Source organism: Cervus canadensis, chromosome 33 (assembly GCF_019320065.1).
Source record: "Cervus canadensis isolate Bull #8, Minnesota chromosome 33, ASM1932006v1, whole genome shotgun sequence".
In the NCBI taxonomy this organism is placed as follows: Eukaryota; Metazoa; Chordata; class Mammalia; order Artiodactyla; family Cervidae; genus Cervus; species Cervus canadensis.
Window position 1 is genome coordinate 21349623 of NC_057418.1, and position 125095 is coordinate 21474717.

Sequence of the window (125095 nt, forward strand, 5' to 3'; positions counted from 1 at the left end):
CAAATGCTGCAATAGCTTGTCTCTCTGAACACATTTCCTTTTTCCAAGAGCCCTATCCAAATCTCATGAGACTGTTCAGACTCAGGAACCATTAAACATATAAAAGCACCTCCAAGTCATTTTCTTATCTCCAAAGTCCTGCCTGTTCTTTGCCATTCATAGATGAGCTGTTAGAAATGAAAAATCCTGACATTATCTTGTGGAAAAAAAAGTAGTTCGAAGGAAAAACAACAGAACACAAAGTTCCTCAGTGAAATGCTGACTTTGAGTGTAACATAGACAAAGCAGTTATTCATAAATCTGAGGTAGCATTTTTTTGAATTTTATTTAACCAAATGCTATAGTAGCTGAAACTAGAGTCTAAGGTGTTTCCTTAACATGTCATTTTTTCCTCCAATTCATATACATAGACTTATTATTATAATGTTCTGCAGAATTCATAAGGTTTTCCATTTTGCAACAGTAAGCATTTCAGCATTTATTTTGGAAAAAAATTGTTTCGAAAAAGCTGTGAATTTTTCTAGTAAGTAGACCAATAATTAGGTCTAGAATCATGAAGATTACTCAGTGTCTCTCACCCCTGCCTCTGAACAATGAAGTTAGTTTTCATTTTTTATTTTTTGTTCTTGCATTTATATAGGAATTTTCCTCTAAGAGAAGTAAGAGGAAGAGTAAGAAGAGAGAGTGCTATTCAAAATGTCTATAGAATTTGGACTAAATTGTCTTACTGAAGACCAACTTCATACTCCATTCTCCTGCTGGGTTCACCAGGGCAGGAAAGCAGAGTGGGGTGGGGGTAGACAGCATATACGGAGATATGAAAGACCATACAAAGCTTATTATATCAATTTTGTAGTTTGTAAGTCTCCTAATCAGGTGGCTCTCTCCATCAACGGCAGGTGTGCTTTAGTCAGCTCAGTGTTCAGACTATGCTTGGGAATTATATGAAATCACTGACTCCTTACAATAGCCCCCTGATCTATGGAGTTGGGCTCCCTTCTCCATCTCTAAGGCCTGAGGTTGAAACACAGTTCTTTTTTGTTCAGAGATGGGCAGCCAGTGTCATGAGTCACAGAACGATTCTGTTAAGCATGAGGCCCCTGAGTCACACAACAAAGTAGGTTGAACTAAGGATTTTCAACCTTTTTTTGTGCAATAATGGCCGAAGAGCCAAGAGGACTTAACATCCAGATAACACTGCAAATAAGATCAGGTTCAGCAAGGATAAGGAAAGAGGGACAGGGACCAGGAAAGGAGTTCTCTTGTACCCTAAAGCCTTACATACATGGAAATTTACACAGATTGGGGAACAGTAAGGCAGGATGGAAAACCAAAATAGGATCAAACTACCTGTCTCTCCTCCAGTCCACCTCCCCCACTTCCCCACTCCTGGTTCTGGCCAGATAACCTGCTGCAAACTTCAGGCAGCCAGTGCTGCTCAGATTTCTTGTCCATTGCCCTATCAAGGCTTCTGTCTCTTCGATTCTTTTAACCATCGTGGAAACGAGGTCAGTACTCTATGATTGTCATTCAATCCAAATTCTTGAAATATTTTATTATTTACAAAAGATTTCCCTACTGACTTAGGATAAGAAAACTATGAATGTACAAAACCTGAGAGTCCTAATCATGAAAATTTCAATCTTCATGGCTTTAGTTAAGCAAAGATTATTCCTAAGGGAATTTTGAAAGAAAATATTTAAGAAACAGCTTTGTTTATTTTTATTAAAGAGTTTTATTTTGTCTGTGGATGTATAAGTAACATATTCATTGCTAAGAATTCAGAAAATACCACTCCCCACCAAAAGTATAAAACAAAATAAAGATGATCTCTCTTTTTTTAATTAATTAATTTTTTATTGAAATATAATTGCTTTACAGAAGGATGATCTCTCATCATCACTCAATGTCATGTTTTGGAATCTATCTTTTGAGAATTTTTTCTATACGTATACATGCACTGTTTTCAATGGGACCAGCTTTTGTTTTTAATAATCTGTCAAGCAATCTGCCTTCAGTGTAATATCGTGGCATCTTTTCCTGTCAATGTGTGTAGTACATCACCCTTTTATGAGACTGATGCGCTGCCTGCTGCGCTAAAAAGGCGCTTACATCACCCTTTTAAATCACTGCATCATGCTCTTTATCAATGCACCATAATTTAGCCCTTTATTTATTAAGATGTATTCCAGTTGTTTTCTATTTGTTTTACTGTCAAAAGGATGACTGAAGTATAAATCTTTGAACACACGCCTTCAAATATATGTTTCTTCTTAGGAATGGAATGGCTAGGTCAAACAGTTTGCATATTTAAAATACCAATACATGTTATTAAACAGTCTTTGTTGGAAGCTTACACTATTCTGCTCCCACTCCCAGGATATAAGAATGCCTTTGTCTCCCCTATACCAACATTGGGCTTTCATTTTTTTTTTTTTATTTTCACCACTAATAAACAGCAAATTAAATCTCATTGCTTTTGAGTGAAATTGATTAATGAGGACGACTTTATTTTTCTGTGTTTATTAACCAGTAACAACACTTTTTAAAATAACCTCTTGATGTCCTTTCTCTTCTGTTGGCCTGTAGGTTTCCAATCTTATGATTTTTAATAAGCTTTTGTGTATTAGGGATAATAATATTACTCTATATAGACTATAAGCTCCATAAGGGCCAAGACCATTTTCATCATCACATAGCCCACCTTTAGTATAATGCCACACTCAAGGGCAGACACTCAAAAAATATCTGTGGAATGACTGACCTTGTCCCTCATATTTGCTGTAAATGTACTTTTTTCAGTTTATGTTTTTCTCAATCTTTTTCCCCCCATCCAAAAATTTTTAAACTTCATGTAGTAAAAATTTACCAACACATTCTTTTACATATTTGAGTCTTATAGTTCCCATCTAAAGATTATAAAAAATAATATCAGCAAGCATTTGTGTGTACACCAAATGTGCCAAAACTGTTGCAACCACTTTACCTATGTTTCTTCATTTAATTCTTGTAACGAGCCTTTGTCTAGTAATCACAATCCCATGCTCCCACCTCAATTATTTTTCTTTAAAAAAAAAAATCATTTTAGCTCTTCCTCTCAATCGATTTCATTAATTTTAATATGTAATACTTCCATATTTTCTAAATCAGGAGGAAAAGGAATAAAATGAGATGCCCATATATATCATATGAAATCACTTACATGTGGAATCTTAAAAAGAATTGGTACAAATTAACTTATCTACAGAACAGAAACAGTCACAGAGGTAGAAGAGAAGCTTATGGTTAACAAGGGGGAAGCAGGAGGAGGGATAAATTGGGAGGTTGGGATTGACATATATATATTACTATAAATAAAACAGGTAATTAATCAGAACCTACTGCCAAGCTCAGAGAACTCTACTCAATGCTCTGTAATGGCCTATATGCGAAAAGAGTATGTACAATTGATTCACTATGCTGTATGGTAGAAACTAACATAACACTGTAAATTAACTATACTCTAATAAAAATTAATTTTTTTAAAAGTGAGAAGTCTCCCTCTCTCTCCCTCATCTCAGCTGCCCCTGTTTTCCTCCCCAGTGTGTGTATGTGTATGTGTGTGTACTTCCCCCTTTTTTGACACAAACTGCAGCATGCTATACACACTGTTCTGAAATTCTTATTTAATAAAATATCCAGATGTTCTTCAAAATCACTTTGTCAGCATTTGATTGTGGTTGGGTTAAATTTATCATCTTGGAGACAATTTTGCTCTTAAACTATTGTCTTACAACTCAAGAATATGTTATTTCTTTTTTAAAGTTTTCTTTTGTTTTCTTCAGCAAAGCTTTTCATTTTCTTGTAAATCCTAAATATTTCTTAAGTTTTCTTCTGAATAGTTGGTCTTTCCAATCTTTCTACATCTGATAGACTGGAAGAAAAAAATACCTCCTTTAAAAAAAAAAGTCATTTGCTTTATTACCAATGAGGTAACACATTTTCATACACTTATTGGCCAATCATATTCTTTGTAAATTCAATCTCTCATCTTTAAACATCTGAATGACAGAGGCTTGAAAAGGTGCAGAAGGCAATTAAAACCATTGTTCAACACACTAAAAATCTAATATACTATTCCCACCAAAAGCACTTCTGTTTCTGTTAATTAGGATAACAGTTCTCCATTCTTCAGCCTTTTTTGATACATTTTTTCCTTCCTCACACATTACTTTATTTCATTTGCCTAAAATGACTTTTCATAAAATCTACCATTGAAATTTCTCTTGCTCCTGATTCTTCCTTTTTATTGCCACAAGTTTGTTCAGGTTGTCCATACCTTTGCCTAGAAATGATTGGCTTTGTGATCTCACTCACTCTCCTCCTTCTCCACTGGAATAGAGGATAGATGAATCACAGATTCCGAGCTTCCCTGGTGGTTCAGAGGGGAAAGAATCTGCCTGCAAAGCAGGAGAGATAGCTTCAATTTGTGAGTCAAGAAGACCCCCTGGAAAAGGCTATGGCAACCCACTCCAGTATTCTTGCCTGGAGAATCTCATGGACAGAGGAGGCTGGTCGGCTAGGCCGCGAATGAGCAACTAAATACACACAAAACAGGATTCCAAGGTATATTGCGTTGCTCATAAGACCTGAATGGAATGCCACTGCCCAATAAACTTAGTTTATAGTGCTACTTTTTCTGTCTTGTCTCCTACCATCATCCTGCATTCTTCCTACACTTCAACAAAACCAAACTACTTAATATTCCCAAAATGCACTCTATGCCTTTCTGACTCTCTGGCTCTGCTCTTGCTATTACAGGAACCTGGAATGCCTTCCCTTTTTTGTTGTTTGCTTTTTTGTTTGGTTTTGGGGTTTTTTTGCTTTCTTTTTTTCTGATCTTTTGCAATCCCATCACTTCTTCAAGGCCCATCTGGAATATCATCCCCAAGAAACCTTTCCTGTGATCTCCTCCTCTTTTGAATTCCCAGAGTAACTTTGTTTCTCTTAAACTGCCCACCCTATTATTATCATCATTATAAATTGTTTCAGCAAAGAGAAGATGTCTTGCAAGATGGTAGGGTGAAAAGGAGCTGGGCTATGTGATCAGAGAATCTGTTCAAAGCCCCATTGTTCACTTAATAATTGTTTTAGATTACTCAATCTAAAGTAAGTCCTTTAACCTCTTGAATCTTCAAAATCTTTAGTTGTGAAATGGTGGCTATAGTAAGGTATAAAACAAAAGAAATTGTGATGAACAGAGAAAATACATATGAAAAAAAACTTTGTAAATTGTAAAGTACTGTATAATAGTGGTTTATAACTAGTAAAGTTTGTATGGTTCCTGCCACATTTGTGTTTCACACTAGTCTATCAGTCTGCTATATTCTACATCAGACCATAGCAACACTTTTCTGTAGGGTCTTGCATCATGATCTAGTCTCAGAAATGGAAAACAGCATAACTGGTTGGCTGGGAAGATAACAGACTTTTTAAATAATGGTTTTATAGTTCTCCAAAGGTGAAGACAAGCCTTAAAAGTACTGAGCACCCAGGTCTAGTCTAAAGATAGATTATAGATTGTAAACACTTGCTAATTATGCTGACATAAACTATTATAAATGAAACAGATTTTTATTAAAGAGTTTATGATCTAAGGCGAAAGGAAAGGGAGACACAAAGGTGAGAAGACTAGCCATTCTAGTTCCCTCGGTTTTCAAGTCTAGTCCGGAGGCAAAGCGTAGCTGAGTCAGTGAAAAGGACTGTTGATTTCTCACAGATCTATCTATTATTATTATTCTCCTGGAATAATTCTCTATTATTACTCTCTTTTTAAATTATTCATGACAACTTCTGGTGCTTCCACTCACCGTGGCATTACACAACACACACATACCATATTTTGTATGCATGAGAGCCCATGACATAAATCACATTACTATATTTACCCTAAAGAAAATAAGGCAATGATGAATGAGTGACCTTCATCCTTCGTATCTTTGTCTCCTTCCCATAAGTTTTTAATCCCATTCCCAACACTCCTAAGTAAAATTCTTGCTTTCTACATGTATGAAAACTTAGAGGCCCCCACAACCTCTTTCTTGTCTCTCTTTCTAAGATTAAATTTCTCTACAATGTTACCCATTGTCCTCCTTTTAGAAAATGTTAGTGAAGTACAAAATATACTCAATAAAGTACCTAAAGCATGTTTAACTTTAGTATATATAGAGCTCGATGGGTTTATGCATGTGTTTAAATGCAAACAACCACCACCCAGATCAAGATGTAGAATATTCTGGTACCTCAGTAGGTTCCTTCATGAATCCTAATCAAAACTCCCCATCCTATAGCCCCCATGGGCAGCCTGCATGCTCAGTCGTGTATGATTCTTTGTGACTCCATGGACTATAGTCCGTCAAGCTCCTTTGTCCACGGACATTCCCAGACAAGAATACTGGAGGGGGTTGCCATTTCCTTCTCCAGGGGATCTTCCCAACCCAGGGATCAAACCTATATCTCCGGCACCTCCTGCACTGGCAGGCAGATTCTTTACCGCTGTGCCACCTGGGAAGTCCATCAGCAATTAATTCTTTTTAAATATGCAACATTTTATTAAGATATAATTCACATACCATATAATTAAACTTTCAAAGTGCAAAATTCAATGAATTTTAGTATACTCAGCATTATTAAACCATTGCCAATATATAATTTTAGAACATTCTCATCACCCCCAAAAGAAATTCTGTACCAGTTAAAAACCACTCCATATTCCACCCTTTCCTCCATCCCCTGGCAACCATTAATCTACTTTCTATCTCAAGAAAGATGATTTACCTATTCTGGACATTTCTATAAATGAAAATATACAATATGTGGTCTTTTGTGACTAGCTTTTTTCTGTCAGCCTAAGGTGTTCAAGTTTCATTGCTGTTGCAGCATATTTCAGTACTTCCTTCCTTTTTATTGGTGAATAATATTCCATTGGTGGATATATCACCCTTTGTTTATCCCTCTATCAGTTGATGAACATTTGGGTTGTTTTTACTTTTTGGCTCTTATGAATAATGATGCTATAAATATTCATCTACAAGTTTTTGTGTGGACACATGCTCTTATTTCTCTTGGTTATGTATGTAACTTTTTAATTTTGATGAAATCCAATTAATCTATTTTTTCTTGTCACTTATGCTTTTGATGTCATATCTAAGAAACCACTGCCCAACTCAAGGTCATTAGGGTTTATTCCTATATTTTCTTCTAAGACTTTTAAAGTTTTAGCTCTCATATTTAGGCTTATGATCTATTTTGAGTTCATTTTTATATAATTGTGTGAGGTATAATTTGAACTTCATACTTTTGCATATGATATCCAGTTGTCCCAGTACTATTTGTTGAAACAAGAATTCTTTCCACACTTAAATTGTTTTGTGGAAAATCAATTGACTATAAATAAAAGGGCTAGTTTATTCTTTTTATTGCTAAGTAATATTCCATTGTATGAAAATACTACAATCTATTCATCCTTCTCTTGATAGTCATTTGGGCTGTGGCCCGTTTGGAGTTATTAAGAGTAAAGCTGCTATGAACATTCATTATTGGGCTATTATGAATAAATATGCTATGTATACTGATGTATGTGTTTTCTGATGGACATATATATTTATTTCTCCTGAGTATATACACAGGAGTGAAATTGTTGGTGTATAAGAGTTCTCCAAAGAAAGAGAAGCAATAGAATACTTAGAGACAATGAGGGAGAAATTATAAGGAATTGGCTCATGTGATTATGGATGCTGGCAAGTCCCAAATCTACAGGATGAACAGGCAGCCTGGGTACCCAGGGGTAGTCAATGCTGTAGTTTCAGTTCAAAAGCCAGCAGGCTGGAGAACCAGAGCCTATGTTCCACTTCAAGTCGGAAAGCCATCTGCTGGACAATTTCTCCTAGTTGGGGAATAGTTGATCTTTTGTCCTATCCAAGCCTTCAATGGTTGGATGAAGCTCATCCATATTGTACTTAAAGTCTACCAATTTAAATGTTTATCTCATATAAGAACACCTCATGGAAACACCCAGAAAAATGTTCAGTCAGCTGTTTGGCTATCAGGCACAGCCAAGTTGACTTATAAAATAAATCAACATATTGTATTTAAGTCAGAAAGTAGACAAATGTTTAGCTTCAGTAGACACTGTCGAAGAGTTTTCCAGTGTGGCTGAATCATTTTACACTCCTGTCTGCAGTCTGGGTTTCCCTGATGGCTCAGACTGTAAAGAATCTGCATACAACGCAGGAGATCCAGGTTTGATCTCCTGGGTTGGGAAGATCTCCTGGAGAAGGTAATAGCTACTCACTCTAGTATTCTTGCCTGGAGGATTCTATGGACAAAGGAGCCTGGCAGGCCTAGTCCATGGGGTTGCAAAGCATCAGATGTGACCGAGTGACTAACACTTTATTTCTGCAGTGTGTGAAAGTTCGGGTTGCTCTACACCCTTCTTTGCTAATACTTGGCATTGTCAGACTTTTTAATGTTAGCCATTCTGGTGAATGTTACTAATACGTCATTGTGTTTGTAATTTGCATTCCCCTTAGAGGAAATTACGTTGAACACTTTTCAGTGGACTTACTGGCCATTTGGAAATTGCTTTGCAGGATACTTTTTCAAAAGTTTTCCCTTATTTTAAAATTGGGCTGATTAATTTTTCTTACCAATTTATGGAAATTTCTTTAATATATTTTGAATGTGAGTCCATTGTCAGATATATGTATTGAAATATATTCTCTTCCATACTCACTTTCCTTATAGTGTCTTTTGATTAGCAGAAGCTTTTTTTAACTTCCCATTTATGTCTGTGATCCATCTTGGGTTTTTAATAATTGTTTGTATATGGTGTGAGGTAGGAGTGAATTATCCTTTTTTTCCATATGAATAGCCAGTTGTTCCAGCACCATTTGTTGAAAATATATCCATTCCTCGCTAAATTGCAACAGTGACTTTGTCGTAAATCAAGTTCTATTTCTGGATTCTCTATTATGTTCCTTTGGTATATGCATCTATCCCTGTGCCAACACCACATTGTCTTAATTAATGAGCCTTTTAACAAGTCTTTAAACTTGGTAGTGTAAAATCTTAAGTTTGTTCTTCAAAACTCTCTTGGTTACTATAGACCCTCATATTGCCACATAAATTTTAGAATTGCCATTCAATTCGCGTACACACAAACACATAGAAATGTTTTAGGATGTTTTGCCTTCCTCAATTATTTTTGTCTCATAATATGTCCCTTGTTTTAAAAAACTAAACTCTTTTTTTGAATTCCTCCCTCCAGCCTATAAACACAGCTAAATGTCTTTTCTTTCCTGCCAAAGCAAAACAAACAAACAAAAAAAGCAAACATTTTTCAACCTTATAGTTACCTCAAGTTACCATTCTCTGTCTTTGCCATTTAATATTTTAAAATACATGTATATGTGTTTTAATTACAAATTTTCTATAACATATAAAGTTCAGAAAATACATATACCATTTTTAACAGCTCCAAAACAATTATAATTATTTTATATATTTTAGTGGAGGGCAGAGGAGCCTGGCATGCTACAATCCATGGGGTTGCAAAGAGTCAGACATGACTTAGCTGAACAACATGACTGAACAACAACAGTATCTTACATATGCACAAATATGTATACTTTTTGCTGTTATTATCCTTGTCGCTAATGCTTTTTTAGTTTTCTATCTTCTTCTACTTAATAAGTATTTTTCCATATTGTTCCATAATCTTAGTTATTTTAAATGGCTGCATCACATACAATGGAGTACACAAATTCAAATTTTTAAAACAATAATGTATTCAGAAAGTTCAGTTGCTTCTAGTTTTTAAGTCTTATAAATAAATATTGCTATAAACACATTCATTCATATAGCTTTCCCTTTTGTAACTACTAAACTTTCTGAAAGAATAGTCAGTATTTCACGCCTCTACCTATCTGCTTACCCCTAGCGCTTGAAAGATACCTGCTTCTACCTTACTATGAAACGACTCTGAAAGATCACAGTTGTCTAGTTGGCAACCCAATGTGCCTAAACCTGTATCATCCTGAATCTCTCCATAGCACTTAACACTGTTGGCTTTCTTGAAACTCCACCCATTACCCCTTGATTTATGTGTAATGTTGTCATTATTCAGTTGCTGAGTTGTGTCCAACTTTTTGTGACCCCATGGACTGCAGCACATTAAGCTTCCCTGTCCTTCACTATCTCCTGGAGTTTGCTCACACTCATGTCCATTGAGTCAAGGATGCCATCCAACCATCTCATCCTCTGTTACCTCCTTCTCCTCCTGCCCTCAATCTTTCCCAGTATCAGGGTCTTTTCTAATGACTGAGCTCTTCGCATCAGGTAGCCAAAGTATTGGAGCTTCAGCTTCAGCATCAGTCCTTTCAATAAATATTCAGGACTGATTTCCTTTAGGATTGTATTTGTAATCCTTTAGGGTGTGTAATGTACGGCCAAGGTGTGCCTACTTCTCTGACCGCACTTTCCTTGCATCCACCTTATTTTCTGAAATCGTGCTGTAGACCCTCTCTACCCCTCCTCTCCTTTGGCAATCTCATGGCTTCATTGATTTTATCTCTGCAGAGGACATCCAATGCATATTCCCAACTTTGATCTTCATTCTGAACTTCAATCCCATGTTTTTACTTGATGATCGTTTCTACCTAGATACCTCACATTAGAAGGACTTTCACAAAAATCATCTTTCCTCCATAATTTCTCTTCTTCCTATGGACCCTAGTCATTTATGCTTTAATTTTGACTTTCACCTCTCCATCTTTGACTCCTTGACACTTGTTCCATCATGTGAACCCGAAGCTGTTTCATGAATAGGCATGTGATTCAACTATGGCCTAGGAGATGGGAGGGAAGTGAGAGGGGAAGTGAAAGGTGGTCCTGGGGGAACATTTTCCCTCTCCTTATGCTGTGCTTAGTCGCTCAGTTGTGTCTGACTCTTTGTAACCCCATGGACTGTAGCCCTCCAGGCTTCTCTGTCCATGGGGGTTCTCTATGGGTTGCCATGGAGTTACCATGCCCTCCTCCAGGGGATCTTCCCAACCCAGGGATCGAACCCAGGTCTCCTGCATTGCAGTCGGGTTCTTTGTATCGTCTGAGCCACCTGGGAAGGCCTTCCCTTTCTTCAGAAGAACTCTTTTTCTTCCTCTGGACATCAAGACCTCAAGAATTGATGCCTGGGACTGCCATTACCATCTTGCTATTATCAGCTATAGAATGATGCCAACACCCAAGACATTAGAGCAGAGATGGCAAGAACCTGGTCTTTGATAATATTATGAAGCTTCTGAATCTTTCAAGTCTGAAGTTTACACTACTTTGTAATTACCAAACTTGTGAAATATAAATTTTCTTATTGCTTAAGATTGAGCAAGCTCTTGGGGCTGGTGATGGACAGGGAAACCTGGCATGCTACAGTCTATGGGGTCACAAAGAGTCAGACACAACTGAGAAACTGAACTGAACTGAAGCCATTTAAAATTGGAATTTATTATATCCTTACTTATAGACCACTTTATATCAACTCACTATCTCTCATTTGGGCTATTGCAAAGCTATGTGGTCTTTATGCCCTCAAACCTAACCCATTTCATAATCTGCTGCTAGATTATCCTTCCTAGAGAACTATTTGATCATATCTTTTGTCTTGTCCAAAGACCTTTAGTAACTTCCCATTGCCTAGAGATTAGTCCAAGCTCAGCAGCTTACCATTTGTGGTTTTGTACACCCCTATATTATTGTAGCTCAGTTGGTAAAGAATCTGCCTGTAATGCAGAAGACCCAGGTTTGATTCCTGAGTTGGGAATATCCCCTGGAGAAGGAAATGGCAACCCACTCCAGTATTCTTGTCTGGAGAATCCCATGGACAGAGGAGCCTGGCAGGCTACAGTCCATGGGTTCACAAGAGTCGGACACGACTTAGTGACTAAACCACCACCACCACACCGCTATAGATCCCACCTGCCAATGCAGGTTAGACCCAAGAGACACGGGCTCGATTCCTGGGTTGGGAAGATTCCCTGAAGGAAGGCATGGCAATCCACTTCAGAATTCTTTCCTGGAGAATCACATGGACAGAGGAGCCTGGCTGGCTGTCGTCCACAGTGTCACACAGAGTCGGACAGGATTGAAGCGACTTAGCACTCATAGGCACAAGCGCGGTCCCTTGAATATACCTCTCCTTTTCCCGATTTGTTCACATTTACTCTGCCTGGAATATTCTTGCTCCATTTCCACTTGCCTGTACACAATCTTCTGGAAATTGTCCCTGATGTTTCCCCTACTGCCAGTCTATGCAAGGTAGTCTCTCCTTCCTCTAAACCTCTGTGGTGTTTATTACCGTCTACTTTGTATTGACGTTATTGGTATTTATACAGTGTACTATTCTTGTCTACTACCAGTGCTGTACAATAGAACTTTCTGTGGTGATAGTTAATGAGCACTTGAGATATGGCTAATGCAACTGAGGGCCTGAATTTTTCCTTTTAATTAATTTAAATATAGCTACCGGTAGCTAGTGGCTACACAGTACTAGACTAAAAGGCTCTTGAGTGTAGTACAGGGATTGTATCTTGTTTTATCTCTGTAATCATTGGAGAGAGCATCTGAAAGGCACAGTATGTTTTGTTCCCTCTTGTTTTCTCCACAGAGCCTTGTGGATAATAGACACTGCATATTTATTGGATCACTAATTATAGATATCATATTTACCAAATACGTAAGTAAGGGTTCCTAACTATTTGTTCCTAATTTAAATAAGGGAGAAGGAAAGGTTGAATGACCAAAACTCCCATCTGTTACTGAGAAAGATGGCTGGTTCCATTGTGAAAGGATATCTGTCTTTCGCTATCTTTCATTGCGCAAGAGTATCTCTATTTCTCTACCTCACAATATTCCTTCTTTTGGTTAAGTAAGGAACTCTGCGATTTAAGGCTCAAATGTTTTATTTTGCAGTAATTCCATATAGTGAAAAATTGCAAGAAGAGTATGGAAATTCCCATATTCACCAAGTTTTTAAAAAATATTTAAACGTATTTTAAAATTTAAAAATAGCCATGTGGTTGCCAAGGGTTGTGGGAAGGCAGTGAGGGAATTAGTGTTTAGTGGATGTAGTTTCAATACTGCAAGATGAAAAAGTTCTAGATATTCACAATAATTGAATATATTTAACACTACGAAACTCCAATACTTTGGCCACCTCATGCGAAGAGTTGATTCATTGGAAAAGACCCTGATGCTGGGAGGGATTGGGGAGCAGGAGGAGAAGGGGACGACAGAGGACGAGATGGCTGGATGGCATCACCGACTCGATGGGCATGGGTTCTAGTAAACTCTGGGAGTTTGTGATGGACAGGGAGGCCTGGCGTGCTGTGATTCATGGGGTCGCAAAGAGTCAGACACGACTGAGTGACTGAACTGAACTGAACTGAACTGAACTGAACACTACTAAACCGTACACTTAAAAATGGTTAAGATGGTAAATTTAAGGTTATGACTTTTACTACCCCTCCAAAAAAAAAAAACCCAGACTCCCACTTTCCAGCATAAGAACAGTTAAACCATCCTTGAAAAATAAGCTATAATGTTGTCATAAACTCTGAAAAAGAAAGTATCTTTCTTTTGTCCTGTGAAAGATCCTTCTTGGAATCCATCTGTTCTTGCATTTTGGAAATCTCACTTTTTATTAGTCCTTTGTTATGGCTCATTTTAAGTTCTTTGTTTTAGAAGATAACTTTTCCATCATATTTGAACTTCAACAGAATTTGATTCTTCAGTAAAAAAAAAAATTACCTAGATTCATCAGTTTTTATCAATCTTTCTGTATACGTGAATGGGATATGTGAGAGATGTGTACATATGCATAAGGGTTATAATTTATTTTTTCTGATCCATTAGGGAAAAAATTGCATACATAAGTTTCCTTTACCCCTTAATATTTCAGTGTGTTTTCTTATGAACAAGGATAGTCTCATACACAATATATTCAGGAAACTTAAATGGATACTGTACTTTATAGTTCATATTCCACCCACACTGATTATCCCAATAATGTCCTTCATAGCACTTTCCTCCCCCAATAAAGGATCTAGTTCAAGGTCACAAATTGCATTTAGTTGTCAGGTCTTTAGTTTCCTTTAATCTGCAGTTTTGTTCTGCTTTCAGGACACTGACAGTGTTTTAAGAACACAGGCCAGTTATTTTGTAGAATTTTCCTCTACTTGGGTTTGATGCTTCTCATCATTAGATCCAGGTTAAAGCTTTTCAGCATTGCTTCAAGGATGTATTGTTATACATACCTTCTCTGCCACCCACTGGTTCTTAGACTTGAGCTATTCATACTTATTTGTATTCCTAAGATTATAAAACATTATATTTCTATTAAAATGTGTATATTTATTTCATTAAATAAATTTCTAACAATAGTTTGGATAAAATACATAATTCTACCATTTCAAAAGCAATCATTGGCTCTATATTTTATAGTGGTTTTGCTTAAATTTATTAAATAATGGATTCAATTGCTCTAAACTCATTTCATCAATTAATTTAACATTTAGTATGGATATAGTTCCTCGGAGAGAACTAATGTAAAGTATTAAGGTTCAATGATCTTTTTTATTATCCAACATTGAACACATTAAAACTATAGTCTTCCCATTTTTTAAAATCCTAATTTACTCCTCTTAATGATATCGACAATAGAAAAAGTACTTAAATTCTGATATAGTAAGTAACTGAGTACTTTCGGCTTTTGATGTGAGGAAAGTTTTGAACTGGTGCCCTATCCCAGTATTTCGAGGATTTTTAAATGATATTGGCAAAAGTACCTTAACCATAGAGAATGTGTGTGTTTATGTGTGTGTACACGCGCTTAAAGCCTCTGGCTGTATCCGTAGAGAAGCCTGTATTTCTTAAAGAGTGTGTATGTGTGTGTCTGTGTGTGTGTCTGTGTGGAAAAGACTGTATTCTTAAAGGGTGTGTGTGTGTGTGTGTAACCTGTACTTCTTAAAGGGTGTGTCTGTGTGTGTAAAGCCTGTACTTCTTAAAGGGTGTGTGTGTGTGTATAGAGAAGCCTGTACTTCTTAAAGGGATGTGTGTGTGTGTGTGTGTGTGTGTGTGTGTGTGTGTGTGTGTGTACACGCGTTTAAAGGCTCTGGCTGTAACCACAGCGCTCATTCTGGAGGATTTTTCTAGGGAGTAAGAATCGTTTCAAGAAACTGGCAGGGAGATGGACATTTTGGACAGGGACAAAAAAAAAAAATGCTGTAGTGTTTTGGACACCATTAAAACGCCGAATGTTTAAATATCTTACATTGTGAGAAATGTGTGAGTGTTGAACACGTTTTATTTCAGGGGGAAATTAAACAAATATTTCTTTAAGAAGATAGAAACAAGTCTTTCCTTCTCCTCCCCCCCCACCCCCGCCATGTAAAAGTGTCTTTGGCTCAACTTCTAGGACTTCTAGGAACGTGCAATTAAAATAAAATCGAAACAACAAAACCCTCGCAGCATTTAGACTGGTTTTTCTTTCCAGGGCTCAAGAAAACTCAAGAGCCCAACACGCTTTTCCAGACTCGAAGCTGCGAGCTCCGAGCCTTTTAGGACGTATCCCGCACACCCTCTGGACCCCGCCGGTCTCCCGCTCGGGTCACCCCCGTCAGCCTAAGGCCTCCTAGCCGCCGGCCTCCGAGGGGGTGTGTCTCCGCCCCGCAGCCGCCGCACACCCGCCTCCGCCGCAGGCCCACCTGCCGCCCTCGGCGGCCCGGCCGGGAGCAAGCGCGGGGCGGCCGCGGCGTCCGGTCCGCCCCCGGCCGGGACCTCAGGGCCCCCTTCCCGCGCAGCGAGGCCGGCTGCCCTGCAGGTCCCGCCGCCCGCTTCCGGACGGGCCGAGCCGCGGGGAGCGGAGTTCTTTTCTCCTTTCAACCCAAACTGCGACCGGCCCCCGTTGAGGGCGGGAGGAGAGGGGAAACCTGCTCTTTCCCTCCACACACACACATCCCTCCAAGTAACGGCGGCCAGGATAAAGCTTCAAAAGTAGGGTCCCGGGCCCTCCCGGAGCCGTTTGCCTCGACGCCCCTTCTCGCACGGTCCCGGCGGCCGCCCGCGCCTATCCGCGCGGCCGGGCAACGTTCTCGCTCCAGCCTTAGCAAGGCGGGCGTAGAGGCTCCGAGTGTCGGGGGAGGGGTGCAGGGCGGAGAAAGAGCATCCCCGCGCCGCTGCTGCCGCCTCCGCCGCCGCCGCCGGCCGCTCCCCCGCCGCCCGACTGGGGGAAGGCCTCGTCACAGCCGCCGCCTCAGCAGCGGCCGCAGATCTCGCGGTGTTTGCCGGCGGCCGCGCCGCCATATTGTGTGACAGTATTTTGATTTGCACTGGGCTGGCGGAGCCGCGGCGAGAGCGAGCGAGAGCTGGGGGGGTGGGGGGAGGGCAGGCGAGCGCGAGGGGGGTGGGGGCCGAGGGAGGTAGGGAGGCCGAGCGAGCTGGAGCCGAGGAGCGGGGAGCGGCGACGCCACCCAGCCATCGTTTTTGATCTGCAGCGGCCGCCGGCGGGGCGACCCAACCCGACCCCCCTCCCCTCCCCCTCAGCCACGAGCGGCGGCGGCGGCGGCGGCGGCGGCCGGAGGGAGTTGGCGGCGGCGGCGGCCGATCGGAGGGGCTGAGCGGGGAGGGAGGGAGGGCTGAGGTGTCCCCCCTGCCGGGTGGAATCGGAGGCGGCGGCGGCGCTGGCGGCGGCTGTGGTGGAGGCGGCGGCGGCGGCGACGGTGGAGACGGCTGCCCTAGTGGGAGAGGCGGCGGCGGCGGCGGCGGCCGAGGAGGAGGAGGGGGAAGCGGCGGCGGCGGCGAAGGGTAAGCGGACAGCGCTGCCGGGCCTCGGTGGGACCCCCAGTCCCGGCTCTCCCCTCATTTCCCCGCACCCCCCCGCCCTTCATCTGGAAGAGACTCTGCCGACTCGCGAGGCCCTTGCGGGGCGCCCGCTTCTTCCTCTCACTCTTCCTCTCCTCCGCCTCCTTCCTTCCCCAGTGGCGAGGTAGAGAGGGAGCCCCCCCCCCCCAAGTCCTCCTGAGCGGCCGGGGGTGGGGAGCATCGGGCCGGGCCTGGGCTCGGGGGAGTAAGAGTGTAGGGGGAGGGGGAGATTCATTGGAGTCGGGCGCCGGGAGAGCCCCGGGTGGGGGAGGGTGCCAGGGGGGTGGGGAGGGCCCCTGCCTGCACGGGTGCCCCCCGGTCCGCCCCTTTGGCGTGTGTGAGATGGGGGGTGGGGGAAGGAGAACGCTTTTGGGGGGGAGTCGTGCCCCGAATCAAGATGACTTCGGGGCGAGGGGGAAGACCGAGGGAATCTGGTGGTGGTAGTGGAGGGGAGATCGTCGTTTCCCTTTCCAATATTGGTTTTCTGCAGCCTTTTTTCAAGTGGGGAGCCAGCCCCTCTGGGAAAGTGTGGCCCCTAGATTTCAGTGGATAGATAATTCTAGCTTTCTGTCTGATCAGTCTCAAACCCTAAGACTGTGGTTGTGGCAGGAAGGCTGGAAGGGTCTTGGGTATCGCCGAACAGGTGACAGGTGTATCTTTCTGTGGCTGATGCTGTGGGATGGCCCGGGCAGGGTAGTGTACCACAGTGTCAGAGACTGTGTGCGTTCGTATTTATGTGTTTGGCCACGTTTCATTCCATATATAGTATATTTGAGATGTTAGGTTTCCATTCTTCAAGTCAGCTTAATTGTTGTGGAGAAATTCTTCAAATGTTTCTGATAAGAGGGGTTTCCAGGAGGGTGGAGGGAATTTGCAGCTTCCCGGGGGTTTCTCAGGAGTCCGTGAGTTTCGGGTCGCCAGTACGAGGCCGTTTTGAGTGCTCTATTTCATTGGAAAGTTCTTGAACACTAAGGTCGTATTTGAGGCAACAGTGAGGCAGTATAATTTTGCATCCATTTTGTCTGTTTTAGGTAGGTTTGTAAAAGTGTCAGACTTTAAGGTCAGGTTGATTCACATTTTTATGAAAGGAATCACTTTGTGCTTTAGCTCACTCTGAAGAGTATGTTGCTCATTATGCAATTTCGGATTTGGCCGGGAATTTTGGTGGGCATGGAACAGAATTTTGCTTTCAGTTTTTACACTACTACTGCTTACCACACTTCTCGTACAGTGGCAGAGTATTGACACCTTTTAAAAAATATCTTTGAATTCCTTGTAACAGTGAAATCGTGCTTGATTTTAATCCTAGTTGGAAACTTTAGATTTTGAAACCATTACATTTTCTAATAAAGACAGACATGCTTTTCATCTTGTGCGCTTTGGCTGAGCACTTAAATTAGAAACAATGGGAGGAATTGTTAGATAAATGAGCTACAAATTTTAAATGGGTTAAGTTTTAAAAGGATGTATAGCTTTAAAAAAAAAGTGTATGGAACGAATATATTGAATGATGGCACTACCAGTGTGTTAACAGGAAATAGAACAAAAATTCCAGTGATTCAGAACTTCTGTTAGTTTTTTTTCCCCCCTTAAATCTTATCAGTTTCTAATAGAGGGTGCTTAATATTTAAATCTTTAAAGGATCAACTAAAAGTTGAGTGTGTTAATTAGATGAGTAAGTCATCTACTGCATATACTATGTTACTTCATTTTTCTTTTGGGCAAGTGGAATACCTTTTCTTGAATTCAAAACTATTCTCAGGGAACACTGATGAAATGCATGCCTTTCACTTCTCTTTAGTGAACTGTCATATAGTGCACCCTGAGCTTTTGTAACTTGTTAAGTGTATAAACAGTCACTCTCATCTGATAGAAATTCTCTGAAAAATGTTTTAACTTAATCTGATCTGATTGAAATAACACCTATATTTGGTCCTCTCTTTACTGAAAAGAAACACTTGCCTTCAACTAATGATATTATTTAAAACTTGCATATAATTATTGCATTTAATGAAATCAGGAGGTTTTTAAACTACAAAGTAAGCATTACTCAGATCCCCAATTACATTATTACTGAGTACTGCTTCTTTAGTATTAGTAACACGTTACACTTGGGTAACTGTCTTAAAATGATTAGTCTTATGTCTTGACAGAAATAAAAATTTATTATACTTCTGTACATTTCTCTGTAAGGAAAATTCTTTTCTCAAAATAGTATTTAGGATAAAATCGACATATGTATCTATGAACATATGGCACTGTACAAAATAGGTGTAATGTACACCATTTACATGAAACTTTGTGGGTTTCTGTGCCAAAAAAGTCCCATGAGGAATGTGTGAGTTTTCTGAAACAGCGTTTTTTTTTTTTTAATTGTATAAACTCAAGACTAAAATTTTATTTTTTTTTTTTAACAATTATCAACATACATTAAAAGGCAGTGTTTTACATTGTTGTAGATGTTTTGGGGGAGAAGGAAATGGCAACCCACTCTAGTGTTCTTGCCTGGAGAATCCCAGGCGCGGGGGAGCCTGGTGGGCTGCCGTCTACGGGGTCTCACAGAGTTGGACACGACTGAAGCGCCTTAGCAGCAGCAGCAGCAGCAGATGTTTTGGGAAAAAAGTTCCTGATAATCTTTACAACATATAAAATTTGTGAATTAAACTATAATTCAGGAAAGCTTCAGTTCCTTTGTATCTCTACCTGGCCAGGCTCCTATGACCCAAAGGAGGACAATAGTAGCACTTTTCTGTTATGTCACTTACGTCATCTTCATTTGATCCATCTAAGTTTGAGACTTTGTGAAATAGAAGGATTATGAGGTAATAACAGAGGCAAATTTGAAAATGGGGCAAAATAGTAATGAGGAAGAAGATAGGGGCTAAGATGCTAGTAGAGGATTAGATGAGCAATTTTAGGCAACTAGGAAAATGGAGATGTGAATAGTGGTGGGTGCCAAGCATAGGAAAGTGATCATGCTGAACTGTTGTAAGGAGATGTGGTCTGACTCTTTTGATAGACTCTCACAATCTATATGTCATATTTTTTAAAATGAGTAAATAAAAATCAAAGTGAAAGTCTAAATGAAATGCATAACTTTAATGCTGGAATGCTAGTAGTAAGTAATTTTTAATCCTCTGTATTAAGATGGTAAGGATTGGGTGACTGAAATCATATGAAATCTAAACATATGTATTAATATGTTCTTACTTCTTTGCCTCTGGCTTGTATTTCCAGAATACTTATATAGTATTTTAAGATTTCATTTTTTTGTGGTGAATGACAGAGTGTTGTTTACTCCCTAAGTCGTGTCCAATTCTTTGTGACCCCATGGACTGTAGTCTGCCAGACCCCACTGTCCATGGAATTCTCCAGGCAGGAATACTGGAGTGAGTTCCAATTTCCTTCTCCAGGAGATCTTCCTGACCCAGGGATTGAACCTACATCTTCTGCATTGGCAGGCAGATTCTTTAACACTGAACCAGGGACGCTGACCTAATCAGAAAGCTAAAATCCCTGAGTAAGTATTAGGGGTAGCCAGTACTGTGCTTTATGTTCCCTTTGTGATATGCTTAGTCACTTGGTCATGTCCGACTGTTTGCGACCCCATGGACTGTATAACCCACCAGGCTTCTCTGTCCATGGGACTCTCCAAGCAAGAATAATGGAGTAGGTTGCTGTGCCCTCCTCCAAGTGATTTTCCCAACCCAGGGATCAAACCCAGGTCTCCTGCATTGTAGGCAGATTCTTTACCATCTGAGCTACCAGGGAAGCCCATGTTCCCTTTAGTTAACTACTAAACTTGCCTGTGATCTTGGTAGAGTTAGAGATTAAGAATGGCTCTTTTTCTTAGTTTTTCTAAGTATTCCATTCCTTAAAACACATTGTTTGGTATTAAGTAGTACTTAATATTAGCCTTCCAGCATTAAAGTTACTCATTTCATTTAGACTTTGATTTTTATTGACTCATTTTGCAAAATATGCTTAGTTTCTAATTTCTGAATCCGCTAAAGGAATGGGCTCCTGTTAAAAAGTGCAATAAGATGTGTCAGCTGAGAATTTGATGTTTTGGAAGGAGATAGAAGTCAGAATTGCCACAAGTCAAAATTGTGAATATTAATTTCAATAAAGGACTTCTGAGAAAATTGATTTAAGTTTTGGCACTTAAAAAAGTGCTTTGTTTGAAATATAATTTATGTAGACCCCAATAGACAATGCTTGCTAAATGAGACTTTGCTGAATGTGTCTTTTTTTTTATTTGCCATAACATTTTACTTTAACAAGAAATTCTATTGGATTTCTCATCTGTTTCAGCTCAAAATTTGGTATCAAGGAAGTGGTAAATTTCTTTTGGCATTTAATATCTTAACATTAACCTTTTTAGTGTTTCCTACATAGTAAAAGAGAAACTAATATTTGTTGAATACCTACTGGGTGTCAAGTTTTCTATTATTTCACAAATATTTATTGAGCACTTACTATGTGCCAGGGCTCTTTGAGATGTTGGAGATGACAGCAGCGGATAACATAGACAAGATTTCTGTCCTCATGTAGTTTACATTTTAGTATTGGAAGACATAATAAATGAGGAAAATCAAGTGTGTCTGAGAAAGAAAAGTACTGTGGAGAAACATAATACAGAAAAGGGGGTTGGGGAACAGACATTGCCTATCTGCTCTTTTAAAAACTGCATAATGGATATTATATTTGATTTCAGAAACAAAATCTCCCATACATAAATTTTTTTCTTTTAAGAATATATTTCATAACTTGGGAGCGACATTATGTTTATACTTCGGAGTTTTAATTAATAGCAGTTTGGTGTTGGTAGTGCTTCAGAAAGCTGCTTTTTGGCTCAATAGAAAACTTGGAGTATGCTCTACTGGTTTGAATCCTGATTTTGCCACTTACTAGCTTTGTGATTTGAGATCAACTACAATTTCTCAGCCTCTTTGAGCTTATTTTCATCTCTGAAAAATGAGTGTATCATACATTTTGTGTAAATTATCTAATTTACAGAGGGGGCTCGATAAATTGCAACTTTTTTGTCTGTTGCTTATCTGGAGTTCTGTTATAAAACAAACATAGTTGAAGTTGGTAACCCTTCCAAGAAGCTTTCACAGCCCTGTGGGGGACATTGTTTAATACACATTGTATTTGAACAGTTACCACTCTTCTCTGGTAGAATAAGGTTAATTAAAACTCAACTGTAATTTGTAGTCAGACGTTCTGGAGAGTTTGTACACATTGTCGAATCAGTGTGCTGTCAGGAGTACACCTGGTCTTTATGATGAAGACACATGGTGACAGATCTTATTAATGAGCCGGATGTCAGCATTTTGAGAAGTAGATAAAAATAGTGTATAGGATCCGTGGAAGCACTGTGAAATCTTTAGTGCAGTCTAAGTATTCAATAAATGTTCACTTTTTCTGTAATTATTATGCCTTTATTGTGTGATGGGGGTAATCCAAAGTATTCACGAAGTATTAAGGAAAACTTTACAAAGAGAAAATAATGTTAATTGTGGATAAGTTTTCTGAAGAAAGTGGAATGGTCGATCAGATTGCAGTTATTTGTTTCTCATTTTTAGCCTGGGAAATCACTCAACTGAATTTTTCAAGGACAGAGCATGCCTCATTTTCCTTTCAGTCTTGACTTCACCATATCTTCAGTGCCTGGCCTGTACTTAGGAGCTCAAGAAATACTGTATGTTCAGTGCTGAACGACTCTTAGTGATAGTTTTCCTTTGGTATCACAACTCTTTTTGGTAGTAAGCACCTCCTGATTTTGAAAAGTGCTTGCGCTGGACTTAAGCCTTTAAATCTCTTGTTTTAAGCACAGACTGAGGTATCACACAGAGTCTTCCGAATGCCTTTTTTTTTTTTTTTTTCCTCAATTTAGCCAAAAGTTTGAAAAAAGATCCTAGAGATTAGAAGGAAGAAAAGAAATCAGTTATTTACAACTAGATTGGTATTTGTGAACCTATTCATATGAAGTTATTGACATTAAAGTAAAGTGAATAGCAATTTTTAAAGCAGAGTAGAAAAAATAATTCATGCATAATTTTACACTCAACCAACCTTTAAAAGACAAACTTATCTCGTTTGTCTCTTTAAGGCAATTTCAGTGAAACTGTAGATTTATACCGACATTATAAATTAAATGGCTGTCAATTTCTTACATTCCTATGATGTGGAGAATTTTGGTGTTTTCACGGAAAAGGGAAAACATCCCACCCCACCCCACCCTTACTAGTAACCGTTTTTCAGATGTTAAATCTTAGCATCAGTCAGCTTTTTCCTGTTCTGTGGCAAGTTATTCTCTCCCTAATGAATACAGTAATAATTTTAGCTTTCCTAAAACTAAAGACTTGCCTAAGGTCTAAGATCTTTAGTCATTTATATAAATTATTTCTTGGCTTAAAAAAAAGCCAAGATTTTTTTGAAGATTTATAGAAACAAATTGCTTGATATTCAGATTTGTTTTAGAAATGAGCTAGAAATACCTGCAATTGAATATTTTTATACTCTTGTGGGATTTTGCTTGTTTGCTTGTTTTGAACTGTAACAAAACCTACCACTGGAAAGGGATACTACTATAGGGTGTCAGCTTGAGTGGCTTCAGAAAGAAAGTCTTGATTTATCCATAAACAGATACAACATAGATAAGGGCATTTTAAGAATTTGTAATATTTTAATTGCCTTTTTAAAGAAAATGGCATTCTTGTTTCACTTAAGAAAAAACAAAACACAGTCCTTGTACAAGCCTCAGAAGCCAAAGAATAAAATAGAGGTTGGAATGGTCCCACAGAGAGAAGCAAGAGTAACAAAGTGTAGGATTTAAAAGATTTTGGTGGAAGTATATGAATGCTGATTGTTTTTAATAAAATGATTCGAAAGAATCCATCTGTTAAAGAAAATGTGTGACCCCTGCAACCAGCCCCTGCCCATGCTTGCCACAATGTTAATAGTAAGTCAAAAGCAGTGCCACATACTGAGGTATATTCTAGAGATTAGTACTATTACCAGAAACTTCAGAGTTTCGGTGGGGTTGATTCTGATCATTTAATTTTTCTATTTGGCTAGTGCAGAAGACAGATTCTGGGAGACTAACAGATGACAGTGGATTATTAAGGTGAAAAAAGTGCAAAAAAGTAAATTTTCACTTAGTTAACTATACTTAAATAATGGGAAGCAACTTTACACTTGGAATTCAGTTTTGTTAGGTTTTTCTTTCAGGATACCTGTTCAGTTCATTTTTCTCAGCAAGTAAAATAAAACGGAAGTAACTTCTATATTATTTAATTTACAGTAACTCTTCAGACCAAAGATGAAATAAAACATCACCAGTGTTTTTTTAAATTCAATAATATTATTTTTTATGTCCATATCTCACATTCAGAAAAGAGTTAGTGCTAAATTTCCTGATGTTTATTACTGGACTGACTGATTTTTTTTGCTTTGATTTTTTTTTTCTAAAAGTTTTTTATGTCAATTCATCGAACTAGTGGTGGTTGTAGAATATTTTGCTCTACTAATGAGTATTAATTGCTCTTTGTATAAATAATTTTAACAGATTAGTAATAGACTTGTTTTACACAGCTATGCTTATACTAACATTTTCTTTTCATCAGCTTTTATTGATGGTGAGTTATCACTAGAAAATAGTTACACAGAAGATAGTAATATAGGCAAGAAAATCTACTTTTTAAAAGGAATTCAGAACAGGGTATGTGTTGCATTTTAATTCGTTGAGTACATTGTGATAAAATTGCTTGGGTTACTTTTTAAAAAACTATTGGTGACAAGATAAACAAGAGCATCTACTCTTTGGGACACAAGCTGATGTATGTAGGAGTCACAGTTAAGTAGTTACTAGAATTGAAGGGAAAAAGTTCTCAAGATATCTTAAGGGATCACTGTTAAACAAGAAAGTTGAAAATACAGGCCCTGTGTATTTGCATTGAGAGTAATTTGGTGTTTACCTTCTGACAGGTGTATACCTGCACTGTACTTACCTGAATACTGTTTGCTGCTTTATGATGATTTTCAAAGGAAATGGAAAAATAAACATGTGGAAATGAGGTTTCAAAAAAACTTTCCATTTCCACAAAGCCAATTCTTTTTTACATATGAAAATGTAATGACACCTGTTGGTTGAGCTTGATTCTTTTTCTTGAGATTTTTCTAGCTGAGGTGAGGGTTGCCCTGAATGAGACATCCTCATTCTCTTTGTGAGATCTTCCCTTCGTGAACACTGGCGTGAATTTATAGGATGACGGTTCAGAACCATTGCTGTAGCTTTGTGAATGAAATAAATCCATTGTATTCTTTTGAGGAAGAAAACTGGTTCACGGGAAAATTGAACTGGTGATCTTAGCCTAACCAAACTGCGGAATCAGTACTTCTGTAGGGTAATACATGACCAAAAGAATAGAAAGAAACTCCATGGAGTTTGCTTCATATGCCTTCTATGATACACCTGTGCACAGTAGCTGACTAACCCAAGAAGTCCTGGCTGATTCATCCTTTCACTGTGAGTCAAGACTGGTCTACTAGTCAACCTAATTCACCTATCCAGGAGTTGTGAATTAGTTTTGAGTCCTGCTTGTGTGCCAGGTACTTTGCTAGGTGATGAGATTGGAAAGATGAGTAAGATATGTCCTTGCCCTCAAGGGACAGGTATTCAAACTAGTATAGTGAAGTGAAGTCGCTCAGTCGTGTCCGACTCTTTGCGACCCCATGGACTGTAGCTTACTGGGCTCTTCCATCCATGGGATTTTCCAGGCAAGAGTACTGGAGTGGGTTGCCTAGCAAATGCAGTGACCAGGATAAATGTAAAACACTTTAGTGATCTACAGAAGGGAGTGTTCAACCCTGTGAGGGAAGGAAAGATATGAGAGGGAATTCTTCATAGGAAAGGTGACACAATCTGTGTGCCAGATAGGCAAGGAAGAGGAGAATTTGGGAGAAGCAAGGCCATTTCAGTCAGAACAACATGCATAAAGGATGGAGGTAGGAGAGGACACACCTACTCAGTACAGTGTATTAGGTACCAGTGGTGGGTTAATCGGAAGTGAGGTAGAAAATGAGAAAGAGCATGAAAATACTTGTATACTCTATAAAATAGATTTGACTTCATCCCATAAATGATGGAATGTTTAAATTAACATCCTAGAAAGATTTCTCTGGCTCTAGAATAGAGAATATTTAGGAGCTGGGGGTGGGGTGGAAGAGGTAGCTTTATAACCATTTATTTGAGAATTGATGAAGTGATGAGTTAAGGCTGTAATTAAGGAGAAGAGTGGGTGATGAATTTGAGAATACTGAGTGTGAAGTAAGGTAAGAATCTCACACGCCCCGGCTTGAGTACCTGGGTGCAAAAGTGTAATGCCTGTCAATCATTGATAAAAGAACATGCCAGGGGCACTAGCAGGTGAGGAAGATATTTGAGTTCTGTTTATGGTTGTATGGCTCCTATAGAGAGAGAGAGAAGAAGAAGACATCACTTTATGTGTGGGGGGGGGGAGTGGTAACAACTGGGAAGTCTTCTCTGATTAGATGACATTTGAGCAGGTATCTGAGTGAAGTAATAAAGAGAAAACTTTCTAAATAGAGAGGTGGGAGCATGCCTGCCATGTTCTAAGAGCATGAAGACCAGTGTGGTTGGAGTTGAGAAAGGGAGAAGTATAGATGAGATCCTGGTGAGTATGTGCTTTTCATGTAGTGCCTTTAGATTGTAGTAGGGATTTTAGTATTTAGGATGAGCTTAGAAGCTACTGAAGGGTTTTAAAACATATTTGCCTTTTCCCCTCCTCTCACTTGTTAAAATATGATTTGTTAGTGGCTATGTGTGTGTGATTCTATATTATTTTCATGTAGGTAAATTCATGTAACCCTCACAGTCAGGATACAGAACTAGATCTGTTCCATCATCACAAAGAAACTCCTCTGTGCTACCCAGCCTTAACCACTGATCTGTTCTCCATCACTGTAATTTTGTCACTTGGAGAGTGTTATAAAAGTGGAATCATACATTATGTGATCTTTTGAGATTGGCTTTTTTCCCCTCAGCATTATACCCTTGAGATCCATTCTAGTTGTTTCTTGTATCAGTGGTTCGTTCCATTTTAATTACAAGAATTAAAATGTGAGTGTGTGTTTTAGTCGCTCAGTCATGTCCGACTCTTTGAGACCCCCATGGACTTTAGCCCACCAGGCTCCTCTGTCCATGGGATTCTTCGGGCAAGAATACTGGAGTGGGTTGCCATTCCCTTCTCCAGGGAGGAAGTTGGAAGGGTACCATTGTATGGTGTACCACAATTAATTCAGTCATTGACTGAAGGACTTTTGTGTTTCTAGTTTGGGGCTATAAACACAAAGCTGCTGTGAACAGTTTTGCAGGTAAAATACGTTTTCCTCTCTAGGATAAGTCCCCTGGAGTACAGTTGCTGGGTTGTATGATAAATATATATTTAACTCTATAAGAAACTGCCACTTTTCCAGAATGGCTGAACCATTTTACACTCCTACCATCAGTGTGTAAGAGATACAGTTTCTCTGCATCTTTGTCAGCATTTGATACTGTCAGGATATTTTTTATTTCAGCCATTCTAATAGATATGTAGTGATGTCTCCTTGTAACATTAGTTTGTATTTCCCTAATGGCTAATGGTGTTGAATGTATTTGCATGTGCTTGTTTGATGTCGGTATATCCACTGTGAAGTGTCTCTTCAGGTCTTTGCTTATGTTCTAATGTGATTGTTTTCTTCTTGTTGAGTTTAATGAGTTCTTTATATATTCTGAATAGAAGCACTTTGTCAAATATGTGATTTGCAAATATTTTCTCCTGGTCTGTAGCTTATCGTTTCATCTTCTTAATGGAGGCTTTTGCGGAGAAAAAGAAATTATGAAATCTAATTTATCTTTTGCCTTTTATGAATTGTTCTTTTGTTATCAAGTCTAATATCTTCTTAACTTTAGGTTCCAAGGATTTTCTCCGGTTTTCTTCTAAAAGTTTTCTGAAAAGCTTTATGTCTTGCATATGTAAATCTGTGATCTGTTTTTACTTAATTTTCACATAAAGGTATAAAGTTTAGATTGAATTTCATTTTTTGTCTGTGAAATGATCAGCTGTTGCAATACCACTTATTGAAAAAAAATTACCCTTCCTCCATTGAATTAGTTTTGCACATTTGTCAAGAATCAGATGGCTGTGCTCTGATGGTCTACTTCTAGACTCTCTGTTCTGACCCATTGGTGTTTGTGTTTACCCCTGGACTCGTATCTCATTTTCTTGATAACTGTAGCTGTATGGTAAGTCCTAAAACCAGGTAGTGAAATTTCCCTAATTCTTCTTTTTCAGAATTGTTTTTAACCATTCCATTTCCTTTCCATGTAAAATTTAGGATCTGTTTTTTTAAAAAGCTGGAATTTTGGTAGGAATTTCATTAAACTCTTAGATGTATTTAGGGAAAATTGATATTTTCATTTTGTTAAGTCTTTCAATCATAAACACAGTTTATCTCTCCTTATATTTATAGATTGTCTGATTTCTTTGATCAGCATTTTATAGTTTCTAACACACCCACATTTTATATATGTTTTGCTAGATTTGTACCTAGGCCCTTTTTCTTTTTTTTTTGGAGCAGTCATAAATGATACTGTGTTTTAAATATTGGTTTCTAGTTGTTTATTGTAATTTATAACAATGTGGTTGACTTCTGTGAGTAGATCCTATATCCTGAGACTTTGCTAAACTAATAAATTCTAGTAATTTTTTTGTGTGAGTTTTCTAATGTATCTGTGAATGCGACAGTTACGTTTCTTCTTTTCCAGTGACTTTTATTTCCTTTTCTGACCTTACTGCTCTGATAAATACTTTCAGTACTATGTTTAGTAGGCATGGGGAGATTAGACATGCTAGTCTTATTCCTGATCTTAGGGGAAGGCATTAAGTCTGTCACCATTAAGTACATGTTAGCTGTAGGTTTTTTGTAGGTGCCTGTCTTTTCCTTATTTGAGTTTTTATCATGACTGGGTATTGAAATTTCTCAAGTGGTTTTTCTATGTCAATTGATACGGTCATATGGTTTTTCTTATTTAAACTGTTAACTGATGGTAACTTCCCTTTTTAAAGATATACTGTGGCAGCTCTTTGTGGAATAAACTCTAAGGGCAGGGCAGACATGTCAACAGAGAAGCCATATTGGAAATTATTGCAGTTATCTAAGTGAGAGCTGATAGTGGCTTGGACCACAGTAACAACAGGAAACGGTATGAAGAGGGCAGATTTTGGATATGTTACAAACCCTGAGTGGCAGGCAGGATGTGTTGATGAATTGGATCTGAGGCATAAAAGAGCAGTCAAGGAGTACTCAAAGATTTTTGGCCCAAGCATTTGAAAGTATGGAGTTGCTGTTGACTGAATTGGGGAAGACAGTGAAGTAACAAGTTGGGCTGGACAATCAAGAGGATTTTTGTTGGGGCATGTTAACTTCGAAAGGCCTACTAGACATTTAACTGGACCTATCAAGTGAGTAACTTGAAATTCAAAATGGAATTCAAGCAAGAAATTCAGGCTAGAAATAGAAATTAGAGTCATCAATTGAGTTGATATATGAGAAATTACAATGATATTTATTAAAAATTTTACCTGTAGCCTTTTTCTTTTTACTATACTGTTATTTAGGTTTATTAGCAAAAAACATGATTCTCCTAGCACATGAAAAACTTTGTGAAAATTTGGATTGTTTTGTTTATTAACACTGTTGCCTTATCTCACATTAAATGCACCAGAAATTATGTGATTGGGAGACAATTTGGGAGATATGTATGTATTGTAATGTGTATTTAATCATGCTTATTTGATAAGTAGATGGCTATAATAGTAGTATAGACACATGTGCCTTACTAATTTTGAGAGCTTTGTCCTAAATCTTTGTAAACAAAGTAAAAAGTTTATGCATATTGTAGACAAGTTTTGATACTATTATTAAGTGGCTGAGAGGCTTTCTGAGGCAACATTTCTTTTGTAGAAAAAACAGGTAGCCAGAGAGACAGATCAAAAATAAAAATTAAAAACGAGAATGCAAAATAGATAGCAAGGAGAGACTTTTTTACTTTTTTAAGACTTCTGACTTAGAGCCAGAATTAAATTGGTAAAGGGAAAGGGTGAGCCTCTGTTTACAAACTTGATAAAAAGATACCCTCTGAGTTCCATTCAGATATGTTTTCTTCATATTAAGGTATTCTGGAAAATGCTTTTTAAGTGGCATGACATTTTCTGTTGTAGCTAATTAATGATCTTTTCTTATTTATAATATAAATATCTCTAGCACATTATTTCCCCTGTTGCAGGGTTTGCCATATGACATTATAATATTCTGTTTATTTTTCAGTTTCTCCCACTGATTAAGGTTTTACAGCATTAAGTACAATGCCTTAGTACAGTAAGCTCTATGTAAATATTTATGAATGAATGAGTGAACAAACACACTACTAAAGTTTAAAGCTATTAGATTTACTTGCTTTTGAAAGTGTGTTTTTGAGATTCCACAGTATAAATTATGGTCGAAAGTCTTTGCTGAGTAGTGCCCTAATGCTTTCAAACAAACATTATACCCTGGAAAAGTATACCCAAACATAGCACATTACTAACCCAAGGTCAGTGAGGCACATATTTTGCGTCTTGTTATTTGTTCTTTTTTCATAGTGATAGTGGTTTTAAAGAATTCCCCTGCCAATGAAGGAAACACAAGAGATGTGGTTTCAATCCCTGGATCATGAAGATCCCCTGGAGGAGGAAATGAAATGGCAGCCAACTCCAATATTCCTGCCTGGAGGATCCCATGGACACATGGAGCCTGGTGGGCTGCAGTCCATGGGGTCGCAAAGAGTTGGACACAACTGAGTGCATACACACACACACAGTGGATTTTTACAAAATCTAAACCTGGCCTAGACTTCTTGTATGCAGTGGAGCACACATTGTAAATAGTAGGTTGGGCTTAGAGTTTAGTCTATAGTAGTATCTCATTGGAAATTTCCTATACACATTTTAAAAGAAAGTAACTTTCATCTTCCTTTTACCTACTCCCCCCTCATTTCCAGGTTGATGGTAGAGGTATAAGCCAGGTTTCTTTTCAGTAATGAGTATACATACTTTAAAAAACATTTTCATATACCTTTTCTCCTGTGAGCTTTATAAGACAAAAATACCATGAGTCTTTACTGTTCCAATTCATATTTAAGCCCTGGAGAACAGTTATTTTTGAAAGCCATAGTATTTTATTTCCAAATCTCTAGTGTGTGTTTTTTGTATGTGTATGTTTATGTACGTGTATGTATATATCTGTGCATGCATGCTCAGTTGCTCAGTCATGTCTGACTCTTTGTGACCCATGGACTGCAACCTGCAGGCTCCTCTGTCCATGATATTGGCCAGGCAAGAATACTGGAGTGGGTAGCCATTTCCTCCTCCAAGGGATCTTCCCAACTCAGTGATCAAACTCACATCTCCTGCATTGGCAGGCTGATTCTTTACCTCTGAGCCACCTGGGAAAAGAAGAAAGAAAGTGAAGTTGCTCAGTCATGTCCAACTCTTTGCAACACTGTGGACTGCAAACCACCAGGCTCCTCTGTCCGTGGGATTCTCCAGGCAAGAATACTGGAGTGGGTTGCCGTTTCCTTCTCTAGGGGATCTTCCCCACCCAGGGATCAAACCCAGGTGTCCCACATTGCAGCCAGACTCTTTACTGTCTGAGCCACCAGGGCCTGTCCAGCGACCTGGAAAACCAGGTATGTATCTGTATATACATGTATATATTGTGCTAGTCCATGAAACATTAATGAAGTTTATCGGAAAAATGGCTTTCCTCTGATATTGTTGACACCAATGTAGTAAGTATAAATTGTTTAGTGCTCTGTTTTAGGCATTGTCATGGAAAGACAGGGAGGCTGTATAAAATAATCCTTATTTTCTCTGGGAGAGACCAGTATATAGTCAGCTGAGGATTCTTGAGAACATTAAATGAGCAAATGCATTATAAATCATTTGACCTAGTGCTTAGCACATAAATGTTTAATCTTACTCATTGTTACAAAATTGTAAACTTTGTTATAAAAATAATAAACTAAAACTTTATTGTTACACCTCTTTTCATTTGACTTTCTTGGTTCAGTTCCTTCTTGCATTTTATCTAACTTTTCTAACTCCTTTGTTGTAAGTTCTTGGTTTTTATGTCTCCTCTCTTCCTGTCCAACCTCTTTTGCATTATTCCCTAGGTCAATGTCATCACCTTCTACTGAAATGCAGTGCAGTCTAATTCTGCAAAATCTCTTACCTCTCTTAGGAAGGAAAATGACATGATCCAGCAGTGTTTCAGGAACTGGAAATCTTGTTGCCACTCTGAAATATAGCTTAGAAGACCTAAGAGTAGAGTAAGCTATCAGATAAGAGATTACTGTGTTGCTTCAATTGTCCAGATAACAGGGACCTGAACAAGGGTGTTGTGGGAATAGAAAGGGGAATTAATGCAAGAAGCACTTGTGGGAGTAATCAGTAGAACTTTGCCACTGATTGTATATGGTGAGGAAAAGAATTGAAGCCCTTGAGATTTCTAGCTTCAGAATCAGTCCTGTACTATTAGTAAGTAACATATAGATATATTATTGTGTGGGAGGCAGAGGGTTGAGTTTTGGACAAGATACTTTAGTAGCATGGCACTGTCAGACTATTAGTTTATTTGTTCCAGTCCCACCCACTCATCCTCCCCCCTCACTCACTCACTGAATTCCATTGCTATTAGTCTAAGAACTTCCCTTTAAGAAAGGTAATTTCTATTTGGTCATAATCAGCACTAGAGACTGAAATATGTGGAGAGCAGTCTTTTGTTTCCTACCCACATTCCCATTGCCCTCCTCTTTTGGAACCTTCCAAAAAGATTACTTAGAGTAATATTTACCACCATTACTACTATCACCCACCCCACTTCTGGGATATTCATAGATAATTTTTTTTATTTTTATATAAAGTAAATGGGGTGACTTGGCTGGCCTCTTTGAAGAAAAATAAAACTTTATGAAGTGTTTGTGATTAAAAGATTAATCACAATTAATCTACAATGAGTAGAGTAATACCTCATTCATCTAGTATTACTGGGCAATAAATATTCTAAATAAGACAATTGAAACTTATCCACAAATCTGTTTCCATGTAGACTTTATGTATATAGAGCTTTTAATGCTATTTTTATATATACTATGAAGATGATAAATAGCTCCAAATCTATTTCTTTATAATGTTTTATAGGACTTACTGCCTTCTGAGAACATTTCTCCACCCTCACTTTACCTCCTGTTCTCCTTTTTGTTCCAGGGTTTCAGAATGAGAATCAGGAGTCCCTGATTCTAGTCTACGATCTAAAAGTAAATTCTTGTTTGAGGATCTCTTTTTTTTTGGTTGTTTTTTACCATTGAATCTGTGAATCTGGATTTGTGCCTAGCATATAGTAGATGCTTAGTATTTTTTTGAATGAATCATTGTTTTATGCCTACTTTAGCACTCTTCCCCTGATTTATTACTTGGAATTCATCACTGCCTAGTAAATAAGTTTCTGAATTTTTAATATAATATGACTATCTAGGTTCTAATTGGGTTGAGTTATTAATGTTAAACTTCCTTTATGAGTCTGTTTTTGCTGCTTAGTAGAATTTTCAGTCCTCTTGATGCATTTTCTGGTCCTTAAACTTTTGAAAGAAACAATCTTCTACTACTTGGTTTATAGAGAATGAGTACGTTAGTCACTCAGTTGTGTCTGACTCTTGGGGACCCCATGGATTATAGCCCACCAGGCTCCTTTATCCATGGGATTCTCCAGGCAAGAGTATGGGAGTGGGCTGCCATTCCCTTCTCCAGGGGATCTTCCCAATCCAGGGATCGATCCTGGGTTTCCCACATTACAGGCAGATTCTTTACCATCTAAGCCACCAGGGAAGCCCTTATTGAGAATAGTTTCTTTACTGAATACATTCTATGGGCCTGTATTACATATAGGCAGTGCCGCTATATACAAGTATGTCACCCATGTCCCCAGGGATCTTACGCTTTAGATGAAGAGACACAGAAATGGAGCTCTAGGAGAATAATTACATTTTCGGTCATGAAGCACTGATCCACAGGTGCATTAGGAGTTCTAGAAAAAGGAGGGATCCATGTGGGCTGAAGCACTGGAAAAATAATGCAAAAAGGAGATGGAACATGAATTGCTTTTGAAGAGGTAGTTAAGATTTTGACAAGCATTTGGTGGAGAAATGACATCCTAAGATAGAGCAGTAGTGTAGTCAGGAATGAAAACAAGGTTGAAGATGTTTAGACAAAGTCCAGATTTCTCTGAGTGTGGGGACTAGTGGGAAGTAAAAGTAACTAGATTTAATAGGATTTTACTCTAGACTCCAAAACCCTGAAGAGGATCTGAGGACAGAATTTAGAGGAGTCCCTGCATTTAGATGGGGAAAAAAAGCTCTTTATATTGTTACTAACAATAACCTGTAACTAACATTTAACCTTTCTTTCTCTTATGATTTTAATCAGTAAAGCACAGTAGTATTACCAGTGCTATGATTTTATTAGTCATAGAAAAAGCACAAATATTATCTTTACTGTTTTGGCTGTCTCGGAATATAGTTTATGCAAATTACTACATTAAAACTATAGTTGTTATTAGACTCCACTGGAATTTACATGTTGGGTGTTAGTAAAGAAGCTGATACATAAATATATCAAAAATATGGGTTCTGAAAAACACTTGGTAATTTTCAATATAATTGATTTTCTTTGTGGTCATTGATTTTATTTTACTCATTTAAAATAAAGCTGGCCTTCTTTGTAATCCTATGTACTGTGTTTTATGTATTTCAAGTCATTCTGAGAGGCAATATGTAGCTTTCTCCCTGCCAAGCGGGGGTCCAAGGTACCAGTTCCAGTGGAACCAAACTGGAGAAGGCCTTGAAAACCACACTGAGAAGTTGTAATTGAAGTGATAAACAGGGGAGGAACCTAGTATATTTTTCATTTGTTTTTGTTATTTTAACGAAATTGTGTATTTACTCTGTACTGAGTAAATTTTTAAAATTTCATCAGGTTGGAGAAAAGAGAGCCTCTTCTTAGCTTACAGTTATAGATAAACTAAACTTTAAAAGTGAACAGAAGTTCGAATATAATACTACAGTCACTATCTTTACCCTCTTATTATGTGTCTGTTCCAGTTTCTTAAGTTCTTGCCTTTTTAAATTTATGAATCATAAAATATACACTTATACAGCATTGTATATTTTGTAACACCCCCAACAAAGTTTGACATATCATGGGTAAACAAGCTTAGTAGTTTAGAAGTGTTGCAGTGGAAAATTTCCTTTTAAAATAAGCTCTTAATTTTCAGAGTCTGTAGACTCTGGTGCTAAAATATTAAAGTACTTCTAGCTTGAGAGTGGTTGGAAAGGTATTCCTGTATAACTAGGATGGTGGCTCTCTCGCTAAAAAAACCTGGCTGATAGACTGAAAGGAGTGGAGTAAGGTAGGGGGTCCTCTAATAGGATGCCTGTGTGTATGGCTGAATCATTAGTATGGCTGTTTTTATAATCATATGAATATATTCAGAAGTAGTAATTGCTGGAGAAGCAGTGGTAACTGACATGTTTTCAGTGCTTACCACATACCAGGCGCTGTTTTAGGCCGTGTTCAGCAGACAGTCTAGTGGTACCTGTTCCTGCCTTGTAGAGAAGGTTGTGGTTATCGACCTAGGTGGGAAGCATTAGGCTAGATGGTGGTATGATTTTGGTTCCCAGGTCCCCTTTAAACATCTGGAAGATAGATGACTAATGCATGAGTTTGTGAAATTGAATAGGCTTTAACTTTATTGCCATTCTGTGACTTTAAAAAAAAGAAACTTTGGTGAATGGACTCATACATTAGTATTGTCATACTAGAAATATGGACAAGTATCTTTAACAAAAATGAAACAGGGTCCAATAATTACTCTTGAACTTTGTTTAGTTGCTTTCTGTTTACTATATATAAATATGCTGTTATCAGTTTCATTCAAATCACCAAATTCAATAACCTCTTCAGGATCCTTACCTATCATTTTATAATAACTTTGCTGCTTGATTCATGTATTTTTAAAAATAAATCCAATCACATCTTCAAATGTACTCAGTTAAATTTTGCTTTTTAAAAGAAAGTTAGTTCACAGAATATTTTAAGTTTTATTGCGTGTGTGTGTGCTAAGTCGCTTCAGTCGTGTCCAACTCTGTGATCTGTAGCCGCCAGCTTCCTCTGTCCAAGGGATTCTCCAGGCAATACTGGAGTGGGTTGCATGCCTTCTTCCAAGGGATCTTCCTGACCCAGGGATCAAACCTGCATCTCTTATGTCTTCTCTGTTGTCAGGCAGGTTCTTTACCACTAGTGCCACCTAATTTACCATATCATTTGATTCCTATGAAAAACCACCAAGTAAGGCCAGGTACTTATTACTCTCCTTTGCAAGGTTCAGAAAAATTAAGTAATTTACTGATCATCGAAACTCCAATAAGCAGCAGAGTTAGAGCCAGAAATGTATTTGTGGCTTTCTAACTTCGGGTCCAGGGCTCCTTCCTCTATAGTTTATTAACTTGACTCATTAATTAAATACTAACTTGAATGCTTTCTGATAATGCTCTTCTTGGAAACTTTTCTGGTCAACACTGCACATTCTTCTAGTTTCCAAGGTTCCTTGTTTCAGTGTTTCTTAATATTTGTCAAAAGGATTTAAGTACAAACTATGACATTTCTTCTTTCACATCTTCCTTTGGTATCTTATCTACACTTACAGTACTAATCCAGGGAGAGGCTTCTTTAAGTAGTTGCTTTCTGTTCTGTCTGATGAAAATTAACAATCAGAATCATAGAATTCAATGTTGAGAGGGCCTTAGAGGTTTAGTCCAACATCCTTATTTAATAGAAGAAAAACATAAAGTTCAACTCACACAAGTCACTAGGAGAATTTGAATAAAAGATGCAGGTTTGATCCCTGGGTCAGGAAGATCCCTTGGAAGAAGGCATGCAACCCACTCCAGTATTGCCTGGAGAATCCCTTGGACAGAGGAAGCTGGCGGCTACAGATCACAGAGTCGGACATGACTGAAGCGACTTAGCACACACACACGCAATAAAACTTAAAATATTCTGTGAACTAACTTTCTTTTAAAAAGCAAAATTTAACTGAGTACATTTGAAGATGCGATTGGATTTATTTTTAAAAATACATGAATCAAGCAGCAAAGTTATTATAAAATGATAGGTAAGGATCCTGAAGAGGTTATTGAATTTGGTGATTTGAATGAAACTGTTACCAAGGGAGGAAACTTGAGGGCAGGTTAAAGTAAAGTTGAGGCAGAGCATTATTGCTCAGTGGAGAAGTTTGGAAAGGCACAGATGTTAAGAGAGAGGTGGCCTGGCATACTTGTTTATTCCTTGCATTGTTGTTGCAGACTTTTGTTTGCCTGCTTGTCTTCCTTGCTGGATTAGGGGCAGGTAGAAAGCAGGAGCTGCAGTCCATTCTCGGTGCCTTGGATAGAGGAGCGATTTTAATAAGTGGCTTTGTAAATGAATACTCACTGAACAAGACTTAGCTGGTAAAGAAAATTTTTGTGGTATGAATTTGTGCATGATGTATGTTTAAGATGGTTAAGACTTAAACGTATTCATAGGTTGAAGTGAGAGATTGAAAAGAAAAGGTGTTGGTTTTCTCAAAGAAACAGGAAAAAAAGGGATAGGATCTGGAGCCACAAATGAAAATGCTGGTCTTAACTGGTAGTGAGACTCTTCCTTATGAAAAGCACCAGATAATTATGTATTTCAGAACATAGAGGGAAAAAAATAAGCTTCCATATTCTTTTTACAAAACCAAGATAACATAAAATAAAAGCATAAAAGATTACACACCAGTCTCACATAATTTGATGCAAAAAATACATAATAAAATCAAGTGAAATCTAGCATTACATTAACAGAATACTACAAATGAGTGGTATTCCTGTTAGGAATAAATAAAATTAAGTCATATTAGGTGATGGGACATGTGAATATCCTGAGGGATATAGAAAGAAGGGAAATCAACATTTATTTTCTAATAAGAATCCTTAGTGAAAAAAAAAATGAGTGAACATAGATATATAAGATTTTATATATCTCAGACCAGAAGCCAACATTTTGTTACTAGAAATGTTGAAATACTAGAATTTCTATTTTAGTGTTTAGTGAAATACTAAATTCCTTTTAAAAGCTCATGAATCAAAAAAGGTCTGGCTGGCATTACTGTTACATAACATTGTCTTGAGAATGCTGGCCAATATAATTAGACCAAAAACAAAATAAGAGGTGTAATTATTGGAAGGGAGGAGGCACATTTATTTGTAAATGACAGTTTATATCTGGGAAATCCAAAAGAATCAACTGAAACATTATGTGAGTAATGAGATTTCAACGTGATAATCTGGTTATAAAATAAAAACCCCCAAAAATTAATGGTTTATCTAGAGAAGTGTTTCTTTCTTTTTAGATGGTCTGTAAACTGAAAGTTTATCCATATGGGTTAATGAATGGGAATCCTCAATCTTAAATACTCTTTATTATGCCTTCTGGCAAAACTTACTTAATCTTATCAATCTCTAAGTAAATCGCAGTCTATTTTGAGTAAGATTCTTTCCATGTTAACTTTTAAAACCTCTTTGAAATAAAGTTGTAATAGTGAACACATTTCAAGTAAACTTTAAGAAAAGAATTTTTTTTTTCTTTTTAGAATTCCTTGTGGCTTGTGATACTTGCTCTATTACTTGGTAATGCCAGGGAAGGTGTAATCTGATCTCTGAACCATATTTGGTAAATAATAATTTCATGTGGAACCCACTGTTCTATCAGTAAGAGGAAAATTATTGCTCAAATGTAAGGCTTTTCTATGCCCTTAAAGCATTTCCTGACTTAAAGACCAAGTTAGATCATATATTGATTCCTTTTGTTTTTTAAAAGACACTGTATCCCAGTTCTATAATGTTTTGGTTTGACTAGAGGTGTGTTGACAAAAGTATTTTCTACTTTACTTGGATGAGGAAGAATTGCATGTCTACTTGTTCACCGTTAATTCTCTTTATCCTGAGTGTAAATTGCTGTATTTTTATTTATCATCAGTTCTCAGAATTGAGCTCTCTCACATCTGCCTTGTTCTGGGATCAATGTTGATAAATCAGGTTCTCTGTCTTAGGATGTGATGCAATTGAGTTATTTAAAGCTAAAGCTTGTTACGCAGCTGTCGTTTCAGCATTTTATGAAAATGAAAGCTTAAGTATACTCAGATGTTTAGAGCAAAGCTTCCCAGGTGGCACAGTGGTGCAGAACCCGCCTGCCATTGCAGGAGATGATAGAGTGTGGGTTCGATCCCTGGGTCGGGTCAATCCCCTGGAGTAGGAAATGACAACTCACTCCAGTATTCTGGCCTGGAGAATCCCACAGACCGAGGACCCTAGCAGGCTCTAGCCCATGGGGTCACAAAGAGTTGGACACAACTGAGCATATAGAAGTCTGTGCTGAATACCTACTGTCTGCCAGGTTGTTCGGTGCTAATTCTCATGACAGTCCAGTGAGGTAGGGGATGGTGTCCCATTTAATAGAACAGAAACTTCTGCAGAGTTTTAGTTTGTACAGGAACCAGATTTGGAACCTAGATCTTTCTCTACCAGAATATTTTCATCTACAGCATGCCATTACAAAAGGTGGAAAATTGACCTTGTCCTTAAAAACTACTTTGATTCTATTTTGCTTTGTTGTGTCCTAGTTACTAGAAATGCAGGGAGTTAAGTTCTTTGCATCCTTGTCTTCACTCATTTTTGTCCTGTTACAGTCCTCACCATCTGCCATCATTGGACAGCAGCAGAGGATTCAGTTTATTTTGACTACTGTGGGATTGATTCTCTTCTTTCTTAGACACTCCTAAAATTATCAGCTTGCCAAGCATAAGAACATCACTTCTAGGCCCTAGTATCTAATTAGTACAACAGTCTTAACATTTTTAATAGCCTGCCATTTCTGTAACCTTTGAACTTGCAAGTTTTTTTGTGTGTGTGTTAATAATGTGGACCTAACAAAAAAAAAAAAAAATCATTGACTCTATTTTGGTAATGGAAAAAAGAATTTCTAGTGTGGTTAAGAACCACATCTTATGAGCTGTTCTTTGCGTCCCTCTTTAAGAATTACCAACTATTTTTAAAAATTGGAACTTTATTTCACTGCTTAGATGTATCCAAAGCATTTCTTAAGAAAAGTCTGAGAACTGATTGTAGGAATTTAGGGAAACAGAAGGTAATTGGAAATAAGATAGCAAAAGAGAAGAGTAAAGTGACGTAAAAATGAGAACTTTACAATTCCAGTCTTATTAATGAAAATGAACTTACTGTTGGTTTTCTCATTCTATATACGCTGGTCCCATATTGGACAGTCTGTTGCTGAAAGCCAGTAGAGATTTCATAAAGGCTACTGGTTTAGTTTCTAGAATTGGGAGTTTAGAGTGGAGTTGGGTAGATTAAGACAATGACTTAAATAATGCAAATAGCATCTTTTGGTAACTTGTAATTTAAGAGAGTCTTTTCCATTTAAGAGTATTTCCTATGTGAGACACGGGGGACCCCCTCCCTGCCATTAGCTCACAATGTCATCTGGTCTCGTTTCTTGTTCTGCCTACCTCTAGTTTACTCTAGTTTCTCTTCTGCTTTCAAGGCTCCAGACCCAGTTCCTGGACCTGCCCTGGAAAAGAAGTATCCAGTAGAGATGAGCTCACTGCAGTTACTTAATTAAAAATTTGTAAGCTGCAAAAATGGCAATGGGCCAATCAAGAACAGCTACCATTTGAATTTTTCTATTTCCAGGTATGCTAAAGTCCATGGCACCAGTCAAGCTTAGCCATGTAACTACCTTACTATGAAATCTATAATAACCAAAACTTTACTTTCAAAACTTTGGTCATCTTGTTCACAGTTTGGTAACATCCCTAACCACTCGGTGACATGCAACTAGTATTGACTTTAACGTACCTTTTGCCTGACTATTTCTAATTTGACTTGTTTGTAACAGCAGACTAATGGAAAAACCATTAAAGAAAAATTAATTGGAAATGCTATTGAGTTAAGCCCTGTAAAAATGTACAAAAAGTACTCTGGTCTTCGTTGAGAAGTACAGAAACAACCAAACTATCTTCCTTTAAGAAGTTCACATATGGTACAAGTAATTTAGAGAATTAAATAAAGGAAACAGTTCTCTGTCCTGAGGTCCTCAACTAATCTACACTGTGCGTGCCTTCACATAAAGAGTTAATATGGTCTTCAAAAATGGGGCGGGGGGTGGGAGTGGGAGTGGGGAAATTGAAAGAAAATTCCTGGACAGAATCAAGTAATGTATTATGTAATAGTTTTACCTGAACAATTTAATTCTATTTTAAATGTAAGTATATAACTAGTATTTGCTATATTTTTACTTGATTGCCCAAAAGAAACCAGACGAGAAAGTCATCAGTAGTTGGAGTTTCATGGAAGGTAACAGCAAAACTAAAAATTAAGGTTTCTTACTACCTTAGATTTTAACTGAGGAAAAAACTACTTGTGAATGTTTAGAGGGCTAAGTTAGCTTTTAAGGACATTTATCACTTTTACTAATTTGTATAGATTTAGGAAAAGTTAATCCATAAAAGGTGACTTTATTTGCTAAAGGGTAGATGACCGTACATATCTTTTGGTTTTAAAGTTCAGTTCAGATATGTTAGAGATTAGCCAAAATTGAACAAAGGAATTTTATATCCCAGTTGTGATTTTAAAAGATGATTCTGATATCCTAGCTTATGCTTTGTATGCCTTCCTCCAGTGTTAATACATAATAAATTTAATGTCAGCCAGTCTTGTCAGCATTAGGTCACTGATTCTGTGCCACTTCATTTGTTTAGCATTGAAACAGTTATATCTCACTGAGTGTTGAGTTAGGGCAGGAAAGAGAGCTACTGCCAGAGTTACTAGGGTCCTTACCACTGGTAGATGAATTGAAGGGGAGATAAGAGAGAATTGCTTCTGAATTTGAAGTCTTACTAGTTATCACTGGGGCTAAGAGTAAAGGTGAAAGTCTTCTACATCATTGAATGTAAATTATATATAAAACACTTTATTAGGTGCACTAGGGATGTAGAAATAAATTAACCTTGTTTTCAGTGGGCTTATGGACAAGTAATACCATAAAAAAGTATAATAGAGGTAGAAAAAACTGGAGAGAATCAACTTTGTAGAGAAAGTAATATTTCTACTGAGCCTTGAAGAGTAGATAGAAATCTTTAGCAAGAAAGACAAGAGTATTCCTAAGTTGTAGAAGTCAAAGTATATAATATGTTCTAAAAGTTGTAAACAGTCCAGTATGCCTGCAGAATAGTAGGGTATAGAAGGATATGATGGATGGTGGAGCTATGCCACACATGCTTTCAAATGTATGATGAAGGGGTTTGTTTGGATTTAGTTTAGTAGGTGATGAGAATCCATTGCAGATTTATTTCTTAGCATTCTCGCACTTAAGTCAGTGAGTTTTTTGAAAAGCTGACTGCAATAGAGTGAGGGCTGAAACTTGAAAAAGTTAGAGATTAGGCAGTAGCAATACCTATGAAGGCCAGCACTTACTCTTATTTGATCAGGCATCATGTGTGAAGAATTTTACCTGTATTTTCTCACTTACTCCTTACAGGAATGGTGTGAGAACTGGAATGATACAGGTTAACACTGTTGCGCACAGAACGTGATCCGTGGTGAGTCACAGTGATCGTGCTGTGAGCTCAGAGGAGAGTGCCCTTGCCCACTGTATGTGTGGACATTTAAGTCTCGTCTGTCAAGACTCCTGATGGTTGAGCATTGCTGCAGTTATTAAGTATATCAGTAACAATTTCAGCATTGATAGCATAGGCTTAGAGTTATTTGAAAGGACATTGAATTGGCTCAGTTCTGGTACTTTCAAATAATTCTTTCTGTGCTCCTCCTACTCTCTGACCCCCCATATCAGAATACAAGTAGTGTTATAGGGAAATACATAGAAAATATATAGGAAATACTTTTATAGGGAAAATACTCTGCTCTAGTCTGTGTTGCTTATGCTTAATTATACAAAAATACATGAATATATATTCTTATAAAAAATGAAAACATAACAGAGATGACTAAATCTCCTTGGACCACCTTCTGTCTATGTGTTCCTTTCCCCAGTCAAAATAATTAGTGTGTATCCTTTCAGAGCATTACCAGTGCATTCACATAAAAATATCTGTTTAAAACTTTTTTTTTTAATAAAAAAAATAAAAAAGAAATAAAACTTTTTTTGGTGTCTTTTTTTTTTTTTTTAAACACAAAGGGCAGTTTGCATCTTTTTTCATCCAGTAATGTCTTAATAGGCCTTTGCATATAATTATTTGGATATCTTATTTGACTTAAAAAACCACATTGCTGTACATTAATTTACTCATTCATTCCTAAATGGTTATTCAGATTGTTCTTTTAGTGATATACACTGAAGTGACATTCTTATATGTCCATGGGGTTACAGAGAGTCAGACACAATGGAGCGACTGAACTAAACTGACATTCTTATATGCTCCTCTTTAAACACATGTGCTTGTCTGTAGGTTGGATACTTTATATTGTTATAGATGGAGCTCTGGTACTTCATGATCAGCAACAAATTTTCATTCACAGCTGATGGTGCTAGCACCGGATAGTGACACCACAGTTGAGAACTGGCCTAGAAAACAGCTCTGCTACTGACTTAGTTGGAACTGTAAATACATTTCTTAATACATCTTTCCGTGATTCTCTTCAGTTAAAAAGAAAGAAAAGTGGGGTAACATTTGTCTTCTCTGCTTCACGTGTGGGGAGGATAAAATGAGATAAATGCTATAAGAAGTCTCATTTAAATCTGATTTCTACTAGTTTATGATTTTCTCAAAAGCAGGAACTATATTTTATTCATCTCTGCATACTTAGAGCACATTACCTGGCTTACAGTGGGCAGTGTTTGTGGAATGGATCACAGACATTAGGTGAACCAAAAAGTAGATTGTATTTGTGCAAATTCCAGGCCAGCAGAATTTTCTTAGATCTTATACATAATCTGGAATCTGTGCCATTTTTCATTGAAAACTTTCCACCTTTTTAGCTTTATCTCACTTCCCTTCTGCAGTACGGCTATAATTCTTCAAATTTATCCTATCCTTTCATGGTCTTTTTCCTAATACGAACAGTTGTCAGTGATATCCTGCAAGACTCTTTATGATTTATCTGTTATGGCTAAATCCAAGTGCCATGTTCTTTGTGAATTTCTCTTGCCTCTCCTCAGTTCCTACGTTTTAGGCACTTCTTCCTCCTAATCTCCATGGCTGCTTACCCACCTCTCAGTGCCACACCGTGAGTGTTACTGAACCACTGCATGCCTGCCTCTGGGACTGTGTGGAATGTCACAGAACCAGGCAGGGCTCGGAACTTCAGAGATAAATTAGGTGGATCTGGAAAGTGAGAGGCGTGTTGTTCTTGCTGACTTGTGGGATTCAGCACATATGGGGCAGGGGAAAGCAATTAAGATTATCTATGATATGCCCATGCCTACCCTACTTCTTCAGCTTCATCCTGTATCACACTTTCTCCCTGTCCTCTGACTCCGTGCCCTTCCACATGAACCAGCTACTTGTGGTTACCCAAACTTGCCATGCTGTCTGATTCAAGTCTTTTCCCAGGCAGCTGCTTATGTTTGAAATCCTCTTCCCCTCTTGCCTGTCCACCTGGTAAACATATTTTTATCTTCTAAGACCCAGCTTAGGTGTTGCCCTCTTTAATTATTCCTACCCTTGAACTCTCCACTTGCCTCAGAATTGATTGGCCCCTCCTGCGTTTCCCCTGGGCACTGCAACACAGCTCAGTTTCAGTTCAGTCATTGTGTTTACTTGTTGATGCATTTGTCTTCCTCTACTAAAATGTAAATTTCTTGAGTGTAGAAAAGTGCTTTTATTAATTTTTTCAGCACCCACTATAGTAGAGAGTGAGTAGTAGACACGCAACAAATGTTTGCATAAGCAATGTGTATACTATATAGTATATATGAAAATATTTAACAATAATACATTAGAAAATGTGTCATAAATCAAAATGTTGAGTAGATGATCACTTTCATATATGTTCATAGTTCATATTGTTATGAAAGTCATTCTAGATTTATGGATAAGTATTAGATAATGAGATTTCTGAATATCAATTATATGATATTAAATTAAATATTCTCTAAGGGTATCTATAATTGGAGAATTGTGAAATAGCTTTATATATAGTAAAGATGTTGAGATAGAAGTTTCTGTACAGTTTTGAAATTATTCTTGACCATCTAATATAAAATTCATCCCCCATAACTATAACAAGATTAGCAACCAACTTTTTAACAGTTCCATAGTATTAGATTTGAAAGACTGGCACATGCTTAACAAGATTATGTTAAATTCAAAGATGAACAGAAGAAACAGGGGTCAAGTAAGGGGCTGAAACTGCATGGGAATCAGAGGGTGAAATTTCTTCTAACTTTCTCTAAATCTTCATCTTAAAATGTCAATTTAGATTAATATTTTAGCCAAGTTATTTTAATTTTCACATGTCATTGAGTCCTACTTAGTTCATTCCAGATGTTTATGGTGGATGTAAGATGAAAACTGGTTCTTTCAAGTGCTTTCATTTTCTTTTCTGCTCTTTTTTTCCCTTTATCTATAAACAGGAGCTCATTATCATATCATTTATTTATATTGTGCTTTCTTTTAAAGATATTTATAAACGAGATGGATTATCCAAAAATTACATTGAAAGGGGCACACTCAGAAGTAACTTTGTTTCCATCTTAAAGCCCTTATGTATTGGAAAATAATAATGAAGTATGAATTGGAAAATACACACAAGGTAGTTAGTTATATAATATGTTTTGATGAATTATAACCATTCTGCCTTAGATTTATTGCACTTTTCTTGATCCTTAGAAAATGGTAGCACTCACCACAAAACCACAGTACATAAATTGCCAAGTGTGGCTGACTTGCACATTCCTTTTAGAGGAACTTATAACTGCTAAACCTTTTAACCATAAGAAATGGTCAGTATTCATGGACTTGAGACAGTGTATTAATGAGTAAATTGGGAATTTTTTTTTTTTTTTAAGAGGAGATAGAGTATGGCCATTCTTAGCCATTTGACATGTATAAAATTACACTATTAATGTTTATTGTTTTTCTGTAGAAAATAAATTACTATAGGCTTATAAAGTTGAGAAATACATTTTCTGGTAACATAATCCTTTATTCCCTTTAAGCTTTTAAGTAACACTAAATCTGAACATGATAAGTAATTCAAGTAAGTAGCATTTAGATGACTTAATTTGGTGTGTTTCTATTATTTCATTTTTGCAAATATCTATGTAAACTGATTCAAGACTACAGCTGTTTTATGCTAGTTTATGCTAAAGATGGATTGTACTTATTCTTTTTTTTATCATAAATGATGATAGTATTTGAATTTTAGATTTTTAAATGCCATAGCTGTAATTCTTACATTTTAACTCTTAGGAAAATAATCTGATATTATAGAATTTGGAGAGCAGCAAGTTTTCTTTCCTTTAATGAAGATGTAACATCATATTCCGAGAAATACAAGTCTAATAATTTGCTGTTAAAAGTAATTTTGAAATTTTCATTCAGTTAATGACAATTATAGATTATTTTAAAATTAATCAAATGTGAAGCATCAACTATTATATACTTGCTTGACATTTGATGAGATAGTTACATCATCAGTAATGAAGGAGGTACTTAAAATACTGTATATAATTAGATAATACTTTTTTTTTTCAGTTTACTTCTGAAATCCTTATTAAGGCCAAAAAGTTTCAAAACTTGCTTTAACTTCAAAAAAAATTAGCAGCTAAGTCACTGCACAGTCATCAGCCAGTCCACAGAAGAGACACAAGTTAAAATTAGTAATAAAAAACTGTTAACATCATGTTGACAGCCAAGTACATAAGTTGAAACACTCTCCCTTCCCATTAAACATCCTGGGAAATTTAGTAATGGTTGTTGAGGTTGTGTGTCCCTAAAAAGCACCACTATATCAAAAAATAAAAAATAGAACACCACAGGACTGAACAAGAAAAATGGAATTGAGGTACAACACTCAGAATGTCATCAGTGAACATTTTAAAAAGTAGAAACCTTAAAAAGCATGATAGCGTAATTTTACGCATGTCAAATGACTAAGAAATACGTGTAAATACTTATATAATATTTACACAAATAAATACTGTACTTGGCTTTTAAACAGTCCCAAAATTTGCCTTATGGAAGGAACTTTGACATAGTTGTGGAAGCTTGTTATTGTGAAGTGAAGAAGTGTTTTTTGAAATTGGAAAGTTGAACACAAGTAGTGGAGGGGTGTGACTGATTCCTCGAAGCTGCAGTAAGCTGAGGTTGCTGGCAGATGTTTGAGGTGTGTTCATATTTATATTTTGAGTGTTCATAGGCAGCTTGTTTCAGCTGAGTGTGGTTTTTTGCATTTACCTAGTGTTTCTGACAGATGAATTCACAGCAGAATTCATTTAGTGCTCAAATTGTTGCCTAATACATCAATTGCATAGATGCAGTTTCAAAACAACTATTATAGCAGCACTCACATATAGCCAAGGGTAAGACAAACACTGTAGTTTGGAGGTATAGCTACCACTTTTTATAGTAGTCTTTAATCTAGATGTATTCTGATCTTTATTTAGAGATTTATTACAACAGATACTTACTGAGCATCCACTACTTGCCTTCCACTTTCTAAATATTTAAGATACAGCAGTGAACAAAATAGTCTCTGCACTTTGAAACTAATATTACTTGTGTAAAAATTTCTGTTTGTTGTCACAGGTTGGTTTTAAGAGGTAAAATTGGATAGATGAATGGACCTCTGGTTAAAAAAAAAAAGAGTTTCCTGGGCATCAACACTTTTTCTCTAACCCCCTAAATTATATACGTTTACAAGATAATTTTCTAGGGGTCTGTCTAGGTCGAGATTCCATTGTTTATAGAAAAAAATTAGTATCTCTGGAGGTTGCTATGGAAATCAGAGTTAAATTTTAGGATAGTATATATGTTAAAATGGAACAACCTCTTACCTTATTGTCTATAAGCTAAAGGAGAATCCCAGTGCAGTTGAGAAGTGAATTTCAGTTTTATCTATTTTGTCCTGTTCTTCCATGATATTCAACATAAGCTATATTTTTCTTTGTTATAGTAGTAAATTTGTTCTGGTAAAACTCAACCATGTACAAGCAGGGCAGAGATGAAATATGGATATTGGTTTACATAATAGTAGGCTAAACCATTCGTGTATCTCAAGACCTTCTGTAATAAAAGCCACTGTTCACTTGCAGCCTTCATCAGCCTTTCTCATCTTCTCTTGTAGATACTCCCCGCCCCAAACTCTTTCTTCATAATCCTCTTTTCTCCTGTCCCTCCTCTTCTAGCCAAACAGGTGACTGACTCATTGTCTCCAGAACCTGCCTACTGTTTATTGGATTGCCTTGCTTCATACTTCAACCTTATGATGATTCAAGGCCCTTCCACCTCCTCCCTCAGGCCTGAGAGCACTCTGAACACCTATAGCACAGTTTATGCTGCTTATCTGGCACTTACTTTCAACCTAATATTTGGTTTTCAGGTAGCTTTGTCTAAGTTATCCAATTAAGACAAATGATTTGTCCCATATACATGCGAAAGGAAGGCCTCAAAGGCTTTGTTAGCAAAGTAATGTCTTTGCTTTTTAATATGCTGTCTAGGTTGGTCATAACTTTTCTTCCAAGGAGCAAGCATCTTTTAATTTCATGGCTACAGTTATTTTGGAGCCCAAAAAAATAAAGTCTGTCACTGTTTCCATGTTTCCCCATCTGTTTGCCCTGAAGTGATGGAACCAGAGTTTATACTTAACCAAATATTTAATTGTCTCATCTTATTAAATGAGACAACCCCTACTGATATAGAATTGTGGGTGAAATATTTAGCAGTGTTATTTCTGTTTTTAGCTATTAACATGTTCTTTCACCAGAAAATTTTAGAAACAAACAGTTAAAACAGAATATTGTTTCTTGAAATTCTACTGCTTAGGAAAGTTTTAAGCTTACCTGAGAGTAACATTTAGTTTATTCATTAATAAGACTTTTATACTAAAGGGCAACACTTTGACTGTCAGGTTTAAATTATGTAAATCTAAGTAGTTTATATAAGGTATATTACCAGTTACTCCTTTTTTAAAAGTTGGATCTCTGGGAATTTAGCTTTGCTCCATCATTTACTTTGTATGGTACCTCCTGGTCAGGAACAGGCGACTTGATTCTTTTACATATCTGTATAGTCATCGTTTGGGAGTTTTGTTTGTTTTTTAATCTTTTATCAAGGTTTGCTAATAAGTAACACGTCTCACCTAAATCTGTCACTTCAATGGTAGAATAGTAATGTTTACCCCATCCCCTCCACTCTCACGTCTCTCCATTTCCCCTAGGGTTAGAATTGCAAGAGCTTTGCTGTTTTATTGGACTTAATGGAAAGCCAGCTTTTAGTCATACATGATTAATATTCTATAGCTCTTTCATTAACAACACACACACTTTTCTTCCCAAAAGACTAGTTTGGAAAGGACCTTGGTGATATAGTCCACCCCTCATAATCTATTAACTGGCTAGGCTGATAGTATTTACAGGGAAAAGTAATATAAATATTGAATATGGATTTAAGCAAAAACTATGAAATAAGTAATTGGGCAGATGGACATAGGATTAGAGAAGGATGGTTATATTATGGCATGAGAACTAAGTTATAAAGCTAACTCTTCATTTTCCATAGTAGGAAATCCATAGAAAATGTGTAAAATTGAAAAAAATCAAGAAATAATCCTATAAATCATCTTGTATAGGAATGTGAAGAAACAGCTTAGTGTTGACACTGGAATATGGAATAGGATAAAAGTGGAGAGGCATGAGGCATGGAAATTGCTGGTTTCTCCAATAAACTTTGTAATACTGTTTGGCTTTTAAAAACTATGTACATATGTTCTTCTTTAAATTTTTATTTAAATTTTTCATTATAGGGTAGGTCAAAAAATTAAGATGTCTTAAAATCAATTTTTATATATAATGTTTAGTATTTGGGCTGGAAGGAATGTTGGCCTTTTAGGGAAAAATTAATAGTGACTATATAATTTTCATATAAAGTATAACCAAGAATATTTTTCTTTGTGTATTCTTAAATTATATGGTAGGATTGTCTCATCTACACTGATTAATTAATGCCAGCACCAAGGATGCCTCTCAGATGTTTATCTGCAGCCCAGAACTCTGAGCTCCAGGTCCATATATCCCAGCTCCCTCTGTGATATCACTGTTTTGAATTTGTAAAGGTACCCTAGACTCAGTATGTTCAAAACTAAACTTTATTTTGTTTTCTTGGACCTTTTCTAGTTTGTTCCTTAGTTTATAGATGGGACCACCATCTGAACAAATAAGAAAGCAACCTTTACCCCTCCTTCTTTACCCCAATATCTAATCCACCTCCAAGTTCTATTAAATTTTACTTCCTAATTATCCCTTCAGTTTTTCCTTCTACTCAGTGTCCATTGCTATCTCTACGATTACAAGGTATTAACTATTTCTTAGCTAGTTCAGTTCAGTTCAGTCGCGTCCAACTTTGCGACCCCATGGACCGCAGCATGCCAGGACTCCTTGTCCATCACCAACTCCCAGAGCTTACTCAAACTCATATCCATTGAGTCAGTGATGCCATCCAGCCATTTCCTCCTCTGTCGTCCCCTTCTCCTCCTGCCTTCTTAGCTAGCCTAAAGCATTTTTCTAACTGGTCTCATCTTTTGCCATTTTCTCCATACTGTAGCCGTTCTTCACACATACATGATTTCTTGATCATGTCACCTTTCCTGCCTCTGAGCTTAAATCTTTCAGTCTCTTCTCATTACCCTGAGAATAAACCTCCAAATTTTAATGGCCTGTAAAGGCACTGTATGATTTGGCTCTTACCTTTTTCTTGCTGCTGCTATCTGTAGTTTTTCCTAATATACTCCCTTGTAGTCTGTTTTTGAATGATGTGAAAGGGATGAAAAACATTATTGTGTCAGCAATGAGATCAGCTGAGATAGCAGTCAGCAGATCTGGTAGCAGAAGGCAGACAAAAGATAAAATTGTGGGCAAGTTAAAATAGTTACCTAAATTATTAGTTTGTTTTGATGTGTCTTTAATCCAGGAATTTCTGTGACCTGGAGAGCAAGGGTATGGACTCTAATACTTGTATCTCCAGCATGGTTATCTGCTGCCTACTAGGCACTCCTTAAATTTGTGGATTGTGAATGGATGATGATAGTCCAATTTTAAATATCCAGGTACCTCATAAATGCTCAAATTTTGTTCAGAACTGTAAGTCCTGTTGCATTTCTTTGTTGTTGTTTTTTGATCTGGAGGCTATGGTCGCTTCTTGGGAGTACAGTTAACAGTTACATGTGTTAAACTACTATTACAGTCCTGGAAAAATTCACCATAGTAAACGGTAGTGAAAATGAAGACTTGATAATTATCATAACATGAAGTCTGAGTGAGCCATTAACTGATACTTAGTACTCTGCACTGTCATAATATTGAGAGGTTAGAAATAAGTTGCTTACATACTCTAGGAAAGGAAATAACATGGCACATCTTGTAAATCTTTCCAGTATACTTACTGTTGGGTTTGTAGTGCTGTATATACTCTGCTGGGCTTGCCAGGTGCCTCAGTGGTAAAGAATCCTCCTGCCAATGCAGGAGACACAGGTTCAATCCCTGGGTCAGGAAGATCCTCTGGCGGAGGAAATGGTAATCCACTCCAGTATTCTTGCCTGGAAAATTCCATGGACAAGGAGTCTGGCAGGTACAGTCCATGCGGTGGCAGTCAGACACAACTTCGCGACGGAGCACGGCACACAGCAGCACGTATACTCCGCTGCTGTTTAAGATCATTGAGAACTTACTCCTCCCAGATTATTTGAGCTGGCAGCAGGTTAGATGCTAAAACTTTGCCCCTATTGTTAGAAGCATTCCTGTAAAGCATGATTTCTTTATTCTTTTCTCAGAAGAGCAGTCATTTTGCATCTTAACCTTAGAAAATGCATTTCTATTTATTATTAGAAATAATTTTCCAGATTAAATTGTAAGGTATTTCTTGGTTTTCCTTTCAAAATTAAATAAATACCTGTTTGTTTCAATAGTGTGTTTAATTGTAAAGCTTATCACTCACCCACAAGGCTACATTTAAAAATAGTTATCTTGCCTTGTTCTTAAAGTTTACTTTTGCTGGATGCAGAATATGGGTTAATGTTTCTTTTCCCGTTCAGCACTTGAATTTTGTCTTTTCAGTATCTTCTGGCCTACACTGTTTTTGATGAGAAGTCAGCCTTCATATAAATTGTTGTTGCCTTTTTTTTTATTTCTTTGATTGCTTTCAGGATTTTCTTTTTCTTTGGTTTTCAGCACTGTGACTATTATGCCTATGTGTGATTTCTCTGGCTTTTCCTTTTTAAGACTTCCTGATCTTCTTAATCAAGATCTTTTTGCTTGTTTGTTGTGTTTAAAGCAGACTCTGACCAGTTTTATTATAGAAAATTTTTCCATGATTTACTTTTCACTGATCTGTTTTGGCATGCTTCTAATGATACCAAGTCAGCTGGATCAGTGATAGCCATGGTGCGTATTCTGGTATTTCCCACACCCTGTGCCCAATTCAACATCATTGCCACTGCAGATGGATACCAGTTCTGGCCGACATGGCGTAATTCTCTTGTTTCAGATTTCTTCAACCTGGGCAGCTGTTGATGAGGATGACCAGTTTCACATTGCCTCGTCTTACCATTGTCAGAGCCTGCATGTACCCCAACATGTGCTTGCCACTTTTCATAAGGAGTTGGAATCTTGGGTTGATATAGAGTCTAGAGTTGAGTGATCTAGGTAACTTCATTGTCTTCCTTGTGACCACAACCTTCCTGCTTTAGGTGTGGGATCGCTCCGAACCAAGAGCAACCTCCGAGATGGCCAGGGAGCCTGTCAAGTTCTTCTTGATGTGTAAATTTAGATCTTTTACTAACTTGGGGAAATTTTTAGACACTGTGTCATTACATACTTTTTTCTATCTCATTCTCTGTCCCTTTTCCTTCTGGAATTCCAGTTACAGGTATGTTAAGAGTTACTGATTCTTTCTCACAGGTCCCTGAGGTAGGTTCATTTCCCTGCCTCAGTCATTTTTTTTTCTCCATCCTTCAGATTCTAATGATTTCTATTGCTGTGTCTTCAAGTTCACTGACTCTTTTGTCATTTCCAATTTGTGATTACCTAGCCAGTGAATTTTATTTCAGACATTTTATTTTTTACTTCTTGAGTTTGCATTTCTTTTATAGTTTTGTTTTGTTTTTCTTCTTTGACTGAGAAATCCAAGCATATTGGCCCTTACATTCCTGAACATAGTTAAAATAGCTGCTTTAAAATCCTTATGTGCTAATTCTAGCATCTGGGTCATCTTGGGCTTGGTCTCCCTCAGTTGCCTTTCTCTTGACAATGGGTCAGTTTTTCCTGTTTCTTATGTGTAATAATTTTAGATTATAACTTGGATGTTATGAATGACACATTGTAGAGACTTAAGTCTATTGTGTTCCTTTAGAATGTGTTGATGTTTGGTTAGTGGTTTGCATGCTTGCTTGTTTGTTTTAGTAGGCAGTTAACTTGGCTGAACGTAAACTACAAACTGAAACCTCAGTTCTGTTACTTTAACCTTAGCCTGATTGCTTGGAATCTCAAGTTGATATAGTTTGGGAACCAGAGATATGTGTAGATATTATACACAGAAATCAGTGTTTCTCTCCTTTCGGTGATTTACTCGCTAGGTTTTCAGCTGTTGTGGTCACGCCAAAATCTGTCCTTTGGTTCATTAAGCAAATTAGACTGAAGATTTACTTGTTTGTGCAAGCTTTTGCTGCTCAAAAACAACTGGGATGTGCTCTCTGGCTAAAAACCATTTGAAAAGTGGAAAGTCACCCCATGTTGTCTACTTCTTCCGACTACTGCCTTGCTCTCCTCCTCCCAGACCCCAGTGCCACCACTCCCACTTTGCTGTTTCTGCCTTCACGCTCTTTATATTTTGTCCAGTTACAGAAGTTATTCATGAGAGCATTAGTCCAGTAGGAGCTACTTTGCCATTTCAGGAAGTGGAATCCCTAAAATACAATTGTGCGTTTAAACAATTTTCTTGTTAGTATACTTGATAGTCATATAAGAGTTTTTTTCAAAGAACTTCAGAGATTTCTGTATATGTATTAATAATAGAATGAGTTGAAATTTATTTTCAACCTCTTTCAAATAAGAAAGGTTGTCCTGAATTAGACTGAGGATTTATTTATTGGCCTCTCCTTCAAATTATAATTTCCAAATCTGGATTACTTGAAATGCATTTTAGAAGCAAAATACATGAATAAACCATACAGTAAAACCTTTATTTCATCCAACAAATGTTACATCTTGGACCTACGTCCTGGGAATACAGCTGTAAACTTCAAAGTTCTTGATCCTGTGGAGCTAACGCTTTAAGGATAGGCAGGTAGGTAGGTAGGTAGATATGTCAGTATTGATAAAAATGCTATGAAGTAAAAGCAAGGTATGAAGATGTGATAGGGAGGGAGAGGAGAGAAATGTGGCAATATTTTAGGTAGAGAGATTGGTCAAGGAAGCAGTCTGATCAGAGATCTTAGTGAAGTGTGAGAGAGAGAGGGAGGCATGCAAATATCTGAGGGGAAAGGATTCCAAGCAAAAGGGGCCACAAGTCTAAAAGCCCCAAGGGAGGAATGAAGTTAGCTTCTCTTTGAGAGATAACCAAGTGTGAGGGAAATCAGTGTGGAACTGTGGGAACAAAGACATTGCTAGGAGATGAAGTCCCAGGTGGTAGTTAGAAAGGGGTCTTGTGTTACAGGATTTTGTGCTGGGGAAATGATTGTTCTGATTTACTTTTCACAAGGATCACTCTGTTAGTAGAGTAAGAGGTAGGGGTGGAGCAAAGAGTTAAGCAGGGTGGAGACCTTGGCAGTAGCAGTCTAGGTGAACTGTAATCATGGCTTGAATAAGAGCAGTAATAGAGGTGGGAAAATGTGATCAGATTCAGAATAATTCTTTTGCAGATAACAGCCAGCAAAACTTGATGATGGATTAGATATGGCATGTGAGAAGGACCAACTGAATGACTGATGGTACCATATATGGAGATGAAAGAGACTGGGAAAGATTTGGTTTGGGTGGGGGAAATTAAGAGTTCAATTTTGGACATACCAAATTTGAAGTGAATTTTAGATATCCAGAAGTAGATGTGAAGAAAGCAGCTGGTCATGTAGCCTGGAACTCAAGGGAGAGAGAGCTCCCTTGGAGTTGGACAGAGAGATTTGCAAAGCCTCTGTTTAAAGTAGTGTGTTTGGTTGAGATTACCTTGACGAGGAACGTAGGTGTAATCGAAAAGAAACCCTGGGTCTGAACTGCATAACTCACCGATGTTTAGATGTCCAGAGGAGGATCTGACAAAACTGACAAGGAACTGCCAATGGGTGGGTGGAAATCCAGAAGAGTATAAATCTCAGAAGCCAAGTGAAGAAATTGTCTGGAGAATGAGGGAGTGGTTGACTGGTTTATAAACTGAAGAGAGATTAGTGAGATGAGGGCTGAGAAGTGATTGTTAAGTTTAACAGTCTGAAGATCCTGGACAACTTTGATTAGTAGTTTCAGTGGAGAAAAACTTTGAAAACCTGACTTGGTAGATTTTAAAGTGATAAGAGGGAGGAAATGAAGACAAAGTATAAACCATCCTTTCAAGGAGTTTAGCCTGAAAGAGGAAATGGGCAGATAAATGAGTTGATAGCTGGAGTGAAGTCCAGAGAGAATTTCTCAAGATCAGCAATGCTATAGCATGTTTACTGTCCCTTATATTATATTTAAATATCATTTACTAATTTCCGGTACTTTCTTTTCTCTTGCAACCCATTTGTAGAAATATTACACTGGGTGCTAAAATATTGTGTGTGTGTGTGTGTGTTGGAAATAGATTTGGGAAATCTGTAATGCAAATAATTTGGTTTGGTAGTGCTTTTACCTAGGAGATGTAACTAAGCTGAAGTCACAGACAAAAGAATTAGGGGAAAATTAACCAAATGATGATAAAAAAATTTGAAAGTCTTTACCAAACATGATATCTAAATGAGCTTTTATTCTATTGAGGATTCAGGAGTTCTTTCATAACTAAATTTACTCAAAAGTGTTTTAATATCTACTGTTACGCTGAAAACTGTCTACAGAGTGCTAGGTGTGCAATAAGGACATGAGAGACTAATTTCTGTATTCATGGAGTTTATAGACTTGTATTTAAGCTTACGGAAAAGAGAAATATTACAGATAAGAAATTTGTTTTAAAGAGATTGTCTTATTGTTAAATTTATTCTAAAATGAATTGCATTTTAACTATTGTGCAAATAGTGTGATTTTAAATATTTTAATATGTTATATAGGTTTAATATATTTATATGCTATTTATATCCCACAGAGGCTTTAAGATTAAACGTGGTTTATGTTAAGAATATTAGGGATATAAATAAATTTGGTATTTCTCAACTTGGGCCATACATTAGAATCACTTGGGGAGCTTTTAAAAATCCATATGCCCATGTTGCTCCCAGCCAATCAAATCAGAACCTCTGGGGTTGGGGCTCAAGTATTAGTATTTTAAAATACTGATTTAATAGAGACAGAAGGAATAAAATGCTACCAAGCCCCTGAGAATGAATTGATTACACATTTAAGGATTAAGTACATCTGAAAATTAAGACAAAATATCAAATGTTTTTGATTTACAGATCATTTTTTAGATAAAGCATGCAAAGCTATTTGTAGAACCAAACTTTTTTAGGATCCAAAGTTTAAAAAATTTTAGTAGAATAAATAAGATTACTCACCTTAGGCTGTCCTCTGATAATTAAGAAAAAAATCAGTGATGTTACTCATTTTTTCCCTTTTAAAACAAACTTGACGATAATTTCTTATTTGAATGCCTTTAGACACATCTATTATAAAGCATACACAAATACATAGGAATTAGAAAATTTTAAAGTTTGCCATCAGTAGTTATAAACTGAAAAGACAGTATAACTATACTGGAAACATTATAAGACTAAAGATGTTTATAATTTATACTAAATGTTAGATACTAAAGCACATACCCTTTTGTACTGAAATTTTAAATCCATGATAATATTAATTCTGTAACAGTTCTCATTAAAATTTTTTTTCTTTCTTTCACAGAAAATGCTTGGACAGAAGAGATGAGTACTATTTCCACTAAGGCCTAGAATTGCCTATTGTACAAATAGTCCTGATCAGGCAATATACGAATGGCCCAAGGAAGCCACCAAATTGATTTTCAGGTTTTGCATGACCTGCGACAAAAATTCCCTGAAGTACCTGAAGTTGTTGTATCCAGGTGCATGTTACAGGTCAGTGTTTAATGATTTCTGAATTTATTAATACAACTTGGTATTTTTTTAAACATTGGAAGAAAACACTTTTATCTGTTTTGGCATTAGTGCAGTGTGATGGAGAGATGAGCTTTGATGTCTGATAGTCATTTGGCCTTTAGCAGGTTCTAGGCTCTCTGTTTCCCATCTGTCATATGAATAATACCTGCCTTGTAAAGTAGATGTGAGGATTAAGTGAGATCTTATATAAAGCATTAAAAACTTCCAGGTCTTCCACTTCATATGAAAATGAGAAAATCATTAAATAAGGAATCAGGAAACTTGGGATCTAATTCTAAATGGCACCCTAAGCATATTTGACAAGTAATATGCCTTCTTTTGTCCTTTAGTTTTCTTATCTGTAAAATGGAGACAATGCCTGAAGCCCCAATTCTAAAGAAAAAAGTTTATTTGTTTTAATTTAATCTGTAAGTTTTCCATTTAATATCACTCTCTAATACATTTTTAGATTTTTCTTAGTACATACAATTTTAGAAATACATAATTCTAAATATTTCATGATAGTGTACCTTCTCATTTGATTAAACTGGAAATCTTTCTGTCAAGAACAGTTTTTCAGCTTGTTCAAATGGAGATTAAAAAAAGGTGATTGGGGCTCAGACATATTTACTCCTGTTGAATGATTTTTAAAGTTTTAAATTATATGAAACTTAGAAAGGCTCAATATCTATATTTGATTTCAAGTAACTCCATTTTGTTCACACTCTGTCACCTGTTCTCTGCACACTTAATTAGTCTGCCACCTTTAGTCTAGCCCAGTTTTGGTCTTTCCAGTCTATCCTTCTCACTTCTGCTAGAAATGTCCTTTTAAATTCAGATTGTATCATATATTTACCTGCTTAAAAGCCCCATGGTTGTTACCTATACCCTTCAGAGTAAAGCTGATAAATCTTGATGAGGACGTACTAGATCTGTGATCTAAAATCCTGCCTTCTGCAGCATGACCTCTTGCCTAGTCCTTCCTCCCCCACGCCCTTTGCCATAATCATCCTCAGCTAGTTGGAATTCTCCAAATATGTGTGGCTCTTTCTGTGGTACATTATTTAATAGCATATGTTTTGAGTTAATAGTACTGTATTGTATATTTGAAATTTGCTAAAAGAGCAGATCTTGAGTATTCTTACTGCAAAAAAAAAAAGGGAAGAAAGAAAAAATTGGCAGTGTGGAGTAGTAGGTGTGTTAATTGTGGTAATCATTTCACAACATATATGTATATTAAATCCTCCTACTGTAACCTTTAAAAAGAATCATGTTGTCCAACCTAAATGTATACAGTTTTTATTTATCCATCATACCTCAGGTAAAGCTAAGGGAAATAAATTAAAAATTTTAATAATAACAAATAGCATATGTTTTATGAGTAAGAGAGACTTGAGTTCAATATTTAACAGTTAATAGAAGCAATTGAATTAACGTCTCTGACCCTCATTTTCCTCAAGTATACAATGGAAACTTTAAAAAAGACTTCACAGAGAATTAAATGTGATAATGCAGGAAAGCAGCTAGTAGGATAACTGATTCATAATGAGTGCTCAAGTAATGTTAGCAACCAATATGAATAACAGTAATAATAGTGGAAGGCCTATAATGAATATTTGGTGAGTGAATTAGTAGTCCATATTTGTTGATATCAGATGTGTAATGAAAATGAAAGAGGAAGGAAGGGTAATAAAAATGGAGTCAAAAACTAAAGAAAGTCTTAAAAGGAGCAGCAACAGTGAGGGGACGGTATCTTCTCCTACAACTCAGGTTCAGGTCAGTTCAGTTCAGTCGCTTAGTCATGTTCAACTCTTTGCAGCCCCATGGACTGCAGCACACCTGGCCTCCCTGTCCATCACCAACTCCCATAGTTTACTCAAACTCATGTCCATTGAGTCGGTGATACCATCCAACCATCTCATTCTCTGTCATCCCCTTCTCCTCCTGACTTCAGTATTTCCCAGCATCAGGGCTTTTCCAATGAGTCAGTTCTTCGTATCAGGTGGCCAAAGTATTGGAGTTTCAGCTTCAGCATCAGTCCTTCCAATGAATATTCAGGACTGATTTACTTTAGGATGGACTGGTTGGATCTCCTTATAGTCCAAGGGACTCAAGAGTCTTCTCCAAAACCACAGTTCAAAAGCATCAATTCTTTGGCGCTCAGCTTTCTTTATAGTCCAACTCTCACATCCATACATGACTACTGGAAAAACCATAGCTTTGACTAGATGGACCTTTGTTGGCAAAGTAACGTCTCTGCTTTTTAATATGCTGTCTAAGTTGGTCATAACTTTTCTTCCAAGGAGCAAGCATCTTTTTAATTTCATGGCTGCAGCCACTACCTGCAGTGATTTTGGAGCCCCAAGAAAATAAAGTGAGCCACTGTTTCCACTGTTTCCCTATCTATTTGCCATGAAGTGATGGGACCTGATGCCATGATCTTAGTTTTCTGAATGTTGAGCTTTAAGCCAACTTTTTCACTCTCCTCTTTCACTTTCATCAAGAGGCTCCTTAGTTCTTCTTTGCTTTCTGCCATAAGGGTGGTGTCATCTGCATATCTGAGGTTATTGATATTTCTCCCGGCAGTCTTGATTCCAGCTTGTGCTTCATCCAGCCCAGCGTTTCTTATGATGTACTCTGCATATATAAGTTAAATAACCAGGGTGACCATTTACAGCCTTGACGTACTCCTTTTCATATTTGGAACCAGTGTGTTGTTCCATGTCCAGTTCTAACTGTTGCTTCCTGACTTGCATACAGATTTCTCAGTATTCATGCCTTGAGAACCCCATGAACAGTATGAAAAGGCAAAAAGATAGGACACTCAAAGATGAACTCCCCAGGTCAGTAGGTGCCCAGTATGCTACTGGAGATCAGTGGAGAAATAACTCCAGAAAGAATGAAGAGATGGAGCCAAAGCAAAAACAACACCCAGTTGTGGATGTGACTGGCAGTGGAAGTGAAGTCTAATGCTTTAAAGAGCAGTAGGAACCTGGAACGTTAGGTCCATGAATCAAGGCAAATTGGAAGTGGTCAGACAGGAGTTGGCAAGAGTGAACATAACATTTTAGGAATCAGCAAACTAAAACGGACAGGAATGGATGAATTTAACTCAGATGACCATTCCGTCTTCTACTGTGGGCAAGAATCCGGGATCTTAGAAGAAATGGAGAAGCCATCATAGTCAACAAGAGTGTGAAATGCAGTACTTGGATGCAGTCTCAAAATGACAGAATGATCTCTGTTCGTTTCCAAGGCAAACCATTCAATATCACAGTAATCCAAGTCTACGCCCCAACCAGTAATGCTGACGAAGCTGAAGTTGAACGGTTCTGTGAAGACCTACAAGACCTTCTAGAACTAACACCCAAAAAAGATGTCCTTTTCATTAAGGGGACTGGAATGCAAAAGTAGTAAGTCAAGAAATACCTAGAATAACAGGCAAACTTGGCCTCGGAGTACAGATTGAAGCAGGGCAAAGGCTAATAGAGTTTTGCCAAGAGAACGCACTGGTCATAGCGAACACCCTCTTCCAACAACACAAAAGAAGGCTCTACACATGGACATCACCAGATGGTCAACACCAAAATCAGACTGATTATGTTCTTTGCAGCCAAAGATGGAGAAGCTCTATCCAGTCAGCAAAAACAAGACTGGGAGCTGACTGTGGCTCAGATCAGGAACTTCTTATTGCCAAATCCAGACTTAAATTGAAGAAAGGAGGGAAAACCACTAGACCATTCAGGTATGACCTAAATCAAATCCCTTATGATTATACAGTGGAAGTGAGAAATAGATTCAAGGGATTAGATCTGATAGAGTGCCTGAAGAACTATGGATGGAGGTTCATGACATTGTACAGGAGACAGGGATCAGGACTGTCCCCAAGAAAAAAGTGCAAAAAGGCAAATGGTTGTCTGAGGAGGCGTTACAAATAGCTGAGAAAAGAAGTGAAAGGCAAAGGAGGAAAGGAAAGATAGACCCATCTGAATGCAGAGTTCCAAAGAATAGCAAGGAGAGATAAGAAAGCCTTTCTCAGTGATCAATGCAAAGAAATAGAGGAAAACAATAGAATGGGAAAGACTAGAGATCTCTTCAAAAAAATTCTAGATACCAAGGGAACATCTCAAGCAAAGCTGGGCACAATAAAGGACAGAAATGGTGGGGACCTAACAGAAGCAGAAGATATTAAGAAGAGGTGGCAAGAATACACAGAGCTATACAACTCAGGTACCTCTTCCTAATTTTTTAAATCACGTTCTCTAATAAGACTATACTGAGAATGTTCACTGAATCATTGAAAAATAGAAAAATACTATATTCTTCAATAAGATTGTATAAGATTTGCTACTGAAAGAACTGTCTAAAATGTGGAGGAAGGGAGGAGAGAGAAGCTCTTAAAGTATAATCTTCAGGGTGTATTAAGTTAAATAAAATGAAGAGTATATATAGATGTATATAAATACATCTATAAATAAATATACATGTGTATATATATTTGACCCTGTTTGCATGAGGGAATACTGGAAGAATTAAAAACGAAATAAAAGGTGGGTTATCCATGATGGGCAAGAAGGAACAGGCCAGATGAGAGGAGACTTCTCAATGTATATCTTTTAGGAGACTTCTCAATGTATATCTTTTAGTGTTGTTTTGATCTTTGTAAATAAATTGCCTATTTTTTAAAAAGATAAAATAAGTAAACAGGTTTTTAACTACAAGAAAAAAAAGAAAATAAATAATTTAGAATTTCTTTTGGGCATTCAGTAGTGTCAGCTTCAATATGTTAATCTGGTTATATGAAAACAAAACTCTGTGTGACATGCTTCCCAATACCCAGCTCTTTTAAATTGAGTTGATAATCTTTCTGGCCTTCAAACAATATGTCTTCTAGCTGATATAACAAAACTGTGACAAGTGAGGGATGGGGAGGACTCCTCTAGGGATACAACTAGGGTGTGAATCTTCCCAAATTTAGAAAGTTACTTTTAAACTGTCACAGCAGATAAACTACCTCTAGCTGTAGTGTAGAGCTCTTATTTAGTGACAGCCTTTCTTTCGGGAGCTGCTCTCCCTTACTTGGGCTTCCCAGATGGCGCTAGTGGTAAAGAACCTGCCTGCCAGTGAAGGAGACCTAAGACCTGGATTCGATCCCTGTGTTGGGAAGATCCCCTGGAGGAGGAAATGGCAACCCACTCTAGTATTTTTGCCTGGAGAATCTTATGGACAGAGAAGCTTGGTGGTCTGCAGTCCATGGTGTAACAAAGAGTTGGACATCACTGAAGACACTTGCTCCTTGGAAGAAAAGCTATGACAAACCTAGACAGTGTATTAAAAAGCAAAGATACTACTTTAGCAACAAAGATCCTTATAATCACAGCTATGGTTTTTCCAGTAGTCATGTATGGATGTGAGAGTTGAGCCATAGTGAAGGCTGAGCACTGAAGAATTGATGCTTTTGAACTGTGGTGTTAGAGAAGACTCTTGAGAGTCTCTTGGACTGTAAGGAGATCCAACCAGTCCATCCTAAAGGAAATCAACCCTGAATATTCATTGGAAGGACTGATGCTAAAGCTGAAGCTCCAATACTTTGGCCACCTGATGCAAAGAACTGACTCTTTAGAAAAAACCCTGATACTGGGGATGATTGAAGTCAGGAGGAGACAAGGACAAGATGGTTGGATGGCATCACTGGACTCGATGGACATGAGTTTGAACAAGCTCCGGGAGATGGTGAAGGACAGGGAAACCTGGAGTGCTGCAGTCCATGGGTCACAAAGAGTCAGACACGACTGATCGACTGAACAGCAACTCCCTTTCTCAGTTGGGTAGGCTTCTTTGTCTTTTCTCTGAAGACAAGTACATTATCCTCCCTATAATATACTGGTTCACAACTTTTCTAGATAAAAAAATAGTATACAGAATATTAAAAATCAGTAGTTAAAGGATCATGTCACACTGCCACTTTGTATACATGTTCTTAAACATCTTGGGCTTCCCTGGTAGCTCAGATAGTAAAGCATCTGCCTGCAATGCGGAAGATCCGGGTTCAATCCCTGGATCAGGAAGATCCCCTGGAGAAGGAAATGGCAACCCACTCCTGTACTTTTGTCTGGAAAATTCCGTGGACGGAGGAGCCTGGTGGGCTACAGTCCATGGGGTTGCAAAGAGTCGGACACGACTAAGCAACTTCACTTTTCTTTCTTTCTTTCTTAAACATCTTACTTCTTAAGAGAACAGAAGTATCAGTTTTCTGTTCTCTTCTGAGTTTGTTTACTGCTCAGCTGCCTCTTTTTGGAACTACTCACGTCATTTCCTTGGGCTGTGGATTCTCTAAGATAGCTGTGTTTTCAACAGGTGTAATTCATATCTTTAACATTCATATTTGGTAATTAAATCATAACTTAGAATAGTGTACGAATGTTGTGTAGCTGGCACTTTCAGTTTTTTAACTGAAATTTTCACTATTTTTTAATTCTCTTAATATGACAGTTAAATCTGTAAGTTTAAAATCGCTTTTCTTTTCAAAATAATGCATTAAGTATTACTTGTAAGCCTTAGTAGTTAAGTACTAAAGCTGTAATTGAAGTCTTCTCAGATGACCTCCACCCATAAACCTTATCCATAGTCCTATTAAAACACCTACCATTGTGCATTATATTTATTTATGTACACATTAATTTCCTCCACTGGACCATGAGATCCTTAAGACAGCAGTTATATTCCTTTCCACTTGCCTAATGGGATGCTCAGTAAATATTGGTTGAAATGGTGAATGAATCAGTATGAGAAGGATGATTATAGTGCATACTTTGATATTGTCTATGCAAGAAGCTTGGGGGAAAATGAAAGATGAACTGTAAAGAACCATTCAGATTCTCCTGTAATTTTGAAGAGAATGCAGATTTGTATATGTACAAAAAAGCAGTGACTTTCAACCTTTTAAAAACTCACCCCACTTCTTTTGATACACTTAATGGAGTCCTGTACCATTTCCCACTAAAGTAACCAGGGCTTCTTTGAGAAACAGATGATCCTACTTCTGGGATAAGAGCTGTACAAGGTGATCTTGAATGTATATTAGAAAGCAAGGAAGCTATGAAAGGCTACTGGGCTTATGTCTCAGGTACACTGGAGCCAATGTGGAATCTTTCCCACTAGCCTAAAGATAGGATATAATGACCATAAATGACAATTTGACACATATCAAAATGTTAAAGATACAGGAGTTTATCATGATACTGAAAATGTGTCACCTTTGGAAGTTGCTAGGGCACCAATTCATTATTCTAAAAACCAGTAAAGAGAAAGAATTTATTTATCCTGCCTCTTCTGTGCAAAAAGTAATAGTTGAAAAGATCAAATTCTTTGAGGAAGAATTGCAGCTCAATACATGAAGAAGGAATCTTTTAATTGGAATACTATCCTTTTGCATCCCCTAATAAAGTTTCTCGACGGTGACGATCCCTGACTGCTAAAAGTCATTAGCTGGATCAAGCTGTGACATCAGAACCTACCAATCAGCCTTAAGGTCACAAAAAGACAGGCAGATATATTATTGTGCCTCCTGTGAGATACAGTAAGAAACAAAGCCTACAACGAGACTTGCCAAAAACGTGTGTGCATGAACCTGTGCACACCTGTTGTGAAATAGTTTACAGTGAAATACAGGAAGTAGTCATACCACAAGGGTACAGTCAGCTACTCCAGATGGGAAATTCTGCTGGACAAATGACCCATTTTTCAAAAAACAAATGACTTAGAAAATTATAGGAAGAGGAGAGGCTTAATTTTTATTATAAGACATCTAAGAGGCATATCAACCAAATTAAATATGTGAACCTTGCTCAGATCCTGATTTAAACTAAAAAAAATACCTGCAAGACAAGGGACTGTAACACTTATTTGAATGTTATGTGATATTACAAGACAGGGAACTTTAATACTACTTGCATATTATGTGATATTAAGTACTGATTATTTTAGGATATGATAATGCCATTTGCGGTTATGTTTTAAGATACATATTGATGTATTTACAGATGGAAACAAAACAGTGTCAGGCTTGATCTAGCTTAATGGGAGCAGCTGGGGCAGATAAATTGGTGAAGAAAGATTTGCCATATAAAGATTGATAATGAATATGGGAGAGTTTGTGATATTTGGACTTCCCTGATAACTCAGTTGGTAAAGAATACACCTGCAATGAAGGAGACCCCAGTTCGATTCCTGGGTCAGGAAGATCCCCTGGAGAAGGGAAAGGCTACCCATTCCAGTATTCTGGCCTGGAGAATTCCATGGACTGTATAGTCCATGGGGTCACACAGAGTCAAACACGACTGAGCGACTTTCACTTCACTTCACTTCACTTGTGATATTTACTGTGCTTTTATATGTGTTTAAACTTTTCTGAAATAAAATGTTTAAAAAGTATATTTCCTTTTATCCTATTGTAGCCTTATAAAAGTCCCTGTGAACTCTTTTATGGTTTTGCTAATAAGAAAGTAATGTCTGTAGAGAGTAAAAAAATCTAAGGACTTGTGAGTTATGGCGTAGCTGGTACTAGGATGTATTAATACTAAGTAATGAGAGATTATAAAGAATTAGGGATTTTTGAGAGCTCAAGAGAATTAAAAGGTTTTGTAAATACGGATGTCAGCTTTTGAAAAGGAAGTGTGGAATTGGATTTAGTATGGAATATGCATTTTAATTTGGGAATGTTAGCAAAAAGATGAGAAGATGAGGTCTTTTGTGCCTTAGAAGGGAGAAGAATTTACTGGGAATAACAATACACTTAGCTTGAAGCAAAAGCACCAGTTAGGTTTGGCAAAAGATATGGTCTTACTATGATAAGGAGTAATCAGTTGATAAAGATTGTGATAAATTTTTAAATTTTCTTTGAAAAACTAGTGTATATTAATTCAGAGCTATGTGTAGGATAAAAGGATTTTTATGGCATGAAAGATGTGAACTGTTGGTTTAAGAGGGGAAAAAGTCCAACCTTGCTCACTAATCTTTTCTTTTGTGTTACCTATTCAAATTGTGAACTACCGTTTCTTAACAAGACTTGGAGATGCCTTTTAGTACCATTTTCTCTACTAAGGTTTTACGTCATATCAAATCACCTGTAGACATTTTAACCTGACTATTCATCCTTTTATCTCTAAAATTCCCCTTTCTGTCAGGCTCTTAGTCTTTCAGTTCTCCTTGAATTCTCTTTCTCCCTTATAGCCCAATTGTGTTGACTATTTGTGAAGTGAAAGTGAAAGTCACTCAGTCGTGTCCAGCTCTTTGTGACCCCATGGACTCTACCATTCATGGAATTCTCCAGGCCAGAATACTGGAGTGGGTAGCCTTTCCCTTCTCCAGGGGAATCTTCCCTACCCAGGGATTGAACCCAGGTCTCCTGCATTGCAGGCAGATTCTTTACTAGCTGAGCCACAAGGGAAGCCCAAGAATACTGGAGTTGGTAGCCTATCCTTTCTCCAGCGGATCTTCCCGACCCAGGAATCAAACTGGGGTCTCCTGTGTTGCAGACAGATTCTTTTCCAACTGAGCTATCAGGGAAGCTTTTCAGGGAAAGACTATTTGTAGTCTTTCATAATTTGTTTTCACAATCAGTCTTCTAACTGATCTTCTTGTCAAAAAGTTTCCCCTCTCCTCTTTATCTTAAGTATCAGTGGAGTTCTTTATCTTCCCCAGAGACCCTTTGTGTCTTCACTTCTCTGTTAGCATATGTTGATTGGCTCTTCCCATTTCCTATATTAAAGCCCAAACTCCATAGTGTGACTGACTCATTTTTCAAAATCGTGAATTATTTAATCCCAATCTGCTTTTCTAACAGTTTTTTCCACAGAATTTCCAATAGAAACCTTTAACTCCTGCCAGATCTATTCCAATCACTTTGTTTAGAACATACTTTTACTTACTGTCACATTTATGTCTGTATTTATTCATGCCATTCCCTTCACTAGGAATGCTTTTTTTCCTATTCAGGTCCTCCATATACTAAGGAAATCAATGAGATTGTACCTCCTCATTAACACAGTAGCCTAGGATATTCCTTTTTTACAGTAGCCTTTTTACAGTAGTCTACAATATTAACTCTCTGTTGAACTTCAGTACCACTTATTATTTAGCACATGTTCATGTTTTTAAAATGTTACTTTTTCACAAATCCATATTTTGTCTTCCTAATTGAGTTGCAAGCTCTTCTAGGGAAAAGTCTGGGTTTATACATCATTTGAGTCCTCCACAGTCCCAAACAGAATGTTGTACACATCGTAGGTGTTCAGTAAATATTTTTATGGATAATTTGTGAGTAGTGGTTAGTCAGTCTCTTCTTAAGAAACAATCCAGTCATTTTTTGGTTTGCTTTTATTTTTTTCATTTCTCTGGAGTAGAATTATTGATGCTCTCTAAAGGCAAAGATGTGAACTCAGTTACTCTGGGGGCTACCTTGAGCTTATATTACATACATATACGTATGTGGTTTGTTTGTTTTTAACACTAAAGAGGAAGCACATAAGGAATTGTGACTCCTTTGTTATGAATTTTAGAACTTTTTAACTTAAATACCACAAAAAATAGTTTTTAAAAGGTCATTGGTTTGAAAGAATTATACATAGCACATGAACATGCAAAGTATTAATTATACAGCTAGCTCCAATACTTTGGGCAACTGACTCATTAGGAAAGACCCTGTTGCTGGGAAAGATTGAAAGCAGGAGGAGAAGGGGACGACAGAGAATGAAATGGTTGGATGGCATCACTGACTTGATTGACATGTGTTTGAGCAAGCCCCAGGAGTTGGTGATGGACAGGAAAGCCTGGCGTGCTGTAGCCCATGGGATCACAAAGAGTCGGACACGACTGAGCGACTGAACTAACTAATATGCTTAAGTTGAGTATTTATATTTTGTTCAACATTCAAACTGCATTTTTTATTAAGTTGCAGTGTTACAATATTTGCATGAATCTGTTCTGTAAATCAGTCAGTTCAGTTCAGTTCAGTTGCTCAGTCATGTCAACTCTTTGCAACCCCATGGACTGCAGCACACTAGGCTCCCCTGTCCTTCACCATCTCCCAGAGCTTTCTCAAACTCATGTCCATTGCCTCAGCAATGCCATCCAGCCATCTTGTCCTCTGTTGTCCCCTTTCTTTATTTCTACTACAGTAATAACTCCGATTATGGCTATTGTTTGTTAGAGAACTTACCATTACTTTAGTAATGAGGATTTTTTTTTATCTATTGAATTTGTTAAAATATTGTTTCTGTTTTGTGTTTTGGTTTTTTGGCCGAGTGGCATGTGGAGTCTTAGCTCCCTGACCAGGGATTGAACCCACACCCCCTGCACTGAAAGATGAAGTCTTAACCCATGGACCGCCAGGGACGTCCCAACAATGAGAATTTTTAATTCAACTATTTGCATTAATATTAGTTTCTCAAGAAAAAAGACTCAAATGTATCTGTAATAATTGTACTAACTAATCTCTGATTAATCTTGTAATATTTTAATAGCAATAAGAGTATATGCATTGGCTTCTGGTTAACACAAGCTGTTTTTATTTTGTCTTATAGAATAATAATAACCTGGATGCCTGCTGTGCAGTTCTCTCTCAGGAGAGTACAAGGTATCTTTATGGTGAAGGAGACTTGAATTTTTCGGATGATTCTGGAATTTCTGGTCTACGCAATCACATGACTTCTCTCAACTTGGACTTGCAGTCACAGAATGTTTACCACCATGGAAGAGAGGGAAGTAGAATGAATGGGAGCAGGACTCTAACGCACAGCATTAGTGACGGACAACTTCAAGGTGGTCAGTCCAATAATGAACTGTTTCAGCAGGAGCCACAGACAGCACCAGCTCAAGTTCCTCAAGGCTTTAATGTTTTTGGAATGTCCAGTGCATCCAGTGCTTCTAATTCAGCACCACACCTTGGATTTCACTTAGGCAGCAAAGGAACATCTAACCTTTCTCCACAGACTCCAAGATTTAATCCCATTATGGTAACGTTAGCCCCAAATATCCAGACTGGTCGTAATACTCCTACTTCTTTGCACATACATGGTGTACCTCCACCTGTACTTAACAGTCCACAGGGAAATTCTATCTATATTAGGCCCTACATTACAACTCCTAGTGGTACAACTCGACAGACACAACAGCATTCTGGCTGGGTATCTCAGTTTAATCCCATGAACCCTCAACAAGTTTATCAACCTTCACAACCTGGTCCCTGGACTACATATCCTGCATCCAATCCTCTGCCACATACCTCAGCCCAGCAGCCGAATCAGCAAGGCCACCAGACCTCTCATGTCTATATGCCCATCAGTTCACCTACGACTCCACAACCACCCACGATTCATTCGTCTGGTAGCTCACAGTCTTCTGCCCATAGCCAATATAACATTCAGAATATTTCAACAGGACCTCGAAAAAACCAGATTGAAATCAAACTTGAACCCCCACAAAGAAACAATTCTTCGAAATTGCGTTCTTCTGGACCTCGAACCTCCAGCAGTTCCTCTTCAGTCAACAGCCAGACCTTAAACAGAAACCAGCCCACTGTTTACATAGCTGCCAGTCCCCCAAATACTGATGAGGTGATGTCCCGTAGTCAACCTAAGGTCTATATATCAGCGAATGCTGCCACAGGAGATGAGCAGGTCATACGAAATCAGCCCACTCTCTTCATATCCACCAACTCTGGAGCATCCGCTGCCTCCAGGAATATGTCCGGGCAAGTGAGCATGGGTCCTGCCTTTATTCATCACCACCCTCCCAAAAGTCGAGCAATAGGCAATAACTCTGCAACTTCTCCTCGAGTAGTGGTCACTCAACCCAATACAAAATATACTTTCAAAATTACAGTTTCTCCCAATAAACCCCCTGCAGTTTCACCAGGGGTGGTGTCCCCTACCTTTGAACTTACAAACCTTTTAAACCATCCTGATCATTATGTAGAAACAGAGAATATTCAGCACCTCACGGACCCCGCTTTAGCACATGTGGATAGAATAAGTGAAGCACGGAAGTTGAGTATGGGATCTGATGATGCTGCCTACACACAAGGTAATAAAAATACTGCCATGGGATCATTTTCCGTTCTGGGTTTAATTGGTGTACTTTTGACTTCACTGCAGAAGTGGGTATCGGTATCATTATTTTATGTTGTAAGTGTCCAAAATAATACTATCTTAAGAACTTTTGAGAATATTCATATAAATTTTAAATATATTAGTTTTATTATGTTATAAATTGAAGCTTGAATGATAGCCTTATCAGATGTTCCAAATAATCACCTCTTGATTTGGTTGTTTTCTTAATATTCATAAAAGTTTGTTTTCACCTGTAGTGATGCTGACTTTCCCTTTAAATTTTCTGCAAATAAAAATTCATAAAAACATACATTTTAATAAGAGATTAGTGAACTAGTATAGCAAACTCTGCCGTCTTTGGCCAGAAGAATCCTCTGTTCTTCATTGTTCTAATACGGTTTTGCCTTATTTTGTATCAAAGTCTAAATCGCTATGCATTCTTGAATAACTCAAAAGTATCAGTAACAGGATTCAAATTTCTCTTTTTCTTCTTTTCAGCCTCCCTTAACCATCTGTTAATGCAGTCTTTTTGTTTGGAATTGTGAATAAGAGTTTCAAATCTATCTCACTTGATTATGCTTTTCAGGAATAGACTAGTTAATATTGGCATAATACTAAATTACATCTATATTCAATTGGAGAGCATTTATATTATATCTGACCTCTTAAGTTATTTAATCTTCAATAGGAAGCTATTAAATTCAGTTAGATAAAAAAAGAAGATAAGTGTTTGTTTCTTCAGTATTGACACAGGTTTTGTAAATTAGCCAGAGTCCTTTAGAGTAAGGATGTATCATAATCATCTATACCCCTGATAAACTGTTCTCAGTATTATAGGTTGGAAAATACTACATAGTCACCCCCATGCAGTAAATAGCCTCCTACTACTACTAGTACCACTTGTCCTTTTTAAAATTTCTAAAAATACTGATTTCACTGCTGACTTTCTTAGAGGAGTCTGATTGGTTTGGTTTGTTTTGAACAATTATATTCTAGTGATTTTCAACCCATGCTGGGCTGTGGTGTGTTCAAATTCTGTAATCACCTTTGAAGCTTTCAAAACATAAAATTGCACAGGTTCAGCCCCAGACTTGCTCAATTAGAGCTTCTGAATGGTAAAGCCTAGGTGCATGTGAGCATATGTGTGCATTTGTGCACATGTGTTTTAAAGCTCTGTAGGTTATTCTAATTTTCTAGAAATTGTGCTGAGACTTTACGTTCCATATATCTGTGACTAAACTGGAGCCATTTCTGTTTAGTTTTGGCAGTAAGTGATTTTTAATATAACACCATGTTTTTCCACTGATACTTAATTCCTATTCTTCCCCCAAAGTCATTTCTTCTACTCTTTCCATCAAAGTAGATTTCCTATGTTTGGATAGTTGCTAATTTTTAAATGGAGAGTTTTTTTCTAACAATTTTATTAATATATAATTGACATACAGCACTGTATAAGCTTAAAGTGTACAACATAATGATCTGACTTACACACATCATGAAATGATACCGCAGTAGGTTTAGTGAATATCCGTCATCTCATATAGATACAACATTAAAGAAATAGATTTTTTAAATATTTTTTCCTTCTGATGAGAACTCTTGAGATTTACTCTTTATACAGCTTTCATTTACAATGTGTAACAGTGTTTTTTTAATCTTTACTGTATTGTATATTACATTCCTAGTATTTATAACTAGAAATTTGTACCTTTTGACTGTTTCCATCTAACTCCCCTTTCTCTCCTCCCCTCTGATAGCCACATATCTGATGTCTCTTAAGTTATTTGTTTGCTTTTGAAGTGTAATTGACTTACAGCACTGTTTTAATTCCTGGCACTCACATCATAGTGATTCATTATTACTGTACATTTCAAAATGATCATCATTAGTCTAGTTGTCATCTGTCACCTTACAAAAATATTACATAACTGTTGACTACATTCCCCCAGAGTACATTTCATACCTGTGACTGAGAATTTCATAACTGAAAGTTTGTACCTCTTAATCTTCCTCACCTGTATCTCTGCCCTCCCGCCCTCCCAGATTATAATTGTTTTTATGAAGATAACCTGATAAGGGGAATTTTTTACTGAAGTAGACATAAGATACTCATATATTGACTGGTATGTGAAAATAAAGTGTTGCTTAAACTTGCTGTCTCCAGTTTCTCTCCCCTTCTTTCTTGAGCCTGCTCTGTAGTCAGGGTTTTCCCCGCTGCAGCACACCTGCCCCCGGCAGGGCCGTCATTGACAGCATCACTGGGAACCCGTGCTCTTTCAGCCCTCGTCTTCCTTGACCTGAATCGCTAGTGTTTGCTGCAGGCGAGCACCCTCTCCTCCGTGAAGCATTTTGCCCTCCTGACTTACCACAGTACACCACCCTGGGACTGCACCTCTCCTTCTGTTCTTTGGTGGCTCTCCCTCATCTCTCTGCTTTTTCACTTCTTTGTTCAAAGAAGTGAGATCAAATCCTCAAAGTTCAGTCCTTGGACTTTCTCTCTTTTCTGTCTTTACTGTTCACTGGATGATCTCTATCAGCCTCATAAGTTTAAATTTTATGACAAATGCTCCAAAATTTGTAACTCTAGCCTGGATTTATTTCCTGAATTTCAAGAAATTTATTTAACTATCTCCTTAATATCTCCATTTAATGCATCCAAGTTTACTGTGTCTGAAAAAACGTCTTACATTGCACCCAGCTTACTCTTCCTATCTCCATTAATGACATCTTAATCAGGCCAGAAACTTCAGAAGCACCACTGACTCCTTCCTTCCTTTCACATTTCACATCTAATTTGACTAAATCCTGTCAACTTTAACTTTCAAAGTATATCAAGAATTTTCTTGACACCCCCATCCATTGTCACCACTCTGGTCTGAGCTACCATCTTCTCTCAAGTGGATTATTGCAGTAGCCTACCTGCTTTCACCCTTGCCTTCTTAGGGTCTTTTAACTCAGCATCCACAGGAATACAGTTTAAAAAACTTAAGTCAGATCGTATGACTCATCTGCACATGATCACCATCTTTCCATTTCAGAGATCCACTGGCTTTCCCTCATCTCTTACTTTTACTCACCACCTCAGTCACTCTGTTCCAGCCCTGCTGGCCTTCATACTTCTTCCCCTTAAACTTTAGAAGGCATACGTTTAGGGCCTTTGTGCTTGCTGGTCTCTTTGTCTGAAATTCTCTTCTCACTGAATACACAGTTAACTCCCTCAGTTCCTTCAGGTCTTTACTCAAAGTCACCTTTTAATGAGACTATTTCTGAGATCCCTATCTGAATCCACCCCCCAGTATTTCCTGTCTCTCCATCTTTGCTTACATTTGCTCAAGGGGGAAGTGAATAATGTTAAGATCAGATCAGTTCAGTCGCTCAGTTGTGTCCAACTCTTTGCAACCCCATGAACCACAGCACACCAGGCCTCCCTATCCATCACCAACTCCCAGAGTTTATCCAAACTCATGTCCTTTGAGTCGGTGATGCCATCCAACCATCTCATCCTCTGTCATCCCCTTCTCCTCCTGCCCTCAATCTTTCCCAGCATCAGGGTCTTTTCCAATGAGTCAGCTCTTCACATCAGGTGGCCAAAGGAATGGAGTTTCAGCTTCAACATCAGTCCTTCCAATGAACACCCAGGACTGATCTCCTTTAGGATGGACTGGTTGGATCTCCTTGCAGTCCAAGGGGCTCTCAAGAGTCTTCTCTAAAACCACAGTTCAAAAGCATCAGTTCTTTGGCACTCAGCTTTCTTTATAGTCCAACTCTCACATCCATACATGACCACTGGAAAAACCATAGCTTTGACTAGATGGGCCTTTGTTGACAAAGTCAAGTCTCTACTTTTTAATATGCTATCTAAGTTGGTCATAATTTTCCTTCCAAGGAGTAAGCATCTTTTAATTTCATGGCTGCAGCCACTACCTTCAGTGATTTTGGAGCCCAGAAAAATAAAGTCAGCCACTGTTTCCCCATCTGTTATTTGCCATGAAGTGATGGGACCTGATGCCATGATCTTAGTTTTCTGAATGTTGAGCTTTAAGCCAACTTTTTCACTCTCCTCTTTCACTTTCATCAAGAGGCTCTTTAGTTCTTCTTCGCTTTCTGCCATAAGGGTGGTGTCATTGGCATATCTGAGGTTGTTGATATTTCTCCCGGCAATCTTAATTCCAGCTTGTGCTTCTTCCAGCCCAGCATTTCTCATGATGTACTCTGCATAGAAGTTAAATAAGCAGGGTGACAATATACAGCCTTGACGTACTCCTTTTCCTATTTGGAACCAGTCTGTTGTTCCATGTCCAGTTCTAACTGTTGCTTCCTGACCTGTATACAGGTTTCTCAAGAGGTAGGTCAGGTGGTCTGGTATTCTCATCTCTTTCAGAATTTTCCAGTTTATTGTGATCCACACAGTCAAAGGCTTTGGCATAGTCAGTAAAGCAGAAATAGATGTTTTCTGGGACTCTCTTGCTTTTTTGATGATCCAACAGATGTTGGCAATTTGATCTCTGGTTCCTCTGCCTTTTCTGAAATCAGCTTGAACATCTGGGAGTTCATGGTTCATGTATTGCTGAAGCCTGGCTTGGAGAATTGTGAGCATTACTTTACTAGCGTGTAAGATGAGTGCAATATGTTAAGATACATAACAACAACTAATACCTGCTGAAAGCTTGCTATGTGTTAGGCATTGTTCTGAAAGCCCATTTATTTCTCGTAACCAAATATAAAGTAGATACTAGTAATATTCCTATTTTCAACTTAAAATGCTTAAGAACAGGTAGGTTAAATACCTATACAAAGGGCAGGTAGCAGCATCAAGAGTCTCATCTAGGCAGTTAACAGAGCCCAAGCACTATAATGTCTTTTCAGATTTTCAAAGTGAGCCCTCTGAGAAGGTGGCGCAGGTTTACCTTGTGCCTTTGTATAAGCCCTGCTGTACCATATAGGCCTCAGTTGGAGAAGCATGGAGCTGAAAGATGACTTAGTAAAAAGAAATAAAGGCAGCTATTAGGAAAGAAGTCACACATAGATTATATGTAGATATAATTAGAAATAACTTGGAACAATAAAGGAACACCCTGGGTAGGGGTAGGAAGCAGTTTATAAAGACACTTGAAGGTAGAAAAATAAATTGCTAATGAATAAGGGATCTGGTTTGAGAACTCAAATCCTACCCAAAAAAGCAGGGTTTCCCATGATTATTTCTCTTTACTAATCACCTTCAGACAGCTGGGACAAACATGGTCACTTTCCTTAACGCATACCTGCATACATATGGAATTTCCTAACACTTGTATGGCTGTGTACCCTTGTGTTATCTGCACGTGTGCACCTCAGTGGGGCGGCTGTTCTTCGACCTCTTATCTCGCTTTCCTTCTAGTTACCATGGAACGGTGTTGACCGAGACTTATGTATCATCCAGTCAAATCAAAGGACTGTTCCTTCCTACACAATGCATCTCTTGCATTGTTAACTTATGCATGTGTAATGCCTTACCATTTGCCCTGCAGTAAATGAGGTGACCCAAATAACATTGGTCTTTAAGTAAGGATCTTTTCTGAACTCTTAATTTGTGTGGTGTGGGTAATAAAGAGAAAATAAATGTCCCTGCTTCCTGCAGTGAAATTGATCTTGCTAAAGCTCCTGTAACACTGTTTCAGAGTAGAAAAAAGAGTTGATCCAAGTACTAGAACCACAGGAAAATATTTTTCTCAAATTGAGGAGAGAACATGAATCAATAACTTGGTAACCGAAATGCATTATTTTTAACTTACCATTTAACATTTGAAATATATACTACAATAAAAATTTCAAAGATGAGAATTTCTGTATAATTCTCTGTTGTAGAATGAGAGGGAAGGAGGACAGTTAATGAAACTGTTGCTGAAACTTGGCCTCTGTTCACCAGTGCCTAATAGAAACCCAGAGACAGAGTTTTGGGTGAAGTAGAAAAGAGTAGCTTTTATTGCTTTGCCAGGCCAAGGAGGCCACAGTGGGCTAGTTCCCTGATGACCATGTGACCCACCCTGGAAGGTTAGGGAGTTTTATAGTGTTCAAGGAGCAGGGCTGATGACCTCATGGACAGTTCTTCGATTGGTTGGCATTAGGGTGAAGTTTCAAGTATCATATTAGCCTTCTGATTTCAGCTAGTCTAAGATCTGTGTTCTTGTAGTCAGCAGTTTTCATCTGAAGTGTGGTCCTTCCTGTGTAAACAACTTAGGAATGTTTGTCAGGCCTTTATCTCTATCTTTCAGAAAACTAAGAGTTGGTGACTGTGTTATATGGCCAAGTTGTAGTCTCAGTTATTACCAGTTCCCTAGCCCAACAGCTATTCTGTTTCTGCATCTTCACATTTCCCAGTCATTAACTCTTGAGTCAGCATTTTACTTCAAAAGACAAGAAGTACACAGAGACTGCAGTCAGGACCTTGCTCATCTCAGCACCAAGTCAGTCACTACCGCCCCCTGTGAAGGAAATAAATTATACTGGAGTCCTTAAACCACTATAAGAATCAGAGACAAAAATGAGTCCCAAATAGAAAAAACAAATTCAGGTTAGAAATTTCAGTTCAAAGTCTTGTCAGCATGCAGTAGATTCTTATTTTACTTGCTAGGAAAAACAAATATTAAAGTGAAAATTGCTTACCAGTAGTAAGATTACTGGCCAGATAGCTCCATTTCCTTCCTTGAGTCATACCTCCTGACTTTACCTAACTTCTGAAAAGAATCAATAAGCACTTTCATCATTCACTATATTCTGAGATTTTCTGATGTCCTCTCCCATTCATAAACGTATGCTTTTTTTAACACTGGCAACTTATGTAAGTGTGGAGAACAAATGCTCCACTCATTCAAACCAGTTTTCATTGGGGATTAGGGGAGGAAAGGGTTGGCCTGTGTTCTGTATTTTGTTATAGTTGCCCGAGGCTCTTACCAAACTAACATTGCTGCCAGATTGACTTCTTCTCCATTATCGATACAGAAAACGCCTATGGTATTGAACTTTTCTTATAATCATTTTTATGATACTTTAATACTCTCCAGTTATATTTATGGTCCTATTATATTGAAAAGCAGTAGCTTTGACTTTGAACCTAAAATAGAAATACAAATAAAAAAACTTATGAGATGAAAATTAGCTTCTTGGAACTTCTCATTCCTTGTCATTTTTTCAGCAATATTTCCCTCCAAACCACAGCACCTTTCTACTTAACAAGATTTAATAAAAATGCTAATCATGACAAAAATTGGGGGTGTTAGATACTCTTTTCAAAAAGAACTAAAAACTAATTAAATTTTAAAATTTGCACTTTAACTACTATTCATCTGCTAATTGGAAATGCCTTGTTTTTTTAAACATTGACTTGCTTTGTTAACATTGAGATCATGTTAAATTAACTCAGTAATTACTTGACATCAGACCATTAAAGAATTTTTTTTTTCTTTCGGAGAAAAGAATGGCCTACTCCTCATAGATTCTTCCCAGTCTTAAGACTAACCACCTTTTAAGTTGGAATAAATCTCAAGATTGGAAGAGACTCTAAACATCATCTAGAACTCTGCAGCAGACATTATCCAGTCCACTTACCCATCCAGCAATTGGACCCTATCAAATGTGAATTCATCCTGTTCTTGGGTACCTTCTGAGAAACAGGCTACCACCTGAGGTAGTACATTCCATTTGTGAAGAGTTTTGCCTACTAGCAAGTTATTTCCTATATTAAGCTGAACTTTTAAACAAGTATTAATGAAAATAACATATCCATATGGTAAAAGAAATTTAATGCCTAAAAGGGAAGGTACAATAAAAATGTCTCCTTTTGACCCTTGACCTCTCCCTTTGCCCAACCTTCCCACCATTTAATTTTTTTTTTTTTTAATTTTTTTATTAGTTGGAGGCTAATTGCTTCACAACATTTCAGTGGGTTTTGTCATACATTGATATGAATCAGCCATAGATTTACACTTATTCCCCATCCCGATCCCCCCTCCCATCTCCCTCTCCACCCGATTCCTCTGGGTCTTCCCAGTGCACCAGGCCGGAGCACTTGTCTCATGCATCCCACCTGGGCTGGTGATCTGTTTCACCATAGATAGTATACATGCTGTTCTTTTGAAACATCCCACCCTCACCTTCTCCCACAGAGTTCAAAAGTCTGTTCTGTATTTCTGTGTCTCTTTTTCTGTTTTGCATATAGGGTTATCGTTACCATCTTTCTAAATTCCATATATATGTGTTAGTATGCTGTAATGTTCTTTATCTTTCTGGCTTACTTCACTCTGTATAAGGGGCTCCAGTTTCATCCATCTCATTAGGACTGGTTCAAATGAATTCTTTTTAATGGCTGAGTAATATTCCATGGTGTATATGTACCACAGCTTCCTTATCCATTCATCTGCTGATGGGCATCTAGGTTGCTTCCATGTCCTGGCTATTATAAACAGTGCTGCGATGAACATTGGGGTGCACGTGTCTCTTTCAGATCTGGTTTCCTCAGTGTGTATGCCCAGAAGTGGTATTGCTGGGTCATATGGCAGTTCTATTTCCAGTTTTTTAAGGAATCTCCACACTGTTTTCCATAGTGGCTGTACTAGTTTGCATTCCCACCAACAGTGTAAGAGGGTTCCCTTTTCTCCACAGCCTCTCCAGCATTTATTGCTTGTAGACTTTTGGATAGCAGCCATCCTGACTGGCGTGTAATGGTACCTCATTGTGGTTTTGATTTGCATTTCTCTAATAATGAGTGATGTTGAGCATCTTTTCATGTGTTTGTTAGCCATCTGTATGTCTTCTTTGGAGAAATGTCTGTTTAGTTCTTTGGCCCATTTTTTGATTGGGTCATTTATTTTTCTGGAATTGAGCTTCAAGAGTTGCTTGTATATTTTTGAGATTAATCCTTTGTCTGTTTCTTCATTTGCTATTATTTTCTCCCAATCTGACGGCTGTCTTTTCACCTTACTTATAGTTTCCTTTGTAGTGCAAAAGCTTTTAAGTTTCATTAGGTCCCATTTGTTTAGTTTTGCTTTTATTTCCAATATTCTGGGAGGTGGGTCATAGAGGATCTTGCTGTGATTTATGTCGGAGAGTGTTTTGCCTATGTTCTCCTCTAGGAGTTTTATAGTTTCTGGTCTTACATTTAGATCTTTAATCCATTTTGAGTTTATTTTTGTGTATGGTGTTAGAAAGTGTTCTAGTTTCATTCTTTTGCAAGTGGTTGACCAGTTTTCCCAGCACCACTTGTTAAAGAGGTTGTCTTTTTTCCATTGTATATCCTTGCCTCCTTTGTCAAAGATAAGGTGTCCATAGGTTCGTGGATTTATCTCTGGGCTTTCTATTCTGTTCCATTGGTCTATATTTCTGTCTTTGTGCCAGTACCACACTGTCTTGATGACTGCCCACCATTTAATTATCTGAGGAAATCTCCATTATCAGTTCTTTATCCTCCTTGCCTTTATAATTACAGTCTTTGCCTCACACTTTTTTTTAATGAAAGTTTTATGAAGCTTTCATAAAAAGTTCTTTTATGAAAGAAAAAATATGTATTTATATATATATGAGTGTGTATAAATACATATGTGAGGAATTGTATATATATACTGTACAGTATGTATAACATAAACATACTGTGTGGGGCTATATGATATACAATTTTGGTTAATGTATCTTAAGATCATTTTATTTCAGCATGTACAAATATTCTTTTGCTTTAAAAAATTTTAGTCATTATTTTAACATTTATTGAGATAAAGTTTGTCATTTACAGTGTGCAAATCAGTGATTTTTAGTATAATCACATATGTGCAACCATCACCACAACCAATATTAGAACATTTTCATCACTTCAGAAAGAAACTCAGTACCCTTTATCGTCACCTCCTATCACATCACCCCTACCCTCAGCCATAAGTAGTCATTAATCTGCTTCCTGTCTGTAGATTTACATATTCTGGATGCTTCATATGAATGGAACTACATAATATGTAGTCTTTTGTGACTAGCTTATTTCACTTAGGATAATGTTTTAAAAGCTCATCCAAGTTATAACGTATGTTAGTACCTCATTCCTTTTTCTGGTGCATTCTGCCATTGTATAGATACACTACATTTTGTTTATTCATTCATCAGTTAATGGACATTTAGATTGTTTCTAACTTTTGCCTATTGTAAATAATGCTGCTGTGAACATTTGTGTACAAGTTTATGTGGACGTATGTATACACATAAGTGTAAGTATACACATGAGTAGAATTGTTGGGTGCTACCGTAGCTCTGCGTTTAGCCATTTGAGGAGTGAGCTGCCACACTGTTTTCCAACATGGCTGCACTGTTTTGTATTCCCACCAGCAGTGTATGAGGGCTTTGATTTCTCCATATCCTCTAGCACAGTTGCTGTTTTCTTTGATTCTTACCATCCCAGTAGCTGTAAAGTGGTATCTCATTTTGATTTACATTTTTCTGATGACTAATGATATTGAGCCATTTCTGTATTTTCTTTGGAGAAATGCCAGTTTATATCCTTTGCCGATTTTTTAATTAGGTCATTTGTTTTTATTACTGAGTTGTATGAGTTCTTTGTATATTCTGGTTATAAGTCCCTTATGTGATTTGCAACTGTTTTCTCCCATTCTGTGAGTTATCCTTTCACTTTCTTGGTAAGTGTACTTGAAGCACAAGTTTTTAATTTTGCTGAAGTCTAACTTACCTCTTTCCTTTCATTATTCATATCTTTGGTGTCATATCTAAGAATCACTGGGTAAATCCAAGGTGATCAGGATTTACTCCTTAGAGTTTTAGTTTTAGAGTTTAAATTTTGGTCTCCCATCTACTTTGAGTTAACTTCTATATAAGGCTATGACATAAGTGTCCAGATTTCATTCTTTTGCATGTGGCAGTCCAGGTGTCCCAGCACCACTTCGGTTTGTTGTTGTTGTTGCAAAATTTTCTCCTCTGCCATCAGTTGCCTTTTTTATGTTGGAGTGAACAATGTTGTCAGTTTCAGGTGTACTGCAAAATGATTCAGCTATTCATATACTTGTATCTGTTCTTTTTCAAATTCTTTTCCCATTTAGGTTATTACAGAATATTGAAGCAGAGTTCCCTGTACTATACAGTAGGTCCTTGTTGGTTATCTGTTCCCAGTACCATTTGTTGAAAAGACTTTTCTCACTGAATGGCCTTGGGACCTTTATAGAAAATCAGTTGACCATAAACAGATGGGTTTATTTCTGTACTTTCAGTTTTTTTGTTTGTTTGTCTATATGTTTGTCCTTATGCCATTACTACACTGCCTTGATTGTTGTTACTTTATAGTAAGTTTTGAAATTGCGGTGTGTACATTCTACTTTGTTTTTTTTTAGGTTGGTTATTTGAGGTCTCCTGCTATTCCATATATATTTTAGAATCAGCTTGTCAGCTTCTACAAGCTGGGATTCTACAGGGATTACACCAAAATATTTTTCTAAATATACTTGATATTTTTTTTTAAATGTAAGCAAACCAAAAGGATTTATAATGAAAAGTTCTCTGCACCAGACAACCAATAGCTATTCGCAGTTCATTTTGTATTCTAGAAATTGAAATTGTATATGAAGCATACATATATTTATACATTTTTAATACAAATGAAACATAGTTTACTTTCTCTTTTTATCAGAGCTTTTGTTTTTGTCTCTTTGAGAGTATTCTAAGTCAGGAATTGCAGATCTGCTTCTTTTAAAAATGACTATGTAGTATTTTGTACCATAATTTCTAATCACTCCTTTTTTGATAGATCCTAGGGTCTTGTTTTTACAAACTGCTGCAGTAAAAATTTTATGCATGAAAATTTTAACCACACCCAGATATGTTGGCAGAAGAGATTACCAGGAGTAGGAAACTGCTGTGTCAAAGGATATTGTATTTTTTTACTTTTGATAGATGTATCATTTAGGCTTGGTTATGCTGCTGTTAACAAACTGTGTCTTTAAACAACAAAGGTTTATTTCTAGCTCACTTGACAAATAGATTAGCTGGTGGGCTCTGTTCTACATCACCCTCACTCAGGTACCAGGTTAAGGGAAGCTCCGTCTCTGTGCTTCCATGATTGTTCAGGCAGACAAAGGACATATGCAAATTAGCTCTGACTCCTTAATTTTCTGCCTGGACACGTGTTACTCTTTGGAAAGAACAAGTCCACCCTTAATTCAGAGAGGATGAGGAGGCGCACTTCTACATATACCTGGAAAGCAGAGAGGCAGAAGTGTTTGATGAAGAACACAAATGACTGCCTCAGTACACGCTACCAATTTTAATTTTGAGTCTCTAAAGAGATTCTACTAGTTTATAGAGATTCTACTTGTTTATTTTTAACAACCACCAGAGGGAGTTGTAAGCTTAAAACTTAATTAAAACTTAATTTTTACTGAAAGAAGATTTAAGAAGTACTGAGTATAATTTTCTCTGTTATTCCTCCTCCTTTTTTTGTCTATTTAAAAGGGCAGGTTAGACAGTTAAGTTTGGAAAAACTAAAGAAATCACTATATGAAGTGTTAAGTATATCCCTTATTTCCTTGGTAGAATTAGCATATCAGAGAGCCACCTTTCTGAAGTGTCAGCAACCTAAAAAGTCTTTAGGTTGCTTATGCTTAAGCATCCTGTGCTTAAGATTCCATAGGATGGGGAGAGGTTGACTGTTCTATCCAGAGACTTGAAATTAAGCCCCCTTTTCTGGTCCATCCCTCACTTCTGCCTTTTGTTATTTACTTGCATTCTCCAGGAGCCTCTTTTAGGTTTCTGAGTGGCAAATTAGCTGCCTCTTTGCAGGACCCTCCTTGTCATGAGTCTGTAGCTTTCTCTGCCCTCCATTAGTCTGTTCCATTTCATCTGCTTTCAGTCTTCCAGAAACTTGTTGAAATCTCTTGCCACTAATTGCCTTCTTCCTATTGTTTACCTTTGTTGGATTCTATCCATTTTATTCCTCTGTAATTTTCATGAGGTTTCAAAAGGCAGAAGATTGTGGCTCAGCTGGTGAAGAATCCACCTGCAATGTGGAAGACCTGGGTTCGATCCCTGGGTTGGGGAGATGCCCTGGAGAAGGGAAAGGCTACCCATTCTAGTATTCTGGCCTGGAGAATTCCATGAACTGTATAGTCCATGGGGTCACAAAGAGTCGGACACAACTGAGCGAGTTTCATTTTCACTTTCAGTCACCTTTAACTGGAAATCCTCTCTAGTATAATTGATTCTTTGTATTTGACTTTTAAAGTCCATATTAGTCTAAATGTCAATAATTGACAGGAATGGAGAGGATCTTTTCCTTAGCTTACCCACTGGAGTCTGTTTAACAGATCACCCCTCCTTGTTTACAAGTACATATCACTACATTGTGCATGAACTTAATTCACCTGTAGGTGTGGTTGATATTTTGTTTATAGCAGTTTTGTTGTATGCCAACGAAAGGGGGAAAAAACCCAAAAAGCCAGTCTAAGGGATTTCCTCAGATTCCTATTCACAGTCTTTTCCTATAACAGAGGTGAACTGTTCTAGTCTTACCCTACAACTGCAGCCATCATTTTGTCACCCTTTCTGACTGTTTCTAAGCTGTCTGCTTCTTTTGGATGCTGGAAGTATAATTGCCATATTTCTTTCTCCCCAGTCAATACCCAACTCCTTCATTTAGGAGAGATGGATCAAAGCAAAAGTGTCTTCATAAGTAAACGTTATAATCATTCTTCTTTATTATGAGTCTTAATAATGTTTCTTAGTGAATATGTATTGTGTAATATTTTTACAGTGAAGATTAAAATTGTAGACAAAACCACAACTGGAGAAAAAGTTTAGCTTTAGATGAATTTTCTGTGATTTTTAGAAATTCACCTTGATACTACTTTGTAATTCATCTTTCTCAGACTCCTGTCTAAAACTCCCAAACCACATTTGTACCACAGCTTCCTTATCCATTCATCTGCTGATGGGCATCTAGGTTGCTTCCATGTCCTGGCTATTATAAACCAAACCACATTTGAAAAGTGAACTAGACACTTAGAAGTCCAGGCAGCTACTAGAGAAATTGAGATCATGTCTCTCTTATACTATTTCCAGAGCATTTTTTAGTTTGTAATTAATGGACATACTTAAAAGATCCTGAATAGTCTGCATATTGTTATTTCTAATATAGTCATAAGTCTGCTCCAAGACTTTGTTTTCACTGAAAAGAAATACCTCTTAGATAAGTTCTAAGACAGTGGACTGACTTTAGGGTTTCAGCCTGTCACAGGTGGTATCTACCTTTAATCCCAAGGGTGAGCCGTATCTTCAGCCATTGCAGAACCCCGTTTCTTTGTGAATCCCCGAAGATGTAGTATTTTTTCTGTTTAAGAAACATTCTGAAGTAGTTACTCTGTAACTTTAAAACATCCCCATAATAATACCTTCAGTAACTATGACTCCTTCATCTCTCTTACTATATCTTTTTCTTAATCAGTTTTTTATCTCCTACTAATATTGACCTTCCAATCCCAAAGAAAGGCAGTGACAAAGAATGTTCAAACTACTGTACAGTTGCACTCATCTCACATGCTAATGAAGTAATGCTCAAAATTCTCCAAGCCAGACTTCAACAGTACATGAACCATGAACTTCCAGATGTTCAAGCTGGATTTAGAAAAGGCAGAGGAACCAGAGATCAAATTGCCAACATCCACTAGATTATAGAAAAAAGCAAGAGAGTTCCAGAAAAACATCTACTTTTGCTTTATTGACTATGCCAAAGCCTTTGTGTGGATCACAGCAAACTGTGGAAAATTCTTAAGGAGATGAGAATACCAGACCACCTGACCTCCCTCCTGAGAACTCTGTATGCAGGTCAAGAAGCAGTAGTTAGAACTGGACATGGAGCAACAGAGTGGTTCCAAATCAGGAAAGGAGTATGTCAAGGCTGTATATTGTCACCTTGCTTATTTAACTCATATGCAGAGTACATCATGAGAAATGCTGTACTGGATGAAACATAAGCTGGAATCAAGACTGCCAGGAGAAATATCAATAACCACAGATATGCAGATGACACCACCCTTATGACAGAAAGTGGAGAACTAAAGAGCCTCTTGACGAAAGTGAAAGAGGAGAGTGGAAAAGTTGGCTTAAAACTCAACATTCAGAAAACTAAGATCATGGCATCCGGTCCCATCACTTCATGCCAAATAGATGGAAAAACAGTGGAAACAGTGACAGACTTTATTTGGGGGGCTCCAAAATCACTGCAGATGGTGATTGCAGCCATGAAATTAAAAGACACTTGCTCCTTGGAAGAAAAGTTATGACCAACCTAGAAAGCATATTAAAAAGCAGAGAAATTACTTGGCCAACAAAGGTCCATCCTGTCAAAGCTATGGCTTTTGCAGTAGTCATGTATGAATGTGAGAGTTGGACTGTAAAGAAAGCTGAGTGCCAAAGAATTGATGCTTTTGAATTGTGCTGGAAAAGACTCTTGAGAGTCCCTTGGACTGCAAGGAGATCCAACCAGTCCATCCTAAAGGAAATCAGTCCTGAATATTCATTGGAAGAACTGATGTTGAAGCTGAAACTCCAGTACTTTGGCCCCCTGGTGCGAAGAACTGACTCATTTGAAAAGCCCCTAATGCTGGGAAAGATTGAAGGCAGAAGAAGGGGATGACAAAGGATGAGATGGTTGGATGGTATCACCGACTCAATGGACATGAGTTTGAGTAAACTCCGGGAGTGGGTGATGGACAGGGAGGCCTGGCATGCTGCAGTCCATGGGGTCGCAAAGAGTCAGACACGACTAAGCCACTGAACTGAACTGAATATTGACCTTCTCTCACTCAGCTTTTTTCCTGAAATGAGTATTATTACACTGGCTTTATTTCAGTTTTATATTTGCCTGGTATATCAATTTTAAAGTATCTCTATCAGCCTTCAAGATTTCCTCTGTATCTTTGGTTTTTCAGCAGTCTTATTATATGTCTAGGTGTTGTTTTGTTTTGATGTTATTTGGAGATTCCTGGGCTTATTGGATCTGTGATATATTGTCTTTCATTAATCTTGGGAACTATTTAGCCATTATCTTCAAATACGTCTACTGTTTTTCCATTTCTTTCACCAATTACATGTATATTATAGACTCATGTTGCCCATCACCTTTTGGATGCTTTGTTCTTCTTCCCTCTTTTTCTTCGTGTTCAACTGAAGTAATCTCTTTATTGTTCTGTATCCAGCATGCTGGTAAGCCTGTTGAAAGAATTCTTTATCTCTGATACCATATTTTATTTCCAATATTTGGCTCTTCTTTAATAATTTCCATCTCTCCTCTCAGATTATCCATCAATTCCTACATGTTGTTCATCTTTTTACCTAACTCCTTCAACATGTTGTGTGTGTGTTCTGTTGCTCGGTCGTGTCCAGTTCTTTGGGACCTGCCAGTCTCCTCTGTCCATGGGATTTTCCCCAGGCAAGAATACCTACGTGGGTTGCCATTTCCTTCTCCAGGAGATCTTCCTGACCCAGGAATCAAATCCGAGTCTCTGGCGTCTCCTGTTAGCAGAAGGATTCTTTACCACTGTACCACCTAGGAAGCTTCAGTCATAGTTATTTTTCAATTTCCCGCCAGCTACTTTCAGCATCTGGGTCATCTTTGAATATGGTTCCATTGACTGGTGATTCGTTGAATTTTTCTCTCACTTTTCTGTGTGTTATTACTTTTTTCTTTTATTATTATTGAATGCCAAAAACTATATGTAAAAAAATCAGAAGAAACCGGGACCTTTACATCCAGAAACTAGAATACGTTTTTCCTGTCAGGATATGGTGAAGTGTTGAGTCAGCTTAGGCAGGAGTGGAGGTAGGTCTGGGTTTTGTCATTGCCTTTTTAGTTCCTCCCAGTTTTCAGATGTCGCTAGCAGTGGCTGCTCTTACTTTGCATCTCTTAGAGTGCTGCCTAGAGTGCAAAGTTTACTTTACTTTCGTCCTTTCATTTTCAGCCTTTCTGTGCTGTGCTGGGTCCCCATTCATTCCATCTCCATATGATCTGATAAACAGCGAAATACTAAATTATGTGGAATTTTACAAGCCACGTGGTTTCAGTTGTAACAAAAACAGACATAGACAATAGGTGAACAAGTGAGCATGGCTATATTCCAGTAAAACTTCGTTCACAAAACAGGCAATGGCCAGATTGGGCCCTTGAGCCATAGTTTGCTGACCCCTTTTTTAGAGCTTTTATCTTGGGATACACACATACATCACACACCTGTATTTCCAGGCTCCAGCAGGGTAGGGATTTTTACCTGTCTTGTTCATTGATTTACTGAGTGGCTACAACAATCCTGACGTGTTATATAGGCTCTCAATATATTAAAAGAATGGATTAGCAAATTACATTTTAAGTGTTTTTTGAAAACAGCAATGCAGCTGTAGATCTTTTGTATCTAAACAAATTCATTTAATTAGATTACAGTTATTATGATTACTGATATATTTGGAATTATTTATGTTCTAGTTCTTTCCACTTTCCTCCTTTCCTGCTATCTTAAGTTTAATCAAATTTTATTTCTCCTTTTGTTCTTTTAGAAACTATATTTAGCTTTCTCATGTACTCTTCATCTTTATCCCTAGATATTTAACATGTATAATTGGTTTAGCAACATTTGAGAATATTCTTTTCATACTGTTCATGGGATTCTCTATGGGGTTTTTCCAGTAGTCATATATGAATGGGAGAGTATAAAGAAAGCTGAGTACCAAAGAATTGATGCTTTTGAACTGTGGTGTTGGAGAAGACTCCTAAGAGTCTCTTGGACTGCAGGGAGATCAAGCCAGTCAATCCTAAAGGAAACCAGTCCTGTATAGTCATTGGAAGGACTGATGCTGAAGCTGACACTCCAATACTTTGGCCACCTGATCCGCAGAACTGACTCATTGGAAAAGACCCTGATACTGGGAAAGATTGAGGGCAGGAAGAGAAGGGGATGACAGAGGATGAGATGGTTGGATGGCATCACTGACTCGATGGACATGAGTTTGAGCAAGCTCCGGGAGTTGGTGATGGACAAGGAAGCCTAACATGCTGGAGTCCATGGGGTCGCAAAGAAGTCGGACACGACTGAGCAACTGAACTGAACTGAGAATATTCTGTATAAACACTTTTAAAACTTTAGAATGCTTTTCATCTAATTTTCGTATTTCCAAAGTTTCTTGTTATTCTCTAACATTTTAGTTTTACTTTCTTTTAAACAGTCTTTGACTCCCCACCCACTGCCATGGTCTTTTTCCTTTGTTTCAGAGTTAGAACTTTTTTTACGTTCATTATCTTATTCCTTCCTCTTGTATTAATGTCCTCCATGTCAAAAAACATCTTTAGTAGTTCTTTCTTTAGGAGCAGTCCATGGTTTGTAAAATCCCCCAACTTTATCTGTTCATCCCTACTCCAGTAATTTGATTAAGTGAATTAATTATTCCATTAGCTTCTGGAATATTATTTCATTTCTTCAGCAGGTTTCTCTTCAAATTTTGCCATTCACTCTATTGTCTCCTTCTAGAACTCCTTTTTATATTTATTCAGATCTTTTAACCCCTCTTTTATGTTTCCCATCACTTTATCTCTGCATTTTGAGAATACTCTTAGATTTATCTCTTGGGTCACTAAATATGTCTTGGACTATGTGTAATCTACTGTTTAATCTATTTGGTTGACTGTTTCAATGGCTATTTTCCACTTCTAGAGGTTGTTTATGGTACTTATCCAAAACTTGTTCACGGTGTCTTATTGTTTTGTTATATTCTTCTGTAATCATTATAATCATCTTAAACAGATATTTCCATAGCTTCTTTCAAACTATTATATAACCAAGTTTTAAGGGGCTCCTCTTGGGCTGTTGATTCTCATGGTAGATGGTTTTCTTGCTCGGTCATACTTTCCTGCTGAGAGCTTCTCTTCATTGAGGATTTTTCCTTTTTGGATTCCATAGTAGGTGCCGCTCCGTACTGGAAGTAGGTTGCCAGAGCAGTTTGCATTTGCTTCTGCTGGTTACCTCAAGGAAATCACCAGCCTAGAGCTAATTGTTAACAGTAATTCCTCACTCAGAGGTTCTCTCTCTGCCCTCAGCATATAAATCATTTTCTCAGAAAATCTATTCTTATCCCCTCTCCTCATGTAATATTGAATAATATCACAAATGTGTGTCTTATTTTCTAACTCAGTACAAATATAAATTATCATTTAGTCATTAGAACCACTAATAAATGTGTGTTTTAAAGTTTTTTTTGTTTTGTATATTTAGGGAAAAGCTTTTAGGGAGATAATCTCCATTAATTTTTAAGAAATACTGCTTTTAAATAGTCATTAATTTGAACACATGTCTTACTAATGGCATTTGAGACTTGTTGGTAGATCATCAGAGTTTAGAAATGAAGGAAAGTATGTTATGTTCTTGTGGTTTTCCTTTGCCTCACCCTTCGTTCCCACTTCTTGTCTCTGTCTGTCTCCTCTTACTGTCCCACTCAGAAATTAACAATCCACTCCTCATCTTCTTTTAAGAGAATAAAATAAAGCCTAATGCACAATTCTTATGTTTTGGAAGTAGAGGCTTAAAATTTTGCAATTCAAGTAAAATAAACCAAATTAATAAAAACCTGACAAAACAATCTTGGGGTGGTTATGGATACACAAAGACACAGTGAGTTTTCTATCAGGAACATGTGTACCTCCAAAACACCTCCCTGCGTTTTTAGAATATATATTAAAATGAGAGATAAGATACACCAAGAATCAGTCATGGTTTTTAAAACTTGAGACATATTCCCCTAATACTCTTTTTCTTCCAATAAGTAAGAAAGGAGAATTACAGAGGGAGATACCTGTGGATTGTATTAGTGTCAGATTTTTGTTGAGAAAAATTACCTACCATTTAAAGTTAATTTTAAAGTACTTGAGCCTAACTAGCTTCCCCGCACCCCACACCCTAATTCAGATTCTATAATACACTGCTGGACTGAATGGCCTGAATATATATAGCCTTTTCCTTATTTTTTAGCTTCTTGAAAATTTTAGTTTGATTGATGGTGACTATTTAGCATTAATCTAATCTGTTTAATCGACTTGCCTTTTTTAATTGCTATTTTTCATTTTTAGAGGTTTTTGTGCTTTCCCAAATCAGCGTGTTTTCTCGTGGTAGAGTCATCCCAAGCCTCCATTTAATAGTAAATTCAGTTATCTTCACCACCAGTCCAATATCCTAAAAAGTCAAACTCACTTTGTCCAGAAGTGGCAAGAACATATATGCCAATTTTTATGGTTTACTAAAGTTTCCCAAGCAGTTCATCATTCATGTGACAAGATTAATTGCTTATTTTCTTTTTTAAAAAATCTTAGGAAAATATTTTCACAAAATATAATTGGAATATAAGAAAATGTATTTGGTTTATCTGAATGGTTTTGTTTTTGATTTGCGGTTTGAGCAATCTAATGTTAACATTCATGTGGATTGAAATCAATCAGTTTTATTTATTGTATACATCAAAATGGATTTAACCTAACCCACATTCCCATTAAGACGTTTATATGCTTAAATGATTCTCAAGTCAAAAAGAAAATAATTCTCTAAAGTTAAAAATATTGAAATTTTAGATATTTAACACACAATACTTTGTTTTAGTGTTATCTTTGAGATTCTTCACAGCCTCTTGTTTGTCACAGAAATAGTTATTTGTTTTGTTTTCCCAAGATTGTTTAAAGGTTAATTGATTAAACTCGGTGGATCTTCATATATACTAATATGTATTGCAGCTCTTTTGGTACACCAGAAGGCCAGAATGGAACGGCTTCAAAGAGAACTTGAGATTCAAAAGAAAAAGCTGGATAAACTAAAATCTGAGGTCAATGAGATGGAAAATAATCTAACTCGAAGGCGTCTGAAAAGATCAAATTCCATATCCCAAATACCTTCAGTAAGTTTTTCTTTCTGTAACTGTTGTAACTGCTATGCTTGAACATGAGAATAAGCAACCTGTCATCAGTATAAAAGCTTGACCTAGTTTTCTAGAAATGCTCTTAATTCATACTTGTTTTTCTGTCCTTACCTCCCCCTGCAAAACTTGACTCCTTCTTAACTAATAACACAAGAGTTCTATGTAGATCCTCACATGGAATTATTTTTCAGCTTGAAGAAATGCAGCAGTTGAGAAGTTGTAATAGACAGCTCCAGATTGACATTGACTGCTTAACCAAAGAAATTGATCTTTTTCAAGCCCGAGGTAAAGTTCAATGCATATTCAGCTGAAATTCTTTGTATTAATTTATCAGCTCTTCCTGTGGCTGAAAACAGACTTATCAATTGTAATCGTGTTTCAGATTTCATTTGGAGCCATATAGTGCTTACTTAGATTTTTATTTTCTCTCACTCTCCACTCCTCCCTCCAAAGTTGTATATTTGGTTGAGGAGTAGTTTGATACATCTAATATCCTTCAAATCCCCTTTAGTCATATGTTAAGGGAAGACAGTGATTAGTATGTCTGGCTATATTATCAAAAGTATTGCTGTTATGTATTAATATAATCTGTTACAATGTTTATTAAGATTGTAATATATACTCATATTCCTTTTTCCTGTTTACCTTTTTTCCTTCTACCTTTGAAGAATTATGCTTTTAAGGACATGATTAAAAGGTATCCCCACTCTAATGGCACTTTCTTAATTGATGAAGTAGAGAAGAAAATTAAAATATGACTTACAGTATTTTTAGGAAAATGATAGTTTATGATATTTGAACTATTATTGACCAGCAATAATTGCTTATTGTGGAGTAAAAAAAGATTGGGGCATTTGGCACAATACGTGAGTAAGTGAGTAAAAAGTGTTCCATAGACAACTAAAAAGAACATTTATAACTTAAACCTAATTCTAAAGTTTGGAAATAATAGAAATATATAAATTGAAAAAGACAGGAAAGGGAAGAAGCCAAAAAATAAGCCCTTAGTCACACTTCTGAGTATGTGCCAAAATCCATTAAACTGAAAGATGATTTGTTTTATTTTCTTTTAGTAAGTAAGCTGTTTGTCTTGAAACAGTCATAGAAAATGCCATAATTTAACTTTGGTGAGAAAAAATTAGTGCTAGTCTAGAAAATGTAATCTTTGAACTTGTTCCTTTTGTTTAAAATCTGAAGCATCATATTATATTAGTTCAGGTTTTTATACTTACTTGAGGCCAAGCTATTTAGTGGCTTAAGACCATGCTAAAATTATATTTTACATTGTCAAGTTATAAGTTATCTTAACTTGTCACAACAGGGATCTGTTCTAATTCTTTTACTGTCTTTCTAGCATTAATCTAACTTCTCAGTTTACAGCTTGGACTTCTGTTACGGGTATTATCAATATATTACACCTATTTCAGCTGTTTTTTGAAATCCTTTCATGTAATTAGAGATTAGAGGTGTGAAATAAAAGTATTTTTTCTATTTAACTGTAATTTTTTTTAAGAAAGAAAATGTTTGCTTTTTAAAATTTTTTTTAATTTTTTTGAGCTATAAACATTGATATACTTCTTTTTATGTATTTCAGGACCACATTTCAATCCCAGCGCTATTCATAACTTTTATGACAATATTGGATTTGTAGGCCCTGTGCCACCAAAACCCAAAGGTTAGTGTATCCAGTAAGTGTGAAAACTGTTGCATTTTGAAAAGCAAGATTTTAGAAAATTTTATTCTTAGCAGCCTTCCACTCTAGAAGTACTTCCAACTTTGGCATTCTTGGTTGGATTCATTAGGTAGATACTTATTTTCACTTAACATGCTGGGAATTGTGAGGGTTCAAAATGTAATGTACTTTTAACCCTTTAAAAGTAATATGCCTGTCCTTAGGATTCATTGTATATTCCCAGAATAGCAAATCTTGGCCAAAAAAAAAAATCACCAGGGTAAAAACTTGTATTCTTTGAAATTTGAGTTAAATGTTAACCTCAGGAAAGTTTATTTTTCATAAGTATTCTGTCCTATATAGTTTATGCATAGTTCTCTATCATCAAAATTCTCTGAATTTCAGATAAATGTTTTTTTTTAATTATTACCTACTATCATTTTTACGTCATTGATACAGTATGTACACACCAAACTAAGAACTGCTGAAACATTTATGTGGGTTTTTTACTCCAGGTGTTAAAAAATATGTAGAAATGGGAACAATCTTTGGTTTGTTACAAGAATTTTCATATTCTCATTCAGTATCCTGTTCTCTCCACTCCTTTGTTTTTATTCAGTTATAATTCAATTAGGCCTAGCTGTAGCTTCATATTTTGTATTATTTAAAAGTTTTTAAAGATAGTTAGCTGGAATGTAATGAAGTCTTACTACAGAGGAACAAAAGTGAAATTGGGCTTTTGACACAGCACATGAGTAAGGAAGTGTTCAGACGCTGGATGTTAATTGAAGGAAGGAATAAGGAAAGCAGTGGACAGCCTAGCTCCTTAAAATAAGCAAAATGGATATTTTAGACTCTGAATGAGTTGCCTTAATATAATCTTTTTATTCTCTTTGAAAAACTAAAAATTCTCGTATAAAAAGATCCTGTTTTATCTCCATGTAATTCAGTGCTTATGTGTTACGGGTAGGAGGGAGATGGGATATAGATGCATAAAGGTTTGTCTTGACAGTTGTTGAAGCAACATAAGGGCTGAGAGTTTATTTCACTGTTTTCCCTACTTTTGTGTGTGTTTGAAAGTTTCCATGATAAAAAATAAGGAAAAAAAAAAACTTAAAAAGCTTTTCACAAAAGATAAATGCTTGTATACTGGATATTTTTAGAGAAATAAAGAATTAGTCATTTTTGCCTTAAGGCTAAAATAGGGAGTTAACTAGTTTCACTTAGAGAGGTTTACTTAGTTCTTAAAATCAGTTCTGCTTTACAGCGTGGGTTTTTTAACAACTAGAAGTGTGGCCATCACAAGTCATCTCATACTGTGCTCCCGAAATAGCTTCCTCTTTTCTCTATTCTGGTAGTTACTTAGCTTCCAAGTACCACTAATAATGAAGAGTCATAATTCTAAGGACCAGAAGATTTTGTGCAGTTGCAAGAAAGCCATTGGAGATTTTTTTCATTTTAAAAAAATTAGGTCCTCTATTTGATTACCTTAGATATTTAAATATTGAAGATAATCCTGGCACTTAGTAATAGAATGAAGAGTTAATACAGATTGAATGGCCCTCCTAAAAAACCTTTGTAGTTAACAAAAAGGACAGACAAGGTTTTACTGAAAATGTGCCAGATCGGAATGTTTTCTAACCTCAGTGAGACCAAAATCCTAAGTAGACTGGATTATCCCCAGATTAAAACAGTTGTTCTATAAAATGTTTCCTAAGTATGGAAGGTGGAATAATTGTAGATGGTAAAAAGTCAAACTTTTAAAAACTATTCATTTTAATGAGTTTTAGGTGGATACTAACTCGTATTGTCAGACCCTTGATTTTTAAAATATTTTTACCTAGATAAACCTTAAATAGATAGTTTCTTTAATATGTATTTATTTGTTTGGCTGTGCTCGGTCTTAGTTGTAGCATGTGGGATCTAGTTCCCTGACCAGGGAGTGATCCTGGGCCCCCTGCACTGGGAGCTCAGAGTCTCAGCCACTGGACCACCAGCAAAGTTCCCTACATATTTGTTTTAAAGCTATTCAATTTAAATAAAATTACTATATAAATAATACTTTCATGGTGCTCATGCATGTGCCAAAAATCATGTTGATGCCTAAAAATTGTGACCATGCCTAAAGTGGGAATTTTGCAATAAAATGTTAACCTTGAGACCAAACAGTGAATAAAGTGCCACTAAACAGAGTACCGTCACTTAATTATTTTGAATTCGTTACAGAAACTTGACTTCCTATATTTTTATCCACTATGTATCATAGTTTCTTTTAAAATAGCATAAAAGATATCATTTATTTACCAGCTCAGTGGAATAGGTAGAATTTGCAAATTAATATACATTTTTAATATAATTTGTAAACTACAAATCATAAACCTTGACTGGAGAGATCCAGTAATGCATGCTCCTTTTACTTCAAACCTCCCCAAAATAATTTATAGGAATCCTATTTTTAAATTACAAAGATACCTCCCTCCCCCAAAAAAGTAGTTTTATAAATGTAATTTCATCTTTGACACAACCATGGAGGAATATATTTCTTATATTTAAGATACCTCTGTACATTCAAACATTTAGAACATTGACTTCATAAAACTGCAGTGACTATTTTATAAGAAAGAAAGAATAGATATAGAGAAAACATCATTATCTAAGATCACAGAGCAAAGAAATTAGGAGTTAATAGCAGAACCATGAATAGAACTCCATTCTCATAACTCTGGATCTGGTAGTCTTTCTAGTGTTCCATAATAAATACGTTTTCAAATAACATGAGAAATAAAGTCTGATAAAATTTTATACTGATTTGCTTCTCCAAGTCTGTTGTTGACATTTAGTTAAATAAGATTTTAGAAATTAGTATGTATTGCTCAATTTTAGATTTTTAGCAGATGGAGAACATTTAATAAACACTTCCATTCATGATAGAAATCAGAAATATAACTACTACATCAGTGAGAAATGAAACTCAAACTTGAATGAGACATAAATGCACTAGCAGTACTGCATTGTAGTTGGATACCTTTTTACATTCTTAGGTGACATTATGGCTATTAGTTGCCATATGAATTGATTTCCCTTTTCTCCTGCTATAAATTGGGGGAAGTGATGCTCTTTTCCCATTTGAGGAGATATTGAGGTGATTAAGTCATGTCCATGTTGCTATTCCCTGGCAGAGATGTGCCCGCCTGATAGATACAGGTTGTGAGGATCAAGCATGTGGATCAGTTTTGGCTAGATGCTTCATTTGATTAACAGGCTGTTTCCTGCTGTGTGGTGATAGTGTTTAACTGACTGAGCTATGAGGAAAGCCCAATAGTGTTTATAGTTACCAGTAATTTATGACTGTGATTTTGCTTCTAAAATCATTCTTTTGCTTCCTTACAGATCAAAGGTCCACCATCAAAACACCAAAGACTCAAGACACAGAAGATGACGAGGGGGCTCAGTGGAATTGTACTGCCTGTACTTTTTTGAACCATCCAGCCTTAATCCGTTGCGAACAGTGTGAGATGCCAAGGCATTTCTGAGCCAGGAGGCCCTATATCTTCTCTAAATCCACATCTGAAATTCAAGAAACCAGTCTGTCATCAGGGGAAAAGTTTCACTGCTACATAGGATTTTGTAAAATTGAAGGTGTGACAAGATGGTGTTGTGCTAATGTTAAATGTCAACCCACAGAGCTAATAATACCTCAGTCTAATGTCATGGGCAGTTGAAATTCATCACATGAAAGGTAATCTGCTGAAAGACTTGGTTGCCCACTGCCTAACCATGTACAGTGTTACCAGTAGCCCGTCATGGATAATTCTCAACATATTAATATACCTAGATGTTCCCAGTACTTTTTTCCCTCATGTCACTACTGAATTTTGACAGGAGGAAGGAATAGAACAATGGCTTTTTTTTTTTTTAAGCTTTCGGTGAAACACTACAAACATGAAGAAAAGCAACAAGGTTTAACTATTTAAAAACTGTTTGCTGCTGTATAGTGCCAATGGGAAGGGGAAGAACTTCACAAATCTGTGGTACTCTTGACCTTGTCTTTGTCTTCCCTGAAAACATCACTCTGTGAAGCCAGCATCTAGGGTCTAAAGATGAAAGGAGAGCAGCAGCATTGTCTGTACAAACATGGTGTGAAATACCCCAAAGCTTTTCCTACTGTACAGAGCTCTCAAGTCTGCTTTAAGTGATTTCTTTTCTTCCTTATTATTTTCTTATATTTCTATATGTATAGTGTAATAGTCTTTTGTTAACTAATTTTCTTTTTTCCTTTTAGTGATTAAGTACTATCATGTCCCTTTTTAAGCCTTACATGAGAGAAGCATTGCCTTCAAAATAAAAAAGCATTAATGAAATGAAACTATGCACAAAATAACTTTCCTCTACTTATTCTGTACTTTGCCCTCATGAGTGCCGATGTTCTGTGAAGACATACAGATGCTGCCCAGTGAATTGCAAAAAATATTTCAAGACTTATATGTCTATAGATCACATTATATACTGACTTTAGTGGTGGGTAACACAACATGGTGTTTTATCTTCCACAGGGAAGCTTAAAACAAAAGGTATTTTTAACCCACTGACAGCAACAAGGTTAAGTTTGCTTTATCTGCCTGTGTCCCACAGAACTTTCACAAGAGATTACTATTGGGAAAGTACAGTTTCAAAACCAGCAGCAGTACCTACAGCCCTTTTTTTGGAGAGAAATTTAAACGCTTTACTGTTGGGGCAGTCCGTTTCTAAACCTGACTTGGTGGCAGTATCGTGTATATTTATAAAACAAGGCTAGTCGTATTTAGGACAACTGAAGAAAAGCTGGAAAAAAGAAAAACAAGCAAACTTGAACACTGAAGCAACCTCAAGCATCTCTTTATTTTGATGATATATTTTTGTAAGGAAAATAAATATTCAGATGATCAGGAATGTATATAACGAAATGAAATCAAGGAAAAAATAACTATGCATTTAAAAAAACAATTATGAAATTATATATCAGTGCTTAGAATGGGGTTAACGGAAGTGCTGAAATGTAGCAAAAGATAGGAGATAATGTAGACTGGCACCCACTGTAAATGTTTGCCAATGAATATTTTTTAAATAAGCAAGATTATTACAGGTGATTCTATATGAATGTCAGAGCCTTAACTTCCAGGCTTTGCATCTTGTATATGAGAAGAACTATGACAATCCTAGTTAATTAGATGAGAAACCCAAAGCCCTTACATTTGATGCATTTTGTTTTAAAATAGGCCTTGTTTTTCAGCTTCATCTGCAGTTCTATGTGAAGATTGATAAATCAGTTTTTACTTGTTTTATTAATAAAACGTAATTTGGATATCTTGAGTTGATGGTTTTGTGATTTAGCTGGGTAAACTATCTTTGTAACAGATAAGTTATTTATAAAAATTAAAAAACTTATATTCTAACATGGATTTTGTGACTTGTTCTTAAAGTTTTGTGGGACAAGAGGTAAATTATGCCCCAGCAGAACATTTGATAGTTAATAGAAATCAGAGGAAACTCAACCTCTAGAGTCTCCTCCTGACATCATGGCATTCCGCAGCAGTTCTCGGATTATTCGTATCAATTTCCCCAGGCTTCTTTTTAACTAATGAATGTTTCAACTAAGCCAGAGAAATGAATATTCCTCTTTTCAAAGTTTATTATAGCTTTCTTCTTTCACTTCTCTTGGAGTTTTGTTTTTTAAGTTTACCCCATTGTTGCAATGTGATTTCTCGGGGCATTTAGCCTGAGTAAGTCTCTTAGTTCATAGTTGCTCTCTCACACTATGTGTTTTTGCTGAAGATGGCAGTACTTCTCTGGAAGAGAACCTCTAAGAGTTTTCAAAAACTTATGACTCAGTTTTTTTCTGCGTTTGAAAAAGAGCCAAGTAGTGCTTGCTGATCTCATTATGACATAACTTCAAGCCCTGCCATGGCTTCCCTGGCGGCTCAGACGGTAAAGAACCTGCCTGCAATGCCGGAGGCCCAGGTTCGATCCCGGGGTCAGGGAGATCCCCTGGAGAAGGGAATGGCAACCCACTCCGGTGTTCTTGCCTGGAGAACCCCATGGACAGAGGAGCCTGGCGGGCTACAGTCCATGGGGGTCTCAAAAGAGTTGCACAGGACTGGGCAACTATGTCTGCCGTGACTGGTCTTTTAAACCTAGTAGGACATGTATATTCTTTGCCAGGGAACATGAGGTCTAGAGACCACCTTCAAGAATTATTGCCGTAAAATAGAATTACAGGTCCTATGAGCCTCATGGAAAAATGAACTTCACTTCTCATTGCTGATCATATGTGGGTGCTGACATTATTTATTTTTAAAAGGGAGGTGGGCAGTTAGCGGCTCATGTAAACTGGCCCTCTCAGGAAAGCTTTTATTTTTAACAAAATATTGGCCAGTATCTACTATCATAGCTAGTACACTATACAGAGACGATGCACATTGTATTGAGAATTTTTTTAGAAAATATTACAAAAATTTATTTTTATAATTTTTTTAAATGACCAAGAAGGATCAAGCTACAGCATAATGTTAATTGACTTTATACTGGAGAACTGAAATTGTGCATAAAATCATATCTATGATAGTCCAAAACTATATTAGCTCTTAGCTTTAAATTTGTAATTTAATCAAAGCATGTACAAATAGCAGAGTTAACTGACATTTCATCAGTTTCCTGTGTCCCAGTTTAATGTTGATAGGCAATTATAGTGAACAATGATAGTTTAAGAAATAAATGGTAAAAGATATAATAACCTGTGAGTGAAGATGTTCATGCTGCTTTAGGAAATAATAAGTCTGCAGTGGCACCAAAGGCCATTCCAGATTTAATATATGCTTACTAGGTATTAGTATAGTTTTACACATAATATTACAAAATACTTATATTTCTCCATGACAAGTGAGCATGTTTTTTTATGGCTCTAGTTTTTTTTTTTTTTTTTTGGCTCTAGTTTTTAGAAGCTATAATTATATCCATTTTACTTGAAGATGAAATGATTCAGGGTTGTGATTTCATTTTTATTTCCATCTGAAAATATAACTAGGCAAATGAGAGAAAAGACTTCCTCTAAAGAAAGCACAATTTTTGTAGCTTTATATTTGTTAAATTGGATTTCCCCCCTTAATATGTACTAGGCTGTTCAGTGTTTTTTGTTATTCTTGTCTTTTTTTTTTTTCCCCAGGGAGTATAGTTAATCATTAAACATGCTTGGTTATGCATTGTCTTTGCAACTGTTAAGTTTTTTCTATGTTACAGATTCAAAACTAGAGTTGCTTTGTTAACAGTCTAATAGTCCATTTATTTACTTAGTTATTTAAGAAGGTTCCGGAAGCAGTTGCTTTATTACTGCCACCTTGTTCCACAGCTAGACCCCCTCAAGTCTCAAAGAGTTGGGACAGCCGTGATCCAATTGGGCATCTCCCTGGGTTTACTCTGTGATCCTGGGATAGTCACTTGCTTTTCACTACTTACCTTGTTAAAGGAAGATGATATTAATATTAAACGCTCCTCACAGGGGTGTTGAGGGGCTTAATGTGAATCCATCAGAGCCAACCTCTTCTCTCGCTAGGAACCAGATTATCCTAAAGCAATGGGTTATGTTTCTGTATGAATGGGTTTTGAAACATTTTTCTCAACAGTATTAACAAACAGAATGGTACCTTGACTATTTATTTCTTTGAGTTGGCCTCAGAACATTTCAGTCTTTCAGAGTTTGCTATTTGAGTCACTGTGATTGAATTCTGTCCCTCTTTTGATGTCAAAAGATTTATTGCTTTGCAAAGGTTTCAAGGCTGACCTGAAGATCAAGTCTGTTTATACATGTCCAGCTCTCTAAAGAATGTACTTTTTATGATGGAGAATAACAAATTATTTCTCCAGGAAAATAAATACTTTCTTCAAAGGACTTAGTCCAGTGTTTGCACATCTGCATATTTGTTTTAACGCTAAAATTGACCCAAAGTCCACTTCATTCTAGCTACTCTTTACAGATGCCCTTCTTTACCCCCTTTCCCCCACCCCTTTTCTGAGGGCAGGACTACATCCTTCCTTTGATCCCAGCTGCACTCAGCACTCCATACCTACAGGTTCTACATCTTCAGATTTAAGCAACTGTAGATCAAAAATACTCAGGAAAAAAGTTTCAGAAATCAGAACTTGAATTTATTGTGCATCAGCAACTATTTACATTGTATGAGGTATTGTAAGAATCAGAGATGACTTCAGACATACTAAGTACTCTTCCTTTTTATATAAGGGGCCTGAACATCCACAGATTTTGGTATGGGGTCAGGAGGATACCAAGGGACGACTTAAATAATAGAATCATGACAACTTACTGATCCACATTTCAAAAATGTTTATTGATCTTCATAGCACACTGAATAAAGACTGCAGTATCTTCACTGGGGAAATGTTTTCCAGAAATTTTAAAAAGGAAAAAAAAAAAAACCACTCCCACCTGAGAGACCAACTAGTTCCTAGTAGGCTCACGCCTTTCACACTGATCTGAGTGGTTCCGCATCCAGCTTCCTCTTACCTTGCACACTGCAGCTAGATTAAAGAGAGAACGTCCTATCCACGTTCTCTTCAGAAATGTCAACTGTTTCCCCATTGCTAACTGGGCTGACTTGAAAGATTCTGTAGTCTTAGGACGGTTTTACTTTCCAATAGAATACACTTTACAACTCAGCTGGCCTAACCACTTACTGTAACAGATCTTGCACGTTCCCCGCCATCCCCCCACCCCACCCGCCCCCCGGCCCACCGGCCACCATGTACTTTTGTCCATCCCATTTCCCCAGTCTCTACTTAGGTTTAACCCTTCAAGCATCAGGTCAAGGATCAAGGCTAGGAGAACTTTGCTAACTACACCTTCTCGTAACACTTGCTGTATTTTCTGCCCGCTTGGCGTTCATTGCTGCTTTGACGTCTCTATTTACATACTGACAGTAGGTATTGTGACATACCCTCTTTGTGTCCTCACAGTCAAAGACCCTATGCATAAGAAGTCAGTAATTGATGTCATGATGCTTGAGGACCAAGTTAATTTCTAACATTTAGTCCCAAGTTAATCAGCAGGTACAGCCACTTTAAACTTGATGTATATATTCTCATAAGAGCAATATCATAAGTGATAGGTTCCCAGACCAAACCACTGACTGACCGGAATGGTTTACATCTGAAAACAGGGCACAGTGCTATTGGCATAGATAAATCAACAACGAAGTGAGAACGTTTCACCTCTCAACATGCATTTCTGGAAGAAGATGAGGAAGGCAAGACCCCTGGATATTCTAGAACATTCAGAAATTTGGCATTTGAAATTGAGTCTCCTGATTCTATTACCTCTGATTTCACTTTAGAGCTTTAATTTTATCTTTCCTTAGATCAAGATGTTTGCATGACTTAAACATACAAGGATCATTTTTTTTTTGAACTAACAATTGAGGCAGAGAGGAAAATGGGAGAATATTTTTCTGGGAAAATTGGTCTCGAAAAGACGAAAGTTGAATGTGAAATGTGTGATAACTCTCCTCCCCTTTGCCAAGAGAGGGATGGAAAAGCAGACTTTTGACCAAAGGAACAATAGCAGAGAGCAGGGACTAGGTGTGTATTTGTGACTAGGGCGTGTATAACCAAGACATTGCCTGTGTGATGGATGCCATGAAATGTGTACATTTTATGACATGAATCAACTTGAAGTCAAAATTACTACCTTTTTGAGTTTTTGTTTGTTTTCTGATTTTTTTTATTTTTTTTATTGAAGGATAATTGCTTTACAGAATTGTGTTGTTTTCTGTCAAACCTCAACATGACTCAGCCATAGGTATACATATATCCCCTCCCTTTTGAACCTTTCTCCCATTTCCCACCCCATCCCACCCCTCTAGATTGACACAGAGACCCTGTTTGAGTTTCCTGAGCCAGACAGCAAATTCCCGTTGGCTATCTATTTTGCATATGGTAATGTAAGTTTCCATGTTATTCTGCATACATCTCACCCTCTCCTCCCTTCTCCCCATGTCCATAAGTCTATTCTCTATGTCAGTTTCTCCTTTGCTGCCCTGTAAAATTCATCAGTACCATTTTTCTAGATTCTGTATATATGCATTAGAATACGATATTTCTCTTTCTGACTTACTTCACTCTGTATAATAGGTTCTAGGTTCATCCACCTCATTAGAACGGACTCAAATGTGTTCCTTTTTATGGCTGAGTTCCATTGTGTATATGTACCACAACTTCTTTATCCATTCATCTGTCGATGGACATCTAGGTTGCTTCCATGTTCTAGCTATTGTAAATAGTGCTGCAATGAACAATGGGATACATATGTCTTTTTCAATTTTGGTTTCCTCAGGGTATATGCCTAGGAGTGGGATTGCTGGGTCATATGGTGGTTTCACTCCTAGTTTTTTAAGGAATCACCATACTGTCTTCCATAGTGGCTGTATCAGTTTACATTCCCACCAAGAGTGCAAGAGCTTCCTTTTTCTCCACACCCTCTCCAGCTTTTATTGTTTGTAGACTTTTTGATGATGGCCATTCTGACCAGTGTGAGGTGATAGCTCATTGTAGTTTTGATTTGCATTTCTCTAATAATGATGAATGTTGAGCATCTTTTCATGTGTTTGTTAGCCATCTGTATGTCTTCTTTGGAGAAATGTCTGTTTAGGTCTTTTCCCCACTTTTTGATTGGGTTGTTTGTTTTTCTGGTATTGAGTTGTATGAGCTAGTTGTATATTTTGGAAAAGAATCCTTTGTCAGTTGTTTCATTTGCTATTATTTTCTCCCATTCTGAGGGTTGTCTTTTTACCTTGCTTATAGTTTCCTTTGCTGTGCAAAAGATTTTAAGTTTAATCAGGTCCCACTTGTTTACTTCTGTTTTTTGTTTTTTTTTTTTTCTGTTACTCTAGGAGGTGGGTCATAGAGCATCTTGCTTTGACGTATGTCCTCGAGTGTTCTGCCTATGTTTCCCTCTAAGAGATTTATAGTTTCTGGTCTTATATTTAGGTCTTTAATCCATTTTGAGTTTATCTTTGTGTATGGTGTTAGGAAGTGTTCTAATTTCATTCTTTTACATGTAGCTGTCCAGTTTTCCCAGCACCATTTATTGAAGAGACTGTCTTCGCCCCATTGTATATTCTTGCCTCCTTTGTCAAAAATAAGGTACCTATAGGTGCCTGGGTTTCTTTCTGGGCTTTCTGTCTTGTTCCATTGGTCTATGTTTCTGTTTTTGTGCCAGTACCATCCTGTCTCAGTGACTTTTTGTAGCACAGTCTGAAGTCAGGAAGGTTGATCCCGCCAGTTCTATTCTTCTTTCTTAAGACGGCTTTGACTATTCGGGGATCTTTTATGTTTCCATGTGAACTGTGAAATGTTTTGTTCTAGTTCTGTGAAAAATGCCATTGGTAATTTGATAGGGATCGCACTGACTTTTTGAGTTTTAATAGAATTATTCCACAGGCTGTTTCACTGAAGTGCCAGATTCAATATCCCAAAGCATAGTTATATTACTATTGAATGGCAGAAACATACAGCAAAGTTTTTTAAACTTGTCACCTGTATTTCTTCATTAACCACAATTTTATTCTCTTCTACTGTTCATAACCATTAACATGCCATAGTTAAAAGCACTGATTTCATATTACTGAAATAAATGGCCCCCACATTCTAAGACAAGTGAAATAATAAGCAGGACTTGAGCCACAGCTGTAATATATAGTGGAACTATATGTAACTTTTTCTGTATTTTCCAGGTCTCCTATAAATGTGTTATCATACTTTCATAATTTGAAAAATAAAAGAAGAGAAAATTTTTTAAAAGAATAGGCAGGACTCACTGAAAACCTTTAGCCAATAGTCATTTTTCCCCTCTGAGTATGTGTACTCTGGCACCTACGTTTGCTACAGGGCAGAAATCTTGAGACCCTCAGCATTGTATAAACCTTTCATTTTTCATGGCATTTTTACGTAATCATGAGTCCACAAGTAAAAAGATTTTATTACTATACCGAGTCATTGGTTCTATTTTCTCAGATTTCTACAAAAAATAAGGGGAAAAATACCCTTCCATTCTCAAAAAATGCAATTTAGTAACACCAGCTTTCTCCTATAAACAGAGGAGTGAACTTCAGTTATTCCTCCTACAATCTGTTTTCATTTCCTAAGGTCCCAGGTTGCTCTACTGTGCTTTAAAAATTATAATTGGACATAGAACCTTTGGCATCTTCATTCATTCAGAAAATGGGCTTAATATGTCTTTCCTGGTGCTTGCATGTCCCATGTGTTGCCTGCATGCTGGGGGCATGTTGGAGTTCTCCTCCCACCGCGTTCGTAACACAGCTCTCTCTGCCTGTGCTGTCCAGGACTGTTTCATGGACCTAGTTGACCTCAGAATTGTGCTATCCAGTTACACACTCTGGTTTTTGGTTTCACTGAGAAGGGCAGAAGGGGCCCTCTGGAGTGACGGATGTGCTTACACCTTGACTGTCAAAAAATCACATCAGTTTAGTCGCTCAGTCGTGTCTGACTCTTTGCGACCCCATGGACTGCAGCACGCCAGGCTTCCCTGTCTATCACCAACTCCCGGAGCTTGCTCAAACTCATGTCCATCGAGTCAGTGATGCCATCCAACCATCTCATCCTCTGTCGTCCCCTTCTCCTCCTGCCTTCAGTCTTTTCTAGTATCAGGTCAGGGTCTTTTCCAATGAGTCAGTTCAAATGGATCCACTTGTCAAAGCTCATTTAAAAATTGGGAACTTTCTATATAAAAATCACACAATTTATGTGAGTGCACTTTACTGTGTTAAAACAATACATATTAAATTAAAATAATGAATGTGTCTTAAAAGAAACTTTAGGGGAGGAAACCTCTAATACATTTTAGTACTTTGAGGTGAGAAGTAATGACCAAACACTTGTGAGAAAGACAAATAAGGGGAAAAGCAGAAACACAAAAGTACCAACCAGGTGCCCTCTTGTAACGATCAGGAATAAGGTGGTACCTTCTCACATCTGAAGCTAAGGACTCACAGACATCATCCTATGTGAGAATTTCCATTATCCATACTGTCACTAACTTGTGTTTTATTTACAGGTTCATAGGAGTGTATATACCAGTTTCTCTGAAAGCTGTCACTGTCTATCAGGTGACCAAGATACCTGGTTGGTGTTCTTCTCAATCCGCTGACACCGTTGAATTAATGCTAAGAAAGATGAGGACAATCTGTGCCGAGGAGCGTCGTGTCCTCATTCACCCTAGGGAGCTCAGCAAGAGATCAGCGCCTATGAACACACTGTGGAAGCAGCTGGTGAACTGTACCCCCAAGATCAGCGCTGTCCTAGGACCTTGGTTCCTCTGGTCCCTCCTAAGGGTCGTTCTTTGTGAGGGAGGCAAGAGCTGACCTGTCCTGGTGGTGCTCAGCCCCATCATGCCAGCATCCAGTGTCCCACAAAGGGACACAGCATCAGGGCAGGCGTCCCCAGGGCACAGCCTCTGGCAGCTCAAATTCTGCAGAACAAACAGACATCCTCCCAGGGTGACTGCCTTTTCATTAAGTTATTTAATTCTAGTAATTTTCTTGTATATAAAATTAATACCTCTGGTAACACTTGCTATGTAACATTTTATGCTTACACATCCTCAACAACCATCAGATGCTTCTACTGAGTTAAACCTTGCTTTATAAATTTCTTTTTTATTCATTCAAAACATGCAGTCCTACATACCTAGGCTTCTTCTGGTTCTAGGGACACAGGCAGGCCGTTGAGGTCTCCCCGGAGCCCACCTGGCCCCCGGGACCTCTCGCCTTCCTGCACTGCCTGTCACGTGCCTGCTTTGAGAGTGGTCTTGTCATATCTTAGCTTCATGTTCTCGCCTTAGTAGCCTGTGCTCAAATTCAAGAGAATACGGTTCTAGTAGTTGTTTGGGTGGTTTTGTTTTGGCTGCACCATGGGTCATGCGGGATCTTAGTTCCCCAAGCAGGGATCGTACCCGGGCCCCCTGCATCGGAAGCACAGAGTCTTAACCACTGGACCACCAGGGAAGTCCCAAAAATACACTTCTAAATGTCAGCAGCCGTTTCCTTTACTGAAGAACTGTGAACTGGCTTTTCTGGCTTCTGCTTCTGTGAAACAGTGGAGAACCTCACCAGGCAAGACCTGCTGCAGAGTGCTCCAAAAGCCAGCTGTCAGTCTCTTCAGAGCGGGTTTCGGTTGTGAGATTGAGGCGGGTGGAGAGGGGAACGGACAAAGGAACCGCTCTGGGGTCCCTGCTCCTGAAAGGCTGGAGAGGGTGGCTCTGATCCTATACTCCTTGCCTCTTGATTTACTCAGAAGCTGCTGACACTAAGTTGGATGGATTCCTAAATCTGACACAGTGTTGCTTCTTTCTTGCTGTCTTTCAATGTTCTCTTTAATAAGGACGGAAGAGTTGAGAGTATCTTAGAAGGATGCCTCCCCCCTTGACCGCCAAGCTGTGATGTGAGGGACTCAGCACACATGTGGCTTCTCCCCTGGGCCCCCCTTTCTTGCTTTCTAAGCACATCATGAGAACATCCGCCCAGCCCCGGGCGGCACGGCTCCTGACTGCTGAATAAACAGAATGGAAGTCGAGCAGCAGAAAATCACGAATGCACACAGAGGCATAATTACAAGGGAAAGTTTTTGACTTGAGCACATTGCTCACCTGGAAAAAAAAACTTTAGAGAGAGGAGTTGAAGCTGTTTTCAGTTTGCCCTTCAGAAATAGTTTCTGACAGGGCTGATATTTCCAGAGTTCAAAAGCAACTCTTCGCGCAGAGGATTAAAGTTGGGATTAATTCCACCAGACGGCACGGACATGGTCCAGCAGGCTTCAAAAGCACCTAGGATGCTGATCACAGAAAGGGACGTGGAGTGGAGGAAGCAGCAGCTCCACAGAGGGGTCTGGGCTCCCCCACACCTCAGAAGGCGCTGCCTGAAAGTCCCCGTGAAGACATCACCTCCAGTGCCTGAGAACAAAGTCCCCCCGCCCCCAGCAGTGGGCCTCTGCCGACCACCTACACTGGCTGGGCTAAGGCATTTAAACTTGTGTGAGTCCCATCCCTAAGCCCTCTTCACAAAGCACTAACGGAAAAAAAGAAAAAGAAAAAAACCCACAACTGCACGCCACGTGAGCACACACACTGAGTTCACCGGCTCTTCAGGAGGATGAGCAACAGAGCCAGGGAAACAGAGGAGCCCCGAAGAGGGATGTGTATTCCGGTGGCCCCCTTACCCCAGGCTTCAAGCTACTCCCAGCCCACGCCAATTCCTTCAGTGATCTGTAGCAAATAAGAAAAAATGAGAACGATACCCTGCATTTCCATAGCTGATTTTTTTTTTTAAGGCTGCCTTTTCTTCTAAACATTTTTAAACTTCTCTGTAGACCCTGAACCCCTTGAGACATGACCCATCAGTGAAGGTTTTAAATCCGAAGGGCCTCTGTTAGTTCCCAGCCCCCAGGAAACAGACACGGTGAGGAGATTAGAGAGGCAAGATGGGGGTGGGGGGAGCCTGTAGAGCTCGAGGTGGGCCTGAGCCCCAGGGTTGCAGGAGGAAGAGGCGAAGGACTAGGCGGACAGTCTGGGACCCCAGCACACATCTAAGGCAGTTCCTTCCAGCCGGGGTGATGCAGAGTCATCAACTCTAGCGACCTATCCGAGGAAAGCAGAGGAGCCCATGTCTGCATGGATGGGGTCTCATCCGGTACTCCTGGGTTCCATCGGTGGCTGGAAGCCTCAGCAGAGATGCCGCGATGGATCCGCAGGGGGCAGCAGCTGGGGCCTTGTGGTAGCGGGATGTCTGGATGGTCCGTGTTCGTGGCTGCGCGGTCCAGCCACATGCTTCATGGATCTACGTCATCTCTCTTCCCATGGGTCTAGGGAACAATGCCTCCACGGGTCTATGGGCCTCTTCCTGTGGAGGGAGGGAGGTGGTCCGACTCCAGCTCCCATCACTGCAGCTGGTCTTGGGGCCAAAACCCATACTCACTGCCTCCCTCATCCTCTGCCCATTCCAGTCTCCCCTCACCCTCCACTGGTCTTTGGGGCGTCCCGAATGTACCCAAACCTCGTTCCCTGAGGATCCTGAGTCTGGCCAACCACCACCTGCACGGCCCAGGGCAGCACTGCCTACTAAGAGCCTCGGGGAGGCAGTAGCCAGAGGCCAAGCCCATCACCTGGGCTCCTTACATATGCCTCCTTGTCCCCATTTTTTAAGAAGCAGCCCGGCCTCCTCCAGCCGACCATGACCATGACCTTCACACACTGGTTGCCGGACACAAGTATTGCAGGTGCCACCACGGTACTTGTGGTTCAGTGGGCCTGGCCGTGCACTCTGGCAAGAAAGCTCCCGATTTCTGACCCTGCAGAGCCCAAAGTTGGGGAAGGAGAAGCACACAACCCCCAGGGTCATTAGTGGTCTTGGGAAGAGCAGTCACTTGTTCTCCACCCCCCGTTTCCCAGCCCTGTGTACATCTGATCCTGCTGGGGCTTGATTCTGGGTGGACCATCCCCATCCCAAAATGAACTGATGGTGGTTCATTCAACCCCATGACTTGAGGGGTCTGGTGGAGCCCATGATGGACAGTTCTGCATGGTCACTTGCCTCCCCATCATCAAGGTCCAGTAACACATATGTGTGCTAAGTCGATTCAGTCGTGTCCAACTCTTTGTGACCCTGTGGGCTGCAGCCCACCAGGCTCCACTGTCCATGGGATTCTCCAGGCAAGGGTACTGGAGTGGGTTGCTGTACCTTTCTCCAGGGGATCTTCCCGACCCAGGGATGGAAATGGATACTAACGAACCCTCTGTGCCACCTTTTTCCCACCAAACCCGGGCAGCTGCAGAAAGTACATGTGAACCTCCTGGTGATGCTGACTCCCTTTCCCCCATGCATTCCTGATGGCCCCTCCTGGAGTATTTCCCCCATGAGTCTTCAGCCTCACCTAGGACCATTCCCCTCCTTTCCAGCATGGCCATCCCCCTCCATCTCCATTCCTTCCTTCACCATCTGTTAGGGCAACTCAGGCCTGCTCACCTCACTCAGTGCTGGCTGCCACGCTTCAGCTTCAGACAGCCACCTCAGCAGGAGTTTTCCCCACCTCTGGAGGCCTTACCAGGGTGTTAAACCCCATTTCCAATAAAGCGCCCCAAATTGATGAATTCTTGCTTATCCAATCTTATATTCCATCCCCCTTTGATCAAGGCCCTCAAAATCCAATTCCAGAGATGCCCGTGGCCTCTGTCTGTAATGCTTTCTGGTTCTCCCAGCTCCTTGGGAATATAATCATGTTCTTCCTTGATCAGATTCAGTCTGTGTGCTGGAATCGAACTGGCAGGCAGGAGAGGAGATAAGGGCGACTCCGAGGGGCGCTCCTGCGGCACAGGGCAGGGCCACCTCTTCCTGGCAAGCGGCCACTTCCGCCAGCTCCGAGGCTCGGGGATCTGCAGAGCCAACACCCTCAGAGGCGTCGGTCCAGATGTCCCCGTCACATGCTCACGGGTCATGTGTCCCATCCAGGGCGATGCCCTTAGCAACCTGATAGACCTGCCTTTGCTGAGGCATTCTGTGTCTATCAGGTCCTCAATCTACTCTTCAGCTGTGTCAGTTTTTCCACTGCAGAAGATAAAGGCTTTTAGCAAGGGGCCTCCCACCCAGCCTTTAATTGCTCATTAAGGGCCTATTAACAACAATAGTAATAGTAATATTTATTATCCTTCTGCAGGGCCTCAAGGCAACTTTGCTTAGTCACTCAGTCGTGTCTGATTCTTTGCAACCCCATGGACTGTAGCCCGCCAGGCTCCTTTGTTCATGGGATTTCCACGATATGTTGGAATGGATTGCCATTTCCTTCTCCAGGAACTAGATAATAGGCCTCAGCATACCTGTTTCTTAGCTTGCACCTAGTAAACTAGAGATAAAAGCTTTATGCCAAAGATATTTATATTGATAGCAAAAGACAAATAAATAATGTGCAATAAAGAAAATTATACTCTCTCTAACAGATCAAAGCATGTAATAAGATGAGAAATTGCTCATTATAATATTATAGGAAAGAATATGATTTTTAGTTGTATCTGGAGAATGATCTCAACTATACATCTGCAAACCAACAATAGCAACAAAAACTTTTGAGAGCATATCAGAAGGAAATACACCAAAATGTTATGTAGTTGATTTGATTTTTTTCCTTGTCATTTTTCTGTGTCTCCTTATTGTCTATAGTGAGTATGTATCTCCTTAACAGTGGGATAATATATGTGCACAGTATTTTCCCAAGAACACTTGGCGTTAAGGCATTGCGCTCAGGATATGGATATCTGCCATGTCCGTCTGGTGACGTGTGGTGGGTGGGGACCATTCCCCTGCTTGTGAGAAGCAGCAGGAAGCAGAAAAGCGTGGGGTGGAGGCAGCTCTGGCCGTCATGTGACTTTTCACTGCATCATGATTTGGGTTCAGCTGCCTTTTTATATTTCCCCACGGAAAGCCCAACTCCTTGGAAAAGATCCTGATGCTGGGAAAGATTGAGAGCAGGAGGAGAAGGGAGTGACAGAGGATGAGATGGTTGGATGGCATCACCGACTCAATGGACATGAATTTGAGCAAGCTCCAGGAGATAGCGAAGGACAGGGAAGCCTGGTGTGTTGCAATCCGTGGGGTCGCAAAGAGTCAGACACAACTGAGTGACTGGACAATGACAGGGGAAGCAATGGTCTCGCGTAGTCTTTATCACATTTCCCGAAGAGCCCATTCAAGGGAGGAGAACACGAGATGAACCCCGAGGAGCGTCACAAGCTGGCCAGCATCAGGCTCACAACTGGACTTTGTGCAGGACAGCAGCTGTGAGCCACGTGTGGCCACTTAAATTTAGAATTAAGTTAGCAAACAAAACAAAATTTAAAGTTCACTTCCTCAGCCGCACTAGCCACATTTCAAACACTCGGTAGCCACACATGGGTAGTAACTACTCTCTTAAACAAAGCAGAACATTTCCATCATTACGGAAACTTCCACACTGCTCCACAGTTAACAGAGAAAATTAACCAGCTTCTCCCATTTGCAGAGATGACTCAACGTTAATATTATAAAAGAAACTCATATGGGAATTCCCTGGCTGCCAGGTTAGGATTTGGTGACTTTCTAACTTGGTGAACCAGGGGACACTGGTTCAATCCCTGGTCAGGGAATTAACTTCCCACCAGCCGTGTGGTGTGGCCAAATAAATAAAGAAAAGAAATGCACATGAACCGATTAAAGGGGAAAATTGAATCTTCTCAATAGATGTCAACAAAGCATTCAGGGAATTTAAGATTTACTTATACAAAAATAAATACACCAAAAATAGACAATGGGGAAAAAAAAGAATAGACTATGGGAAAATGGAAAGAAAAAAAGAATCCATTTATAGTAACAACAAAGACTACAAGGTGTTCAGGAATAATTTCAATAGTGGATGCATCCATACCTTTGTAGAGAAAATTGCAAATTATTACTAAAGGAAATAAAAGACAACCTAAGTAAATCTAAATATATGCCATGTTCCTAGATGGAAAGATTCCGTTCTCCATGAACTATTCTACATGTCTATCAATTCAAAGCAATTCTATTAAAATTTCCACTAAGGTTTTCTGTGGGACTTGACAAGCTGATCTCAACATTTATCCAGAACTATTAAGAAGAAAGCTGAGGACCGAAGAACTGATGCTTTTGAACTGTGGTGTTGGAGAAGACTCTTGAGAGTCCCTTGGACTGCAAGGAGATCCAACCAGTCCATCGTAACGAAGATCAGTTCTAGGTGTTCATTGGAAGGACTGATGTTGAAGCTGAAACTCCAATACTTTGGCCACCTCATTCGTAGTGTTAACTCACTGGAAAAGACCCTAATGCTGGGAAGGATTGGGGGCAGGAGGAGAAGGGGACAACAGAGGATGAGATGGCTGGATGGCATCACTGACTCGATGCACATGGGTTTGGGTGGACTCCAGGAGTTGGTGATGGACAGGGAGGCCCGGCATGCTGCGGTTCATGCGGTCGCAAAAAGTCAGACACAACTGAGCAACTGAACTGAACTGATTAAGAACCAAAGATAGTGAAGACTCTCCTGAAGAAAAAGGAGAAAAGAAGCTTGCCCTAGCACCATTCATTCATCCAATAAATCCTATTGAACACTTACTATGTACTAGAGCTTTAGATGCTGGGAATATAGAAGTTAGTACAACGGTCATCGATCTGTGCCCTTGTAGAGCTTGGTAACACTCCAAATATCAAGACTTGCTGTCAAGCTGTAATAATGGAGATGCTATGTATAGGCACAGGCCCAGAGGAACAGACTAGAGAGGCCCAGAAACAGCAACTTGACATGGGATGTGATTTGAAAGAGGAAAAGGAGTCTATACGGAGGAAAAAAATTCCTCGTCACATGCAAGAACCAAGTACAGGTGAACTAAAGACCGAAAGTGAAAAAAAAAAAAAATCTAAAGTGAAATGTAAACTTTTAAACTTTTAGAAGAAAATATAGAAAGATTATTTTGGTGATCTCGGGGTAGGAAAATATTTCTTACAAGACGCAAAACTCACACACCCTTACCAAATTGTTGATAAATTTGACTACACAATCATGTATAACTTTTGGAACTTCACTGGTGGTCCAGTGGTAAAGAATCTGATTTTTCCAATTCAGGGGACAAAAGCACAATCCCTGGTTGGGGAACTAATATCCCACAGGCGGTGGGGCAGCTAAGCCCAGGCATTGCAACTGGAAAAGCCCACGTGCCACAATGAAGAGCCAGCACAGTCCCCCCCCAAAAAATTTACAACTTCTTTCAACAAAAATCCCTAGAGTTGAAGTAAGCCACAGATTTGGAGAAGATATTTCCAAAGCATGTAATGGAAAAAAAATAATTATTATACACACACACACGCATATATATAAGGGACTGCTACACATCAGTAGGAAAGGACAGTACATTAGAAGATGAGCAAAGAATATGAATAAGCAATTTATAGAAGAGGAAACTCAAAAAGTCAGTAAGCACCAAAAGAGAGAAATTAGGAAAATGCAAATTAAAACAACAAAATGATTACACAAATCAGATTGGCAAAGAAAAGAACAAAATTAAAGAACATAGACAAAGAAGAAGGGTACACACCACTGGTAAGAGTGTAAATTGATTCAATCACACAAGGAAAATAAGGCAAAATTTGAGAATCGAAATGCACATGCTCCTGGCCTTTGCAATGCCACCCTTCATGGGAGAAACTCTTTGCCCATGAGCACAGAGAGACCCATGTAAGGATGATCACTGCACAGAAAATATAATAGCAGTTGCCTGGTTGTCCTGAGTCTGGGGATTTATGGTAAACAGGCATGGAGCCTTACTGGAATGATAGCAAAATATCTGAAACCTGAATTATAGTAATAGTGGCACAACCTGGTAAATTTGCTAACAGTCCTTAAATTTGTACACTTAAAGTCAGTAAACTATTTGGTATGCAAGTTATACCTAAGTAAAGTTGTTTGAAAATTGTCATCGTAACATTTGCTGCAATGAATAAAAAATTGAAATCAGCCAATAATTTTATAAATTGATTGTTGTAGAGATGTAATTGAATACAATAAAGTGGTTCAAATAAATAAACCAGAGCTACTCATATCAACATGAGCAAACCTCCGAAATGAAAAATAATGACTGAGGTTGTAAAAGCAACTTGCAAAACAATACTCATAGTGTGGATGGTAACATTTACCTAAAAATTGAAAACACACAGAATAGTATATAATGTTTATGAGTACATATAAATACAGTGGTGGCGCAGAAATACACAGGAATGATAAACACCAAATTTAAGATAGTATTACCAGAGAAATGCGTCTTCAGGGTTTTGTTTCTTTAAAACAAACACTGAAAAAAACATGGCAAGATATTACAGCCCAACTCAAATGTTTCTCATAATAGTCTCTTCAGTTTTCTGTGTATTCAAACTAGTTTACAATGAATTTAAAACTACAACATAAAATAAAATTTATTTTCCTTTTCAGTAGTTTGTGATACCCACAGCTCTTACATCTTTCATTAACAAAGAATGTAACTGCCAGAGTGCAAGACAAAGAGTTTTACCTGTATTCTATAAACTTTATGCACGGTTTACTGATTTCTGGCCTCAGGCTGGCCACTGCTGAATAGTTGAAGCTGGAGCGCGGTCAATCGCCTGGAGTCCCGGTCAATACCAGTTGTGTGCAACAGTGACACCTAATGGCCAGACAAGGTACTTCCCTGTGCTCTTGGGTCTTGAAGGGCTGGGTGGTGGTGGTTGTTTAAGTCTCCAAGTCGTGGACCGCTTTTTTGCGACGCCATAGCCCGCCAGGCTCCGCTATCCATGGGATTCTCCAGCCAAGAATACTGGAGTGGATTGCTACTTCCTCCAGGGGATCTTCCCAACCCAGGGGTCGAACCTGTGTCTCCTGCATTGGTAGGCGGATTCTTTACCACTGAGCCACCAGGGAAGCCTCTAAGGGCTGGACGGTGACAGGTGAATACTACCAACCATATGTGGGGGCATGTTCTTCCAGTGGCTGTTAAGTGAAACAGAACTAATGATTCTGGACTAGAGTGGACTGTAGTTGATCAGGTCCCTTAGCCGACTCAGATGAACACTGCCCCCAGAATAGAGGAACTAATTTGGAGAATTCCGATGCTGCTTTTTCTCTCCTATCAGGGGTAAGGGAGCCAAGCTCTGAGTCCTGAAGAAGCTTTCTCCAGGCATCCTCAGCACCACCAGGGCAGCGTCTGGAGCCCTTTTAAAAGGATGCCTCCAGCCCACATGTGAAGTGAGATTTGAAGGGAAGAAATTTTTCTGCAATTGGATAGGAAAGACTCAATGTATTTTTACCCATTTCAAAGCAAGCTGCCTAGTGATGCTACATAAATGGGGAGGAAGTAGTTTCAAAAATCACAGAGTGCTGGGGCCGGACAAGACTTTGGAGCTCATACTTACCAGTTCCCCACAGACACGGGACATCTTGAGATGCCTGAGAACGTACTCTTGACCAAGAACAGAAATGACTCGATAACACTAAAGTTTCTAGCACCACACACAGGACCAGTGGCCTTAGCATGAGTTCCCCAAACAGAAAACACGCTGAGATGAGCCAGTTTTCTCCTTCCACAGTCATTTATAAAGCCTCTGAATCTGCACAGTAACAGGCCACCAACAAAACTTACTGCTTATTATCTGCTTTGACATTGAAATCGTCACCAGCTTGAGTCTTTCAAAATTACTAAAAGTCAGCATCTTAATTTGAAGGGTGTTAAGTAATCAGTGCAGGGAGAGCTAAATTCATCAGTATAGTAAGGGTTCACCAGAGAAACAGGATTGATAGGAGAGAGAGAGAGATTTACTATATAGAACTGGGCCCCACAAGAGCTGATGCTTCAGTTCCAGTCTGAGTCCAAAGGCCTGAGAACCAGCAGAGCCCAGGAGTAGTTCCCGTCCAAAGGCCAGCAAGCTTGAAACCCAGAAAGAGATGATGTTTCAGTCAGAAGGCTGTTAGGAGGAAGAACTTTCTAACTCAGGGGAAGGCCAGCCTTTTGGTTCTGTCTATGCCTTCGCCTGACCAGATGACACTCACCCATACTGAGAGAGCAATCTGCTTTACTCAATCTCCAAATGTTACAGAAACATCCTCACAGACACACTCGGAATGCTATGACTAAACATCTGGGCACCCTGTGGCCCAGTCAAGTTGGTACATAAAATTTATCATCACGGTCAGAAACTGTTAAGTCCCTCCAGGGCGAGGGTGGGAGCTGAGGGAGGCAAGCGCCCACTGGGCCCCACAGGTGCCCGGGACAAGGGCCTGATTCCTAATGGTCCAGCTTCTCGTTGTTTTCTGTCCCTGGAAAATGGGTTACCAGGTTTATATCAAAACCCTCTTCCTGGGAATTCCCTGGCGGTCCAGTGGCTAGGATTCCACACTTTCACTGCCAAGGGCACAGGTTCAACCCCTAGTTGGGGGATTAAGATTCCACAAACCTCATGGCCTGGCCAAAACCAAACAAAAAAAATAAAAGCCCTTCTTCTTTCCCTTCTTCAGGAGATGTTCTAGTCATTGCGGATATCAGGGCTGAAGGAAAGCAGTAGCCATTTTTTGTAGCATTTCAGGAGTCTTTTGACCTGTCCATTCACCCGCGTCCAGGTCTCTTCCAACCCCAGCTCCCCGCGCTCCCCCGGTGAGGACAGGGCAGTTTTCCATGCCACAGCCCATCCCCTGATGAAAGTGGTTGCTGTCAAGCAAACTGCCGTGGCCACCCTGCAGGCCCCTAAGAAGCTCCCTCCAGCCCTGCCACAGCTTCCATCCACTCCTGATGGCCTCCACATCCCCCGAAGTCCCACCAGACAGCCATGCTTTCTGCTTCACAAAGAAAAGAACTATCAGTGGCTGCCTGGAATGGTCCTGGGGCTGGAAGCTCCCCTGGGCCTTGAGTGCGCCTCCCGGGAAGGAGGCCCCTGGGAGTGTCCTTCTGGGTCCATCCTGACGGGAAAGCACTGAGTCTGGTCTACCAGCTGCAGCGTCTCATGCACAGCCCTCAGCTACAGGCCCCAAGAAGGAGGCCCGAGTTCCCAGGGTCCACAGGGCCCAGCTGTGCTCACAGACCCTGTAACGAGCTGACCCATCAGAATCAATATGAGGTTATTTGACTCAGCCCACCAGCAAGCCAAGAGCAAGCTGCTGGGGAAGAATGCTAGGGACGAAGCTGGGCTGCAGGCAGTGGCTGTGCAATGAGACACATCACAATGGGAATCTCCTTGGGGGTTTCTGGAAAGGGGTTAAAAGCCAGAGACCATGAGTGACGTGGTCCAGGGAGTCCAAAGGATCATGGCCTGTCTGAGATATGGGGCCAAGCTCCGACTAGGGCGTGGGGCCCAAGGGCAGGGGCCACGCACGCGGCCAGGCCGTGGGCCGGAAGAACCAGGGAACCCTTCTTGGCGCTGCACCTCCTAAATCACTCTGGGTAAACAAGCAAAGGAAAGGCTCCCCTGGGCCCCAGGCAACAAGGCAAAGGTCAGCAAAGCCATAAATCAACTGTATTTGCACCAAGTAGATCATGAAGGGTTATTTTTGAAATGGCAAAAAAAAAAAAAAAAAATCCCTGGCACTGAATCAATTCAACAAACACAAATAGAGAATGGGAAATGTCCATCTTCCTAGTCTCCCAGGCGATAAGCCCGAGAGACCTCCGCAGTGAGAGCTGCTGCCTTTACCCTTCAAGGGGATGATCCAGATGTGAGTGTTCATGGACTCGGGTGCCAGAGGTGATAGGTCTTCATGGACCACCTACTGCAGCTGACAGACATACAGCTGGGGTGAGGGTTGCCTCCCAAGAACCTTCAACCTTCCTGGGGTCCAGGGCCTGTTCTCTGGCAGTGGATCCAGTATGAGGCTCTGCTTATCTGGACTATGACATCACTGACCTCAGCCAGGTGTGACCCAGGTCCTAACCCATGAGGATTCTCTTTCAATTAAATATGCATGCATGTAGGGAAAGAGGTCTGGAAGGATCTACACCTTGGTGTTATCAGATGTTAATTTAAGAGGCCTGAATTTCCTGGATCTTTTATAATGAATGTGTATTTTATCATTGTTTAAAGGCAGCATTGTTTATCAAGGAATTTTTTTCTTGTTACCAAAATTAGTAGCTATAGAATGTTTAGAAGACTATACTGACCAAAGAAGAAAGAGGGTCACTTGTAATCATAATCACCCCACCCAGATATATTCTCTTGACCTTCTACTAAATTTCCCTTGGTTCTTTTCTATAAGTATAATAAGCATTTTTTTGAAAAAAGAGACCATATGCTTTCATTTTGGTTGTTGTTTTTATAATCTACTTTTCTACTTCATAATATAGGCTCAACATTTTTTGTGTCATCAACATCTTCCTTTGATAGCATTTCAGTGGCTTATAGTATTCTGTTAAATGGATGCACCATGATTCATTTAATTCATTCCTTCTGTTGAGGTTTCCAATCACCAAGCATGTCTCTCTAAGCCACCACAGGCAAACGCTTGTAGTGCTGTTCTCCAAATATACTTCTCATATACAGACATACAGAGGAATTGCATTTTCCTGCCCCTGGGGAGTTAGGTGTTGTCATATCACTTGTTTTGGCCAATGGAACGTGGACAGCCATAAACCTGGGCAGGAGCTTTAAGGGAAGGTACACATCTGAGAGTAGCCTCTGCACACTCAGCCCCCGCCAGCCAACAGACTCGGAGCACAGTGGGGAAGCGAGCTCCGTGCTCTCAGCTACTGGGATTCAGTTCAGTTCAGTTCAGTCGCTCAGTCATGTCTGACTCTTTGCGACCCCATGGACCCCCTGGCAGCACTCCAGTCTTCCCTGTTCATTGCCAACTCCCGGAGCTTGCTCAAACTCACATCCCTCAAGTCGGGGATGCCATCCAATCATCTTTTTCTCTGACATCCCCTTCTCCCCCTGCCTTCAATCTTTCCCAGCATCAGGGTCTTTTCCAAGAAGTCAGTTCTTCACATCAGGTGGCCAAAGTATTGGAATTTCAGCTTCAGCATCAGCCCTTACAACGAATATTCAGGGCTGATCCCCTTTAGGATGGACTGGTTGGATCTCCTTGCAGTCCAAGGGACTCTCAAGAGTCTTCTCCAACACCACAGTTCAAAAGCATCAATTCTTCCGCACTCGGCTTTCTTTATAGTCCAGCTCTCACATCTATTCATGACCACTGGAAAAACCATAGCTTTGACTAGATGGACCTTTGTTGGCAAAGTAATATCTCTGCTTTTTAATAGTCTAGGTTGGTCATAACTCTTCTTCCAAGGAGCTAGTGTCTTTTAATTTCATGGCTGCAGTCAACATCTACAGTGATATTGGGGCCTCCCAAAAATAAAGTCTCTCACTGTTTCCATTGTTTCCCCATCTATTTGCCATGAAATGATGGGACCAGATGCCACACTCTTCGTTTTTTGAATGTTGAGTTTTAAGCCCTTTTTCACTCTCCTCTTTCACTTGCATCAAGAGGCTCTTTAGTTCTTCACTTTCTGTCATAAGGGTGGTGTCATCTACATATCTGAGGTTATTGAGAAATATTGATATTTCTCCCAGCAATCTCGATTCCAACTTGTGCTTCATCCAGTCCAGCATTTCGCATGATGTACTCTGCCTGTAAGTTAAATAAGCAGAGTGACAATATACAGCCTGGATGTATTCCTTTCCCAGTTTGTTGTTCCATGTCCGGTTCTAACTGTTGCTTCTTGACCTGCATATAGATTTCTCAGGAAGCAGGGATTAGGGGCCACTTTGTTTCGGTAACATTACCTTGCTGACCCTGACTGCCTGGACTCTGAGTTGACGGAGAGACAGGGTTAAGGGCAGATTCCCAACCGTCCAAGTGTGCACGGTCGTGCTGGGGATGTCCAGCCTGGATACCAGGGAAGAGTTCAATGATGAACCACCAGTCACCATTCAGAGGCACGGTGCCATGGAGCCGACCGAAAACATTCAGCCCCCGGAAAGACAGCATGACGTGATCTGAGCAAAAAGCCTGCTCACCAGTGCTGGGACAGCCTGAGGGGGCTTCATGAAGGAAGCATGAGGAGAGGACTTTGAAGGTTTGGGAGGTTTGAGGGCAGGGGTGGGGGCAAGAGATCAAGGAGGTGAGAGCTAAGGAGCCAGGATTGAGCAAAACGCGGAGCCCAGAGGGCTGCCTAGCAGGTGATTTCATGTGAAACAGGTGTTTTGAGAAAATGAGAGATAAAAACAGTCTGAGAGAGAGACAAATAAGCCCATCTGGAAGAGACATCCCGTCTCCTTCCTGGGCTTCCTATCCTTCCTTTGAAGAAAAAACTGCCTCCATAAGCTGCGTCATCAGGAACGACATCGGTCAAACTGACCTTTGGAGGATTAATACGGCTTGTTTTAGTCAAGCATCCACTTGACTTGAAAACAAGAGTAAGGTGACTGCAGATAAAGTCAAAACTATTGTGGGTTTTCAAATCCTATTTGAGTAATCTCTCCCCACAGCTACAGGCGCTGACCACGCTTTCCACTTCTCATTCATCCAGTGTCAGTCAGTCAGAGTCAGTCAGCCTGTGAGTGTCCCAATGTCAATTAATCCGCCAATCATTGCCAGTCATTGTCCACCAGCCAGTGACGGTCAGTCAGTCATTCAGTCTCAACTAGTGTCTGACAGTGTCAATCAATCAGTGTCAGTCAGCCAGTCAGTATCAGTCAGTCAGTCACCTTCTTAATCAGTGTCTGTCCATTAGTGTCAATCAATCACTGTCAGTCAGGGGCTTCCCTGGCAGTCCAGTGGTTAAGACTTCACCTTCCAAAGCAGAGAGTACAGGTTCGATCCCCAGTCAGGGAGCTAAAATTCCATATGTCTCATGGCCAAAAAGCCAGAACATAAAAAAACAGAAGCAATATTGTAACAAATTCAACAAAAACTTTAAAAAATGGCCCACATCCAAAAACAAGAAACTTACAAGAACAATCGATGTCAGTCAGTCAGCCAGTCAATAAGGACAGCACTCAGCTGGCTTCTGAGCACCGTGCCTGTTTGCCTCTATTTACCCAGCACCTTTCCTGTTTCTGATTATGAAGACAGGTGTGCCCTGCCTCCATGAGGACATTTAGGGGACCTGTTTCCCCAGGAATCCAGAACAAAGCAATTGCCAAGCTGGGTCAGGCCCTCAGCCCTCATTTTCAGCCCAGCCATAAGCTGCTGGGCGGAGCTGCCATGATTCTGAGAGCTTCCTGAGGGCATCAGCTGAGAAGTAAGTGACTGAGAGGGAACCAGGTCGCCTTTGACTCTGAGGAGCCGCTTCCTCCCCCGCCGGGGTTCTGGCAGTCTCTCACCTAACTACTCACCTGGCCGCAGTCCCAGGACTGGCAGGACAAACACCATGATACCTCAGGCGCTGTGGCAGCAGGCCCTCGCCACTTCCTCCCACAGAAAGCTCTGCTCTCTGCTGTCTGTGGATGTGACTAATGGGGATAGAATAAACAGCAGCTTCTTTCTTGGGTAGGGCCATCGTTGAGGGTACTCGAGGGTGAGGCTGTTCTGAGCCCTGAGGCACAGGGACCTTCCTCAGTGCAGACCCAGTGTGTTCACCATCTCTTGCTTGTAGAAAATGCCCTAGTCTCCAAGGCTTCCCTGAGTCCCAAAGAACAGACTCAAAGCAGTTAGTGACTTTTGTTGTTCTTTGGTCACTCAGTTGTGTCTGACTCTTTTGTGACCCCATGGACTGTAGTTCCCCAGGCTCCTCTGTCCATGGAATTCTTCAGGCAAGAATACTGGAGTCGGTTGCCATTTCCTTCTCCAGGGGATCTTCCCAACCCAAGAGTCGAATCCACATCTCCTGCATTGCAGGTGCATTCTTTACCACTGAGTCACTGAAAAAGCAGTCAACTCAAAAAAAAAAAATAATGATAACCTAAATAATAGATCAGCTGTAAAAGAATCATAAGACTTCTAGTTTTCCTTGAGGGATACAGACAACCTTCTGATCACACTTTTTAAGTTGTTTTCACAGAAGCCAGGATCCCACCAGGTGAAAATTGCTGATTACAAACAGGTGGATCCTAGACGAGCTGAACTGGTAGTCTGATGACTGAGATTTTGAAAACACCACACTGTTACCTCATCACCAACCAATCAAAAATTTGTCTAATGTTGCCTTTTAAAACGCTTACCTGAAAGCCATTGGGGAGTTTGGGTGTTTTGAGCATCAGCTGCCCATTCTCCTTGCCTGGCTCCATCCAATAAAACTGTACTTTCTTTCCCTACAACCCAGTTTCAGTATGGGCTTCCCCAGAGGCTCAGTGGTAAAGAATCTGTCTGTAATGTAGGAGCTACAGGACACTCGGGTTCGATCCCTAGGTTAGGAAGATCCCCCGGAGAAAGGAATGGCAACCCACTCTACTATTCTTGCCTGGAGAATCCCAGGAGGATTCTGGGATTCTGAGGAGCCTGGGTTCTAGTCCATAGGGTCACAAAGAGTCGGACACGACTCAAGCGACTTAGCACGGACAGTTTCAGCAGATTGGCTTTCCTGTGCATCGGGTATTTGCTTTGTCTGACTGGACACTGTCCCCACTTGTTTGATGGAAGCTCTGACCATCTCCATCAACTCCCCACAAACCTTGTGGATTCAGGTATGAGCTGACAATCAGTGTGCCCCCTCACTCTGCCCACAGGTGGACCTGAGGCCCAGCTAGACCAAGGGCAGAACTTCTAGGCAACCGGTTGGGGTGGACATGTGATCCAAGCCCGACCAATCAGAATTCTTCCCAAAAGTTTTCTGAGGCTGCCTCTTGAGTCCTTTAGCCAGAAGGATACGTGCCTGTGTGCCAACAGAATGGCTTTCATTATGTGCTATGTGCTAAGTCATTTCAGTCGTGTCTGACTCTTTGTGACCCTATGGACCGTAGCCCACCAGGCTTCTCTGTCCATGGGGTTCTCCAGGCAAGAACACTGGAGTGGGTTGCTGTTTCCTTCTCCTTCATTGTGTAGGTAAGTCCTTAAAAGGAGAGGGTAATTCCACATATGGAAGACAACAGATGAGAGAGTCCTGACAGGGTTCAAGCCCCTAATTTCAGCCCCATTGTTGCCCCCATCCTAGCTCCCACCTTTAGGTTTGTGAGCAGTGCTTGTGAAAAACCACCTCACCTGATACCAATGAGTGTGACTGCTGCCCTGTTAGAGCCATCCCTACCTACATCTCCTATGCACTTGCAAGTGGCTGATCCAGTGTGTGGTTTGCCCAAGCCTCCCAACTTCTCTTCTTCAGCCCCTTGCATCAGAGGTGGGCACTTAGAAGGTCTTGTTTCAATGCTTAGTTGGCAATGTCTTGATATTCTTTTATATATATATAGTATTTACTTATTTATTTATGGCTGTGCCAGATCCTTGTTGCTGCTCATGGGCTTTCTCTAGTTGCAGTGATTGGGGTCTACTCTCTAGTTGCAGTGTGCAAGCTTCTCATTGCGGTGGCTTCTCTTGTGGCAGAGAACAGGTTCTAGAGCACGCTGGCTTCGGTAGTTGTGGCACACAAGCTTAGTTACCTTGCAGCACATGGGACCTCAGTTCCCGGACCAGGGATCGAACCTGGGTCCCCTACATTGGCAGGCGGACCACCAGGGAAGTCCCGATGTCTTGAAATTCTTGATCACTTTTAAACACAGAGCCCTGCTTTTTGATTTTGTGTATGCCTCACAGGTTAATTTTGCACGGGGTCACAGTCCCTCCTGGTGGGATTTGTGATTCCACTTTATTGCTCCAGTTCCCAGAGCTCACTCTTCCATCACCCACTCCTTAATGACCCTTCCATTCACCCCCTCCCCTATCCTGCTCTCCCCAACACGAGACTATTTTTCCCAGAGGCAGGGAGTCATACCTGTGCCCGCTTGCAGTTGGCTTCTTGCTCCCCGTCCAAGCTCTGTGTAAAATCTTGAGAGCAGGGATTCACTTGATCTAGAACAATGCTGACATGAGTGGCTTCTCTTGCATCTACCCCTCAACCTCCAGAATTCTGTGATTGTCTCAAACCACCTCCTAGAGGCGTCTGGGAAAGCTACACCGTGTGGTTAAACATGGTCCAGC

General features: G+C 38.8%; 1 protein-coding gene across 3 annotated transcripts; it reads left to right on the top strand.

The window, feature by feature from the left end:
* The first annotated feature begins 16795 nt into the window (after window positions 1–16795).
* On the top strand, window positions 16796–98851 carry TAB2 (TGF-beta activated kinase 1 (MAP3K7) binding protein 2). 3 transcript variants are annotated; one of them, XM_043456800.1, is made up of 8 exons: window positions 16796–16893; window positions 40758–40906; window positions 57465–57655; window positions 69259–70759; window positions 91562–91722; window positions 91935–92028; window positions 93338–93418; window positions 96806–98851. In XM_043456800.1, the coding sequence occupies exons 3-8, from the start codon at window positions 57554–57556 to the stop codon at window positions 96946–96948; spliced, it is 2082 nt and encodes a 693-aa protein (XP_043312735.1). In that variant the 5' UTR covers window positions 16796–16893; window positions 40758–40906; window positions 57465–57553; the 3' UTR covers window positions 96949–98851. The 3 variants fall into 3 exon arrangements, with proteins under 3 accessions (XP_043312735.1, XP_043312736.1, XP_043312738.1); XM_043456803.1 differs by lacking the exon at window positions 16796–16893 and adding an exon at window positions 31631–31750 and having other exon boundaries at window positions 93338–93431; window positions 96806–96944; XM_043456801.1 differs by lacking the exon at window positions 40758–40906.
* Window positions 98852–125095: the final 26244 nt, after the last annotated feature.

Bases quoted from the DNA above. Each gene is read 5' to 3' on its own strand.
- TAB2 (XM_043456800.1), top strand. From the start codon at position 57,554: ATGGCCCAAGGAAGCCACCAAATTGATTTTCAGGTTTTGCATGACCTG. The intron at 70,760-91,561 runs GTAATAAAAATA...TATGTATTGCAG, and splicing joins TGATGCTGCCTACACACAAG to CTCTTTTGGTACACCAGAAG. The intron at 92,029-93,337 runs GTAAAGTTCAAT...TATGTATTTCAG, and splicing joins TGATCTTTTTCAAGCCCGAG to GACCACATTTCAATCCCAGC.